General features: G+C 39.8%; 3 protein-coding genes across 4 annotated transcripts; 2 read left to right on the top strand and 1 right to left on the bottom strand.

Moving 5' to 3' along the window:
* The first annotated feature begins 45,705 nt into the window (after nucleotides 1–45,705).
* EGLN1 (egl-9 family hypoxia inducible factor 1) lies at nucleotides 45,706–106,398 on the top strand. Of its 2 annotated transcripts, XM_007989796.3 has the most exons (5): nucleotides 45,706–47,004; nucleotides 96,011–96,130; nucleotides 99,384–99,520; nucleotides 102,504–102,571; nucleotides 103,673–106,398. In XM_007989796.3, exons 1-5 carry the CDS (start codon nucleotides 46,114–46,116, stop codon nucleotides 103,735–103,737), a joined length of 1,281 nt encoding a protein of 426 aa, XP_007987987.2. In that variant the 5' UTR covers nucleotides 45,706–46,113; the 3' UTR covers nucleotides 103,738–106,398. The 2 variants fall into 2 exon arrangements, with proteins under 2 accessions (XP_007987987.2, XP_007987988.2); XM_007989797.3 differs by lacking the exon at nucleotides 102,504–102,571.
* Nucleotides 106,399–115,172: 8,774 nt separating this feature from the next.
* SPRTN (SprT-like N-terminal domain) lies at nucleotides 115,173–131,989 on the bottom strand. Its single transcript, XM_007989791.3, has 5 exons — nucleotides 131,430–131,989; nucleotides 130,165–130,264; nucleotides 122,307–122,435; nucleotides 118,651–118,918; nucleotides 115,173–117,593 (listed from the first exon to the last, which is right to left on the bottom strand). Exons 1-5 carry the CDS (start codon nucleotides 131,648–131,650, stop codon nucleotides 116,845–116,847), a joined length of 1,467 nt encoding a protein of 488 aa, XP_007987982.1. The 5' UTR covers nucleotides 131,651–131,989; the 3' UTR covers nucleotides 115,173–116,844.
* Nucleotides 131,990–132,188: 199 nt separating this feature from the next.
* EXOC8 (exocyst complex component 8) lies at nucleotides 132,189–136,981 on the top strand. Its single transcript, XM_007989794.3, has one exon. It carries the CDS (start codon nucleotides 132,296–132,298, stop codon nucleotides 134,471–134,473), a length of 2,178 nt encoding a protein of 725 aa, XP_007987985.1. The 5' UTR covers nucleotides 132,189–132,295; the 3' UTR covers nucleotides 134,474–136,981.
* The last annotated feature ends 7,198 nt before the right edge of the window (nucleotides 136,982–144,179 follow it).

Below are 144,179 nucleotides of genomic sequence, written 5' to 3'. Positions count from 1 at the left end.
AATTATTATCAAACTAAAGATGCAACAAAGCCCTGATTCAGCTCAACTACTGAACAGATTGATCCAGTCCCCAGCTCTAGTGGCCTGACATGAGGAAGTACATTCACTTTTCTAGAGAAAAATATTATTTACTTTATTCTATACTATTTTTATACATATCCTGTATGCAATCAGAGAGAAAAATGAAAAACCAACTAAATGTCTAACAACGAAAAAATGATCAAATGAAATATTTTGCAACCATTAAAAATGATTAGCAAGAGTATATAATAATATGGAAAAGCGTTTGTTTTGATAATAAATGGAAAAAGGAGGCTACAGACTTCTTCCCGTTAGGATGTAGAAAGTCAAGGGATTAATAAAAAAAATCACAAGACACACAGAGGCAAGAAAATGTTTGGGAGGCCAAGGCAGGAAGATTACTTGAGGCCAGGAGTTCAAGACCAGCCTGGGCAACATGGTGAGACTCCACCTCTACAAAAAATTTAAAAATTAGCTGGGCACAATGGTGAATGCCTGTAATCCCAGCTACTCAGGAGTCTGAGGCAGGAGGATCACTTGAGGCTGGGAGGTTGAGGCTGCAGTGAGCCATGATCATGCCATTGCACTACAGCGTGGGTGACAGAGCAAGACCCTGTCTAAAAAAAAAAAAAAAAAACAAAAAACAGGAAAAGAAAAGAAAATGTAACTGATGGAAAAATAAGAAAGAAAACACCCAATAGAAACAGACCCAGGAATGGCTCTGACATTAGAATGGTTGGAAAAAAACTTTAAAATAACTATTTAAAAATGCTTAAGCAATCTAGTAGAAAAAGGTGGACAACCTGCATGCAAAGAAGAGAAATTTGGCATAGACATTGAATCTATATTTTTTTTTTTGCAAAGGAACCAAATGGAAAAATTAGAAATAAAAATTATGATATCAGAAGAGAAGAATTTATTACATGAGCTTAAAAGCAAACAGGACATAGCAAGGGAAAAAAGAATCGATGAACTGAAATACAGGAAATAGAAAGTATTCAAGTGAGGAAAATGAAGAGATAATGACTGAGTAGGCTCTAAAAATTAATAAAAGATATCAACTCATAAATCCAAGAAGTTGAGCAAACCCCAAAGAAAAATATCTGGGCACATTATAATCAAAGAACTGAAAAACAAAGAGTAAATTTAAAAAGCAGTTAGAAATAGAGAGAGAGAGAAAAAAAAAAGACATACTAAATACAGGAAGCAATGGATAACTTTTCACAGAAACAATGGAAGAAAATGGAAGATAAAATGCAGAAAGAAAGAAACTAAATCCATAATTGTATATACAGTGAAAATTTCCTTCAAAAATTAAGGCAAAATAAAGACATTTTCCAACAAAAAAAATAGCTGAGAGAATTTGTCTTCAGTAGAGTTAGCTTACAAGTTTTTCAGACTGAAGAGAAATGATGCTGGATGCAACACGATATAAACAGGAAAGAATGGAGAGTGCTAGAAGGTGTAATATGTGGCTGGGTGTGGCGGCTCATGCCTGTAATCCCAGCACTTTGGGAGGCTGAGGAGGGCAGATCATCTGAGGTCAGGAGTTTGAGACCAGCCTGCCCAACATGGCAAAACCTCACTTCTACTAAAAAATACAAAAATTAGCCAGGTGTGGTGGCACATGTCTGTAATCCCAGCTACTTGGGAGGCTGAGGCATGAGAATTGCTTAAACCTGGGAGTTCGAGGTTGCAGTGAGCCAAGATTGTGCCACTGCAGTCCAGCCTGAGTGACAGAGTAAGACTCTGTCTCAAAACAAAACAAAACAAAACAAAACAAAAAGTGTAATATGTGGTTCAAAGAAAAAGTTCAAAAATGTATTCATCTTTTAAATATATTTAAAATTTTATTTTCAAAATTATTTATGTTTTAAAACAAAAATTACCCATGCATTGTAGGGTTTATAGTGTATATGAAGGGAAATATAAGATAATGAGAACACAAAGGGTGGAGGTGGATAATGAAAGTGTGTAGTTGTAATGTTCTTACATTGTTCATAAAGTTGATCATTATTTGAAATTTGAACTTGGTAACTGAAAAACGTATTAAAATTTCTAGGGCAAATTCTAAAACTAACACAAACAAGAATGACTAAAAAGCGAATAGAGGAGGTAAAATATACTAAAAATAATACACACAAAATAATGAGTTATACAAAAGAGGAAGAGACAGAAAGAACAGAGAAAATATTATAAAAACCAAATAAGATAGGATATTTAAACCAACCATATCAGTAATTACATTACTTATAAATGGAATAAACACTTGTTTAAAAGACCGTGATATTAGATGGACAAAAGGCAAGATTTTCCTATATGTTGCTTACAAGAAATACACTTAACATGTAAAGTTATAGGGAGATTTAAAAAGATATGCCATGAAAAATATAAGAACTGGTGAAATCCAACTAAGTCTGTGGTTTAGTCAATAGTACCATACCAATGTCAATTCTAGGTTTTGATCGTTGTGGTTTGGTTATATAATACATCATCATTGGGGGCTAGGTAAAGGGTACCTGGGACCTCTGTACCATGTTTGCAACTTCTATGTGAATCATTCTTTCTTTTCTATAAGAAATGGCTGGTATTTGCAGCTAAGTACATTTTTTTTTTCTTTTTTTCAGCTTGCATCTACTTATAGTGGTTCAAAGATCCAAAGGCCACCTTTCATTTTATAATGTCTCCGTACCTCTTAATCCAAGCTGAGTATTTTTCACCAATGCAATTCTCTAAAAATGTGGTAGGTTTCCTAAGAATCTTACTGGGGTTTGATTCATTCAACAAAAGCCACACTCACAAATAAGAATAAAAATAAGCCCTTTCTATGTTGGGCTCCCTGTAAGGTTGCTGTGGGACACCGTAAAGATTTTTTAAAGCCCCATTGTTTAATTCAGATGATCTTCAAGAAATGCTTTTAAGATTTTAATAGAGACTTTTGTCTACTTAAAAAGGTCTGTGATGTACCCTTCAAGTCTTTTTGAGATCTTAAAGAGTTGCACATTCACCCTCTTGGCTTTCTCTCTAGACTATATTTTCTTGAAAGTGAACTTGATTTGATCTCTGTCTAAAAGCCATTTCTTAATTTTTAACATTGTTTTTCATGTGAAGAGTCTCAAAATAAAAAACGGCATTGTGTTGACACCTAGGAAGTTCTAGATTTTTAATATATTTTCCATTGTAGTAAAGAAACATGTACTATAAAATTTACCCTCCCAATAATTTCCAAGTATAATATTGTCAACTGGATTGGATGCTCACTGTCATACAAACCTCCCCATCTTGCATGACTGAAACTTTATATATGCCAAATAACAACTCCCCACCTCCATCTTCCACCAGCCTCTGGCAACTACCATTCTACTTTCTGTTTCTATAATTCTGACTACTTTAGATATCTCATATAAGTGGAGTCATGTAGTATATTCTGTGACTGATTTCACATATGTCTACTTTGTAACATGACAGAATTTCCTTCCTTTTGAAGACTGAATAATATTCCATTGTATGCATATACTGCATTTTGTTTTATGCATTAATCCGTCAGCAGGCATTTAGGTTGCTTCTACCTCCTGGCTATTGTGAATAATGCCGCAATGAACATGGGTGGACAGATATCTCTTTGAGATCCTGTTTGTAGTTCTTTTGGATATATATCCAGAACTGAAGCTGGGTTATATAGTACTTCTATTTTTAATTTTGCTGATTGTTAATATATACCAATTATTTCTTTTGCTTATCTCTAACTGTACCTTATGATAAGTAGCTTAAAGAAACTAGGTGACACTTCTGATGTCTGTCTGGAAAATTTCCTTAGCTGGATTCATCAGTTCAGTAGATACATTATCTATTTTTCATGTTGCCACTGGTAATAACTCTACCAAACTTGCCATCACTATATAACAACAACATCCTTTCATCCAGCTTCGTGTAAACCAAAAATAAAATTCTAAGGCCTTCCAACCATCCAAATGGATCCCTCCTCTCAGCCAAGGACATTCCAATGTTAACCTGAAAAAACCAGTTCAGGCCATGATGGGAAGGGGGAACTGGACATGCCTCATTATACCCTCCTTTCTTTTGTAATTACTGATGGAACAGACTCTAAGTCTGATAAGAAACATTTACAATCTATTCTCTCTGAAGCCTGCTACCTGAAGGCTTCATCTGCATGATAAAACCTAGGTCTCCACAGCCTCTTTTTGCAACCCAGACATTTCTTCCTATTGATAATAACTCTTCCAACAAATTGCCACTCAGAAAAATTTTAAATCTATCTATGACCTGGAAATCCCTGCTTTGAGCTGTCCCACCTTTCCAGACTGAACCAATGTATATTTTACATGTATTGATTGATGTCTCATGTCTCCCTAAAATGTATAAAACTAATCTGTACTCAGACTACCTTGGGCACATGTCATCAGGACATCCTGAGGCTGTGTCACAAGTGTGTCTTTAACCTTGGCAAAATAGACATCTTTTTTGACAGAGATCTGTCTCAGATACTTTTGGGTTCATGTTCCAGTAACATTTTTCTCACTTTTCTTTAAGCCCTTACCAACAGCCCCCTTAAGGGCCGTTAGACTTCAGCTAACAGTATTCTCAAGGCACTTCTAACTTCCTCCCACTGCTTGCTCCCGTGTTTTATTTGGCAGCACCGCATTTGCAGTTACCAAAATCTGCTCCAGTCTATATCCTGCATAATTAATCACCCCAAATCTTAATGGCTTAAAAAAAAACAGCAATTACCATTTTATTGCTATTTCTCATGGATGGGGAGCTTTGGTTGAACTCAGGTGGTTCTTGCTCAGGATTTCTCATGCGGTCAGACTAGGGCTAGAGTTGCCTTGAAACCTTCCTTACTCACATATATGGTTGATGCTGCCTTCCAGCTGGGACCTCACCAGGCCTATTAGCTGTAACACTTACACATGGCCTGAGGTCGTCCTTTACTCATGTAACTGAAATTCAACAGCATTCATCTCAAAAGAAAAAGAGCGCTAGATGAAAACAGTATTATCTTGTATGACTTAAGCTCAGAAGTCTTAAACATGTGTTGGGCTGTGTTTGGCTCCCAAGTAATTGTTTAAACTTTACCTTCTCTTTATTACCTCTACCTTCATTGGGAATATTTTTATATTTTTCAGTTTTATAGGATACCTTATACTTACTTCTAACATCTGTATAAATTTTTGTCTTTTCAAAATCTTATCCCATTTCTTTACATAATATTTGTACTTGGTTTCAACATGACAAGGAGATATTTCACCATGTTTTGGCTGACTTCTTCAAGGCCATGGATATTTAACACAGTCCCTTCTTCAGAGATATTTGTATTTTTGTTCATTGGTGTCTTTAAGTATTTATTCTTAATATTCCATTTTTAAAAAATTTGTCCTCCAAAATGTTAACTGAACTCCCAGACTTTCAAATATTCTGGAGTCCAGAATTTTCTTAATTGCATTTCTGGGATGTATATCTTTAAAGAACAGAAATTCTTGTCCAGGGTTATTTCCGACATTATTGGCTAGACTTTCTGGATCAAATTTAACTTTGGCCCTATGGCATATAGCATGACTTTAATCAGGAATAATATTGAGGATGAATATACTTCTTGAACTGTCCTGTAGTCAATTTATCAACACAAGATCTCTTTATTACAAGGAATGATTTCATGGAATTACTTTTAACCCCTGTAGAGGAAGAGTGTTCAGGTTATATTTAAGTTTCTTCAAGTTTGTTAATTTTCTCTATCTCTGAATTTCTTCCAGTCCTCATAACATGCTTAGTAGAATTCTATGGTAGGCTTTTCTATGATAGGCTGAAGATTTTTGTTTTGTTTTCAATGGAGTACTCATTTTGTTCTCTATTAAAACCCTTTGATTTAATTAATCTCTGCCTCTCTCACTTTCTCTCTTTCTTTCTTCCAGGTAGAAAAAACTAAAAGGAATCCAGACAGGACAAAGAATGAAACTGTGGACACAGGCATGAGAGAAATGCACTTATTTGTGGCAGTACTGATGCAGAGATAATGGGAGAGGTGATAAGAACTGAGACTGGAAAAGCAGAGTGGAGCCAGTGTGCAGAGGATCCAATATGGCACCCTAAGGAGTCTGACTACATCCTGCAGTAGTGAATGGGAAATCATCTAAGTTTATTATTTATTGTAAGCACAGGGTAGTATATAATTTCTGTGTTGAGAAATGAGAATTCTGAAATGGTAGTTTTGAATGGTGGATTTAAAGTAGGAGATAGATTTGAGCCTTTAACATTGCAGTTTAAAAACAAACAAAGAATTTTAAAAAGCAAGTGCGAGATACATATTGAAAGCAGGAAGACCATACAGGAGGTAGCCACAATAGTCTAGAGAGAGATGGGGAAGGTCAGTTGTATGCCAGACCAAGCAGCATGTTTGAAACACTGAAGAAAAAAGCTCCAGTGATCCACATATGAGTGACCTGACCTACAGAGTATCCCTGAGAAGGAGAGGAAGGCATTAGAAAGAATCAGACATAGGTTGAACTCTTGGTAGCCTGACTAGTGCCTGTTCTTCAAGACTGTCTCCTGAATAGATTTGACCTTTTGGACCTTCTAGGATCCCCCTTTGATCACTTGTTACCAGCCATTGCTACCACTCTGCACCATTGCAAAGTGGATTGTATGTGACTCTTCTCAAAGCCCCTAGAACTATGTATACACGTCATTGTAGCACTCCTTATATGATATGTACTATGATCACTTGTTAGCCTCACATGATCTGGCCCTTGCCTACCTCTTTGACACCATTTTTTTTATCCCTTTCCTGAATATTGTGTATTTTCCAATACTTTGATAAGAAACCTATATGCTTTATGTGATGTGATGAACTCAAGGATTATTAGAGCTGAAAGGAATTGTGGATTTTCAACTATCTACATAGATACTGAAGTCTCAGGTGATTATTAGCATTTTTAACAATAAGGCATTTTAAAATTAAGGCATGTACATTAAGGACATAATGCTATTGTACCTTTAAAATACTACAATATAGTGTAAATATAACTATTTGTGTGTGTGTGTGTGTGTGTGTGTGTGATGAAGTCTCACGCTGTCACCCAGGCTGGAGTGCAGTGGCCTGATCTCGGCTTACTGCAAGCTCCGCCTCCTGGGTTCACGCCATTCTCCTGCCTCAGCCCCCGGAATAGCTGGGACTGCAGGCGTCCGCCACCACGCCCAGCTAATTTTTTTTTATTTTCAGTAGAGGCGGGGTTTCACTGTAGCCAGGATGGTCTCAATCTCCTGACCTTGTGATCCTCCTGCCTTAGCCTCCCACAGCGCTGGGATTACAGGCGTGAACCACTGCGCCCAGCCAAATGTAACTTTTGTATGCACTGGAAACAAAAAAAATTGTGTGACTTGCTATATTTTGATAGTCACTTTATTGCAGTGGTATGGAACTGAACCTGCAATATCTCTGAGGTATGCCTATATAAATATACTCACACTATATAAAAATATTTATGTAAAATATACACACACACACACACACACACACACATCACCCACCTTGGTAATGTACACAGCTCCATGGTAGGCACAATGCAAGCATCTCTGCTTTGTGTTAGATATAGCTACAAAAGAAATGACTGCAGATTAAACATTACATGGTGTACTGAGGCTTTTCAACAAATGACTTGTGATTAATTGTTAGGGAAATCTCAATCACCAACCACAACCACAACCGCAGTTCCTTTGTAGCACAAATTGCGGCTACCCTCAAGAGATGACTTGCACTTTAACTCCCTTCCCCTGCCTCTTCTGTTATCCTAACACTTCCAGGAAATTCACAAGTCACTATTGGATATTCTTTTTATGAGGACTCCCTATCAGCAGACAAACATGTTTTTTCTCCCATCTTCCAAGCAATCCCTGGCTCCACTCCACTACCCGTTCAGTTACTGTCCTACTTCTGTCCTCTTTAGAGTAAAAATCCTATACTCATTGTCTCCAGTTCTCTCCTCTGTCTCTCTCTTTTTTAAAAGTTTATTTTATTCTTAATTGACAGAATCTAATTGTCTCTATTTATGGGATACAGTATGACATTCTGATAAGGGTATTTATTGTGTAATGATCAAATCAGGCAAATTTGCATATCTATCACCTCAAATATTAATCCTTTTTTTATGGTGAGAACATTTAAAATCCTCTCTTGTAGCTGTTTTAAAAAGTACGTACATTGTTAGTAACTATAGTCACGCTGTGCAGAACACCACAATGTATTCCTCCTATCTAACTGGATTACTTTATACTGATTGACCAATGTCTCCCCTTTCCCCATCCATCCCCCTGCCCCATTCTCTGCAGCTTCCGGGAGCCACCATTCTACTCTGTACTTCCATGAGTTTAGCTTTTTTAGATTCCACATGTAAGTGAGACCATAAGGTATTTGTCTCTCTGTGTCTGGATTATTTTATGTAACATAATACGCTTCTGGTTTATCCATGTATCCATGCTGTCTCAAATGACAGAATTTCCTGTTTGTGTGTGTGTGTGTGTTTTTTTAAATGGCTGAATAGGATTCCATTGTGTATATATATACCACATTTAAAAAATGTATTCATCCATTGATGGACACTGAGGTTGTTTCCGTATCTTAGCAACTGTGAATATAGCTATATAATGCTCATATGTAGCTCATATATAGATCATGAGAGTGCAGGCATCTCTTTAACACACTGATTTAAGTTCTTCTCAGTATATATGCAGTAGTGAGACTGCTGGATCATATAGTAGTTCTGTTCTGAGATTTTTTGAGGAAACTTCATACTGTTTTCCAAAATGGCTGTCCTGATTTACATTCCCACCAACAGTGTACAAAGATTCCCTTTTCTCCACATCCTTGCCAACATTTGTGATCTTTCATCATTTTTATTTTATTTTATGTAGAGACAGGTTCTCGTTATGTTGCCCAGGCTGGTCTTGAACTCCTGGGCTCAAGAGATCCTCCCACCTCAGCCTCCCAAAGTGCTGAGATTACAGGAATGAGCCACTGCATCTGGACTCACTCTGGCTTTAATTTGCATTTTTCCAATGATAAGAGATGTTGAGCTTTTTTTTTTTTTGCAACAGAGTCTCACTCTGTCTCACGGGCTGGAGTGCAGTGGCCTGATCTCGGCTCACTACAACCTCTACCTCCCGGATTCAAGCGATTCTCCTGCTTCAGCCTCCCGAGTAGCTGGGATGACAGGCGTCCACCACCTTTCCCAGCTAATTTTTGTATTTTTAGTAGAGATGGGGTTTCACCATATTGGCCAGGCTGGTCTTGAACTCCTGACCTTGTGATCCACCCACCTCGGCTTCCCAAAGTGCTGGGATTACAGGAGTGAGCCACCGCGCCCGGCCTGTTGAGCATTTTTTATATGTCTATCGGCCATAGGTGTGTCTTCTGTTGAGGAATGTATATTCAACTCTTTGCCCATGTGTTAATTGCATTATTTGTTTTTTTGTTACTGAGTGGCTTATGTTTCTTGTATATTTTGCATATTAAACCTTTATCTGATATATTGTTTGAAAATATTTTCTCCCGATCTGTGAATTCTATCTTTACTCTACATTGTTTTCTTTGATGTGCAGAGACTTTTTAGTTGGAAGCAACCCCACTTGTCTATTTTATTGTCTGTGTTTGTAGGGTCATACACAAGATCCCACTGTCCAGACCAATGTCATGAAGCATTTCCTCTGTTTTCTTCTAGTAGTTTTATAGTTTCAGGTCTTATGTTTTCTAAGTCTTTTGTTTTGTTTTGTTTTGAGACAGAGTCTCACTCTGTCACCCAGGCTGGAGTGCAGTGGCACCATTTCAGCTTACTGAAACCTCTGCCTCCCAAGTTTAAGCATTTCTCCTGCCTCAGCCTCTCGAGTAGCTGAGACTACAGGCATATACCACCACACCCCGCTAATTTTTGTATTTTTAATAGAGATGGGATTTCACCATGTTGGCCTGACTGGTCTCAAACTCCTGACCTCAAGTAATCCACCTGCGTCAGCCTCCCAAAGTGCTAGAATTACAGCCATGAGCCACTGCGCCCTACCTCTTATGTTTAAGTCTTTAATCCATTTTTTTTTTTTTTTTTTTTTTTTTGAGATGGAGTCTTGCTCTGTCACCCAGGCTGGAGTGCAGTGGCCGGAACTCAGCTCACTGCAAGCTCCGCCTCCCAGGTTTACGCCATTCTCCTGCCTCAGCCTCCCAAGTAGCTGGGACTACAGACGCCCGCCACCTCACCCGGCTAGTTTTTTGTATTTTTAGTAGAGACGGGGTTTCACCGTGTTAGCCAGGATGGTCTCGATCTCCTGACCTCGTGATCCGCCCGTCTCGGCCTCCCAAAGTGCTGGGATTACAGGCTTGAGCCACCGCGCCCGGCCAGTCTTTAATCCATTTTGAGTTGGTTCTTGTGTTAAGGATAAAGGTACATATTCATTCTTCTGTATGTGGATGTCCAGTTTTCCCAATATCATTTATTGAAAAGACTGTCTTTCCCCCATTTTGTGTTCTTAGCACCTTTGTCAAAAAAATCAGTTGAACATAGATGTGTGGGTTTATTTCTAAGCTCTGTATTCTCTTCTATCAATCAATGTGCCAGTTTTTTTTGTTTGTTGGTTTGTTTTTGTTTTTTTGATATGGAGTTTCATTCTGTCGCCCAAGCTGGAGTGCAGTGGCGCGATCTTGGCTCATTGCAATCTCCACCTGCTGCGTTCAAGCAATTCTCCTACCTTAGCCTTAGCCAGGATTACAGGCAAGCACCACCACACCCAGCTAATGTATATGAACACATTTTTAGTAGAGATGGGGTTTCACCATGTTGGCCAGGCTGGTCTCAAACTCCTGACCTCAAGTGATCTGCCTGCCTTGGTCTCACAAAGAGCTGGGGTTGTAGGCATGAGCCCCCACACCTGGTAGATGTGTCTGTTTCCATACCAGTACCATGCTGTTTTGATTACTATAGCTTTGTAATATATTTTGAAATCCAGTAGTGTGATGCCTTCAGCTTTGTTCTTTTTGGTCAAGATTGCTTTGGCTATTCAGAATCTTTTGTGAGTCCATATGCATTTTAGGAATTTTTTTCTATTTCTGTGAAGAATGACATTGGAATTTTGATAGAGATTGCATTGAATCTATAGATCATTTTAGGTAGTATGGACATTTTCACAAAATTAATTCTTCCAATTCATGAACGTAGAATATCTTTTCATTTATTTGTGTCTACTTCAATTTCTTTCATCAATGTTTTGTAGTTTTCAGTACACAGATCTTTCACTTCCTTGGTTCTGTTTACTCTTTTTTTTTGAAACAGAGTCTTGCTGTGTCACCAGGCTGGAGTGCAGTGGCATGATGTTGTCTCACTGCAACCACCTCTCAGGTTCAAGCAATTCTCCTGCCTCAGCCTCCCCAGTAGCTAGGACACCACGCCCAGCTAATTTTTGTATTTTTAATAGAGATGGGGTTTCACCATGTTGTCCAGGATGGTCTCAATCTCCTGACTTCATGATTTGCCCACCTCGGCCTCCCAAAGTGCTGGAATTACAGGCATGAGCCACTGTACCCAGCCCAGTTTACTCGAGTATTTAATTTTATTTATTTATTTATTTATTTATTTTATTTTATTTTTGTTTTGAGACAGAGTCTCACTCCGTCACCCCAGCTGGAGTGTAGTGACTCGATCTTGGCTCACTGCAGCCTCTGCCTCCTGGGTTCAAGCAATTCTCATGTCTCAGCCTCCTGAGTAGCTGGGACTATAGGCACACGCCACCAGGCCCAGCTAATTTTTGTATTTTTAGTAGAGATTAGAGATTTGCCATGTTCACCAAGCTGATCTCAAACTCCTGACCTCAAGTGATATGCCTACCTCAGTCTCCTGAAGTGCTGGGATTACAGGCATGAGCCACCGTGCCTGGCCTTATGTTAATTTTTGATTCTCTTGTAAATGGGAATTTTTTTAGTTTCTTTTTCAGTTCGTTGTTAGTACATAGAAACACTGTTGATTTTGTAAGTTTATTTTGAATCTTGCAAACTTACCACATTTGTTTATCAGTCTCAGTTTTTTTGTGGAGTCTAGGATTTTCTATATATAGGATTGTTGTTGCAGCAAACAGACATAATCTTGCTTCCTTCTTTCCTATTTTGATCTCTTTTATTTTTCTTACCTAGTTGCTCTGGCTAGGACTTCCAACAATATGTTGAACTGAAGTGGTGAGAGTGAGCATGCTTTTCTGGTTCCTGATATTAGAGGAAAGACTTATAATTTTTAACCACTGAGTATTATGTTAGCTGCGGGTTTGTCATATGTGGCTTGTTATATATGGCCTCTATTTTGTTGAGGATCATTTCTTCTGCACCTAATTTGTTGAGAGTTTTTATCAGGAAAGGATGTCGAAGTTTGTCAGATGCTTTTTTTTTTTTTTTTTTTGAGACAGGGTCTCACTCTGTCAACCAGGTTGGAGTGCATTGGTGTGATCACAGCTCACTGCAGCCTTGACTTCCCAGGCTCAAGCAGTCCTCCCACCACTGCCTCTCAAATGGGACTACAAGCATGTGCCAATATGCCCTGCTATTTTTTTTATTTTTTGTACAGACAGGGTCTCACCATGTTGCTTAGACTGGTCAAGAACACCTGGGCTCAAGTGATCCTCCCACCTTGGCCTTCCAGTGTTTTGGGATTACAGGTGTGAGCCACCATGCCTGGCCAGATGCTTTTTCTGCATCTTATTGAGATTGTCATATGGTTTTTGTCCTTCATTGTGTTAATATGGTGAATCACTTTTATTGATTTGCATTTGTTGAACCAAACCTGAATGCCAGGGATAAATCCCCTTGATCATTGTGAATGATCCTTTCAATGTACTGGGGAATATGGTTTGCTATTATGTTGTTGATAATTTTTCTATCTATGTTTATCATTGATATTGGCCTGTAGTTTTATTTTCTTGTAGTCTCTGTCTGGCTTTGGCATTAAAGCTGGCCTCATAAAATGAATTTGGAAGTATTCCTTACTCTTCAGCTCTCTGGAAGAATTTGAGAAGAATTGCTATTCTTCTTTAAATGCCTGGTAGAATTCAGCCTTGAAGCTATCCTGTCATGGGCTTTTCTTTAATGGGAGACTTTTAATTACTAATTCAATCTCCTTACTTATTGGTTTGTTCAGATTTCCAATTTTTTTTTTTTTTTTTTTTTTGAGATGGAGTCTCACTTTGTCGTTCAGGCTGGAGTACAGTGGTATGATCTCGGCTCACTGCAACCTCCGCCTCCCGGGTTCAAGCAATTCTCCTGCTGCAGCCTTTTGAGTAGCTAGGACTAGAGGTGCGTGCCACCATACCTAGCTAATTTTTGTATTTTTAGTAGAGACAGGGTTTCACCATGTTGGCCAAGCTGGTCTCGAACTCCTGACCTCAAGTGATCTGCCCACCTTGGCCTCCCAAAGTGCTGGGATTACAGGTGTGAGCCATAGTGTCTGGCCTAGATTTCCAATTTCTTTGTGATTCAGTCTGGGTAGGTTTTATGTTTCCAGGAGTTTATACATTTCTTTTAGACTGTCCATTTTGTTGGCATATAGTTGTTCATAGAAGTCTCTTATGAACCTTTATATTTCTATGTTACCAGTTGTAATGCCTCCTCTTTTATTTCCAATTTTGTTTATTTGAATCATTCTTCTTTTTTTTAGTTAATCTAGCTAAAGATGTGTCAATTTTATTAGGATTTCAAAAAGCGAGACCTTAGTTTTGTTGATTTTTTTTCTATTGTTTTCTCAGTCTATATTTCATTTATTTCTGCTCTGATCTTTGTTATATCCCTCCTCCTGCTAACTTTTGGCTTAGTTAGTTATTTTTCTAATTCCTGGAAGTATAATTAGTTATTTTTCTAATTTCTGGAAGTATAATATTAGGTTGTTTACTTGACATCTTTATTCTTTTTCCATATATGCATTTATTGCTATAAACATCCCTCTTAGAACTGCTTTTACCACACCCCATAAGTTTTGGTATGTTGTATTTCCATTTTCATTTGTCTTGTGATTTTTTTTGTACTTCCTAATAGTCACTCAAGAGCATATTGTTTAATTTTCATATAGTTGTTCATTTTTTTCTGATTCCTCCTATTACTGATTTCTAGTTTCATATCATTACAGTCAGGAAAGATACTTGATATAATTTAGATGTTCTTATATGTGTTAAGATTTGTTTTGTGACTTAACATATGATCTACCCCAGAGAATGTTCTGTGTGCACTTGAAAAAAACTGTTTTCTCTGTTGCTGTTGTGTGGAATAGTCTGTATTTCTGTATATGCCTGTTAGGTCCATTTGGTCTAACGTGTAGTTGAAGGCCAATGTTTCCTTATTGATTGTCTGTCTGGGTGATCTGTCCACTATTGAAAGTGAGATATTAAAATCCCCTACTGTGATTGTTTTGCAGTCTATATCTCCCTTTGATTTTCTTAATGTTTGCTTTATATTAGGTGTTCTGATGTTGGGTGCATATATATATTTATAATTTTTATATCCTCTTGATGAATTGACCCCTTTTTCACTTTATAATATCCTTCTTTGTCTCTTTTCTTTCTTTTTTTTTTTTTTTTTTGAGATGGAGTCTTGCTCCGTCACCAGGCTGGAGTGCAGTGGCATGATCTCGGCTCACTGCAACCTCCACCTCCCGGGTTCAAGCGGTTCTCCCGCCTCAGCCACCTGAGTAGCTGGAACTACAGGTGCATGCCACCACGCCCAGCTAATTTTTGTATTTTTAGTAGAGACAGGGTTTTACCATGTTGGCCAGGATGGTCTCAATCTCTTGACCTTGTGATCCGCCCACTGTGGCCTCCTAAAGTGCTGGGATTACAGGTGTGAGCCACCATGCCCAGCCCTTCTTGGTCTCTTTTAACCATTTTTGGCCTAAAATATATTTAGACTGAAATATAGCTACCTTTGCTCTCTTTTCGTTTTCATTTTCATGGAATATCTTTTTTTAAAAATCCTTCACGTGCAGTTTGTGGGTGTCCTTTAAGGTAAAATGAGTCTCTTGTAGGCAGCGTATAGTTGAGCCTTTTTTTCCATTGAGCCATTCTATGACTTTTGATTAGAGAACTAATCCATTTATGTTCAAAGTAATTATTGATAGATAAGGACTTACTATTGTCGTTTTAAAAATTGTTTTCTGGTTGTTTTGGTAGAGTTTTCGTTCCTTTCTTTCTCTATTACTTTCTTCCTTTGTGGTTTAATGGCTTTCTGTAATGATATGCTTTCGATCTTTTGTTTTTATCTTTTGTGTATCTGTTACAGACTTTTGCTTTGGGGTTATTTTGAGGCTTGCATAAAACATCTATACTTATAACTGTCTATTTTAAGCTGATGACAACACTTTTTAAAATTTCAATAGTTTTGGGGGAACAGATGGTGTTTGATCACATAGATAAGCTCTTTAATGGTGATTTCTGAGATTTTGGTGCACCCATCAACCAAGCAGTGTACACTGCACCCATTGTGTAGTCCTTTATGCCTCACCCTGTTCCTACCCTTCCCCCCAGATCCCTAGAGCTTATTATATTGTTCTTATGGCTTTGTGTCCTCAGAGCTTAGCTCCCACTTGTAAGTGAGAACATACAATGTTTGGTTTTCCATTACTGAGTTACTTCACTTAGAATCATGGTCTCCAACTCCATCCAGGTTGCTGCAAATGCCATTATTTTATTCTTTTTATGGTTGACTAGTATTCTATGGTGTGTGTGTGTGTGTGTGTATATATATATGTATATATATGTGTGTGTGTGTGTATATACATATATATGGGGGAATGCTCTGTCTAGGACTTCCAGTACTATGTTGAATAGAAGTGGCAAAAGTGGGCACCCTTGTCTTGTTACAGTTCTCAAGGGTAATGCTTTATGCTTTCAACTTTACACACACACACACACACACACACACACACAAAATATTTTCTTTATCCACTTGTTGATTGATGGGTGCTTAGGCTGGTTCCGTATTTTTGCAATTGTGAATTGTGCTGCTATAAACATGCATATGCAAGTGTCTTTTTCATATAATGACTTCTTTTCCTCTGGGTAGATAACCAGTAGTGGGATTGCTGGATCAAATGGTATTTCTACTTTTAGTTCTTTAAGGAATCTTCATACTGTTTTCCATAGTGGTTGTGCTAGTTTAAATTCCCACCAGCAGTGTAAAAGTGTTCTCTTTTTACCACATCTACACCAACATCTATTATTTTTTGATATTTTAATTACGACCATTCTTGCAGAGTAAGGTGGTATTGCACTGTGGTTTTGATTTGCATTTCCATTATAATTAGTGATATTGAGCATTTTTTCATATGTTCGTTGACCATTTATAGATCTTCTTTTGAGAATTATCTATTCACGTCCATAGCCCACTTTTTTATTGGATTTTTTGTTCTTGCTGATTTGTTTGAGTTCCTTGCAGATTCTGAATATTAGTTCTTTGTCGGATGTATAGATTGTGAAGATTTCCCCCCACTCTGTGGGTTGTCTGTTTAATCTGCTGATTATTTCTTTTGCTGTACAGAAGCTTTTTAGTTTAATTAAGTCCCATCTATTTATCTTTGTTGCATTTGCTTTTGGGTTCTTGGTCATGAGCTCTTTGCCTAAGCCAATGTCTAGAAGAGTTTTTCCAATGTTATCCTCTAGATTTTTTTATGGTTTCAGGCCATAAAAGATTTAAGTCTTTGATCCATCTTTAGTTGATGTTTGTATAAGGTGAGAGAAGAGGATCCAGTTTCATTCTTCTGCATGGGGCTTGCCAATTATCCCAGCACCATTTGTTGAATAGAGTGTCCTTTCCCCCATTCTATGTTTTTGTTTGTTTTGTCAAAGAACAGTTGGCTGTAAGTATTTGGCTTTATTTCTGGTGTCTCTATTCTGTTCCATTTGTCTGTGTGCCTGTTTTTATACCAGTACCATGCTGTTTTGGTAACTATAGGCTTGTAGTATAGTTTGAAGTTGGGTAGTGTGATGCCTCCAGATTTTTTCTTTTTGCTTAGTCTTGCTTTGGCTATGCAGGTTCTTTTTCTGTTCCATATAAATTTTATGATCTTTTTTTCTAGTTTTGTGAAGAATGGTAATTGTATTTTGATGGGAATTGCAATGAATCTGTAGATTGCTTTTGGCAGTATGGTCATTTTCACAATATTAATTCCACCCATCTATGAGATGTGTTTTCATTTGTTTGCATTGTCTATGATTTCTTTCAGCAGTGTTTTGTGGTTTTCTTTGCAGAGATCGTTCATCTCCTTGGTCAGGTATATTCCTAAGTATTTTAATTTTTTTGCAGCTGTTGTAAAAAGAGTTGAGTTTTTTATTTGATTCTCTACTTGGTCACTGTTGGTGTATAGCAGTGCTACTGATTTGTGTACATTGATTTTGTATCCTGAAACTACTGAATTTATTTATCAGATCTAGGAGACTTTTTTGGATGAGTCTTTACGGTTTGCTAGGTATATATACTACAATATCATCAGCACACAGCAACCGTTTGACTTACTCTTTACCAATTTGGATGCTCTTTCTCTCTTTTTTTTGTCTGATTGCTCTGGCTAGGACTTCCAGTACTATGTTGAATAGAAGTGGCAAAAGTGGGTATCCTTGGCTTGTTCCAGTTCTCAGGGGGAATGCTTTCAACCTTTCCCTATTCAGTATAATGTTGGCTGTGGGTTTGTCATAGATGGTTTTTATTACCTTAAGGTATGTCCCTTCTATGCTGATTTTCCTGAGGGTTTTAATCATAAAGGATGCTGGATTTTGTCAAACGCTTTCTATGCATCTATTGACATGATTGTGTGATTTTTGTTTTTAATTCTCTTTATGTAGTGTATCATATTTATTGACTCGTGTATGTTAGGTTGATACCCCGGTATGAAACCTACTTGATCATGGTGGATTATGTTTTTGATATGCTGTTGTATTTAGTTAGCCAGTATTTTGTTGAGGATTTTTGTATCCATGTTCATCAGGGATATTGGTCTATAGTTTTCTTTTTTGGTTATGTCCTTTCCTGATTTTGGTATTAGGGTGATACTGGCTTCATAGAATGATTTAGGGAGAATTCCCTCTTTCTCTATTTTTTGGAATAGTTTCAGTGAGATTGGTCCCAATTCTTCTTTGAATGCCTGATAGAATTCAGTTGTAAATATACCTGGTCCTAGACTTTGTTTTGTTGGGAATTATTTTTTTATTACTGTTTCAATCTCACTATTTGTTATTGGTCCGTTCAGAGTTTCTGTTTCTTCCTGGTTAAATCTAGGAGGGTTGTATACTTCCAGGAATTTATCTATCTCCTCTGTGTTTTCTAGTGTGCGTTCGTAAAGGTGTACATTGTAGCCTTGAATGATCTTTTTTATTTCTGTGGTATCAGTTATAATATCTCCCATTTTATTTCTAATTAAACTTATCTGGATCGTCTCTCTTTTCTTGGTTAATCTAGCTAATTGTCTATTGACTTTATCATTTCAAAGAACCACCTTTTTGTTTCATTTATATTTTGTATTTTTTTTTTCTGTTTTCATTTCATTTAGTTTTGCTCTGATCTTTGTTATTTCTTGTCTTCTGCTGGATTTGGGTTTGATTTGTTCTTGTTTCTCTAGTTCCTTGAGGTTTGACCTGAGATTGTCTATTTGTGCTCTTTAAGACTTTTTGATCTAGGCATTTAATACTATGAACCTTCCTCTTGGCACCACTTTTGCTATATCCCAGAAGTTTTGATAGGTTGTGTCACTATTATCATTTAGTTCACAGAATTTTTAAACTTTCATCTTGATTTCATTGTTGACCCAAAGATCATTCAGGAGCAAATTATTTAATGTCCATGTAGTTACATAGTTCTGTGGTTTCCTTTTGGAGTTAATTTCCAATTTTATTTCACTGTGGTCTGAGAGAGTACTTGACGTAATTTTGATATTCTTAAATTTACTGAGACTTGTTTTAAGGTCTAGTATATCATCTGTCTTGCAGAGGGTTACATATGCTGATGAAAAGAATGTATGTTCTGCAATTGTTAGGTAGAATGTTCTGTAAATATCTGTTAGGACCATTCGTTCTAAGGTATGGTTTAAGTCCATTGTTTCTTTGTTGACTTTCTGTCTTAATGACCTATCTAGTGCTGTCAGTGGAGTATTAACATCCCCCACTATTATTGTGTTGCTTGCTGTCTATCTTCTTAGGTCTAGTAATAATTGTTTTACAAATTTGGGAGCTCCAGTGTTAGGTGCCTATATATTTAGGATTGTGGTATTTTCCTATTGGACAAGGCCTTTCATCATTATATAATGTCTCTCTTTATATATTTTAACTGTTATTGCTTTAAAGGTCTGTTTTGTCTGGTACAAGAATAGCTACTCCTGCTAACTTTTGGATTCTATTTATATGGAATATTGTTTTCCCCCAGTTTACCTTAAGTTTATATGAGTCCTTATGTGGCAGGTGAGTCTCTTGAAGACAGCAGGTACTTGGTTGGTGGATTTTTATCCATTCTGCCATTCTGTGGAGCATTTAGGCCATTTACATTCAATATTAGTATTGAGATGTGAGGTACTATTCTATTCATTGTGCTGGTTGTTGCCTGAATACCTTGTTGTTGTTGTTTTTCATTGTGTTATTTATTTATTTAAAGACAGAGTCTTGCTCTGTCACCCAGGCTGGAGGGCAGTAGCATAATCTTAGCTCAATGCAGCCTCTGCCTTTTGGGTTCAAATAATTCTTGTGCCTCAGCCTCCAGAGTAGCTGGGATTAGAGGCATGCACCATCATATCTGGCTAACTTTTGTATTTTTAGTAGAGACAGGGTTTTATCATGTTGGCCAGGCCGATCTTGAACTCCTCGCTTCAAGCAATCTACCCACCTTTGCCTCCCAAAGTGTTGGGATTATAGGCATGAGCCACCACACCCAGACTGTGTTATTTTTATTTTTATTTTTATTTTTGAGACAGAGTTTTGCTCTTGTTGCCCAGGTAGGAGTGCAATGGTGTGATCTCAGCTCACCACAAACTCTGCCTCCCGGGTTCAAATGATTCTCCTGCCTCAGCCTCCTGAGTAGCTGGGATTACAGGCATGTGCCACCACACCTAGCTAATTTTGTATTTTTGGTAGAGACGGGTTTCAACATGTTGGCCAGGTTAGTCTCGAACTCCTGACCTCAGGTGATCCACCTGCCTTGGCCTCCCAAAGTGCTAGGGATTATAGGCATGAGCCACCGTGCCCAGCCCTAGCCTGTGTTATTGTTTTACAGGTCCTATTAGATTTGTGCTTTAAGGAGGTTCTATTTTAGTGTATTTTGAGGTTTTGTTTTAAGATTTAGAACTCCAGCCAGGTGCAGTGGCTCACACCTCTAATCCTAGCACTTTGGGAGGCTGAGGCAGGTGGATCATGAGGTCAGGAGATCGAGACCATTCTGGCTAACAGATGAAACCCCGTCTCTACTAAAAATACAAAAAAATTAGCCAGGCGTGGTGACATGCACCTGTAGTCCCAGCTACTTGTGAGGCTGAGGCAGGAGAATCGCTTGAACCCAGGAGGCGGAGCTTGCGTGAGCCGAGATTGCCTCACTGCATTTCACAGCCTGGGCGACAGAGCAAGACTTTGTCTCCAAAAAAAAAAAGTAGGATTTAGAACTCCTTTTAACATTTTAGTGCTGCCTTGCTAGTAGTGAATTATCTTAGCATTTATTTGTGTGAAAAATACTTTATCTCTCCTTCATTTATGAAACTCTGTTTCCATGATACAAAATTTTTGGTTTATAATTATTTTGCCTAAGGAGGCTAAAGATAGGACCCTAATTCCTTCTGGTTGGTAGGGTTTCCACTGAGAAATCTGTTAATCTGATAGGTTTTCCTCTGTAGGTTATCTGATGCTTTTGCCTCATAGCTTTTAAGATTCTTTCCTTCATCTTAACTTTAGATAACCTGATGACTATGTGCCTAGTTGATGATCTTTTTGCAATGAATTCCCAGGTGTTCTTTGAGCTTCTTGTATTTGGATTTTTTCATCTCTAGCAAGACCGGGGAAGTTTTCCTCTATTATTCCCTCAAATAAGTTTTTTCAAACTTTTAGATTTCTCTTCTTTCTCAGAAACACCAATTATTCTTAGGTTTGGTCATTTAACATAATCCCAAATTTCTTGGCATCTTTGTTCGTTTTTTTTAAATTCTTTTTTGTCTTTGTTGAATTGGGTTAATTCGAAAGTCTTGTCTTCGAGCTCTGAAGTTCTTCCTTCTACTTGTTTGATGCTATTATTGAATCATTCCAGTGTAGTTTGCATTTCTCTGAGTGTGTATTTCATTTCCAAAAGTTGTGATTTTTAAAAATTTATGCTATGTGTTTCTCTGGGACTTTTTCCTCTATAGCCTATATATATATATTTTTATTTTTTTAAAGTTGTTATTCACCCTTCTCTGGTACTTCCCTGAGTAGCTTAATAATATTCCAAACTCTTTATCTGGCAATTCAGAGATTTCTTCTTGGTTTGGATCTACTGCTAGAAAACTAGTATGATCTTCTGGGAGTGCTATAGAACCTTGTTTTGTCATATTACCAGAATTTTTTTGTTCCTTCTCATTTGGGTAATCTGTTTCAGTGGAAAGATCTGGAACTCAGGGACTGCTGTTCAGATTCTTTTGTGCCATGGGATGATCCCTTGATGTGATGCTCTCTCCCTTCCTAGGGATGGGGCTTCCTGAGAGGAGACTGCAATGATTGTTATTGCCCTTCTGGGTCTAGCCACCCAGTGCGGCTACAGGGCTCTGGGCTGGTGCCGGGGATATCTGCAAAGAGTCCTGTGATGTGATCCGTCTTCAGGTCTCCCAGCCATGGATACTAGCACCTGCTCCAGTGGAGGTGGCAGAGGAGTGAAGTGGATTTTGTGGGAGTTCTTGGTTATAGTTTTGTTTAGTGTGCTACTTTTCTCAAATTCTGGTTATGCTAGCAGTAAAGTTGTCATGTGGACAGACTCAGGACCTCTTGTTAGCCAGGGTCTTGCAGGTGGTGGAATTAGCTGTTGTTTTCCTCTTCTTTGGAGCAGTTGTTCTGTTATGAGTTGCTATAATGGCTTGAGTTGGTTGGCCTCTAGCCAGGAGGTGGCACTTTTTTTTTTTTTTTTTCGAGGTGGAGTCTCATTTACTCTATCACCCAGGCTAGAGTACAGTGGTGCAATCTCCGCTCACTGCAACCTTCACCTCCCAGGTCCAAGCTCTCCTGCCTCAGCCTCCTGAGTAGCTGGGATTATGGGTGTGCACTACCATGCCTGGCTAATTTTTCTATTTTTAGTAGAGATGGAGTTTCACCATGTTGGCCAGGGTGGTCTCAAACTTCTGACCTCAAGCCATCTGCCCACCTTGGCCTTCCAGAGTGCTGGGATTACAGGAGTAAGCCACCATGCTTTGCCTGTGGTGGTGCTTTTAAGAGTGCACCAGTTGCAGTAGTAGAAGGGGAATATAAACTTGCCCTACATTGACCAAGATGAATCCTTGGGTTTCTCAGGTGGCAGGTGGGGCCATAGAGCTTTCAAGAGTTTATATTTTTGTCTTCAGCTACCACGGCAGGTAGAAAAAAATCATCAGGTGGCAGCAGGGTTAAGTGGGTCTGAGTTCAGACTGTCCTTGGGTGGGGCTTGCTGCAGCCACCGTAGGGGATGAAACGGTGGTTCTAAAGCCAATGGAGTTATGTTCCCAGGGGGATTATGGCTGCCTCTGCTGCTATAATTTGGTCACCAGGGAAGTGGGGGAAAGCCAGCAGTGACAGGCCTCACCCAGCTCCCATGCAGCCAGCAAAGCCAGTCTCACGCCTTCCATTTCCTACCAACAGCACTGAATATATATTCGGGCAGCTGGGAGCAGGACTGAGATCTTGCCCCAGCCTACAAGCCTCTCTGCTGAGAAAACCAGCAGGGCTCTCAGGCCTTGCCCCTCCCCACCTGCTGCACCTTCAGCTGCAGCTTCTGCACTCGTATCTGCACTTCCCGTTCACCACCCTGGATGCTGCTCAGGAAAATTCGTGCTCGGTCAAAATTATTACAAAGTTTGGCTAGAAACTTCCTTTACTCTGTGTCACCTTCCCAATTCCACTGGCTGCCTTCCCCAAAGACCCTTGTGAGACAGGGCCAGGAATAGCTTCCCTGGGCTCACGTTGGGGACCGAGAGTGCCTACAGGGCTCTTCCCACTGCCTCTTCTACTTTTATATTTCACTCAGCTCCCTGTATCTGTTTCAGCTCTAGGTAAGTTTAAATCCTTCTCCTGTGATCTGGTTTTTCAGGTTCCCCAGTGGGGATGTGTGTTCAGAGGCAGACTTTTCCCCTTCTCTCACTTTGAAAACTCACAGTTCTTTGGGAGGCTCATGGAGTTTGCAGTGGCAAGCTGCCTCTTTCAAAGGCTCTGTGAATTCTTTCGGTTTTCCTGATATGTTCCTGCAATGGTTCTTCGAGCAAAAGTTCACAATGTGAGTCTCTACACACTGTTCTGTCTGTCCAAATGGGAGTTGCACATTAGTCCCGTCTCCTATCAGCCATTTTTTCCAATAACACTTTAATCATGCAACAAACTCTATGCTTCTATTCCCCCTCCTCCCACATAAAATGTGAGCTGATGTCAAAATTTACATTTAAAAAGTAATTAATATTTATTCTTAAGAAGTTATTGCAGCTCTAGTTATAGTGATTTTACCTTTTAACCTTTACACTATATATATAATTGGTTTATTGTTAGAGTATTAGAGTGTTTTGAATTTGACAGTATATTTACTTTTACCAGTGAATTTTATATTCTCATGTGTTTTGATGTTACTAATCAGCATTTTTTTCTTCAGCTTGAAGAACTCCTTTTAGCATTTCTTATAAGGCAAGTCTAGTGGTGACAAACTACTTTTGTTTGTCTTAGAATATCCTTATCACCTCTTCATTTATGAAAGACAGTATTGTGGGGGTATAATATCCTTGGCTGACAATTGTTTTATTTCAGGATTTTAAAAATTGGCTTTCTCACATTGACTGGAATTTTGAGTATATCATTCCACTCCCTTCTGGTCTGCAAAGTTTCTGCTGAAAAATCTACTTACAACGTTATGGTGGTTCCCACGTATGTAACAATTTGCTTTTGCTTTTTTGGCTTTCAAAACTCTCTCTTTGTCTTTAACATTGGACAATTTCATTATGATGTGTTTCATGGGTCTCTTTAGTTCATCTTATTATTCAGTGTCAGGCCTCTGAGCCCAAGCTAAGCCATCATATCCCCTGTGACTTGCACGTATACATTCAGATGGCCTGAAGCAACTGAAGATTCACAAAAGCAGCAAAAATAGCCTTAAACTGATGACATTCCACCATTGTGATCTGTTTCTGCCCCACTCTAACTGATCAATGTATTTTGTAATCTCCCCCACCCTTAAGAAGGTTCTTTGTAATCTCCCCAACCTTAAGAAGGTTCTTTGTAATTCTCTCCACCCTTGAGAATGTACTTTGTGAGATCCACCCCCTGCCCACAAAACACTGCTCCTAACGTCACTGCCTATCCCAAAACCTATAAGAACTAATAATCCTACCACCCTTTGCTGACTCTCTTTTCTGACTCAGCCTGCCTGCACCCAAGTGAAATAAACAGCCTTGTATCTCACACAAAGCCTGTTTGGTGGTCTCGTCACATGGACGCACGTGACATTCAGTATCCTTTGGGCTTTGTAAATCTAGATTTCTATTTCATTCCCTAGGCTTGGGAAGTTTTCTGCCATTATTTTTTTGAATTTTTTTTGTATCTTTCTCTTTTTTCCTTCTTATATACTGATAATGCATAAGTTGTTACATTTGATGGTGTTCTGTAAGTGTATTAAATTATCCCTACTCTTTTTCATTCTCTTTTATTTTTTCTTCTCAGATTGTATGATTTCCACCTTTGAGTGCACTGACCCTTTCTTCTGCTTTATCTAGTCTGCTGTTTAATCCTTCTATTGAATGTTTTAGTTTAGTTATGTTAATTCTTTTGCTTTATAATTTATATTTGGTAGTTTTTAAACTTTCTTTTTATTGACATTCTCAGTTTGTTCTTACATTGTTCTCCTGACCTGGGTTAGCAACTTTTAGCAAACTATCATTTTGAATTCTCTGTTGGGTAAATCACATATCTCCACTTCACTCATGTCAGTTTCTGGAAATTGACCTTGTTCTTTTATTTGAAATATATTTTCCTATGTCTTCATTTTCCTTCACTGTCTGTGGTGATTTATGTGCATCAGATAAGACAACCACCTCTCCCAGTCTTGTCAGACTGGTCTCATATAGGAGAAAGATCTCAACAATGTATCCTGCCAGAGATTTTAAGGTCCTTCTCAAATCTCAAAAACAGATTGTTCTCTCTGTTTTTTGTGGCCCACTGGAGCTTGGAATGTGTTATGTCCTGTCAGTATCCTCATAAATAGTATGGTAGGAGCAAGACTCTTAGACATAGCTGAAAACATTAGTGTATTGGATGTGTGTTGCAGTTTCTTCTATCCTCATGGTGAAGTTGAGCAAAGATGTTTATCTCCCACTAGTCCTGTACTAAGCCAGAAAGAGAGTCTTTGTACTCACATTCAGGCTGCACCCTCTGATCCTGGGGAGAAAGCTGCTGGAAGTGGACCCATCATGTGTCCACCTCTTTGTTTTCTGTGGTCTATACTCTCACTTGGTTTCTTATCAAGTCTCATAACCTAAAATACCATCTATATCCAGACAACTCCTGCTGTGGTTTGGATGAACCCTCCAGAAAGCATGTGTTGGAAATTTAATCCCCATTGCAACAGTGTTGGGTGGTGGGGCCTAATGAGAGGTGGTTAAGTCATGAGAGCTCCACTCTCATGAATGGATTAATGCCAAATATAAAAGGACTTGAGGCTGTGAGTTCAATGTCTTGCTCTCTCTTGCATGCTTCCTTGTCATGTGATGGCTTCTGCGATGTTGTGACTCAGCAAGAAGGTCCTCACCAGATGTAGTTCCTTGATCTTGGATGTCCCAGCCTCCAAAACCTTGAGCAAAATAAATTTATTTTCTCTATAAATTACCCAGTCTGTGGTATTCTGTTATGACTGCACAAAATGGAGGAAGACAATGCTCAAGTTTAGATCTGTAGCCTGGACCTCTCCCCTAAATTCCAGACTTGTATATGCAATTGTTTGCTTGACTTCACCATTTAGATCAACAATACACATTTCAAATTTTTCAAGTCTGAAACTGATCTCTTGATAGCCACCCTCCTCAAACATATCTCCAGTAGTCTTCTCAATCTCAGTTAACAGTAACTCCATTCATCTAGTTACTTAGGTAAAACAAATAAACAAACTAAAGCCCTTGGTGTATTCTGACTTGTAGTTCTCTTTCTCTCTCTCTCTCTCCCACTTCCTTCCGTCTCTTTCTGTCTCACCCCATAGCTGTTTTGTTAGCAAATGCTATCATTTCCGTCTTCGAAATAATTGGGCTACTTCTCACCAGTCTCATTTGTACTGCCATGGTCCAGTCCACCACTGTCTTTCACTCAGATTATTAGAGTAGGCTTGTAGATATGTTTCCCAGGTCTGCCCATGTTACCTACAGTGTATTCTCAACTGAGCAACCAGTGTTCCTGTTAAAATGTAAGTCAGATCATGTCACTCCTCTGTTGAAAACCCTCCAAAGACTTTTCATCTTATTCAAAGTAAAAGCCAAACTTCCTTCAAACAGCCACAAAGCCCTATGTGGCCTGACTGCTTGTTACTTACCTCTATGACCTGAGTTCTTGAAAGTCTGTCCCTTGTTTTGTTGACTGTAGCTACACTGGCCTTCTCATTGTCCCTTGAATCACTAGGTATGACTGTACCAAAGAGCAGTCTTTGGTATCTGCTCTTCCCTCTGCCTGGGATGCTTCACCCACACACACCTGTATGGCAAGCTCCTCTTTGATCTCTGTTCAGAAGTCACGTTCCCCGTGGAGCCTTCCCTGGTCACTTCTATTTAACAGAATGTTATTAACTCTGTTTAAGAGTGTTCAACCTTCCTAACCATTATGCATCTTCATTGCTTTATTTTTCTTGCTAGCCATTGTCATTTTCTAATATGCTCTAATTTACTTATGTTATTAGCTGTTTTTCTCACTGAATGCTTCATGTAAGTAAGGATTTTTTTTCTATTTTGTTCACCATTGTGTCTTCAGTGACTAGAACAGTGTCTCACACATGGTAGGCACTAAAAAAATATGTGTGGAATAAATGAAAGAATGAGTGAATAAAATTTTTAAAAACATTTGATATATATTCAAAGCTAATGTTCATTAGCAAGTAGACCCACAAGAATGGAATTATAAAAATAATCATATTTCTCAAAACAATGACTATCCCACCTTTGATTCCAGATCTATTTAATAATTACACTTAAGGGTGAAAGTTAAATTATAATTAATTGCTTTATGTCCTACCTAGCAAACCCTCAAAATTATAGCATTAGGATATTAATATTACTCTGAAACTATAAAATGCTATTTTATTTGCTTCTATATATAAGTTAAACATAAGGATGCTTAGCATGCCAGAAAACAATTTTGTTTGATGAAGTTGGTCTTTCTCTTTCTGTTTAAAATTTACTTAATGCAAAAAAGTACTTAATGTAAAATGACATTATATTTATATATAATTTAATTTTTATTCAGATTACTTTTATAAAATATTTCTAAAAAGGAATCATTTCACTGTTACACTGTTACTCATGGGTTGGTTAAGGATCCATTTGAGAAAACTTTATATTTCTACTTTCCTATGAAATGCTTGAAGTATCCATGAAACACAACTTATCGGAGAGTATGGGAAATGTCATACAGATCTCAATGACACAAATATTCCTAAAGGGTTTTGAAATATTTTTGTTAGAAAATAATTTTCAAAATCCAATTTAAAAAATTGATTTTCTGAAATGTATTCAACATAAGTGGCCAAGGAAACCCTTTTTAAAATTTTCATTTTAAACACTTGAAGAAGTAAGTCTTTTCTCTATAGCAATGAAGTTCTCATCATTTTTATATTGTTAAATACATTCAGATCATTGGTATTAATTTGCCTCTTCCTTTTTTTGCATCTCTATTTTGAACTCTAGTGGTTGGAATTCATTTAGTACAAAAAAGAATTTAATTTTCATTGAGGCTTTTTTAGGCACTGTATGACTGCAAGAATAGAAAAGAAGAGATCCAGAGCTCCAGCTACTGCAAAAGAACAGACTTTGTAGGAAACACAAAGAAGAAAGCATCCAATACTATTAACTCTATTAACTTTTTTTTAGAGACAAGTTCTTACTCTTTTACACAGGCTGGAGTGCAGTGTCACAGTGACAGCTCAAACTCCTGGACTCAAGTAATCCTCCCACCTCAGCCTCCCAAGTAGCTGGGACCACAAGTGCGTGCTACCACACCTGGCTATGGGGTCTTGCCGTGTCGGTCGGGCTGGTCTTGAACTCTTGGGCTCAAGCAATCTTCCTGCCTCAGCTTCCCAAAATGCTAGGATTACAGGCATGAGCTAAGCGCCCAGCTAATGTGATTAATCATTTTCTTAATCTTTCCTAGATCATTGCTGGTGATTCCTAAAATTTAGTACTAATAATATTTACTTTAATTTTGGCATTACTATTGTGAAAGTCCCCTTCACAAAATAACACTGACTCACTTAAGAGTCAAGAGCTCAAAAATATATGTAGAGGCCATTATCTGCAAAAGATACTTTCTTTTGGCTTCTGGGAATGTCATGTGTCTTAGTGAGTTTTTGCTGATCATTAAGTGGGACCCACCTCTAAAGTTAATTGTAATATCAGTTTTGGAGGAGAAATTTATTCAAACCATAGCACCATGCATTAGCAAAATTTGACCAAGAGAAAAGAAGTTGTTATAGATGCTGTGCAAGGATTGAAAGATCTGAGGAGTCCAAATGATTCTGCCAGCAAGAAAGAAGAGTGTCATTCAAAGGTGTGGTGGCAAAGGAAGTTGCAGATTCATGCATTCAAACACGCAAACTACACCCTTCTATTATGTTCACATAAAATGGTCATGGTGATATTCGAGACTCTTCTCCAGCAAACGTAAGGAATAGAGTCTCTAGAAGAGTGGTGGGTTTGACTTTATCTGTATGCTTTGATGCTATGCCCTCTACAATATATACAAGCATTTTATAAATTGATTTCAAAAATGTAGAGAAAAGATATTACACTTGGTTATAGAGAAAGGCAAATTAATATGGGGAATCTGAAAAGGAAAAACCTGTGGTGAGCAAAATATTGGAAACAACTTACAATAACATACAGGGGAATGGTCTGCAGCTATTTACAACCATATTGTGCCAAATGACATATGGTTTCTTAGCATTCAAATGGAGTTAGTTGCGTTCGATTTGAAATTCATCAGGAAATTTATTTTTTGCTTTACTCGTGTCTTAGTCAATTTAAACCATAAGATTTGAAATAGACTCTAGGAGAAAGAAATCAGTTGTTTCAAGATTCACCAACCTGAACACCAAAAATTTTGATTTCTTACTATATCAAGACAAAACTAAGGTTAAGTGATGATGGTCACCAGACCCAACATTCTATAGAAGTATTTAATGATCACCAAAAGAGGCAAATATTTAGTCATGAATAGACTATTTTTTATCCTTTTATTTTGAAATAATTACTAAGTTCCAGAAAATGTGCAAGAATAATAAAGATAATTTATCTATATCCTTTATCTAAGTTAATTTAAATTTGTTTTATAATTCTCTTTACATATCATATCTATATTCATATTATTGTTTGTTTTCTGAACCATTTGGGAGTAGATCTCATGCATCGTGCCCCTTTACCTTTTAATACTTCAGTGTCTATTTGCAAGGATATTCTTTTATATAACCATAGTACACTTGTTAAAATCAGGAAATTACAATACTTTTATCGAATCAGAAGTCCTATTCCAGCTGGGCATGGTGGTTTATGCCTTTAATCCCAGCACTTTGGGAGGCCAAAGCAGGAGGCTTGCTTGAGCCTAGGAGATCAAGACCAGCTTGGGCAACATAGCAAGAACCCATATCTACAAAAAAAAAATACGAAAAGGTGGTGTATGCCTGTAGTTCCAGCTACTCAGGAGGCTGGGGAGAGAGGATCGCCTGAGCCCATGAGTTCAAGGTTGCAGTGAGATATTAATACACCACTGCACTCTAGCCTGGGTGACAGAGTGAGACCCTGTCTCAAAACAAAAACAAAAACAGAAGTCCGCATTCTATTTTCATCCAATGTCTCTATGTCTTTATAGTAGAGTCATCCCTTGGTATCCACAGGGGATTGGCTCCAGGACCTCTGCAGAAACCAAAATCCATGGATGCTCAAGTTCCTTATATAAAATGGCATAGTATTTGCCTATAATTTATGCACCTCCTCCTGTATACTTTAAATAATTTCTAGGTTATGTATAATACCTATTATAATGTAAATACTATGTAAATAGTTGTTATACTGGATTTTTAAATTTTTCTATTATTTTTATTATTGTATTGTTGTTGTTATTTTTCCAAAATATTTTCAATCCATAGTTGGTTTAATCCACAAATGGGAAACCTGCCAATAGAGAGGGCCAATTGTATTTTCCTCCCCTTCAGTATAGGATCCAGTTCAGCATGATATATTGCATTTAGTTGTCATGTCTTTTTTAAAAACAAATTATTTACTTATTTTTATTATTTTTAAATTAACACATAATTATACATATTTATGGGGTACAATGTGATTTTTTTTTTTCTGAGATGGAGACTCCCTTTGTTGCCCAGCCTGGAGTGTAGTGGGGCAACCTCAGCTCACTGCAATCTCTGCCTTCTGGGTTCAAGCGATTCTTGTGCCTCAACCTCCCAAGTACTTGGGATTACAGGCGCCGGCCACCACGCCCCGCTAATTTTTTTTGTATGTTTAGTGGAGACTGGATTTCACTGTGTTGGCCACGTTGTCTTGAACTCCTGACCTCAAGTGATCTGCCAGCCTTGGCCTCCTAAAATGCTACGATTATAGGCATGAGCCACCGCGCCCAGCCCAGTGTGATATTTTGATTTGTGTGTACAATGTGTAATGATCAAATCAGAGTAATTAGCAAATGTATCACCTTAAACATTTGTAATTCCTTTCTGTTAGGAACAGTTAAAATCCTCTCTTCCAGCTATTTTTAAATATACAATAAATTATTATATAATACTGTTAACTATAGTCACCCTACAGTGGTATAGAACACTCAAACTTATTCCTCTTATCTAGCTGTAATTTTGTATCTATTAACCAACTTCTCCCACCCACCTCCCCACTACACTTCTCAGCCTCTCGTAATCACTATCCTCCTCTCTACATTTACGGCATCAATTTTTTTAGCTTCCACATATGTGTGATAGCATGTAGCATTTATCTTTCTGTGCCTGACTTATTTCACTTAACATAATGTCCTCCAGCCTCATCCATGTTGCCTTGAATGACAGGATTCGCCCTTTTTATGGCTGAATAATATTCTACTGTGTACATGATGTATATACGTTTATATACACATATTTTCTTTATCCATTCATCTGCTGACTGACATGGTGATTCTATATCTTAGCTATTGTGAACAGTGCTGCAATAAACATGGGAGTGCAGCTATCTCTTCAACCTACTGATTTCCTTTGCTTTTAATATATACTAAGTAGTGGGATTGCTGGATCATATGGTAGTTCTATTTTTAGATTTTTGAGGAAACTCCATACTGTTTTCCATAGTGGTTGTGCTAATTTACACTCCAACCAATAGTGGAATGTATAAGAGTTTTCCCCTTCTTCACATTCTTGCCAAAATCTGTTTTTTTGTTTTTTGTTTTTTGTTTTTTTTGTCTTTTTTGATGATAGCCAGACAGCCATTCTAACTGGAATGAGATGATACATCATTGTGGTTTTGATTTGCATTTCCCTGATGATTAGTGATGTTGAGTATGTTCTCATATACTTGTTAGCCATTTCTATATTTTCAGAGATGTCTATTCAGATCATTTACCCATTTTAAAATAGTATTATTTGGGTTTCTTTGCTATTGAGTTGAATTCCTTGTGTATTCTGGATATTAATCCTTTATCAGATGGATAATTTCTTCTATTCTATGACAAATACTTTTTTCCCATTCTGCAGGTTGTCTATGCACTCTATTGAGTATATCCTTTGCCGTGCTGAAGCTTTTAAGTTTGTTATGATCCCATTTGTCCATTTTTGCTTTTGCTGCTATTTGTGATTTTGAGGTCTTATCCATAAAATTTTTGCCCAGCCCATTGTCCTGAAGCATTTCACGTTGTTTTCTTCTAGTAGTTTCATAGTTTCAGATATTACATTTAAGTTTTAATCCATTTTGAGTTGATTTTTATATATGGTGGGAGATAGGGGTCTAGTTTCTTCATTCTTCTACATATGGATATCCAGTTTTCCCAGTACCATTTACTAGACAGACTGTCCGTTCCCCAGCCAATGTTATTGGTACCTTTGTTGTGAATCAGTTGAATGTACATATGCGGATTTATTTGTGGGTTCTCTATTCTGTTTCATTAGTCTCTGGGTCTGTTTTAATGCTAGTATGCTGTTTTGGTTGCTATAACTTTGTAGTATATCGTGAAGTCAAATAGTGTGATTTATCTAGCGTTTTCTGTTTGTTCAGGATTGCTTTGCCTGTTTGGGCTCTTTTTTGGTTTCATATGAATTTTAGAATTGTTTTTCCTATTTCTATGAAAAATATCATTAGTATTTAATATGGATTGCTTCGAATGTGCACATTACTTTGGACAGTATATTATGTCTCTTTATTCTTCTGGTTTTTTTTTTTTTTTTTTTTTTTTTGTTTTTTTTGAGACGGAGTATCGTTCTGTCGCCCAGGCTGGAGTGCAGTGGCCGGATCTCAACTCACTGCAAGCTCCGCCTCCCGGGTTCACGCCATTCTCCTGCCTCAGCCTCCCAAGTAGCTGGGACTACAGGCGCCCACCACCTCTCCCGGCTAATTTTTTGTATTTTTTTTAGTAGAGACGGGGTTTCACCGTGTTAGCCAGGATGGTCTCGATCTCCTAACCTCGTGATCCGCCCGTCTCGGGCTCCCAAAGTGCTGGGATTACAGGCTTGAGCCACCGCGCCTGACCTCTTTATTCTTCTTTAACATGGAATAGTTCCTCAGCCTTTGTCTTTCATGACATTGACATTTTTGAAGAATATATTTCAGTTATTTTATAGGATGTTCTTCACTTCATGTTTGTCTAATGTTTCCTCATGATTAGATTCAAATGCAGGTAATGCATTCTCTGGCCCAAATACCACATAAGTGGTGTCCTTCTCAGGATATCGCACTTGGAGACACATGATATAAATTGGCCCTTGGTTATTAATATTAATTTGGATGACCTAGTCAAGATATTGTCTTGTTTCTGCCCTGTATAGTTACTATTTTCCACTGTGCAACTAAGTAGAAGCACTTTAAGACCTCATCAAAGTAGATGTATCATTCCTTGACAATTCTTGCCCAAACCAGAATGGCATCTACCCAGCCCCACCACTCACTCCAAACTTAACAATTAGAATTTTGAGTAAAGGCCTTCTTTTATTTATTTATTATTTTATTTATTTATTTATTTATTTCTGAGACAGAGTCTTGCTCTGTTGCCCAGGCTGGAGTGCAGTGGTGTAATATTGGCTCACTGCAACCTCCACCTCCCGGGTTCAAGTGATTCTTCTGCTTCACCCTCCCAAGTAGCTGGGATTACAGACACGTGCCACCACACCTGGCTAATTTTTGTATTTTTAGTAGAGACATGGTTTCACCATGTTGGCCAGGCTGGTCTTGAACTCCTGACCTCAATTGATCTGCTCGCCTCAGCCTCCCAAAGTGTTGGGATGACCAGTGTGAGCCACCACGCCTGGCTGTTTTATTTATTTAATCATCAGTATAGACTCATGGATTTAATTGAACTTAATACATTATATATTGTTACCATCCTTATTTATTGTGATGCTCAAATTGTCCCAGACTTGGATGATGAGAGCCCCTTTGAGCTGACTTCTGTGTCTATTCATGGATAGACTGGAATGGGAGCCACAATTTTTTTTGTTTGAACATTTCATTACTTTCTGACATAAGATGTTCCATGCTCATCTGTGCCTGGAATTAGTCATTTCTTCTGTGCCCCAAACCTGGGATTAGTCATTTCTTCAAGGATCCTGCATCCTTTTAGTGGGTAAAGGTATCTGGGAAACCAAAATTTATTAACTGATACTAAGTGTGCTGATTGCAACTGGGTGTCATTATTTCCAGTTCCTTTCAACTGACAGAGCTAGGAAATCATCAGTTTATACTGATAATTCCAATTACAAATATGTTAAACAACTTGGTACTGTCCCACCGGTCACTTTTTTTCTTTTCAGTCTTTTTCCCTCTTGAATGCTTCTGCTTGAAAGCTTTTTTAAAAAATATTTTTTGTTTTATTTGATTTATTTTTTGAGACAGAATCTGACTCTGTCTCCCAGGCTGGAGTGCAGTGGCATGATCACAGCTCACTACAGCCTTGACCACCTGGACTCAGACAATCCTCCCATCTCAGCTCCCCAAGTAGGTGGTACTACAGGTGTGCACCACCATGCTTGGCATTTTTCTTTTTTATTTATTATTATTATTATTTTTTTGAGACAGAGCTTCACTTTTGTTGCCCAGGCTGGAGTGCAATGGCACGATCTCAGCTTACTGCAACCTCCGCCTCCCGTGTTCAAGCATTTCTTCTGCCTCAGCCTCCCAAGTAGCTGAGATTACAGGCATGTACCACCACGTCAGGCTAATTTTGTGTTTTTAATAGAGACCAGGTTTCTCCATGTTGGTAAGGCTGGTCTCAAACTCCTGACCTCAGGGGATCCACCCACCTCGGCCTCCCAAAGTGCTGGGGTTACAGGCATGAGCCACGGTGCCCAGCCCATACTCAGCATTTTTTGTACTTTTTGTAGAGATGGGGATTAACCATGTTGCCCAGACTGTTCTGAAACTCCTGGGCTCAAGCAATCTGCTTGCCTCGGCCTCCCAAAGTGCTGGGATTACAGGTATGAGCCCCCGCGCCCGGCCCTAAAAGCATTTATATTACTATATATTCAGGTTCATGATCTTTACTTTTATAATGTTTAACGTGCTAATAATTCTATGCAGTGAAATATTTCATTTCAGATACTGTCTTTTTCAGCTCTGAAATTTCCATTTGGCTTTTTCTTTTTATATCTTACATTTCTCAACTCATTGTACCTACATTTTCCTTTATGTCCTTGAGCATATTCATAAAAGATATTTTAGGCCGGGCACAGTGGCTCACGCCTGTAATCCCAACACTTGTGGGAGGCCAAGGCAGGTGATCACTTGAGGTCAGGAGTTCAAGACCAGCCTGGCAAACATGGTGAAACCCCATCTCTACTAAACATACAAAAAATTAGCTGGGTGTGGTGGCAGACGCCTGTAATCCCAGCTACTGGAGAGGCTGAGGCATGAGAATCACTTGAACCCGGAGACAGAGATTGCGGTGAGCCGAGATCGTGCCACTGCACTCCATCTTGGGTGACAGAGCAAGACTCCATCTCAAAAAAAAAAAAAAAAAGATATTTTAAAGGATTTATCTACTAATTCCATACTTTCTGGGTCTGTTGCAAGTGGACCAATTTTTCTTTGCTTATGGATCACATTTTTCTGCTTCTGTGCATGTTTAGTAATATTTAATTGGATGTTGAAAATTGTGAATTTTTTTTGTTGAGTGCCAGATTTTGTTGTCTTTCCTTAAAGAGGGCTGGATTTATTCTGGTAGGGAGTTTTATATATATATATATTTTTTGAAGCTTTAAAAAGCTTTGTATGTTGCCGTGGATTTTTTCCATTGTTTCACTTATCTTCTTCAGAGACTTCAATTATATGTATATTGTATTCTGTGTGGATGCCTGTTTTCCATTCCCATCACATTGTCTGATCCATTTTCTTTTTTCTTTTTGTTTTGAGACGGAGTCTCGTTATGTCACCCAGGCTGGAGGGCAATGGTGCCATCTAGGCTCCCTGCAACCTCCGCCTCCCAGTTTCAAGTGATCCTCCTACCTCAGCCTCCCAAGTAGCTGGGATTACAGGCATGCACCACCACCCAGCTAATTTTTGTACTTTTAGTGGAGATAGGGTTTCACCATGTTGGCCAGGCTGGTCTCAAACTCCTGACTTCAAGTGATCTTCCTGCCTTGGCCTCCCAAATTGCTGGGATTACAGGTGTAAGCCATCGTGCCTGGCCTGGGAGGAGACTTTCATCAGGTAAGTATTGTTTTTGAATGTATGATTCTAAGTGGGTTTTTTTTTTTTGAGACAGAGTCTTGCTCTGTTGCCCAGGCTGGAATGCAGTGGTGCAATCTCGGCTCACTGCCAGCTCCGCCTCCCAGGGTTCATTCACCTCATTCTCCTGCCTGAGCCTCCTGAGTAGCTGGGACTACAGGCACCCGCCACCACGCCCAGCTAATTTTTTGTATTTTTAGTAGAGATGGGGTTTCACTGTGGTCTCCATCTCCTGACCTCGTGATCCACCCGCCTCGGCCTGGCAAAGTGCTGGGATTACAGGCGTGAGACACCACGCCTGGCCTCTAAGTGGTTTTTAAAAATTATTTTTACTTGCTTGTGTATCCTTGCAAATAGATACTTAAGTATTAGGGCATAAAGGGGCATGATGCATGCAACCTACTCTGAAATGGTTCAGAAAAAAAAAATAATATGGATATAGATAAGATATATATATGTAGAGGGAATGATAAAACAGGTTTAAATTAATAAACTTAAGGGATATAGAGAAGTTCTCTTTATTATTCTCGCAAATTTTCTGGAACTTTGTGATTCTTTCAAAATAAAAGTGAGGCAGGAGAATAGTACCTGGAGGCAAGGAACCTAAGGTTGTTTCACACCGACTTTCTAGAACTAAATTGAAAGGAAACCCATAACTTTCCCCGCCTAAATAACAAAAGGACCTTTTCTGCTTGGCAGATGGGAAATTGGCTGCCTGTAACAAATCAGACTGATTGCAGGTAGAGTCTTCACTTGCAACTTTGTAACTTCACCCTAACCTCTGATTGCAACCAATCAGATGTTTGCACAGGAGTGTGACCTTTGTTACTTCACTTCAGCCGCTGGTTGGCTGCTTTCTGCAAGCTTTCTGCAACCAATCAGACTGCAACCAATGCGAAACTTCTAGGGGGCATTTGAACCCAAGAAGATTCTGTATCGGGGCCCTCAAGCTGCTGCTTGGGTCCTCTCCCACTGTGTGGAGTGTACTTTTGTTTTCAATAAACCCCTGCTTTCATTCTTTTGTTGCTTCATTCTTTCTTTGCTTTGCTGGGCATTTTGTCCAATTCTTTGTTCAAAACGCCGAGAACCTGGACAACTTGCAGTCACGACCCACTGCCGGTGACAAAAGCTTAAAAATAGTCTATTCATGACTAAATACAGAAACCATAACTTGCCTCCTTTGATAACCATCAAATACTTATGTAGAAGTTATTGATGAGGAATTTATGGGGAGGTGGAGCAAAGGTCACTCTTGCTAGGCTTTAGCAAAGAGACTGGTGGCATTTGCCCCTGCCCAAGAGATCTGTGGAACTTCGAACTTGAGAGAGATGATTTAGGGTATCTGGTGGAAGAAATGTCTAAGCAGCAAGGTGTTCAAGATATGAACTGGCTTTTTCTGAAAGCATGCAGTCATCTGCATTCACAAAAAGATTATCTGAAATTGGAACTTATGTTTAAAAGGGAAGTAGACCATAAAAGTTTGGAAAACTTGCAGCATGACTATGCCTTAGAAAAGAAAAACTCATTTTCTGGGGAGAAATTCAAGCCTTCAGATGCAGAAATTTGCATAAGAGAAGCCAAATGTTAATAGCCAAGACAATGGGGAAAATGTCTCCAGAGCATTTTAGAGACCTTCAAGGCAGTCCCTCCCATTACAGGCCTGGAGACCTAGGAGGGAAAAATGGTTTCCTGGGTGGGGTCCAGGGCCCTGCTTCTCTGTGCAGCCTTAGGACATGGTGCCCGGCATCCCAGCTGCTCCAGCTCCAGCTCCAGCTGTGGCTAAAAGGGGACAAGGTACAGCTTGGGCCATTGTTTCAGAAGGTGAAAGCCCCAAGCCTTGGTGGCTTCCACATGGTGTTGGGCTTGTGCATATGCAGAAGACAAGAGCTGAGCTTTGGAAGCCTCTACCTAGGTTTCAGAGAATGTATGGAAAAGCATGGATGTCTAGCAGAAGTCTGCTGCAGGGGCAGAGCCCTCATGGAGAACTTCTACTAGGACAACACAGAGTGGAAATGTGAGGTTGTAGTTCCCACAGAGTTCCCGCTGGGGCACTGCCTATTGGAGCTGTAAGAGGACTGGCCTGCTGCAGTGGCTCATGCCTGTATTCCCAGCACTTCAGGAGGCTGAGGTGGGCAGATCACCTGAGGTCAGGAGTTTCAGACCAGCCTGGCCAACATGGCAAAACCACAGCTCTACTAAAAATAGAAAAATTAGCTGGGCATGGTTGTGGGCACCTGTAATCCCAGCTACTCTAGACGCTGAGGCAGGGAGAATTGCTTGAACCTGGGAGGTAAAGGTTGCAGTGAGCTGAGATCACGTCATTGCACTCCAGCCTGAGCGATAGAGCGAGACTCCATGTCAAAAAAAAAGAGTCACTGTCCTCCAGATCCATGGAGAAGCTGCAGGCACTCAATGCCAGCCTGAGAAAGCAGTTCTGGGGGCTGTACCCTGTGGAACCACAGGGGCAGAATTGCCCAAGGACTTGGGAGCCAACCCCTTGCATCACTGTGCCCTGGATGTGAGACATGGAGTCAAAGGAGATTATTTTGGAGCTTTAAGATTTAACGAGTGCCCTGCTGGGTTTTGGACTTGCATGGTGCCTGTGGAGCCCCTTTGTTTTGGCCAATTTCTACCATTTGGAACAGGAACATTTACTCAATGCCTGTACCCCCATTATATCTTGGAAGTAACTACTTGCTTTTGATTTTACAGGCTCATAGGCAGAAGGGACTTGCTGTCTCAGACTTTGTACTCGCACTTTTGAGTTAATGTTGGGATGAGTTAAGACTTTGGGGGACTGTTGGGAAGGCATGATTGGTTTTGAAACGTGAAAAAGACATGAGGTTTGAGAGGCCAGGGGTGGAATGATGTGGTTTGCCTCTGTGTCCCTATCCAAATCTCATCTTGAATTGTAATCCCCATGTGTCAAGGGCCTGGTGGGAGGTGACTGGACCATGGGGGCAGTTTCCCCCATGCAGTTCTAGTGATAGCGAGTTCTCATGAGATCTGATGGTTTAAAAGTGTTTGGCAGTTCCTCCCACCTCCATCCGCCATGTAAGATATGCCTTGCTTCCCCTTTGCCTTCCACCATGATTGTAAGTTCCCTGAGGCCTCCCTAACCATATGGAACTGTGAGTCAGTTAAACCTCTTTTGTTTATAAGTTGCCCAGTCTCACGTAGTTTCTGTCTTTTTTATTTTTATTTATTTATTTATTTTTGAGATGGAATCTTGCTCTGTCACCCAGGCTGGAGTGCAGTGGCATGATCTTGGCTTACTGCAACCTCCACCTCCTGGGTTCAAGCAATTCTCCTGCCTCAGCCTCCCGAGTAGTTGGGATTACAGGCACCCACCACCACGCCCAGCTAAATTTTGTATTTTTAGTAGAGATGGGGTTTCACCATGTTGGTCAAGCTGGTCTTGAACTCCTGACCTCAGGTGATCTGCCTGCCTCAGCCTCCTGAAGTGGGTAGTTTCTTTATTGCACGGTGAAAATGGACTAATACATAGGGAAAAGAATTAGATGACTTTACAACACAATATTTTGACCACCCATTCTTAATGGGATATATTATGTAGACAAAAAGAATGCAATAAAATATTAAACTGCATTCAGTAATTAGTCTTGTTGGTAGTAGTAACATTGGTATTGTATCGTGAAACTATTGTAATTATTTTTTAGAATATAGCAGATAAGTAATTATGTAAATGTCATTAGGAAACAAAATGTTCAGTACAGGTTGAGCATCCCTAATCTGGAAATTCAAAATCCAAAATGCTCCAAAATCTGGATCTTTTTGAGGTCAACATGACACCTCAAGTGGAAGATTCTACCTCTAACCTCATGTGATGGATTATAACAAAAACACAGGCAAAACGGCTTCATGTGCAAAATCATTGAAAATATTGAATAAAATTACCTTCAGGTTTTGTGTGTAAGGTGTATATGAAACATGAATGAATTCTGTGTTTAGATTTGGGTCGCATCCCCAAGATACTGCTTTATGTATATGCAAATATTCCAAAATCTGAAAATCTCTGAAACACGTCTGGTTCCAAGCATTTTGGATAAATGCTTCTCAACCTAAGAAAAAAAAATTACAAATATAAAATCAAAGAAACTAAGTTGAAACTCTGTAATCTTAAATTTGAATTGGAAATATCAGTATGAATTCAAGATTTTTTTCTCTTGAAAAAATTATCGATTTCCCAGCTTTATTAGAAAGACTTAGAAGTAATGCCCAGTGGCAATGAGTACTCCTGATTATGGTTTCTGACTGCCATTTCCTACTTAAAGGAACTGAGGCTCTTTGGAGGAATGACTGATTCCATGTCAGGGGCAGGAAATGTACAAAATAAGTTTGGGCCATTTTGTGCCAGAAAGCAAGAAAACTATCAAAGATTAATGTGACCACATCTACAATACATAGGAACCAACTCAAAAATTTCTCACTGGCCAAAAGTGGGACAATTTGAGCATCAAAAATAATAATTAATGCACTTCAATTATGTGAAAAACACATATATTTACAATAATTTTTTTAAAAAGATCATTAGAAGTTGCTAGGGCACTAACTCATTATTTTGAAAATGGATAAATGAAAAGAAACAAATGTGGACCCTATCTTTCATCTTCAAACTATATTTCAGGATAACCAAAGAGTTAATGAAAAATGTTATGGTAGAATTCCAGCTAATAAATCTAGGAGGAATGTTAGAATTAGAAATTCATTATTTTGCAACCTCTAATGAAATACTGGATTGAGTCACAATTAATGGATGCTAAAATAATCAGGTGATGGTTGATGAAAAATGTAATGTAGGAATCAGGTTGACACCATCTCAACCCATGAGGAATATTTCACCATAAAATGGAACTATCAGCCATATGTGCCTCATGATGTGATGTAAGAGGAAGTACACAGCAACTACCACGAAGTATGCTTACCTAAAATATAGAACCTCAATCTAATAAAAATCCTAGATCTGATTACCTATTTGCAGAAATAGGAGTAATATCACAAGGAAGTAATCAGCTAAATCTAGAATATGGGACATTTGGTAGTACAAATGGCCTGGTTTCTACAGTAAACCTATGGTATGAAGGGTGAGGTGCTGGTAACATTGAGTAAAAGGGACTTAAGAAATATGACAATTTGTGATGGTATTAGGTGGGGTGGGGTGGGGTGGGGGAAGAAACAACTAAGTACAATGTATGGACTTGTTTGGATCTTGAATAAAGCAACTGTAAACAGAATCTTTGATATAATTGAAAAAAATGTAATACTTGGGGGGTGATGGATAGTATTGAGATTTTTCTTAATTTTGTGTGATAATGGCATGGTGGATACGATTTTTGAAAGTTCTTATCAGTTGTGCATATTGAAGTTGGGATATGCTTTATAATACTTTAGCAAAAAAAAGTGGGGGACATAGTAGGGAGGAGGGTAGGGAAGAACTGTCTGTCAACAAATGTTGATAATTGTTGAAGCTGAAAACTGTTGAACTTACTAGGGCTGAGGTTGATTATACGATTACCTCTCTTTTTGCATATGTTTAACTTTTCCCATAAGAAAATGTTTTAGGAAAAATTATCTAGCTTTCTCCAACCTGGGTTGGTTGGTATAAGTTACTGATTGTGACTATCCCAAAAGTTGGTTCAACATTAAGGTAATGTTTGTTAGGAAAAAAAAATAGATCAATACATTATTTAGTATCCCAGGTTTTTGAGCATTCATTTAAAATATTCACTATAATGAGAGATGATTATACATGTTTGTTATATTTCTGAGATGATCAGTTTTAACAGGATTGGTGGTAATTTTTAAATCATAAACTGATAAAGTTTGATAACTGATAAATCTCCCCAATATATAGAAAATCTATTTAATTATTTTGTTTTCATAAGGGAACAACCTTGGTGGAAGGTACAGCTGTTTCTATGTACAAGGAGAAGCACATAGCTCACGTGTGCATCTGGCAGAACCCCCAGTACAGAGGCAAGCAGGTGCTGTTTTCCAATGACACCTACTTGTGTGTGTCCTAATACTATAGTTAGAAAATGGCTCAGATTTTTGAGTTGCTTTTCCCAGAACTCAAAGATCGTCTTCCTGTTTATCTTGGTGGAATGCCTATGCTATACTTGTGATTTTTCTGTTCTCTGTAACCTATTAAAACAAGATTGTCACAGATGGGGAAACAAGAGGTCATTAGTTAACAATCAGATATTTGATTTCTTGAGCAGAAAAGATACTCTGTTGTGTTTTTAAAAACATTTTTAAAGGAGAAATAGGGCTACTCCTTGGAAGGCAGATACTTGTTCACTGGGCTTTCCTCAAGAGTCAACACAGTCGTTTCCAAATTCATTTCCTCCTTCAACTCTGTTCTTGTAGTTAACATAAGCTTTCTCTTTTAATTCTTGTCAGTTCACAGTGGTTACTTCTTTAGAGCTTAATACTGCCAGAAGAGCAAAGGGAAGCCAAATAGGTGGACAATTAGCTTTTGTCTAACTTGGTATGATATGGAGAGGAAAGCACTCTTTAATTCATTCTTCAGTTTCTAGAACAGTTGCTCTTGATTAGGTTAGGGGCAGAAAAAACATTAGTAATAATTTCTGGCTTTGAGAGACATAAGCCTTTGTCTGCCCCAGAGTATTAGTTAACCCACCTAGTGCTCCTAATCATATATTAAGGATTGGGAAGGACATTCATTGCCTCACTCTCTGTTTCACCTTCTGTAAAACTGGTAGAATAATAGTACCCATTTCATAGCATTGTATGATGATTAAATTAGTTAATATTTTTAAAATGCTTAGAACACAGATTGGGTACATAATAGCAAGGACCACATGTGTTTATAAGATAAATTCCTTTGTGCTGCCTTCCGTTAAAGTTTAAATAAGTAAATAAATAAATTAAATAAATACTTGCATGACATTTTGAAGTCTCTCTACAACATCTGAGTAAGTGGTGGCTGCGACAATGCTACTGGAGTTCCAGAATCTTGTTGGTGACAAGATTGTTCACCAGCATATGGTATGGTGACAACTCACTAACTTGCAATTAGTTCAGATTATTAAGCCTGAATAGGTGAAAATCCTGAAATCAAGGATTTTTGGAACTATTTGAAATCAGTATTTTATATTTGCCTGTTCTATTCATTAAAATGTTGCAAGTGTTCTATTTGATGGATTAAGTATATTTAGGATATACATGTTCAATTTGTGATTTTGTATATTTAATTGGAACAAGAAAGCTAATAAAGGTTTTGCTATAGGGAATCTATTCTTTTAAGTAAACTTCAATGAAAATGTATGACTAGAGCATATAGAGAGGTAAATAATTTCTGGACACACCATAGACTGAAATAGTAAATTTAAAAGAAATTGTTGGAAGAATCAAGTGTTTGTGGCATGAGTCCTCCTAGTAAAGTTCCTGCTCTTGTGAATAATTAAGCATCATTTATAATTACTACAGTAAAAGGAACCCTAAGAAGTATTAGACTCTACTTGTATTTAAATTACACTTTACTAATTTATGTGTATGAAAAATCTTTTAAAAGCTTATTTTCGTAAGCCATGAGATAACTCCTTTACATTTTAAGAATTTCTGAATTTGCTTGTATTTTATTAGTGCAAACGGCAGAGCTAGCAATTCCTTTTTCTGTGTTCCCATTCCATCCTATTCATCCCTCTTTTAGGAAACTCTGAACTCTGGATTGTCCTTGTTTACATATCTGTCTCCTGCACTGGACTATGTGTCTCTGAGTGTAGTATGACGAATTCATTTGTTTGTCAAGGATAGTCTAGCACATGGTATACTCTCAATATATTTGTGGAACAGCCTAATTAGTAATGTCTGCAACAATGACATTTTACTATATTTAATAAAGCTCTGGGAAAGTAGGATATACATAAGACAGGTCCAGGTCTAAATTATTTACAGAAACTTGAATTTTTAGTTCGGTTTGAAATTTGAAGATGTGAGTAGATTTAATCTCAGTTTCCCAAAGGACAAGCTAATTGGAATTACCATCCTCTTTCACTTGATTGGATCCCCAGAATGCCATTTACGGATGCAGCAGAATTTTTTAACAGTTTTAAATTCTGTATATTTGATGAAGAGGTTTTATATTTTTGGATTCAAGCCTCTTTTTAAACTTCTACAATGTGGTTTGCAATAATTCCTCATATCCTGCTTTTGAAATATATATTGCAGCTTTCGTAAGTTGGGAAGGTTATATTTCAAGGACCGAAGTTACAGTATACTCAAGGGGTACACAAGCCTAGCACCGCATTTTCCACAGAGTGTTCGATAAAGATTGTTAAACTCTAAATCACAGGCCTTTTAATTCTTAAGATAAATAGCAGCAGAAAGAAACATCTTTGGTTTATTTCTGGTAAGGTTTTTATGCTCTATAAAACAAAGAATTGTATTCATCCGCGCAGCACAGATTCTATTAAAAATAAATGTGAGAGTTGTTAATGTAGTACTGCTCATTTACCACCAAAATTCACTCTTCAGGAATAATTCCATCCGTTTAAATTGGATATTGGAATGAGCATTGATTACCTCATGTAATTTGGTAGCCCAAAATTTCTTCATGGAGTTTTGAAGTCAGCGGGATTTCAAAGGTTTTAATGAGTTTTTGAATTTTTTAAAACCCTCAAATTTCATTACCTTTAAATTAGGTTGAAACGGGGCGCAAGAGATTGGATTAACACCACGGTAATACTTACTTTGTTCTTAACCATTTCAGGGCTTCTTGAAATAGAGACTGTATGGTGTAATGGAAAAAGCCTTGGAATCTGAGAGCCTGATTCCTGGATTCAGTCCCAGTTCTGCGTGACCTTGGACAAGTTACTTTACTTCTCTGAATTTCCGTTTCCTCCTCTGCAAAATGAGGATAGCAAGAGCCACCTTGCAACCCTTACTGGAGCGCGCCCCGCACACCCCGCGCCTGCCTGGAGGAAGAGCAGCCATGATTACGCCGCCGCCGCTCCGCTACCCGCTTGCGGCTGGCGCCCTCCTCCAGCAGGTGTAGGCGCTGCCGCGCTGCCCCACGCCTTTCCGCCGCTCGCGGGCCTGCGCTTCGGCGTCCCCGAGGAGGCCGCTGCAGGCTGAGGTAGCGCACCGGCCTCTCGCGTCCCAGTCCCGCCCTGGGCGGAGGCAGTGCGGGCGACCCAGCTCCGAGGCCGAGGCCCGGCCCCACCGAGTGCGGAGGAGCGCAGGCGGCCCCCGCCCCTCGGCCCTCCCCCCCGGCCCTCCCTCCGCCCCCTCCGCCCTTGCGCGCCGCCCGCCCGGGTCGCCGCGGGGCCGTGGTGTACGTGCAGAGCGCGCAGAGCGAGTGGCGCCCGCATGCCCTGCGCTCCTCCACAGCCTGGGCCGGGCCGCCGGGGAGGCTGAGGCGGCGGCGGCGGCCGAGGGGGCCGGTCTTGCGCTCCCCAGGCCCGCGCGCTTGAGTCCAGGTTGCCATTCGCCGCACGGGCCGCGTTCTCTCAGCCCTTGGCAGCTATGAGGCGCTGAGGCGGCCGCCGGCGCTGCGCCGGAGACTAGGACTCGGAAGCGGCCGGGCCGAGGGCGCGGGGTACCGGCCTCCCTGAGGCGAGGGTAGCGGGTACATGGCGCAGTAACGGCCCCTATCTCTCTCCCCGCTCCCCAGCCTCGGGCGAGGCCGTCCGGCCGCCACCCCTCTTGCTCGGCCGCCGCCGCCGCCGCCGCCGCTGCCGCCGCCGCCGCCGCCGCCATGGCCAATGACAGCGGCGGGCCCGGCGGGCCGAGCCCGAGCGAGCGAGACCGGCAGTACTGCGAGCTGTGCGGGAAGATGGAGAACCTGCTGCGCTGCAGCCGCTGCCGCAGCTCCTTCTACTGCTGCAAGGAGCACCAGCGTCAGGACTGGAAGAAGCACAAGCTCGTGTGCCAGGGCAGCGAGGGCGCCCTCGGCCCCGGAGTGGGCCCGCACCAGCACTCCGGCCCCGCGCCGCCGGCTGCAGCGCCGCCGCCCAGGGCCGGGGCCCGGGAGCCCAGGAAGGCAGCGGCGCGCCGGGACAACGCCTCCGGGGACGCGGCCAAGGCAAAAGCAAAGGCCAAGCCCCCGGCCGACCCCGCGGCGGCCGCGTCGCCGTCTCGCGCGGCCCCGGGCGCCCAGGGCTCGGCGGTGGCTGCCGAGGCCGAGCCCGGGAAGGAGGAGCCGCCGGCCCGCTCATCGCTGTTCCAGGAGAAGGCGAACCTGTACCCCCCGAGCAACACGCCCGGGGATGCGCTGAGCCCCAGCGGCGGCCTGCGGCCCAACGGGCAGACGAAGCCCCTGCCGGCGCTGAAGCTGGCGCTCGAGTACATCGTGCCGTGCATGAACAAGCACGGCATCTGTGTGGTGGACGACTTCCTCGGCAAGGAGACCGGACAGCAGATCGGCGACGAGGTGCGCGCCCTGCACGACACCGGGAAGTTCACGGACGGGCAGCTGGTCAGCCAGAAGAGCGACTCGTCCAAGGACATCCGAGGCGATAAGATCACCTGGATCGAGGGCAAGGAGCCCGGCTGCGAAACCATTGGGCTGCTCATGAGCAGCATGGACGACCTGATCCGCCACTGTAACGGGAAGCTGGGCAGCTACAAAATCAATGGCCGGACGAAAGTAAGTGTGTGCTGCGGGTTTGTGCTGGACAGACCCTTCTCGGCGGGCAGCCCCTGCCTGCGACTGTAACCGCCTAGGCTGAGAAGCAGCATTCCTCTGTATAGAAGGGACTCGTTGTGTAGCACCCCGTAAGGAAGACGGACAGAATTTGTAGTAGCTGTTTATCTAGTTAGCCCCTTTGTGTCCACTGTTTTCCACTTACTGCCCGTTCACAAACTTCTCCGGCTGATTGCATGGTTTTCTGGCTCAATGTAGGCTCTTTAACTTTGCTATTTTCTTTCTTCCATTTCACTGTTGGTCACAATTCAAACCTTAGTGGCGTTTTAGCCACCCAGTGAGGGGGTGTTAGAGTACCACCCATACCGAGTCCTGGTTCTGCATCTGCCTTGTGTTTGCATACGCTCTTAAATTTCCTATGGTGTCTGAACCACTCATCACATTTTGATTGAGAGTCAAACGCTATGTGCAGTGAAGAGTTTGCCGGCTGACCACAAAAAGGTAAATTTAAAATAAGCATTTAGTCGAAAGACTGTCTATATTCAGGAAGAGCTTGGCTACTCCCCTCCCCCTCTTCTAGCTCTTATCCCTCACCCTGTTCCTACTGTTTTGAAACCCTTTACAAAAAGGGGAAAGAAGTATTTCCGTTTTCAGACTTCTCCGTGTAGGTAGGCTACATTTTTAGCATAAGTTTCCTTTATTTGCTTTGTTAATGTAATCCTTCTGTTGAAAACTGTTTTGTAACTTCCTGGGAAAACAAAAACAAAAACAAAAACAACCACAACATGGAATTGGAGCAGGAGGCTCCTTTTATCCTCCCAATTTGGTGAGTTTTTGTTTTCTCTTTACCGTTGCGGTTTTTCCTCCACAGATTCTTCACTTCCTACCTAGTCTATTCCTAGCTCTTTCCTCCCTCATGATAAACAGTAGACTCTTTCCTCCTTAATACTCTCTTGCAGCTCTTTTTCATTTTACTTCTCAGATCTTGATCTTTTCTGTGTATATAGCTGCTCCCAGGCCACCCTCCTTCACCATCAGTCTCTGTCTGATTTTGTGAGTTTTGAGAGATTGACCTGGGAGAGCATCACAGTTGCATGTTTGTACACACACGCTGACTCTAACCAGTGGTTCTTTTTTATGTGTGCGTCAGATCATTTACTTTGACAGTCATTACATGTGATTCTCAGGCTGCCCGAAAGGCTGAACATAGGCTGGGAGAAAGTTACAAACATGAAAATGTGGGGGAAAATACAATGTGGAGTCTAATTTACGTATTGCCACTTCATTGCTGGGTGAAGGCACAAGTCTTGATTTCTTGTAGTCTTAAAAAGGAACAGTTGAATAATATTAAACTGGAAGGGAAAGGGGGATCTGATGAAATCTTAGCCTTGGTGTTTCACTAGATTTTCGTTGATATTTTTAAGAAAGAACGTTGTCATGGATCACATCTGAACATAAAGTCCCGAGCTCCAGAGCAGGAAAGAAATTAGTTTGAGAGAATAGGGCTATGGAGACTGACCAAAGTATATCGTTGGGACATAAGCTTAAATTGGATTCTTGAAGAAGATGTTGTCCCAAATCTTTCTTGATCTGCTTTCCTTAGTTAATTTAGTTTTCCAAGTTAAGCTGAGACCTCTTTTCTCTTTTGTCTTCCTGCTTTCACCTGTCCTTAGGGAAAGGACAGCAGACAGCCTGGCTCTTACAGCAAATGCTTCCCATAGGATGCTGTTAGAAATAGCTACCTCCTTCCTCAAGAGTTCCAGTTGTTGGGGTTTTAAGTCACCTAACTGTACATATTAGCAGGTAATAAGGGACGGGATGAAGGAGGGATGACCTTTAAACTCTTTGGATTAGATCTTCTGCTTATATTAATTTTAGGAACACAACTTCAGGATCTATAAATGATATTCTGGAATTCCTTTCATTATACTTCTTGGCCTAAAGAGGTTTTGGTAATCGTGTTTGAACGTGTAATTTAAGTATTCCTAAAAAAACAAGGGTGTTTGCTTTGTGGAAATGAGAAGGCAGTCAGAATAACCACCCACCATATATTGAGCAACCGCAGTGTGTTAGGCATCAGATTAGGGTCAATAGAGATACATTCAGAGTAATTTTTTTTTTTTTTTGAGACAGGGTCTCCTTTTGTCGCCCAAGCTGGAGTACAAGGTGTATAAGCATGGCCCGCTGCAGCTTCCACCTCCTAGGCTCAAGCTATCCTGCCACCTCAGCTTCGGAGTAGCTGGTACTGTAGGCACACACCACCATGCTTGGCCACATGAGAAAAAAAAAAAAGGTTTTTTGTAGAGTCAGAGTCTTGCTAATCATTTGATCTGGAACTCCTGGGCTCAGGTGATCCTCCTGCCTTGTCCTCCCAAAGTACTGTGGTTACAGACTTGAGCCACCTCACCTGGCCACAGTAATCTTAATTCTATGAAGCGAGTCGTGTTACTCCTAATTTACATTTGAGGGATTTTCAGCTCAGACTTGGCTAAGGTCTACCACTTACCATAACCCTAGCTGGTGTTCAAACTTAAGTCATTCAGATATCAAACCCATGCTCTTTTTTAGCTACACTGGTTACAGGTAGAACATTAAATGAGATGTAGATTACTTGGCACCCTGCTGGAACTGCAGTTTGATACATATATTTTGTTGAAAGTGGGTGAATAGCACTAGCTTTATATGTGAGTAATCATACTCTATGGTTGGGCTGTGTAAAACTTAGGTGAGTGTACAATGTTTATTTCAGATAGCGGCTTAAAAGCCACTTTTGTATTTATCCACCTGAATTATGCGCCTGTCAGTATAACTGTTAAGAGATGTCAGAATATGGTTTTTTTATGTGATTGCAGAAGGAGATTTCTGAATTTTATCCTTCATAACATTATAGTGCTTTTAAAAGTTATATGCAGCAAATGTGTAGTGTTTTTCTCATTTCAGCTTTCACAGCAGTAGGCAGGTGGTTGTATCTTTTTTTATAGATTAGAAAAGTGGGATTCAGGAAAGTTCACTTGTTGGAAATTCTGCAGCATATTAGGACTTAAATTCAGGTTTTCTGACTAAGAATCCGATGTTCTTTTTATTTACATCATCTATATTGCATGCTCTTTATGTCAGGGCGTGGTAATCAGATGATACATGATTGTCTGTGGCCCATTCAGCGTAGGCTTTGTTTTCCCCTGAATTTCTACTTCAAACATTCTTATCTGGCCACTGTTTATGCAGCTACTTTAAAAAAGGAACCATAAGGGAAAAATGAAGTAATACAGGAGAAAAACAGAAATGTAATTGTAGCCACTGATGTAACCAAGCTCCTGTTTCCACTTTCTCTGGTCTTTCGGATTTTCCCCTTTTTGCTGTCACCCTGCCCTTTGATCCTGTATCCTTGCTTATGCTTGTTTTCATCAAGAAGACTCTCGATATCCAGTGGAAAGAAACCATAGTCTGCTGTTTTGTGAAGAGTAGTGTGCCTTGACTTGGGGGTACAGGAGTAAGAGGAGTGCAGAGGAGTGAGGATCATGGGAAAATGTTGAACTTTTCTGTTGGAGTTTCTTAGCCACTCTGAAGGAAAACATTTTCCTGTTAAAATAGAAATACTAGTATCATATACATAACATTTTTGGAATTTAATCCAAAACTTCATCTGTTCCATTGAAACATACATAAAGAAAAGGAGTAATAAAATAGGTTGGGACCAATAAGCAGCAGATTATGTTACTAAGATTTTTCACTGTTACTGTAGTTAGTCAGCTCTGGCTTGTTATGGCTTTTAAGAGCAAAGAACAGGATGAGAAAAATGCTGCTGTTTTATTATCACTAACAGAGATGTGGTGACAATCCTCTTAGATGTTAAAACAAAACTGACCCAGGAAGAGAGCCCTCATCAGTACCAGACCATGCTGGCATCCAGATCTCAAGACTTTCAGCTTCTAGAACTGTGAGAAAATAAACATGTTATTTAAACCCAAATACATAACTAAACCTTTATCTACTTCTGCCATTCTCTTTATACGCTTGGGATCCAGGATACACAAATTGAAGTTACTTGTTTAATGATTTTATAACTGTGTCAGAATTTAAGTTAAAAGTGAGTTATTCGGTATGTAGAAAGGCTGAAAATAGTATAACTGCAGTAATTCTGCCAGCTATAAGGGACATGTGGACTGAGAGGGTAGTCTTAATAGATTGTGATCAACTATGTGCGAAAACATTTTGTACAGTGAGTTGATGTGTAGTTTACATGTAAACTACTTTAGTTCTAAAGGAATTTTATTTTACGTTAAAAGATTTTTTTAGGCTGGGCTTAGTGACTCACCCCTAAAATCGCAGCATTTTGAGGGGCTGAGGCAGGAGGATCGCTTGAGCCCAGGAGTTCAAGACCAGCTTGGGCAAATGGTGAGACCTTGTCTCTAAAAAAATTAAAAAATTAACCAGGCATGGTGGTGTGAGCTCGTGGTCTCAGGTGGGAGGATTGCTTGAGCTCAGGTGACAGAACAAAACCCTGTCTCAAAAAAAAAAAAAATTTTTTTTTTTTTGTATGTATGTAGCTCTTACCTACTACCTAATAATCTGCAAAAATGCCCACAGAGCCTTAATTACGTGGAGGAGGAGGGGGATAATAGAGATCATTTTAGCTTTGAAAGATAATGGATTCTGGGCCAGATGTGATAACTCACGCCTGTAATTCCCAATACTCTGGGAGGCTGAGGCAGGAAGATAGCTTGAGTTCAGGAATTCAAGACCAGCCTGGGCAACATGGCAAGACCTCATCTCTACTTAAAAAAAAAAAAAAATTATTAAGAAAGAAAGGGGTCGGGTGCGGTGGCTCACACCTGTTACCCCAGCACTTTGGGAGGCCGAGGCAGGCGGATCATGAGGTGGAGAGATCAACACCATCCTGGCCAACCAACATGGTGAAATCCTGTTTCTACTAAAAATACAAAAATAAGCTGGGTGTAGTGTTGCAAGCTTGTAGTCCCAGCTACTTGGGAGGCTGAGGTAGGAGAACCGCTTGAACCCGTGAGGCAGAGGTTGCAGTGAGCCGAGATTGTGTCACTGCACTCTAGCCCGGGCGACAGAGTGAGACTCCGTCTCAAAAAAAAAAAAAAAAAGGAAAGACAGATAATGCATTTGGTTCTGCCATTAGATCTGGGTTGGATCCCGGGTCTGCTATGGTTTCTGTGTCCTTAGTCCAGTTTCTTAATCTCTTGAGTCCTCAGTTGCTCTGTTTATAAAATGGTGTTCAGTGATACCTGTCTTTTTAGCTTCTCAGGCTTGTTGTGAGGTGAACATATAATGCTTCATGTAAAGCAGCTTTTAGATTGTAAAGCGCTGTGCAGAACTGTTCTTAACTATTCTTCCATTTTAAAAATTTGCTGTCTTTCTGATTCTTTCTTTTAAAAGTTCTGTGCTTTCCCTGTCTCATTCCCCTCCCATAAACTGGAGAAAAAAGGTCTTAGAATGATCACCCATTTTTTTACCTAACCACTTTTCCTGCATTCACACATTTTTTTTAAAAAAGAGAAGAAATAACATATTTTTTTAAAAAGAAAAAAGTCCCAGAGAGATTAACTTGTTCAGAGTCATAGAGCTGGTGACAAAATCAACAGACCTTTGATTCAGTTCATTCATATCTGTAACTTTATGCTGTATCTCATATAACAATGACATATTTCTACTTAGCTAATTTTGGCATATTTTATGCCTTTTTTTTTTAAAGGACAGGGTCTAACTTGCACAGGCTGGAGTGCAGTGGCACAATTATGGCTCACTGCAGCCTCAAGCTCCTGGGCTCAAGCAGTCCTCCCACTTGAGTCTCCATAGTAGCTGGGACTACAGGCATGTGCCAACACACCCGGATAATTTCTTAACTTTTTTTGTAGAGATGGGGTCTCGTTATGTTGTCCAGGCTGTTCTAGAACTGTTGGCGTCAAATGATCCTCCTGCCTTGGTCTCCCAAAGTGCTGGCTCTTGCCTGTAATCTTAGCACTTTGGGAGGCCAGGGTGGGCAGATTTGCTTGAGCCCAGGAGTTCCAGACCAGGGGGCAACATGGTGAAACCCATCTCGAAAAACAGTACAAAAATTAATCAGGCATGGTGGCACATGAGTGTAGTCCCAGCTTCTTGAGGGGCTGAGGTGGGAAGACCACTTGAGCCTGGGAGGTAGAGGTTGCATTGAACTGTGATTGCACCACTGCACTTCATCCAGCCTGGGTAACAGCAAGACCCTGTCTCAAAAAAAAAAAAAAACAAAAAAAACACAAAAAACACAGTGCTGGGATTACAGTATGAGCCATCGCACGGGGCCTCTGCCATTTTTGAGAATATACTTGAACATTTGAGACTTTCTTCTCCCTTTTACTTCTCTCATTCTACATGTTGGCTTATCTGACATTCTAGTTTAAATTTTTCTCTTACCTGATTTCCTTAAATGCTCTTTATCCATCTCTTTCCTCTGATACTATTTAAAGCCGTTTGCCCTGAAGTAGGCCTACCCTCTCTTGTTTCTTTAGTAGGAGCTGTCTTCCTACTCTGTGTTTCTGATTTGCAGTTAACTCCTGTTTTCCTTTCCCTTTTTTTCCCCATCAGGCTTGAAATCTATCTTTGTTGTTCTTCCATGTTTTCTGAAGCCTGTGCCTTTCTGGTATGCCATTGGATTGATGTTATCAGCTTAGTTGTTTTTGTTTAATTTTTCACTTTAGGCCTTTAAAGCTACCCCAACTATTTCAGTCTCCCTTTCATTCTAGCACATTCTTGGGCAGTTTCTGTTTGTTAGATTTTACTTCTGTGCTTACATTCCACCTTCTTTTCCACTATGCCCTCGTTTCCACACTTGGAACATTGTCTGTGACTACATGATGGCATTCAGATAATTTACTAAGCCCATTTTCAGAGCTTGTCTTTGCCTTTTATTTCAGCTAAAACTCTTCCAAAAAAAATTGATATAGATGGTTAACCAAAATCTTCTCTTACAACAGTTTATTTCATGCCTTATATCCTAGTCAAAACTCAACTTTTTGGCCACCTTTGTACTTCATAATCACATTTTTCCATAACCAATTCACAGTTAGTTTTATTTCTGAAGAGCTTGGACAGTATCTGTAGACTTGAGATCACCATAAAGTTTTCATGAGTTTGGAATTCTCATTTTTCTTATGCAGTGTCCCAGGTCCCAGTTCTTTACCAAAGCAAAATATGTGTACTCTTTATCCTTTGTTGTATTCTCTGAGTCCTGTTTTGATAATATTTTCACTCATTTGTTCAACAGATGTTGAGTACCCTCCACATACAGGCCCTGTTCTAGGAGCTAGGGTGTCCTGAAAAACAACAAAAAGCACCCTTTCTCATGGACCTTATCTTCTAGTTGGAGGAAGTGAGGGGTGGGGAGGGACAGTCAGTAAACAGATGTCCAAGTAATACATGGTATGTTAGGTGGTAAATATTAAGATGGCGAATAAGTGAGATAAGGACAGAGTGACTAGGGAGTACTCTTTTAGATTGATAAAATAAGGTAACATTTAAATAGTGACTTGAATGAAGTAGGAAATTAGTTATGTCGATATGTGGAAGAGGAACATTCCGAGGAATGGTATTAAATAGCAAATACAGAGGCACTAACTTGAAATGTGTTTGGTATATTCAGAAAACAGCAAGCAGAGCACTTTGGGAGGTCGAGGTGGACGGATCACTTGAGGTCAGGAGTTCGAGACCAGCCTGGCCAACATGGCGAAACCCCATCTCTACTAAAAATACAAAAATTAGCCAGGCGTGATGGCGTGTGCCTGTAGTCCCAGCTACTCTGGAGGCTGAGGCAGGAGAATTACTTGAACCGAGGAGGTGGAGGTGCAGTGAGCCAAGATCATGCCACCACACTCTAACCTGGGCAGCAGAGTGAGACTCTGTCTCAAAAAAGCAAAACAAAACAGAAAACAGCAAGGAAACCACTGTGGTTATAGTGGAAGGAGTAAAGGATATGGGATTGATATGGTGGGATAGGAAATGAGATCAGTTTGTGTAGGGTTTTACCTTGCAAGCCATGGCAAGGATGCTGGATTTTATTGTGGGTGATATGGGAGAATTGTTTTAAAAAGATATCTGTGGCTGTTGTGTAGCAGTAGATGTGGGGTGGAAGGATGGAATCAGGAATACTAGTTAGGAAATGCTTGTAGTAGTCTGGGCACTGGATGATAGGGGCTTAAATTAGAGTAATAGCTATGGAGGTGGTGAGCATTTGTTGAATTCTGGATATATTTTGAAAGTAGAATCAGATGAGATTTGCTGATATATTAGTATGAAAGAAAGGAAGACTCATGAATGACTTAAAGAGTTTTGACTTGAGCGACTGGAAGGAAATTATTGTTTTATTCTGGCCTAACTTTTCTGCTGTTCTTCTCTTGCCCCCACTTTTTCAGTGTTGCCATTTATGATAGCTTGCTGACACTTGTTTCCCAGCCAAGCAACAGGAAAAAAGTTATATGCTCTAGATTTTCACATTCCTTCAAATTGACTGTGCTAGCTAGTACTACTGTTGACCTTCTAGAGAAGAAAGCCCCATCCTTTCTTCTCTAGAGGTTTTATGGTTTCTTTGTGCAGTATGCTCTTATCAGCTCTACCACTGGAACTGCCTACAGGAATTATTGCAGGAAACTTTGCAACACTTTTAGTGTTGTCTGTAAGTATGTCTGTGCTTCCTTGCATGAACCACTCATTCGAGATGGCTTGTAGATCCACCTAAAAATAAATATACAAAGTTTGAACTTTAGGAAACGTTAGAGAAAATTGGATGGTTCAGCATAAGGCAAACATAGATTTAGATTCAATGTCAAAATGAAGTCAGAAATAAAACATCTTCATTTAAACCTACTGTTGAAAATAAAACTGTTACAGAAAATTGGGAAGAATGGAATGACCATAAAATATCAAAAATAGTTCCATTGACTTATCAGTACATGACTGTGTGATACACATGACTGTATGATAGCTTCCTAAGGTAGTAAAGAGGAAGAAAGTTACTGATAGCTTAGGGACTGTATTGGATGATCTGTGAAGATATCAGTGATGTTTGAGCCTTTCATCCCCTTGATGTGGAGCCTGGCACTGGAATTGCAAATAAAAGTACCAAATATAAAATAATACTGATACTATTAAAATTAGAATATACTATCCAGGACTTTTTTTTTTTTTTTTTTTTTTTTTGGAGATGGAGTCTCACTCTGTCACCCAGGCTGGAGTGCAATGGCATGGTCTTGGTTCACTGCAGCCTCTGCCTCCCGGGTTGAAGTGATTCTCCTCCCTCTGCCTTCTGAGTAGCTGGGACTACAGGCGCCCACCACCACACCTGGCTAATTTTTTTGTATTTTTAATAGAGACAGGGTTTCACTCTGGTGGCCAAGCTGGTCTCGAACTCCTGACCTCGTGATCCTCCCGTCTTGGCCTCCCAAAGTGCTGGGATTACAGGCATGAGCCACCATGCCCAGCCTACTATCCAGGACTTGTAAGCATAGGAAGCCCTGCTTTTGATTCTAAAGTGAGAGAGGATTACAAAAGTATGGGTAAACATTAGATTGTCGGATATGAAATAATTTTTAAAAATTAAAACCAGAAATGTGAAACATGAACTCCAGAACCCAGGAACCTGTAGCCTCATCTCAATTCAATTTAAGGCTAATTTTTATGTAATAACACCTTGATAGGAAATGTGAAATCTAAGAAGTAAATTGAAAAGGACTAATCATGAGTTTGGGGAATTAAAAGATTGACCATTGTATTTGTCTGTTTTCATACTGCTATAAAGACCTGAGACTGGGTAATTTATAAAGAAAGGAGGTTTAATTGACTTACAGTTCCACATGGCTGAGGAGGCCTCAGGAAACTTACAATCATGATGTAAGGGGGAAGTAAGGTACATCTAACATGGTAGCAGGAGAGAGAGCGAAGGAGGAAGTGCCACACTTTAAACCATCAAATCTCATGAGAACTCACCATCACAAGGACGGCATGGGGGAAACTGCCTCCATGATCCAGTTACCTCCCACCACACCCCTCCCTCGACATGGGATTACAATTGAACATGAGATTTGGATGGGGACATAGAGCCAAACCACATCATTCTGCCCCTGCCCCTCCCAAATCTCATGTTCTCCCATTTCAAAACAGTCATGCTTTCCCAGCAGTCACCCAAAGTCTTGACTCATTCCAGCATTAACTCAAAAGTCCAAGTCCAAAGTATCATCTGAGACAAGGCAAATAAGTCTCTTCTGCCTATAAGCCTGTAAAATCACAAGCAAATTATTTACTTCCAAGATATGATGGGACTACAGGCATTGGGTAAATGCTTCCATTCCAAAAGGGAGAAACTGGCCAAAACCAAGGGGCTATAGGCCCCCATGCAAGTCTGAAATCCAGCAGGGCAGCCATTAAAGTTCCAAAATCATCTGTGAATCCATGTCTCACATCCAGGGCACACTGATGCAAGAGATGGGCTTCCAAGGCCTTGGGCAGCTCTGCCCTGTGGCTTTGCAGGATACAGCTCCTACAGCTTTTTTCACAAACTGGTGTTGAGTGCCTATGACTTTTCCAAGTGCATGGTGAAAGCTATCAGTTGAGCAACCATTCTGGGATCTGGAGGACAGTGGCCTTCTCTCAGCTCCGGTAGGCAGTGCCCCAGTGGGGACTCTGTGGGGGCTCCAACCCCACATTTTCCCCCACACTTTCCTAATAGAGGTTCTCCATGAGGGCTCCACCCCTGCAACAGATTCTGCCTGGGTATCCAGGCATTTTCATATATCCTCTGAAATCTAGGTGGAGATTCCCAAACTTCAGTTCTTGCCTTCTACCTACAGGCCCAGTAACACATGGAAACCACCAAGGCTTGGGGCTTGCATCCTCTAAAGCAACAGCCCGAGCTGTATCATGGCCCCTTTTAGCCACACCTGGAGCTAGAGCAGCTGGGACTCAGGGCACCAAGTCTTAAGGCTGCACACAGCAGTGTGACCCTGGTTCTGGCCAGGAAACTGTTTTTCTCCTTTTAGGCCTCAGGCCTCTGATGGAAGGGGCTGCTGGGAAGATCTCAGACATGCCCTAGAGACATTTTTTCCCCATTGGCTTGGCTGTTAACATTTGGCTCCTCGTTGCTTATGCAAATTTCTGCAGCAGAAGGCTTGAATTTCTCCCCAGAAAATGGGTTTTTATTTTCTACTATATGGTCAGTGTATCAGTCTGTTCTCATGCTGCTAATAAAGACATACGCAAGACTAGGTAATTTATAAAGGAAAGCGGTTTAATTGACTCACAGCTCAGCATAGCTGGAGAGGCTTCAGGAAAGTTACAATAATGGTGGAAGGGGAAGCAAACATGTCTTCCTTCACATGGTGGCAGGGAGAAGAATGAGTGCCCAGTGAAGGGGGAAGCCCCTTATAAAATCATCAGCTCTTGTGAGAACCCAACTATCACGAGAACAGGATGGGGGGAACCACCCCCATAATTCAGTTATCTCCACCTGCTCCCTCCCATGACACATGGGGTTTATGGGAACTACAATTCAAAATGAGATTTGTGTGGGGACACAGTCAAACCATATTCTGCCCCTGCCCCCTCCCAAATCTTATGTCCTCTCACTTCAAAACACAATCATGCCCTTCCAAGTGTTAATGCATTCCAGCACTAACCCAAAAGTCCAAGTCCAGAGTCTCATCTGAGACAAGGCATGTCCCTTCCACCTCTGAACCTGTAAAATCAAAAACAAGTTAGTTCCCAGATACAATGGGGTTACAGGTGTTGGGTAGATAGACCCATTCCAAAGGGTAGAAATTGGCCAAAAGGGGCTACAGGCCCTGTGCAAGTCTAAAATCCAATAGGGTAGTCATTAAACCTTAAAGTTCCAAAATGATCTCCTTTGACTCCATGTCTCACATCCAGGACATGCTGATGCAAGAGGTGGGCTCCCATGGCCTTGGGCAGCTTTGCCCCTGTGGCTTTGAAGGGTACAGCCTCCGTCCTGGCTGCTTTCATGGGTTGGTGTTGAATGTCTGTGGCTTCTCCAGGTGCACGGTGCAAGCTGTCAGTGGATCTACTATTCTGGGGTCTGGAGGATGGTGGCCCTCATCTCACAGCTCCACTAGGCATTGACCCAGTGGGGACTCTATGTGGGGGCTCTGACCCCACATTTCACCTCAACACTGCCCTAGGAGAGGTGGTTCTCCATGAGGGCTCTGCCCCTGCAGCAAAATTCTGTCTGGACATCAGGCTTTTCCATATATCCTCTGAAATCTAGGAGGTTCCCAAGCCTTAATTCTTGCCTTCTGCACACCTGCAGGCCCAACACCACGTGGAAGCCACCAGGGCTTGGGATTTGCACCTTCTAAAGCAAGGGCCTGAGATGTATGTTGGCCTCTTTAGCCATGGCTGGAGCAACTGGGACACAGGGCATCAAGTTCCAAGGCTGCACACAGCAGGAGGACCCTGGACCTTGCCTAGGAAACCACTTTCCCTCCTAGGCCTGTGATGGGAGGGGCTGCTGTGAAGGTCTGTAATATGCCCTGGAAACATTTTCCCCATTGTCTTGGTGATGCAAATTTCTGCAGCAGGCTTGAATTTCTCTCCAGAGTATCATGTTTTCTTTTTTTGTGTGTTATCAGTTTGCAAGTTTTCTAAACTCTTAGGCTTTTCTTCCTCTTGAATGCTTTGCCACTTAGAAATGTCTTCTGCCTGATATCCTAAATCATCTCTGTCAAGTTTAAAGTTCCACAGATCTCTGGGGCAGGGGCAAAATCCTGCCAGTCTCTTAGCATAGCAAGGGTGACTTTTACACCAGTTCTCAACAAGTTCCCCATCTCCATCTGAGACCACCTCAGCCTGGACTTCATTGTTCATATCACTGTTAGCATTTTGGTCAAAGCCATTCAACAAGACTAGAAAGTTGCACATTTTCCCACATCTTCCTGTCTTGTGAACTTTCCAAGTCTCTAGGAAGTTCCAAACTTTTCCACACCTTCCTGTCTTCTTCTGAGCCCTCCAAACTGTTCCAACCTCTGCCTGTTACCCAGTTCCAAAGTCACTTCCACATTTTTGGGTCTCTTTATAGCAGCACCCCACTCTCTGTGGTGCCAGTTTACTGTATTAAGTTTGTTCTCACGCTGCTAATAAAGACATTCTCGAGAGTGAGAAATTTATGAAGGAAAGAGTTTTAATTGACTCATGGTTCAGCATGGCTGGAGAGGCCTCAGGAAGCTTAACAATTATGGCAGAAGGGGAAGCAAACACGTTCTTCTTCACATGGCAATAGGGAGAAGAAAAATGAGTGCCCAGTGAAGGGGGAAGCCCCTTATAAAACCATCAGTTCTCATGAGAACTAACTTACTATCATGAGAACGGGATGGGGGAAACTATTCCCATGATTCAGTTATCTCCACCTGTTGCCTCCCACAACACGTAGGGTTTATGAGAACTCCAATTCAAGATAAGATTTGGGTGGGGACACAGCCAAACGGTATCAGGTTGCAAGTTTTTCAAAGTTTTATGCTCTGTTTTTCTTGTAAACATAAGTTCCAGTTTCAGACTGTCTCTTTCTGCATATGAGTGTACACTTTTAGAAAAAGCCAGGTCACCTCTTGAACACTTCGCAGCCTAGACATTTCTTCCCCCAGTAAATCATCTCTCTCAAGTTCGAAGTTCCACAGATCTAGGGCAGGGGTAAAGTGCCCCTAGTCCCTTTGCTAAAGCCTAGCAAGAGTGACCTTTGCTCCACTTCCCCATAAGTTCCTCATCTCCATCTGAGACCACCTCAGCCTGGACTTCATTGTCCATATCACTGTCAGCATTTTGGTCACAACCATTACACAAGTCTCTAGGAAATTCCAAGCTTTCTTTCATCTTCCTTTCTTCTTCTGAGCTCTCCAAACTGTTCCACCCTCTTCTTGTTGCCCAATTCCAAAAGTTGCTTCCACATTTTCAGGTATCTTTATAGCAATACTCCACTCCTGGTACCAGTTTTCTATATTAGTCTGTTTTCACCTGTGACTGGGTAATTTATAAAGAAAAGAGATTTAATTGACTCAGTTCTACATGGCTGGGGAGGCCTCAGGAAACTTAAAATTATGGTAGAAGGAGGTGGGAGAATTGTCAAACACTTTTAACTTCAGATCTCGTGAGAACTCACTATCATGAGAACAGCATGGGGGAAACTGTCACCATGATCCAGTCACCTCCCCCCAGGTCCCTCGCCTGACAGTGGAGATTATAATTCAAGATGAGCTTTGGGTGAGGACACAGAGCCAAACCATATTAACCATCTCCCTGAATTTTTTCTTATTAATATTGATATCTCCAGTTTTCATCTGTAAATGGTGACTAGGAGCTTGTCTTCTATAGTTTTGTTATATAATTATCCTTTATTCTATCTCAAGGCATATTTTACCTGTGTGATGTCTTCTACCAATTTCTGTTAGGACTACCCTGAAATGGATGCCTTGAAAATTGCTTTTTGGCTAAAAAGTTTAGTGATTCCCCATCCCCCACCCCTTAGACGAGGTATTTTTACTGCTTTAATAGCTCTATTAACCACCCCACCTTTAAAATCTTTGACTGCCCATTTACTAGCCTGGGTCTTATCTTTTCCGTTGTTTTTCCTCTCATTTTTCAGTTTTCTTTTTTCCTCAATTTACAGTGGCGGTTTATTTTCCTAAAGCTCAATTCACTGTCTGCTCATGACTGTCAGAAGATGTGTGTGTAGAAGGAACTTGAACATCTATATTTCTAGATTTTTCTTCTTAGTTTGTATTAGTCATCTATTGCTACATAACAGATTACCCCAAAGTTTAGCAGCTTAAACTAAACTTAAACACACATTTATTATGTCATACTTTCTGTAGACAAGGAATTGGGCACAGTCTAACTGCATCTTCTACTTCACTATTTCTCACAGGCTGCAGTCAGGACATTGGTCAGGGTCTGTGGTCTCCTTCTAAGGCTTGAATGGGGAGGGATCTGCTTCTAGCCTCACTCAATGGTTATTGGCAGCATTAAGTTCTTGGCAGGTTGTTGGACTGAAAGCTTCAGTTTCTTGCCACGTGGGCTTCCCTAACATGGCGGCTTTCTTCAATAAAGTATGCCAGCCAAAAAGGCAATAGTGTCTGCTGGCAAGACTAAAGTCCCAGTCTTGTAATCTAATGATGAAAGTGACATCCCATCACCTGTGCTGTATTCTTTTGCAAGAAGCAAGTCACTAGGTGACTTTCCATTCCATATGTATAAGGAATCATACAAGAGTATAAATACCAGTTCTTAAGTCAGTTCTTCCTTGGCAGTGTCTGCCCCTTAAATGTTACTATTCTTTATGATCTGTGGTTTGTCTTCTCTTTTTGCTTTAGTCTACACTAGAGCAATAAGATAATCCACTGGGTTATCTTATGCGCTCATGGAAGCACAAGTTCTTAAACTAGTTTGCCTGTGTTGAAACTCTTCTTCTGCTACTTAATTGCTCTCTGATTTTAGACACATTTTCTAACAACTAAAGCATTAATTTCCTCATCAGTATGATAGGAGTTAGTAATAGTACCTAATTCGGTAGGTCTCTTTGAGGACAGATGAGAAAATACATACTCAACAGATAATCAGTGCTCAATTAATATTAGCTGTAAACTATAACAAATAACACAATAGTAATAACAAGAATCATGACTTCAGCTATTAGGATTTGTTAAAGACTCCTTGGTCTGTCTCTTACTTTGGCGTCTGTAGAGGACTGATAGACATTTCCACCTGAATTTTCTGGAAGTATTGCAAACTCAGTGTGATTAAGACTGAAGTTTCCCCTTGTTGGAAGGAATGAGGATTGGTAAGCCTGTCTGATGGGGGAGATGGAGGAACAGATTTAAAATTGATCCTGTGAACTTCATTTAGTTATTCGACAGCTATTTACTGAGTGTCTGATCTGTGTTAGGCACTGAGGGTACCACAGTGCCCAGGTCAAGGTAATTCTCTCTGCCTTTCTGGAGTCTTACCGTGTGAGGGAAATACAATGTTGAACCTGTACTTCCCAGTGCTATGTTTATGAGATGGAAGTACAGGATCCTGTTGGGAGCACACAAGAGGAGACCTAACTTGGTCTGCAGGCCAGGAGAGGTTTTTTTGTTTTGTTTTGTTTTGTTTTGGAAGAAATAGTTATTTAGACTAAGACTTCTAAAGGTTAAGTTGGAGTTAAGTCCATTGAAAGTCTCCAGGTGTGGAAACAGCATGATGTTTTAGAAGAACATACTTTCCTTTATCAGTTTGAAAATTTTACTTATTTAAAACTTATTTTCTATTAGTCTCTTGTTCCTCATTCCCATTTACACTCTTCATCTCTGTCCTGGATTATTACAAAAGCCTGTTTTTCTTTTTCTGTCTTTTTAGTTCGTTCTGTACATTGTTAATTTTTTTATAAAGAACATTTCACTACCATGTACTTTCTGTTCCAGCTACAGGAACCTGTTTGCAGGTCCCTGAACCTACCTTCATTTTCTAGTGCTGTGCATCTCCTCATCTCTTTAATTTGGAAAGTGGTGAGAAGGTTCTCTAACTTGCTTCTTGCCCTCATTTCTCTAAGCAGCGATACAGCTTTGTCCTGTCTGTTCCTTTGGCACTTCCCATCACTGTGATAGCATACTTCACCGTGGTTGGTTTGCATTCCCATTTCCTCTACTATTGTGAGCCACTTGAGGCGAGAACCCTTGTATTGTCAACATTGGTGTACTTAGCATCTTGCATCGAGGACTTAGTAAGTATTATATTTCAATTCCCACTGCACTGCTGTAATTGAAATTTTAAAAATCGCTTTCTCTCTGGATTGTTAACACAATGTTTTTGCCCCTTAGTTCATTTTCCTCCATGTACTGCCCATATGTATCCTATATAAATTTACCAACACTCATAAAACTCTTACTCAGAAATCTTCAGAGGTTTGTTAAGGATACAATTTGATTCTTACACATTGAATGCTCACCAGCTGCTTAGGCCCACACCATTTATCCACCCTGATTTGCTGCTGCTGTTTGAAATACAGCCGCTGTTTCAGCCAGACTGTTTTCTTTCTTCTGCTCCCCTTCTCCTCCTCCCAGCACATCTGTGAATTATTTGACTGGTTTACCACTCCCACACTCCTCCCCAGCAATTCAGATCTTCTACATCCTTTAGGAGTTAAGCTAAGTCCACTTCCCAGATATCCTCCTGAACTCTGAATGTCCTTTGATCTCTCTTTTCTCAAAAACCTTATATACCTTTTATTCCCAAATTATCTTCTCTAGAAATCTGTAAGGGCAGGGGAAGGAATGGTTTTATACTATTCTGTCTTAGGCAGAGGACTTTTATTAGTGCTCGTTGTGTGCGGTATTAGTCATATCTTGCTAACAGTGAATTGCCCTCAGCTGATCCTCTGCCCTGTACCTCACCTCTGCTGTACCACCTTTCCATCTGATTTCTAAAACTGTAGTGAGACTTTCTAAAAGTCTGTGAGAGTTTTCATCCTGTTGTGGTCAACTCGCCTTTCTTTGCTTGCTATGCTGTTTCTAGTCCCTATTTTCCAGATAAAAATAGCCCAGGTCAGCATGGCTTAAACTATTTTTAACGCCAAGTTCTAGGAGAAAGGTTTGCTCTAAAGGTGAAATGAAGTTTTATGACATTGCCTAGGCCAAAGTCAGTTGATCAGGTTATGAACTGCAATAGAACTTTACACATCCATGAATCTAATGGAGACAGGGATGCATATCCTACATCCCTCACCCCTACCAATGGTGTGAGTCCTTCAAAGCAAAACAGCATAATAGACATAATGTTGAAAGTGACTTCTTTATATACCCTTTTTACAAGACCTAGAAGAGGAAAGCTTGTAGCTAGAAAGCAGATGCAGAGTTCAACATCGATACCATGTTGATGTGCAGAGTAAAATTTTCAAGAGCAAAATTTTAAGCTTCTAAAATTATGGATTTGATTTGGTTTTCAAATTGTAATTTACTCAAAATTTCAAATATGTGGAAGGAGGTTTAAGAGTTGTATTTAGCAAAAGAGGACATGAGTTAAACAAGGTGAGAAATATTTCTTTTATGATTAGAAAACCTTTTGGCCTTAACCGCATTTCTAGATTCAAGGATTTAATCAACGTGGGAGAAGCAGTTGCTTTAACTGGATTAAAAGAGGGCCATGGTGGACTGTAGATAATAGAAATCTGGCAGCGTAAAGGTCATTTGAATCTGGTTTTCTAACACATTCAAACATTTTTATCCTTAAAACAAAAATGATAGTTTGACCTGCCAATTTTACTTAGTTTTGATGCTTAAAATGTGTTTTTATTCTCTGATTACAGAGTTGGTAAGGAAAGTAGCCTAAAAAATATTTACCACAGATGATTTATGTGCAAAGAGTGGTTGTAGTTTTGGGTGATTACAACCCAAAGTATTTTGGAATAAAATGTCTTGAATAAAGAAATTTTGGGCTAAAAGTTATGTGTGATAGTAAAATAACACCCTTTTCCAATAGCTTACAAGTTTTTTCCAAGTTTGTCGTATAAGCTAGTGTCTCACAACTTTGTTTTGCTGGTGGACCCCTTTCAGAATCTAATGGGAGCTGTGCACTTTCTCACACTCACAATGAACGTAGTACACACAAGGTTCTGCTTGGAATAAAGCCCATCCATAGAATCTATGTTAAAAACCCTGTTAGAGTTCCAAAAAACCAAAACAAAACAAATCATTTTTAAGCATTTTCATATCACATCATAGTAGAATAAGGTTTCTGTGTGTGTTCAATTCTTGCTCCCTCCCTGTCCTTAGAACTATGGTTTGAGTTTCTTTTCCCCCATAAATAATGGTATGAATATCCTATGGACTTCTGGAAGATATATGCTTTATACAGCCTGGCTATAGAACAAAACAAAGTTAACGAGGACGGAAACTACAATTTAGTGGTAATGTCTTCTCTGGAGGGCATACCTCTCCAGACACATTTGCTAGGTTAATTCTTGCTTTAGAATTCTAGATGTGCAGTTGTACCATAAAGGACTGAGAGTCTTTATCACTAATAATTAACGCTGGCTTATGATTCTCTTTTTCCTCTTGTCCTTTTACGCTGTCCTGTCCCCTGCTCCCACTGCCTGTGTGCATGTTTGTTTTGTATTTTTGTTTTTCCTTGTAACTGGCATTTCAGTAATACTAACCTGAAGTTTTTTGTTTCTTTTTGAGACGGAGTCTTGCTCTCTCGCCCAGGCTGGAGTGCAGTGGCGCAGTCTTGGCTCACTGCAAGCTCCGCCTCCCGGGTTCATGTCATTTTCCTGCCTCAGCCTACCTGAATTTTTAAAAAACTAAAAGCCTTAGTAATAGTAGTGCTCCGCGGCTGGGGAATTGAGTTGGGGCGGGGGGTAGGGGGTGCTTACTAACAAAAATGAAACTAGAATTCATACTAGTTTTGTTTATATTAAAATAGTTTCTGTAACGGTTAGATCTGAAACATCTCTGGATAGTTTTGGTAGAAAGTATCTGCAGAATATGGAAGAATAATTTGTTCATATTGCCAGTTTTCAGGAACTATGCCTTGATGTTACATAGTAACTGTAAGCTTTTTCTTTAATGTGTGCCTACTCTAGAGATTCTTAGTGTTTCTTCCTCTTAGAATTGTCTGGGGAAAGGGAGAACAGTAGTAGGGGGTGGGGAAGATGTTTGTGGACAGAAGCCAGGAATGGGAATACAGGACCTGCTAGTATTGCCTTGGATTCTTGTCATCTGGCTCTCTGCTACTGAGCAAAGCACTCAACAACTCTGCCAGTCTCTCCATCTATGAAATGGGAATAATGCTGACCTAATTAATAGAAGAGTTGTTGAATAGATGGTTATTTGTAAAATACTTTTTTTAAAAGTGGTTATATTGACTGGGTGCCATGGCTCACACCTGTAATCCCAGCACTTTGGGAGGCCAAGGTGGGTGGATCACGAGGTTAGGAGATCGAGACCATCCTGGCTAACATGGTGAAACCCTGTCTCTACTAAAAATACAAAAAGAGTTGGCATGGTGACGGGCACCTGTAGTCCCAGCTACTCGGGAAGCTGAGGCAGGAGAATGGTGTGAACCTGGGAGGCGGAGCTTGCAGTGAGCCGAGATAACACCACTGTACTCCAGCCTGGGCGACAGAGCAAGACTCCGTCTCAAAAAATAATAATAATAAATAAAAAGTAGTTATATTTCTAGCTCTTAGCAGTGCCTTTTCAGATTTGGACTTGGTCTTGCTTGCCCTTAACTTTGTTCTTGGTGTTGGTTAATATTGGCATCAGAAGTTCAGATTCAATTTTAGATTCAGAATTCTTGACTTGCTTTTACTGGGTTGTCAGAACCTTATTTTTAATTAAAACGAATCTATTGTTGCTTAGGCATTTGGCACATAGATTTGGCACTGTGAGAAGGGAAACAGCATTCAGTTGATAAGGGCATCTTGAACTGGATTTCAGATAGTTATGTTACTTCATGGGTAATTAAATAACTCCAGCTGAGGAACACCTTGATTAAAAAATATTTCTGTCCTCATGCCTTCTCCGTTAGCAGAATGAAGTCAAGTGGCAATAAATTTTTTATTTATAATCATGAATTTAATTATTTAAACTATAGTTAAAAAATTGAAACCCTTAGATGTTAATTAATTTTAAAAGCTAGTGATGGACGCAGCTAGGCTAGAATGATTGGATCAAATCTCACACACAAATGAGTTTATTCTTTAAAAAAAAATTTTTTTTTTAGAGACAGGGTCTTGCTATGTTGCCCAGGATGGTCTCGAACTCATGGCCTCAAGCAGTCCTCCTGCCTCAGCCTCCTGAATAGCTGGGATTACAGCCATGAGCCACTATGCCCGGCCTTATTTTACAGGTCTTACTGACGTAAGCCCATATTTGATTTGTTTTACAGTTTGTTGATACTGCTTAGTATTTCTTTTATTTACTGTATAGTCTATAACTTAATAGGTAGCAATAAAAACAAAATAGTAAAAGTTATTTATTTTCCTCCTAAAATAATGGGGAGTATTTGGTGTCTTACCTATTTTTCAGTCATGCTTTATGGCTTATTTAACCTTAATAATGTCTTTTAAGTGGCCATTATAAAATTTGTAGAATTACTTTGGTGTCTGTGCTGTTGAATTTGGCTCATGTAATAATTGTGCTCATAGTAAAAAGTGTATTTTAAGCAGCCTGTGTTGCCCTTAAGAAATTTCATGTAGGTTCCACAGTTTTTTCTAAAATTAATTATTCTTAACATTTTTAACAGTCAAAACATGAAACCATTAAGATGTGAACTACTGTAAGTATTATAATAGGGAGTAGCTTTTTTAGTGTTGACATTGTATAAAATTAGTTATTTACAAAGATAGTAAAGCTTATTGTTTGAAAATAAGGAATTGAGGAAATGAAGTTAAACAACATTTGTTCATACTTATGTTTTTCTTACAGAAATATGTAGTATCTGGGTATATAGAAGTGTAAACACTTTGAATTATACAATACTTTGAATAATAACAGTGTAGCTTAAATACTTGTAATTGTAGTGTTATCTTTTCAGTTTGGGAATTGCACATATATTTTAACTGTAATTTTTTTTTTTTGAGATGGTATCTGGCTGTGTTGCCCAGGCTGGAGTGCAGTGGCTCACTGCAACCTCCACCTCCTCCCAGGTTCAAGCGAGTCTCCTGCCTCAGCCTCTCAAGTAGCTGAGACTACAGGCACGCACCACCGGGCCTGGCTAATTTTTGTATTTTTAGTAGAGATGGGGTTTCTCCATGTTAGCCAGGCTGGTCTCGAACTCCCAACCTCAGGTGATCCACCTCCCTTGGCCTCTGAAAGTTCTGGGATAACAAGTGTGAGCCACCACACCTGGCCTGTAAAAATCTTACATGTCATGGGAAAGAGGTTGCTGCTTTGTTTATGACTTTATATATTTTCTGATTATAAAAATAATACAGTGCTCCAAAGTAGATGAAGCAAAATCTGATAGAAATGAAAGGCACAATCAACGAATTACAATTATAGCTGGAAATTTCAATAGTTCTTTCTCAGTAATTCTTACATAGGAAATCAACAAGGATATAAAATATTCTAACACTATCAACCAAGTTGGCCTGATTGACATCCGTAGAATATTTCTTGCATTAACAGCATAAAATATGTTATTTGCAAGTACACACGGGACATTTACCAGACTACAACAGGTGCTAGGCCGTAAAGCAGGTCTTAATAACTTAAGGATTGAAATCATACAGTGTATATTCTCTAACTACTATGGAATTAAATTAGAAATCAGTAATAGAATGAAATTTTGAAAATCTCATGTGGAAATTAATGAATTTCTAAATAACCTATGAGTCAAAGAAGAAATAGATATAGATCAATGGTACGGGATAAAGAGTTCAGAAATAGACCTATACTAACAATATCAATTGATTTTTTTTTTTTTAATAAAGATGCTAAGGAAATTCAGGACTGCAGAGGTTTTTGTTTGTTTGTTTTCTATAAATGGTTTTGGAATACATGGATATCTATGTGAAAAAAATAAACCTTGACCCCTATATCCCACCATTTATAAAAATTAATTCAAAATGGATCTTTGACCTAAATGTAAGACCTAGGCTGTACGCAGTGGCTCACGCTTGTAATCCCAGAACTTTGGGAGGCCGAGGCAGGAAGATCACTTGAGGTCAGGAGTTCGAGACCAGCCTGGCCAACATGGTGAAACCGTCTCTACTAAAAATATAAAAATTAGCTGGATGTGGTGTTGCACACCTGTAATCCCAGCTACTCGGGAGGGTGAAGCAGGAGAATGGCTTGAACTCGGGAGGCAGAGGTTGCAGTGAGCTGAGATCGCACCACTGCACTGCAGTCTCAGTGACAGAGTGAGACTCCATCTCAAAAAAAAAAAAGTAAGACCTAAATCCGTAAAACTTTAAAAAAAAAAAAAAAAAATTAAGACCTAAATCCGTAAAACTTTAAAAAAAAAAAAAAAATTAAGAGAAAAATCTTTGTGACCTCAAGATAAGCAAATATTTTTTAGGACATAAAAAAGATGAACCATAAAAGAAAAACACTGATAAATTAGACCTTGTCAACATGAAAATGTTTTGCTTATCCAATGACACCATTAAGAAAGTGAAAAAGACAAACCCTTTTGACAGAAAATATTTACAAGTATAGTCAACAAAAGACTTGAATCAGAATGTCTAAAGAATGTATTAAGAAGAGAAACAATCCAAAAGAAAAACAGGCAGAAAAATTGAACAGCTATTTCACAAAAGAAGATACAGGAATGGCCAAGTGCATGAAAAGATTCTCAACATCATTGGTTACCAGAAAAATAAAAATTAAAACCACAATGAGATGCCACTATACATACACTAGAATGGCTGAAGTTAAATATATTGATAATACCAAATTTTGGCAAGGACTTGGAGCACGTGGAATCCTCATACATTCATTGCTTGTTGAAATACAAAATGGTACAGCCACTTTGTAAAACAGGTTAGCCATTTCTCATTAAGTATAAATTTATCATATGACCCAGGAATTCCGCTCCTAAGTATCAAGAGAAATGAAAATATGTTCATACAAAGACTTGAACATTTTTATTCATTGTCACCAAAAATAGGAAACAACCCGAATGTCCATCATCTGGTGAATAAACAGAATGTGCTTCATCATACAATGAGATACTGTTTAGCAGTAAAATGAAGTGAACTAGTCTTTTATGCAGCAACCTTGGATGAATCTCAGAAACATGCTGAGTTAAAAATTGTACCATAAATTATTTAATTAGCTCTTCATGGTTAGAATTTGGACTCTTTATAATTTTTTTCTGTCATAAATAATCTAATGCCAACAATGCATTAGATATTCTGAAAGATACATCTTTGTACATTTTAACAACGTTTTTGTAAGAAAAATTTCTAGAACTATAATTGCTGGACTAGTGAACATTTTTATATGCTTATATTGCCAACATTTATTGAATGCTTATTATGTACCAAGCACTATTAGATGCTCTTGTTCCAAATCACACAACTAGAAAGTTATGTAACCAGGGTAGTTCGATTCTAGAGCTTAACTTCCTAGCTAAGACATCTGAAGTAGTTTCTATGCATCTTTTGAGGGATGTTGTATTTATTTTCAGGTCTCCTACTTGATCTTGCCGTATGCATTACAGAAATTTCTTGTTTATTTATTTGTTTATTTTGAGATAGAGTCTCCCTCTGTTGCCCACGCTGGAGTGCAGAGGCTCGATCTCTCAGCTCATTGCAACTTTCGCCTTCTGGACTGAAATGATCCTCCCATCTCAGTCCCTGAGTAGCTGTGAATACAGATGTGCACCAGCATGCCTGGCTAGTTTTTTTATTATTTGTAGAGACGGGGTTTCACCATGTTGCTGCCCAGGCTGGTCTCGAACTCCTGACCTCAAGCAGTCCACCCGCCTCAGCCTCCCAAAGTGCTGGGATTGCAGGCGTGAGCCACCACACATAGCCTCTCAATTTTGAAAGGTTAGGATGAGCCAAATATTTATTAAATGAGTCTTTCCCTTATTGAAGTAATTTCAGAGATGCACCATTGGAATGTTGTTTAATTTCAACAGGGACAAACTCACACTCAAGGAAAAAGCCAGCCATTCACTCAGAGAAACATTATTTTGGTAGTATTCAAATATCGTATACAAATATTTGAGCAGATTAGTTTTTTCATGTAAATCAGAACATAAGGTATTGGTCAAGTAGTAAAGTTCATATTAACCTTAAACATTTACTAAGATACTGTTTTCAAGTAACTCAGGCAATGTACGCAGAGGGTGTCATAGTTTCTGTAAGTATGTAAGTTTTGCGTCAGGATCACATTAATGCCAGGGCCCCGCTACAGATTTTCTGAATCAGAGATTCTGAATCTGAGGTGAAGAATCACAGCTCCTTAAAATTCCATGGAGAAAATATATATACTTACTATTTTCCCACAAAAATAAAAAATTTAAAGACAATTTCATGGAGATTCTAATTCACATTTGGGTCTGAGAATTCTTGTGTAGGGCATATTCTCCATTGTTAAAGGATATTAAAAAGTTACATCCTCTATCTCAGATACCCAAAGGACATTTATTAAATCTTCTAAACACTTCTCACAACCAATAAGCTTGCAAAGCAAAAAGGCCTTTTAATACCACCCATAATTGGTTTATGTTTTCTTGATTGTTTTAGCCCTATAAATTAATATTCTCTTACCTTTTTCCCCAAGGCTTCTAAAAGTAGATTATACTATCTGCCTTTATGTGATAGTTACTTGTTTGTTAACTTCCTTATGACATGTGCCTTCAAGTGATGTTCTAAAGCTAAACCTTAGAAAGTTATTATTCCCCTTGTAAAAGGGTCTGCCCCTTAACCATTTTGTAGTGCCTACAGGTAGCATGGTATATATTGGTAAAGAATGTAGGATTCAGAGGCGGGCTGCCTAGATTCAAAACCCAGCTCTGCCATTGGCTGGTTGTATGATGCTAGCAAGTTATCTGCATTGTTTTCATGTTTATTTCATGGGATAGTAATAGTACCTATGTCATGATTGTTGAGAGGGCTAAATGAGCTAATATATGTAAAGCAGTGTACCTGGCATATAGTGAGCTGTTACAATTACCACCTGTTTCTACTCACCTCTCCCCTGTTGGCTTTATTCTTCTCTGTTGGCGTACATGATACTCTACTGCCATGGCTTTCTGTGATCTCTTGAACCATTCCTTCTTTGCTGGTTTCCTTTCTTCTCACTAACTATAAATAATATTTCCCTCTGATTTTGGTGTCAACATTCTTCTCTTTATATGTAATAAGGATTACGGGCCTGTCACATAGACTGGAGTTTGAATTCTACCCCTGCCACATATTAGCTGTATGACCTTGGAATTTTAAATTTCCTCAATCCTTTCCAAACTTAGATTTCTAATCTGTGAAATAGGGGTAATTCCTTTATAGCAGGATTGTTGGGAGGATTAGAGATAATATAAAGTGCCCAGTATAGGGTCTGACACACTGTAGTTGCTGAGTAATGGGATCTACTGCTGCTGCTGTCTTTTCTAGCTTATTGATCTCATCCACTTCTGTATCTTCAGATACCGTCACTGAACTGTCGATGCCTAGCTCTGTTTCTCTAGTTGGATTTCCTTCTTGCACTGTTAAGGTGTATTTCAAACTGTCATTAAATGTTTTCTGTATGTCTTATTGGCATTTTATAGTTTTCACACCTAGTATCAGACTAATCCTATCCTATTATCTTCCTTCTGAAACCTGCTGTTTATCACGTGTTCCATATTTTTACTCATGTTCTTGATCTCCTTTTAGGCATGGTACCTTGGCATTGAATTGATTCATTCATGGTCTTTGAGTCTGTCTCTGGTTTTTCTCTGCGTTCTCACACCGAGGCTCAAATGTCCATCTTTGGCTTCAGTTCTCATCACTGTAGTTAAACCCGCCTTACTTTATCGTGTGTGTATTTTTTCCCCAGTAGCCATGAATGTCATCTCCCTGCTTCCATTATTGTTTGTTTTCCCTAATCTGTTCTTTACATTCATCTTTCTCTCTTATCAGATCCATCTTCCCAGAGTGGGGATCAGCAGATTCTTTACCCCAAAGGGTCAAATAGTAAATAGTTTGGGCTTTGTGAGCCTTGCCGTCCTTGTTGCAACTGCTTAACTCTGCTGTTGTAACAGGAAAGCAGCCATAGAATTACATGACCACGTAAGTGTGACTGTGTTCCAATAAAACTTTATTTACAAAAATGGGTGGTGGTCTGGGCATGGTGGCATGCACCTATAGTCCCAGCTACTTGGGAGGCTGAGGCAGAAGGATTGCTTTAGACCAGGAGTTCAAGGCCAGCCTGGACAACATAATGTGACCCCCATCTCTTTAAAAAAAAGAAAAAGGTATTGGACTAGATTTGGCCCCCAGGCCATAGTTTGCTGACCCTTCCCTTCCTACCTTTCTTTCTTTCCTTTTAAATTACCGTTCCTTATAGTATTTCTTGAAATAATTATCTTTTTGAAATATTGACTGCAAGGTAGGATGAACTTTTAGCTCCCTATTTTCCTACTGTCATCTAAAATATTTTGGTTTTAAGTGTTTTGCTTTTCATCATTTGGAGAAATACAAATTAAGCAATTACAAAGATTCCAGAAATATTATCATAGCAGTTGCCCTGAATAGTAGTTCCTGACTCTTTCTTAGATGCTACTAGGTGTGTGTGTTATCGATACAGTCCTATATACTGTGGTTCTTTGGGGAGGTAGCTTTAGGTCTGATGGGCTTATCAGTTTCTTCAGAACCTGCTTTGACCTCTGTGTAGTAGTATTCCATTTCATCTATCTCATCTCAGCCTTTCAGATTTCACTGAGTGATGAAGGAACATTTCTATTTGGCCCCTGTATATTCGTCCTTAGGGTTTAGGTGCATTCTGTGTCAGCTTTGTGGACACATTCCTTATGTGCCCTTGGAGATCTTCCTTGCAACATTCATATTTATTAAGTTAAATATTTTTGAATACCTTCTCTAGAGATGCGCTGAAGACATAAAGACAAATAAAACACAGTTCTGGCCTTAACAATCCTCATGTTTTGATGTAGGAGTCGGGTGACTTTCCCAGAGGGCCAGATCATAAATATTTTAGGCTGTGGGCCACATGGTCTCTGTTGCAACTACTCAGCTCTGCCATTGTAATTTGGAAGCAGCCATAGACAGTAGATTGAGCTTGACTGTGTTCCAGTAAAATTTTATTTACAAAAATCAGTGGTAGGCCAGATTTGGCCTGCAGGCTGTAGTTTGTCAATCGCCGGTCTAGTGGCATTGTGCCAAGGGATATTTGAAGCCACAAGGTAACCAGTGTGTCTTCCTTGAACGTAATTTTACTCAGTTATTGTGGAGAAAAAGTTAAGTAGTTTGATTGATACTGATTTAGAACATTCTTTCAATAACATAAGTGGCCGCTCAAGGAATAGAGTATAAAATCAAGATGACTATTTAAAATGAAACAGCCTTGCAAGAAATGTCTTGTTTGTAGCGAACCTCTTAGATCTGTAATTACAAACTCTTCTGCCATTTGTTGGGTAAGTTTGAGTAGCACTGCTAGGCATTGGGAGCTGTGGAAGGATTTAGAGCAGGGCAGTGATACCAGATTTTAATTTTAGAAAACTAACTTGAATGGAGTGTAGAGAAGGGCATGGCAATTCTGGAAGGAGGGAGAGAGGTAAGAAGACTGTTACAGGAATCCAAGCGAAAGATAAGAGCTTTTAAGATGTAGGTAATGGAGGTAGAGAGATTTATACAGATTAGAGACATAGCAAGAAGGTTTGATTGGATTGATTGTGTAGGGCAAGGGAAATGGAGAAGGATGAGTCAAGGATGATAGTTCCGAGTTTCCCTAGGGAGACTGGTTGAACAAGGATGCCACTCAGTAAAGAAGAGCAATGTGAAGGCCAGGGAAGACAAATTGCTTTGGAACTGTTAATTTTGCTTTGCTTATGTACATCCAGATGGAAATTGGTTTTGTATGACTTAAGGCTCTGGAGAGCAACCTGGACTTATTGGGGTGGGCATGAGATTGAATGTAATCCTCTGGAGGAAAAGTTGTATATAGCAAGGGTATTGCTCATGATAGAAGCCAATGAGGGCCAGGCATGGTGGCTCACACCTGTTATCCCAGCACTTTGGGAGGCCAAGGCAGGCGGATCTCAAGGCCAAGAGATCGAGACCATCCTGGCCAACATGGTGAAACCCCATCTCTACTAAAAGTACAAAAATTAGCTGGGCGTGGTGGCATATGCCTGTGGTCCCAGCTACTTGGGAGGCTGAGGCAGGAGAATCGCTTGAATCCAGGAGGCAGAGGTTGCAGTGAGCCAAGATCCTGCCACTGCACTCCAGCCTGGCAACAGAGCGAGACTTCATCTCAAAGAAAAAAAGGAAGCCAGTGAGGAAAAAAACAAAAACCGCCTGGGTCAGTAGAGGAACGGGGCAGGGATGTGTATTGAAAGAAAAGGAAGAAAACCAGAAGACAGGGGTGTTTTAGAGACCAAGAAAAAAATAGAGGTTCAAGAAGATGAATAGTACCAAACACTATAGAGAGGGTTAATTAGACTTGGAACTAAAAGACATTTATTGCTTTTTTTTTTTTTCTTAAAAAAAGGAGTGGGGTAATTTGGAACTTTTCCCAGGGTAGTTTCACTGGAGTTGTGGGAACAAAGTCAGAAAGTGGTGCGTTGAGTGTGAATGGTATGTGAGAAAACGTAAGTAGGGACCTTAGACCAGCACTTCTGGTCTACGTTAATGTGTCTATGAGTCACTGGGAGATCACTTGGAGATCTTGTTAAAGTGGAGATTCTGAATCAGTAGGTCTGGCATGGATGCCCAGATTCTACATTTCCAACAACCTCCCAAGCAGTGTGGATGCTGCTGTTCTGACAACCACCTGAACTCAGTATCCCCAATTGTTCATCAACACATCCCAGAGCCCCGGAGCTAACTTACAAGGGCGCCATGGAATATTTTAAAATTTCAAGGGAAATACACCAGCATCATTAGATTGCTATATTAGATCACTGCATTCCTTTCAGTGATGTCATACCTTTGGGAAGCTGGATTTTCAGTGCTTGCTCTGATAAAACTCAAGTACTGCCTGAAAATCAGTGTGGAACAGGAAGTGAGGCTGTCAGTGTTCAGTCTGAGTCCAAGGTTTAAAAAATATGCAGTGCCCAACCGGCATCCAGTTTTTAGGACTTAAAATACTTACTAAGTGGTTTGGCTCTTACTGCTTAACAAAGGCAACTACCGTTGTTAGATACTTCTTTTGGCTGAGGATTACCCTGCAAGATCACTGAGACACTAAAGATTCTTTGAGCCAAGAAAGTCTGGAACCGTTGACATAGGACTTCTTCATAGAAACTTGTCTGTGGAACCAAAGAGAGCCGAGATGATTGGGCGGTTGGGCGGTAGCTAAAAGAGGAACAAAGGAGCATTTATTTTAAAATAAAAGAGACAGATACGTTATATGTTGGGGGAGGGAGCAGCTGATAAAGAAGCAACAAGTGTTGACTTAGAGTAAAAAATCTTTGAGGAGGTGAGAAAGGATGGAATTTGTTTTTTCTAAATATTGCTCCCAAACCAACACTGGTTTGTTGGAAGACATGCAGAACCTCATTCCCCACTCCAGACCTCCTGAATCAAAATATGCATTTTAACACCATCACCAGGTGATGTGTATGCATATTAAAATTTCAGAGGCACTATAGGAGGCAGGATTGGCCTTACATGGGAGAAAGAATGTTTCTTCCTTTTATTTATTCCATCACTATATTGTGTACACTTTCCTGCATTCTAGCCATTCTGACTGAGGGAAATGAGATGACAACGGTTATTTATTTAGATAAATTTAGAAATCTGGGGGTAAGAAGTTGAGGAAGTTTTTGCTTGTTTGCCATAATTATCTCAGGTAAGTAAATAGAAAATATCTCCATCCAGTGAATAAGAAAATTGGGACTGATCGGGCGTGGTGGCTCACGCCTGTAATCGCAGCACTTTGGGAGGTTGAGGCAGGCGGATCATGAGGTCAAGAGATCGAGACCATCCTGGCTAACACGGTGAAACCCTGTCTCTACTAAAAATACAAAAAAAAAAAAGCCAGGCGTGGTGGCAGGTGCCTGTAGTCCCAGCTACTCAGGAGACTGAGGCAGGAAAATAGCGTGAACCTGGGAGGCAGAGCTTGCAGTGAGCGGAGATCGCACCACTGCACTCCAGCCTGGTCAACAGAGCGAGACTGTCTCAAAAAAAAAGAAAAGAAAAGAAAATTGGGACTAAAATAATGGCTGAGAGATGTGAGCGATGGAGATTTGAAATAACCGTTTTGAGGAACATCAACAAACCTGACCAGCAATACAGACATTGCCAAGGAGTTCTGAAGGTCCACGTGAGGTCAGAGACAACTTTTAGTGGTGTCAATCTGCATAGTTATAACTTTTTCCAGTGGTGCTAGTGGCTTGGGTGTAGGAACTGCAAAAATTGGATTCATCTACATTTGTTGATTTGCAGCTTGAGGTTAATGAAAAAATAAGCTAGCAAAAATCTGTCCTGAATATGGAAAGAAATGAAGCCACAAGGAGGATGAGATGAGAAAAAGGAGTAGAAGGATTGGAGTTCTCCTTGCAGGCCAATGAAAAGGCCACATATCCTGAAGTTGGAAGAATCCTGCCCTTGTTTTTTTCCACAGGGAGAGGAAAATTCTTTCCTGTCAGGCTGCAGATATTTAATAGGGCTTTGTGACTGATTAGATAATAGGAAAGAAGTCTCAGTCTAGGATGACTCCTACTGTTCTGATATTAAAGATTACTGGGAACATAGTTAATAATTGATGAGAAATTGACCTCCAGTGAGCATTTTTTTTTCTGGAAGGGAAGGGCAGAGGGTGTGATGGGGAAGAATGGAGGCAGGATGAGATTTGGAAATGTCGAATTTGAGGTTGGATAGGAGAGTATATAGGTAAAGATGGCTGTTTAGACCACTGGAAACAGGGACATGGACCATAAGAGGTCAGATATAAAGATCAGCTTGGGATTCAGTGATATAATAATAGCTTCTATTGATTGTTCATTGTTATGAAGAAGACTGAGCAGTTTATATTGTCATTTTATCCTCTCATCAACGCTTTGAGGCAGGTATTAAACCATTTTACAGATGAAGAAGTAGGATTAGACACATGCCCAGGGCCACGCAGCTAGTAATTGTTAGAACCAACTAGATCTCTCCAATTCCAAATCCATGCCCTTCTAAGCTCTACTATATTTTAGGTCACCAGCTTCTGGGTCTTGATTGATCCCTGACGTGTTATAGAGCTTCTCAGATGCAAATAACCGAAACAAAACAAAAATATTTCAAATGAGCTTAAGCAAACCAGAACAAAATGTATTGGTCCTCATATCTCTGGATTTACTGATTGACTGGGAGAGTTGTAACCAAGGGCTCAGACAATATTATCAAAACTTGATCTCTTCAGCTTTTCTTTTCTTTATTAGTTACTCTCTGTAAGCTCACTGGATATGACAACAAGATGGCCCTAATAGTTTCAGCATTACATCATGGAGATACATACCGAAAGAGAGCTGCTCTTTACCAAGGGCTTTGATAAAAGTCCTGGAATTGAGCTTCATTGCCTGTGACTGGTTTAAGCCCTTTGCCCATTTCTGAACCAGCTTCTGGCCAGGCTTGAGCCACATGTCCACCCTGGAGGGTAGAGAGTGAACCTCGCCCAGGGGTAAGAACTGAGGACTACAGGTCAGGCTTTCCCAAGTAAATGAGGCACCTGGAAAGAGAAGAAGGGGAATGGATGCTAGGCAAACAAAAGCTGCTTGTCCACACATGGACAGGGATGAAAGTCTCCCCTGTGACTGCTTGAGGATGAAGATAAAGATTATGAGACTGTCAGTAATGATGAAAATAAGTGACATTTGTTAGATGCTTACTAGGTACCAGGTGCTATGCTAGTCTTTTACGTGTGTTCTATTTTTTATCCTCACCATAGGTTTTTGAAGTGTATACTGTCATTATTTCCAAGTACAGCTAGTAAGTGGTAGAGCTGAGATTTGAATTCAGCCTGGCCAGCTCCATACCTCACCCTCTCTGTTACCACCATAACATTTTAAACTTGTAATTTTCTCATTGTAGTTTTCATTTTGTCTAGTTACACTGGTTGACAGCATATAGTGAATCAGACAGACCTGGGCCAACAATTTTTCTACATAGTATGCTTAATAAATAATTGTTAATATGAATTAAATAGCATTTACTTTAAGTATTATAGTGGAAAATTTTTAAAATTAAGTTCTTAGTTTTTCTCTTAAAATGTTTTGTGCTTTGTATTTTAATCTTATAAGTGGCTTTTTATGTTTAGGCACTCCGGTCCTAGAACTCTGTTTTTTTAAACTTCTTATACCATACTTGAATATGTAAAATTCTAGTTGGATTATTTCATTTTTAGTGTATCTGTAGAGATTATGGAAATGTTTTTGTTAATCTTTGTTTAGTCTTTGTAATAATAGTTTCAAAATCTTATCTAGTATTTCTATAAATGCTTTTTTATAAAAAGCTAATAGTGTGTTTTTAAGGCTTTTATTATCAAAATAATTTATTCTGAGGTTGTCCTATTATTCAAATTGATTATTCACAAAAATAGAAAGATAGTAGTCTCATTGTGCTCTTATTTTTAAGATGCTTATTTTAAGCATTAAAACCATGTGTTTTGCAACAGAGTTTGAGTTTTTAGACTGATAAAAGTTACCAAGTACCATTTTATTTTGGTTTTCATGATTTTGGGTTATGTGGTGCCAATTATATTTCTTTTAATCCTGTCTGAAATGTCTGATCTGTCATTATAAAGGAAGCAGTGCAGGATTGGAAATCAGGAGACCTCTTTTTGTCCTTTGGGATTCCCCTCTCTAAAGAGTTTGGGCCAAACCTTTATGATCTTCTCCAGTTTTAAAATTCTAGTGTTTTTATTTTAAATCTCTGCTAGATCAGAAGCACTGCCTGATGGATGTATAGTCTTAGAGCTAGATTGGAAGATTGCATAGTCCAGGTTCCTTATTTTAAAGATACACCAGCTGGGCATGGTGGCTCATGCCTGTAATCCCAGGACCTGGGGAGACCAAGATGGGAGGATTGCTTGAGCCCATGAGTTTGAGACCAGCCTGGGCAACAGAATGAGTTCCTGTCTACAAACACACACACACACACACACACACACACACACACACACACACACACACACACACTAGTCGGGCACGGTGAATCAGTTCCTGTCTACACACACACTAGCCGGGCGAGGTGGCTTGTGTCTGTAGTCCCAGATACTCGGGGGGCTGGGGCAGGAGTATTGCTTGAGCTCAGGAGTTTGATGTTGCAGTGAGCTATGATCATGCCACTGGTCTCCAGCCTGGGGGACAGAGACCTTGTCTCAAAAAATAATAATAAAATAAAATTTAAAAAATAATAATAATAAAGATAACCCATGCTCAAATGATAGAGTCTGAGATGTCACCATCACTTAGAGGTAGTAGAGCAAGGACAGGCATTTCTGCCTGTGCTGCCTTATGCTCTTCTTTCGTCGAAATGGTATTAGCAAGTTGAAGACAGACAACATTCATTTATTTGATTAAAGGAACATTTATTGAATCGCTTCAATCTATCAGGCATTTTACTAGGCATGTGGTTAGCTGCAAAGATGTATAAATGGGGGAATGTGCATCAAAAGCCATGTGATATGGAGGCCCAAAACTGGAATATAGAGTCCCAACAACCATGGGTTCACAATCTGACCACTTAGCAGCATGACCTCAGTTAAGTTAGCCATTCCAAGCCGCATTTCTTTGTCTACAAAATGAGAATAATAGTAGCAGACATTTACACAGTTGTGAGGATTGAGATTATAAAGATTAAACTTAGCATAGTACGTGGCACATAGTAGACTGTCTTAGATGTTTATGAAAGAAGGAAAGAATTAAGACTTATGGAACATTTTCCTGTATTGTCTTGTTTGATTCATACCCCTGTGAGGTAGATAGTGATATCCTAATTTTTCAAATGAGGAAACAGCTCTGAAGGCTTGGGACTTCTCCAAGGTCCATAGCTATTAGTCAGACCTACCATACACATTATTTTAAACCAGTAAAATGACTGGTTTAAAATATTATAAAATAAAACACTATTTTAAGCATTTTTTTATGTACTAGTTTATTAGCTTTGCACATGGTATACTATTGTTATTTTCACTTAACAGACAAGGGAAGTTAGGTAGAGAGGTTGAATAATTTGCCCGAAGTGACACAGTCAGTAAGTGGCAGAGTCACGTGCTTTGTGTGCAGGAAATTTGGATTCAGAGCCCCACTGTTCTTTTGCTATTGTTGTTTGTTTGTTTTTTGAGACAGAGTCTTGCTGTATTGCCTGGCTGGAGTGCAGTGGTGCTATCTCGGTTCACTGCAACCTCTGCCTCCTGGATTCAAGTGATCCTCCTGCCAAGTAACTGGGGCCACAGGTGTGCGCCACCACATCCAGCTAATTTTTAGTATTTTTAGTAGAGATGGCATTTCACCATATTGGCCAGGATGGTCTCGATCTCTTGACCTCGTGACCCACCTGCCTCGGCCTCCCAAAGTGCTGGGATTACAGGTGTGAGCCACCGCGCCCGGTCAGAGCCCCACTGTTCTTAATCTTTGTGTTCTTCCTTTTACTTCATGTTCTCTTTTGTGAAGGTAAAAAGCAGTTTTACAAACTGGAAGGTGCCACGTAAGATGTGGTATTATATTTATCTGACTTGTTCCCTGTACTCCAGAGATTACAGTCCATCAGGAATTTATCTTCTCCAGGCTAAACCTACTCATTTATTGCCACTGATACTCACTGGTTATTACTGTCACTATTTTGGTCACTTTTCTTTTTAAAAAAAATTGATTTTGTCAACATTTGTCATCTAATGTGTCCCCAGAAATGGATACAAGCTTCAAAGATCTCTATTCTGCCAAGCTGTCTTACCCTCATTTTATAGTTTACTCTGCGAGATGAGAATAAAACCTGCCTCCCAGGGGTTATCAAGATTAAATGAAAGAATAGGCCGGGCGCGGTGGCTCAAGCCTGTAATCCCAGCACTTTGGGAGGCCGAGATGGGTGGATCACGAGGTCAGGAGATCGAGACCATCCTGGCTAACACGGTGAAACCCCATCTCTACTAAAAATACAAAAAAATTAGCCGGGCGTGGTGGCAGGCGCCTGTAGTCCCTGCTACTCGGGAGGCTGAGGCAGGAGAATGGCGTGAACCCAGGAGGCGGAGCTTGCAGTGAGCCGAGATAGTGCCACTGCACTCCAGCCTGGGCGACAGAGCAAGACTCTGCCTCAAAAAAAAAAAAAGAATAAATGTTAAGTTATTAACACAGTACAGGCACATAGTAATTTCTCAGTAAATGGTGGTGGTTATTACTTCTGTATAGTATGGTTGATTTTTGCCATTTTGAAAATAGGATTTATTTTTAACTTTATTAGAATTCATCATGTTGATTCAATTGAGATCACATTGAATCTTTCTTTTATTCATGATATTGGCTACCTTTCCCAGCTTTGTGTGAGCTGCATATTTTCCTATTCAGAAAGGTTACATTAATAAAATTCCTTTATTTGTGTGACTCAAAATCATTGATAAAAAGATAGACTAGGTAGGCCGGGCGCGGTGGCTCATGCCTGTAATCCCAGCATTTTGGGAGGCTGAGGCAGGCAGGTCGCCTGAGGTTAGGAGTTCGTGACCAGTCTGGCCAACATGGTAAAACCCCATCTCTGTTAAAAATATAAAAATTAGCTGGGCGTGGTAGCGAGTGCCTGTAGTCCCAGCTGCTTGGGAGACTGAGACAGGAGAATCGGTGGAACCCAGGAGGCGGAGGTTGCAGTGAGCCGAGATCACGCCATTGCACTTCAGCCTGGGCGACAGAATGACACTCTTCTGCAGTGGTATGGATGCAAAGATTAAACACTTCAGCTCTTAAAACAAGACCAGACAGAATTATTAGAATTATTTGTAAAATGGAGATAATCATTTATCTGAATACCTCATGGAGTTGTTGCAGAATTGAAATGAGATAACTGTAAAGGCTGTGAACTAGAGTTCTATACAAATAGAACTTGTACTCTTATGACAGTTGTGACTTGAATCTTTGTCCATCATGCCACAAAATAATTCTCAGAAGTGTTTGGTTATCTGCCTACAAAGGGAGTTACACTGTTATTGAAAAAAACCAGCTGGGCATGGTGGTTCGTGCCTGTAATTCCAGCACTTTGGGAGGCCAAGGCAGGCAGATCACTTGAGTCCAGAAGTCCGAGACCAGCTGGGCAACATAGTAAGACCCTGTCTCTATAAAAAATTAAAAAATTAGCTAGTCTACTCAGGAGGCTGAGGCGGGAGCCCAGGAGGCTGAGGCTGCATTGAGCCATGATCACGCCACTGCACTCCAGCAATAGAGCAAGACTATGTCTCAGGAAAACAAAAATAGAAAAAAACAGCTCCTGTTTATTGTAGCTATTGAATTCTTAAGAGCCTGATTTACATGTTTTCTGGCCAGTCTTACCAACTTACTGCTTTATAGCTGTACTACAAAAATAGAGCCACTCAATCACCTACCGAAGTGAATGAACACCTCTAGATCTGAATGTGTCACTGTTTAAAACTCTTCAGTGGCTCCCTGGTACCCACTAAAATCCAAGTTCATTACTGGGGCTTACTAAGCTTTTGGGAAGGGGCCAGAGCTATGTCCAGCCTTACCTGCCACATTCCTTGCCTCACACATCAGGTTCACCCTTGTTTGCAGTTTACGCAGCATGTGTCTACACACACCCCATGACCTTTTCTCTTCCTGGAATATTCCCCCCTCTCCTTCCTTACCTGGCTAATTCATAGTCTTTCAAAACTCATTTTTCGGATAGCCTTTCCTGATCCCAACCTTCTCCCCAGTGAAATAGTCAGTGCATGGACTGGTCATTTTAATTGTCATCTGTGTTGGAATGATCAGTTTTCCTCTGTGTTCTACTCACACTTCCTAGCACTATGCCTTACACATACCCTAACTGAACATGTTCAGAATTGAACTCCTGATCTCTCCCATTCTCCAGACTCAGGCTGCACCATATGCAGTCTTCATCTGTTTATGGTAATTACATTTTCCCTATTGCTGAAACCAAAACCTTAGAGTCATCTTCTTTTATACCTCATACCAATCTTTCTGGACATCTCGCTTTATTCTGCCTTTAAAATAGTATGAGCATCCCACCACTTCTTACCACCTCCATTGCTATCACTGTGATCCAAGTGATCATTGTACCACACCGGATTTATGCGGTAGCCTTGTAACTACTCTTCTGCCTTCCACTCTTGCCAGCCCTCAGTCTATTTTGCACATCAGGACTCGGCAGACTTTCTATGTCAAGGGCCAGATGGTAAAAAATTTAGGTTTTGTGGACTGCGTGGTCTCTGTCATAGCTGCTAGACCGGAGCACAAAAGCAGCCATAGAGAATATGTAACTGAATGAGTGTGACTGCATTCCAGTACAACTTTACTTATAAAAACAGGCAGCGGGCCGTAGTTTGCCAGCTCCTGCTCTACATGGCAACCAGACTACACAGTGCCTTCCGAAGGGTGACTTAATCTTTATAGTGTCCTCTGAAGCCCTCCATGGTTTGTGTCCGCAACCCCTTACCTGTCTGACTTCATCTTCCGCTGTTGTCTGCTTTGCTCCCTCCTCTCCAGTCACACTGACCCTCTTTCTCTTCAGATATGCCAGGCCCATTGCCACCTGATTCTTTGCACCAGTTATTCCTTTGGCCTGGAACATTCATTTCTTCTTAAGTGTCAACTTCTCAGTCTAGGCATACCTGACCAACCACCCTATAAATAATTACATTCTAGCATTGTATTCCCTATTCCGTTTTTTTTTTCTTTGTAATGCTTCTACCATATGTTACGCCATATATTGACTTAATTTTTTTCTCTTTCTTTTCCTGCTAGAATAAATGTTCCCTTAAGGCAGTAATTTTGTGTCTTTTCTATTAAGTATTGTATCCCCAAGATCTAGAACAGTGCCTGACATATAGTAGGTGCTCAGAAAATATTTGTTGAATGAATACATAGTGTATATTTTTAGAGTTTAATTTTTTAAAATATTTTTTGAACAAGCTCTTTCTCTCTCGCCAGCACCACATCCTTTCTGTTTCACACTCGTAGTGTTGCTCTAAGCTGCTCTGTCCTCTCCATTCTCACTCCCCTTTATTCTGGCTCTCATCTGTCAGCAGTGTGTCCATAACCTTTTATTCCATGTCATCCGGGCCATCCTCTCTACAAGTGGATTGAGTGATGTTTGTAAAACGGAAAAATGATGATTTTATTATTCAAAACTCTTTATTTTTGGCCTTTTGCCAATTAGAATGCAGTGCTTGTTTAAAGTACAAGATCTCTTATGAAGGAATAATTGTCAACAAAAAAAAGTACAGGATCTCAGGCCTCGTGCTATACCTGGTAAGTCATAATTTCAAGCGGAGGGGATAAGAATCATTATAATTTAGGAAGTAACCCAAGTGATTCTTACTGAACACAGTTGACCAACACTGGCCTATAAGGTAAAGTTCCTCAGTGAGTCACTGAGAGCCTTTTTGAGCTGCCCCTGCCTGTCTCTCCTGCCCCATCCCTAATGCTCCACACTGCTCTTCATCTTCTAACAGTTTCTCTATTTGCATTTCTCTCAGAGTGCCATATTGATTCTGTTTTCGCAAATATTCTTTTCCCTGTACAGAACAGAATCTTCTACTCTGGAAAGCTTCGATTTTTCTTTCAAAATTCTGCACATTTGTCACTTTCTCTATGAAGTCTTTTCTGATACCCCATTCCCATGACAAAGTTAATTATGTCTTTGCTGTTTGGGTACTTGTGTAAGTCAGACTCTGTTCTGGTGTTTATTACACTGTGCTGTGTGCCTTTTCATAACTGTTTGCCTGTTGTGACCTGACCTGAGCCAGTAGTGGTTTACGGGTATTAGGTTTTTATTGAGAGGTGCTGTCATTTGGAGGCTACAGTTAAATGAGTGTTACAGATCTCTTCCCCCAGAACCGAGCTTCTAAATGGCATGTTACTGTGAAAGGCAAACTCACACTGAGTTTTTCCACCATAAAAAAAATTTATTAGCAAGCAAGCACAAAAATACTGTTTTATTAGGTGGATGAAATTCCTACTCTCTATCCTTTTAGAACATCTGACAAGCACCTTTTTTTTTTTTTTTTTTTTTTGAGACGGAGTCTCGCTCTGTTACCCAGGCTGGAATGCAGTGGTGCAGTGTCGGCTCACTGCACCCTCTGCCTCCCAGGTTCAAGCGATTCTCCTGCCTTAGCCTCCCGAGTAGCTGGGATTACAGGTATGTGCCACCACACCCGGGTGATTTTTGCATTTTTAGTAAAGATGGGGTTTCATCATGTTGGCCAGGCTGGTTTCAAACTTCTGACCTCAGATGATCCATCTGTCTCAGCCTCCCAAAGTGCTGGGATTACAGGCATATGAGCCACTGTGCCCGGCCTGCCAAGCACCTTTTATGAAAGGTTTATTTAAGGCAAAAATGCTAGTGTGCTTTTAGGATTCAGCTGAACCTAATTGGAATAAAATAACAGAATTCCTTTATGGGGAACTAACAGAACCAGCAGGAGTCATAAGGGTCAGGGTACAGTCCCTAAGAGTAAGCTATTATATTCACTAGATTCATGTACATGTTCATGTAAGAGCAGTGATCCCTATACAGTGTGTGTAGCCATAACACCTTTCTTGAGCACCATTCTTTTCTAATACTGTCGTAATTTCTAACATCCACTGTGTTAACTACTAAATTCTCTGGCTTTGAGGTGAGATAAGGCTTCTTGAGTTGTCTCACTGGAGTAAGTTTTTGATTACAAGCTTTCCTCATTTACTGATGATTATTTATATCTAGTCTTGGGCTTGCATGTTAACTAAGTGCTCCAGGATGAATGTCAGGAACCTCTCACTCATGTCCTCTGGTCCATTAAAACAAATAATAATTACACTGTGCCAAAATAACTTAAGGAATTTATATCGTAACTCTTCTAGACCCTGGAATTGAAACAGATGCTTAGCTTTTAATCTCTGTATCCTCATGCCTATCCTCATGCTCAGTGAGCCTCAAGAAGTACCAGAATGTATGTATGTAATGTCAAGCAGCTAAGTGTTTTGTATTTTTGTTTTTAATGCTAAATTGCAGACTCTCCCAAGGAATTATATTAATAATATAACGAGTTTGCCATAGCTGTCAGAACATCTGTCCCAACAGTGATACTTCCTTGCATGGGCTGGAATGAGGTCGTGTAATTCCCTGGGTGGCCATCAAGCTGACACCTGCTGTGGCTCCCCAGTCTCCTTGTGAAGAGAGGTTGCTCTGTCTTCCTCATGAAGTTTGCAGTGGGAGTGGTGTGTGCAGTATAAATACAGAGCCCTGCTTGGGAACCTAGGGAAGAGTTGTGCGGTGCTGGTAAGATTATAAGCTGAGGTTGACAAATTGTAGACCTCTGTTCTGACAGCAGAGCTAGACAGCTCAAAATATAATGTGTTTCACCAGATGGATTCCTTATTTGTAAAGTATAACTTTATCAATTCTTCACTAAAAGGGAAATGAAAGCTCAGAGAGTACTAAGGCATCATGATATATCTCTAGATTATACTGTTGGGAGCATCACTTTTCAGTTGATTTTTAAGTATGTATTTACATTTTTTTTTTTATCATAGGCTGGAATTAGAGCCCAATAAGGAAAGTAGTTTGGTGTTAGATTATTAAACAATTCATAATTCTTGGGCCATTTGGAGAGTGATTTGGATCAATGCTATTTCTTCTTCAATAATCTTTCATTTTTTTCTGCATTTTTCATCCTTCTATGAACATGGGAAGAATCGTGGACTTTTAAAAACTTTACATTGATAGTTAATGTAATTATATTCTGCCTTCCTGTACAGATAATAAAAACTTTGTATTAACATACTCTTCTACACAAGCAGAGTAAAAAGGTTGAAATTGTTGTTGTGTCATATGACAGTGGTTAACAACCAAAGAGCTCTTGAAAATCAGTAGGGGGCCAGGTGTGGTGGCTCACACCTGTAATCCCAGTACTTTGTGAGGCCATAGTGGGAGGATTACTTGAGACCAGAAGTTCAAGACCAGCGTGAACAGCATAGTGAGAGCCCATCTCTAGAAAACTTTAAAAAATTAGCCAGGTGTGGTAGCATGTACCTGTAGTCCCAGCTACTTGGGAGGATTGCTTGAGCCCAGGTGTCCAAAGTTACATTGAACTGTGATCACGCCACTGCACTGTAGCCTGGGTGACAGAGTGAGACCCTGTCTCTAAAATAATAATAATAAATCAGTAGGGAAAAGATTAACCCAGTAGAAAAGTGGATAAAGGATATGAGCAGGCAGTTGAAGAATTTAAATGACCAATAAAAATATGCAAAATGCTGACTTAAAAATATAAGATGTAATTAAAACATTAGTAAGATAAATGGTACCTATCAAATTGAGTTATTTTCAAAGATTAAAACTTACTACGCCAGGTTGGCAAATGGTTAAAAAGATGTGTGTACTCATACAAAGCCAGTAGGAATATAAGCTCATGCACTCATTCTGGAGAACATTTCAGCAATCAAAAAGCTTTAAGGCCTAATAATTTCACTTATAGTAATTTAATTTTAGGAAGATAACAAGGATTTACAAAGATTAAGCTCCGAAACTATTGTTGATCACAATATTATTCATTATAATAGCATTTTTTAATTTTTAAGAAACAACCTATATGCCCTTGTCTTTTAAAATATATATAGATACTTACCATTTACACTTAGAAATGAATTAGTCAAAAAATTAGTCAGAAATCATTTACAATAAGTCAACTTTTGACCACTGAGTTGTTTACTGTGATCAAGAAAGCAGGAAGGCTTAAGGAGTTCTCATTCTAAATGACTTGATTTCATAATAAGCTGTTCTCTGTTCTCTTCTCTCTATACTCCCTTCCTCGGCAGTCTCTGGCAGGCACACGGCTTCAACTGTCCCATGTGAGGATGGCTCCTAAATTTACATTTCCAGTCTTGACTTTTTCTTTGGAGTTCCACACTCACGCTTCCAACTGCCCTTTGAACATCCCCACCTGGGTGGCCTTCCAGCATGACCTGTTTTCTTCCGTATTTGAACTAGATTTTTGTAGACCCCCAAGGTAGTGATAGTGATGTGTATGTGTGCTTTGGGAGTGGGTAAGGAAGAGATTTAAAAAGGTCTAACTGTAAAACTGAAAAATACCATGTGCAGTACAGCAGGTTCTTGAATAACATTTTATTATTCAGTGTCATTTTGTTATAATGTTGATGAGGGAAAAAGAATCAATTCCTGGCTGAGGCCACTGTCTGTGTGGAGCTTACAGGTTCTCCCCATGTCTGCGAGAGTTTTCTTCAGGTGCTCCAGTTTCCTCCCACATCCCAGTGTGTGCATCTTTGGGATGTGGACTGGCGTATCTGTTATCTTAGTGTGAGTGAATATGGGTGTGTGTGTGAGTGCACCCTGCAGTAGAATGGTGTCCTGCCCAAGGCTGGTTCCCATCTCATGCTTTGAGCTCCCAGGATAGGCCCCAGCCACCTGCAACCCTAAAACTGGACTAAATAATTACTTTGTTTTTATTAATCTTTTTTTTTTTTTTTTTTTTTTTTTTGAGACGGAGTCTTGCTCTGTCACCCCGGCTGGAGTGCAGTGGCTGGATCTCAGCTCACTGCAAGCTCCACCTCCCAGGTTTACACCATTCTCCTGCCTCAGCCTCCCGAGTAGCTGGGACTACAGGCGCCCGCCACCTCGCCTGGTTAGTTTTTTGTATTTTTTAGTAGAGACGGGGTTTCACCGTATTAGCCAGGATGGTCTCGATCTCCTGACCTCGTGATCCGCCCGTCTCGGCCTCCCAAAGTGCTGGGATTACAGGCTTGAGCCACCGCGCCCGGCCCATTAATCTTTCTTAAATGTATTTGTAGCTCACATTTATTTCAGGGTTTACCATTAGAAGTGTTTTGGTCTTTATGTAGAAGTTTGCCAATGTTTTGTGACCACAAATATGCTATAGCAACTTAACTTGGTTTCATTATACATTGTTTCACCTAAAGTTTCCAAGAACCTATCGAGGCTGTTAAGTGAGGACTTACTGTACATCCTGACATGGGAGAATTGGGCATTAGGCATGAGCATATACCACTGCAGCAGGTGCTGGGCCGCTTAGGAGTCTGGATTACCAATTCATCTGAACTCTTGGGCAGACTATACACATGCCTTTCTGGAGCAAGGAATTGAAGAACAGTACAGAAGGAAGTTGTTTTTCTCTCTAGACTGCCTCAGTTCATATCCTGTCTCTGCCATTTAGAGTCTCTGACCTTTGGCAATTTTTTTTTTTTTTTTTTTCACTGTAGTGTAGTTTTCTGGTCTCTAAAATGGGGGAGAAATTGTGCCTACCTAAGGTTTGCTGTAAAGAATGGCTGAGGTAATCCATGCCTGGGCTATAAGTGATGAGTAGATGTTAGCTATCAACCTCTACATAAGGCATAGTGCTATGTCAAAGCATAGTGCTTTAATAATATAGTTTAATAGGATAACTTTTCTGATAGTAAACCTTTTCCCTTCATTCAGGGTAAAAATAGTAGTTCTATAACCCATCAAAGTTTAGTTCTCTAAGCTTTGTATCTCTGTTTTACAATAATTCAGCTCAAAAAAGAAAAGTTTCCTGGTTCAGCTTTGTATTGAAGCCTTCTAATGCTAGAAATAAATGTCTCTAGATTCCTCAGAGGCATTGCAGACCTCTTCCTTTTATTCTCAGAGTGAAAAATTTATGCTGTTTCCTATCTTAAGAACATTCTCAATCAGCCAGGCACAGTGGCTCACACCTGTAGTCCTAGCACTTTGGGAGGCCGAGGCAGACAGATTGTTTGAGCCCAGGAGTTGAAGACCAGCCTGGGCAACATAGTGAGACCTTGTCTCTGGAAACCTAAAAAGAACATCTTTAATCATATATATTTTCCTATCAGAAAAGAAAAAAAAAGTGTTGTTTTATTTTATGTATAAATAGGTTTTTCTCAATGGGAAATTGAAACATTTAAAGTTGGTGTCTCTATAAGGTGGCAAATTAGGAATTTACCTCAGAATTATATAGTGGTAGATTGCATTGTTTCTTTTTCAGGCTTTTTCGTTCATAGGGTTACGTTGGTGTTTTTCGTGTTATCCTTTTTACAATTATAATTGTTAATTGCCTTTTCCTGGGGCTGGTATTGGCAAGTTAATTGAGTTGGCAGATCCATGCAGGCCCTGTGGAGCATTCATCTCCTCTCCCTTCTTCCTTTCTCCTCATTTTTCAGTATTCGTGTCACCAGAGCAGAGCACGAGGGACCTAGGGAATGCCAGATAAGACTAAAGTGGTAATGGCCACTTTTAAATAATACATTTAGATGATGATAATTGAGCAATACTAGGGATTGTAGAACTTAACACAATTAAATTAAATTTATTAAAACTTTTCAAAACATGACATTTAAAACTTTTCTTTATTGTGCCTTTTATTTTTCAAAGAATTCACTTGGAATTCAAATACTATATAGGAAACAGCTAAGCACTGCCTCTAGTTGAAGGTTGGGGTAAAACCTGCTTGTCTGGCCTCTTCTTATATCACTTCATTCCCCATTAGTCCCCACCCCTAGATACCTCCCTAGGGCTCCAGGGCTTTAAGGAAAGCAGTTTAGAAGTGACTAATACAAACAGATCCCATGTTGGGGGATAATCCTGGTGCCCTCAGTTTTGTTCTATTCTGGGATGTCTGACTCATTTTGACAGTTACCGATCAACTAACTCCCCTCCTACCCAATGCTTGTTAATAAAATGCTGTTTCACCTAGTGTTTCCATTTTCATGTACAGTGACTCCATTCATTTACTTACCTAGGCTGAAAACCCCAAAGTCATTCTTGACTCTTCTTACTCTCCACCCATTAGCAAATCATGTTGGTTTTCTGCCTTCAGAATACACCCCACTTTGCTACTCTGGGCTCAGCCTCTTTGGTTTCTTGCCTGAAAACTGTAATAGCTAACTTAATCTTCTCTTTTCACTCTTTTCCTTCCTGCAATCTAGTACAGTAGTTAATTCTGTGGGTTCTGGAACCAGATTCCCTGTCATGTGACTTTGCGAATAGTAGTTAGCCTTTCTAAACCTCAGTTTAGAGGAGTGAGGATGAGAACAATGATACTGTTTACCTCACATGGTTGTGTCAGACAACTTACTATGCACAAATTACTTAGGACGTGACAAACAGCAGATGTCCAATACATGTTAGGTGGTAATCGATATTGAGGTTGTTGTGGTGGTTTTTATTTATACAGACTTGAAACTGGTATTCTTAAAACATTAGTCAGATACATTCTCTATTGGCTTCCTGTCCCTTCTTAGCACAATATCCAGAGACCTTCCTGTGGCTTACCAGGCCCTGCAGCTCTGGGTTACCTGGTTCCTCTCTGATCACATTGGCCCGTGCTCGCTGTGTTCCTGCCACACTGGCCTGCTGTTCTTTCCTGCCTTGTTCAGCCTTTGAGCACTCATTTTCCCTTTGCCACATTGCTCTCCCTTGAGAGATTTGCCCAACTTGCTGCTCTCTTAATTTAAGTAAGCCCAGATGTCAACCACTGTTCAAGAATATCATGTCATCGTTCTCTATATACTTAATTTTTTTCATATCTTAAGAAAATATAACTTTTCACTACCTAACATTATATTATATATCTGTTTATTGACTAATTATGCCATTAGACCAGATTTCTTAGTACAATAGTCCCCTCTTATCTGAGGGCAATACCTTCTGAGATCATAGTGGATGCCTGAAACTGTGGATAGTACCAAATCCTATATATACTATGTTTTTTCCTGTACATACATACCTATAATAAAACTTAATTTATAAAGTAAGAGATTAACAGCAACAATAAAATAGAACAATTATAACAGTATGCCAACATTGCTACTCTTGCACTTTGAGCTCTTATTAAATAAAATAAGGTTTTCTTGAACACAAGTACCACGATGATTGCTCTGATAACCTAGAAGGCTACTAAATGACTAATGGGCGGATAGCATCTACAGTGTGGATATGCTGGACAAAGGGATGATTCATCCCAGGTAAAACAGGGCAGGATTACAAGGTATTTCAGTGCACTCCTCAGAACGGTGTGCAATTTATGAACTATTTATTTCTGGAATTTTCCATTTAATATTTTTGGACTAAGTTGACCAAAGGTAACTGAAATCACAGAAAGCAAAACTTCTTTTAAGGAGGGACTACTGTCAATGAGTGCAAGAGACCTTGTCTCTTTTGTTCATCATTTTAGCCCCTGTGCCTATCATATACATAGTAGATGCTCAAGAGGTATTTGTTAAATGGATATATGGGATGCGATGGGGTGAGTGAATGACAAATATTTTCCCCTTCCTTCTTTGCACAAGAGATGCTGAAGTTATCAGATAGTTGGAAAGGCCCAAATTAACTTTTTTGAGATGTAGAGTTCAGGTCTCCCCCTTCTTTCCCATTAATAACAATATATTGTGTAATTCATCATGATTACCTCAGTTAACCACAAATGGAGTAATTGCGTTGTTAAATTAGTACTCTCTTACAGTTACTATTCAAGGTAAACTTCTTTCCTTGGTAGCTAGTGACAGGAAAATCATTTGGGCTCATCATTTATTGATCACTTAAACCCACTAAGCCCATGCCACACTCCTGGTTGTTACCAACCTCCAGTGCTGAAAGAAGGAATTTAAGTCTGTCTGGAGTCAGGAAAAACAGAGACATATATAATGTTCTCCAAAAATTCTGCTTCTCATAAAGAGCAGTGAATTCAGAGTGTCTAGGAAAACAGGATTTTAAAATAAGGATTTAGGTTTAAGATGCCTCTCAGTTTCTTAGGGATGGGAAGTAAATTTTAAAAGTTAGCATTTTTCTTTAATATAGTAGAACAATTTGGTTACTGTTTGATAACTTTATGCTAATTCATTGACTTTAATATATGAAGAAATAAAGGATTTCAAGAATAGCTCATAACAAACGGGGGGGCGTGGTGGCTCATGCCTATAATTCCAGTACTTTGGGAGGCTGAGGTGGGAGGATCACTTGAGGTCAGGAGTTCAAGACCAGCCTGGCCAACATGGTGAATCCCTGTATCTACTAAAAATACAAAAAGTAGCCGGGCATGGCAGCATGCACCTGTAATCCCAGCTACTCAGGAGGCTGAGGCAGGAGAATTGCTTGAACCTGGGAGGCGGAGGCATTGAGCTGAGATCATGCCACTGCACTCCAGCCTGGGCGACAGAACAAGACTCCGTAAAAAAAACAAACAAAAACAAGAATAGTTCATAACCTTGAACGTCTTTGTCTGTTTTCTTCATAATTCCTGAGAACTTTTTAAAAATTCCTTTACCAATTTCAGTTGATTATCATGTACACCTAGAATATGGAAGTTATTTTGTGCTTTTTATTTTGGGCCTCTTTTCTACCTTTATGCTTAACATCCAGCAATCTTCTGAACCGCATCTTGTTATAATCCGAGCAAATAATTTTCTTTCTGATTCAAAGAGGGTAAACTTACATAAGCTAATTTGTTTAGTCTTTAAAAAAAAAAAAAATCACTGACATTAAATGAGTTAATGTTTGGAGTTGAGTTGACCTAAATGATCCCTATTACAACATAGTAAGACCCCATCTCTACAAAAAAATACAAAAATTAACCAGCCTGGTGACACGTGCTTGTAGTCCTAGCTACTTAGGAGGCTGAGGTGGGAGAATCACCTGAGCCCAGGAGGTTGAGGCCACAGTGAGCCATGATTGCACCACTGCACTCCAACCTCAACAACAGAGCCAGACCCTGTCTCAAAAAAAAAAAAAAAAACAACATTGGTACCATTCAGAGACAGTATCAGATGGGGTGTTTGACTGGGTTGGTTCACCTGTCAGATGGTAAAGTAGGTGTTCTTAGGTGAGCTCAAGGAAGAGAGAAATCTCCCATGGAGCAGGACAAAAACTCACTTGATCTTGATTATCTATATTTATAAAGACTGTGAAAGTAGGACCATGAAAATTTTCTGATCTTTGGAGTTACCACTGTGAAGCAGAATTCACCAGTCCTTGAATTGTTCATCAACCTATCTTGTATTCCCTATAAATATTAATGTAGACTAGCCTTATCTTTCTTATCTACAAAATATTATTTTTATTAGAAGAATCTAAGTGTAAATCAGTAGCCAAAAATCAGAGATCTGATTTATTAGCTGTTCTCTCTTTTTATTTATACGTGGACTTTAATAATCATCATCATTATTATTATTACAGGCCATGGTTGCTTGTTATCCGGGCAATGGAACGGGTTATGTACGTCATGTTGATAATCCAAATGGAGATGGAAGATGTGTGACATGTATATATTATCTTAATAAAGACTGGGATGCCAAGGTATGCAACTTAATTGAGCATTTATTTTTTTCTTACAAAAGCATTACGTTCATCCTTCTGATAGGTGAGACTGTCACAGACACAGGTAAAAATTTTCCGCTTAAGTTTGTTTCAGTCTCAGGTATTAGGAGTGGATTTTTGTAAAATGAAACAAATACTAGTCTAAGTTATACAACATAATACCTGTAGTTAACAATGTAGTGTTGTGCACTTAAACATTTAAGAGAGTAGATTCCATGTTCAGTGTTCTAAACACACACACGCGCGCGCACACACACACACACGAGGTTAAGGGAAGGGAAACGGAACTTTGAGAGGTGATGGATATGTTTATTATCTTGGTTGTGGTGTGTCACGGGGGTGTGCATATACATCCAAACTCATCAAATCGTAAATGTTAAAGATACGCATTTTTGTGTATCAGTTATAACTCAATAAAACCATATAAAGTACTGATATAGCTTTAAAAGTGGATTCATTTATTTTCAGATATTAGAGCATTTATCTAAAATCTAACTTTTTTAGAAAGGTGACCTTTATTAAAATATTTTCCTTTTAATAGTTTTTAGACAAACACTTCTGAGAACAGTTGTTTTATAATGGCTTTGGGGGAGATTATCTATAGATAATTGTTAAGGAAATAAGGATTATTTGCTATGTTATTCTTTGCATTTTTGTAAAAATATTATATGGCATTGAGTTGTTTAATTGAATATTGGAGGCAGGATTCAGTCTTTCCCTGATTATTAAAAAACTGGAATTTTATCAGTACTGACAAGCCCTGTAAAACCAATTAGAATGTACAGTATATTTAATCTCTCTTGTTTTAAATATATATTTTCTTAATATTAGCGTGAGTCTCATTAAATTTAAATGATTTTTTAAAATATGTCATGTATTACTACAGTAGAGACTGTACAGACTAATTTTTTGGTTGATTTTTTAAAATCTTAAGTAAAATATTCAAATAGAAAAGTGGCTTGTGTATAGTTCAGTGGATTTTCACAAAGTGAACATACTTGTGTAGCCAGGTGTAAAGGTCAAATAACCTTTAAAACACCTCTTTCTCTGCATCCCCCAAAACACACACATGGAAACTGCCTGAGTCTTAAATGTACAGAAACCTAATCCTACCCTAAAAAGTGTTTTAAGTTTAGAATATGCTCACAGTGCTCCAGTAATCTTTTTAAAACACACACTGATTTGAAGAGTTTTCTCTGCCCTAGTCCAGGTTCAGAATGGAGCTAAACTTTCTGCTAAGTATATATTAAGGCATTATGTCAACAAGCATGGTTTTTCTGTTACAGCTTTCAAAGTTTGAAGTAGAGAAATAAATTTTGTAATTGAATTTGAGCCCAAGGCGCAAAACAGATTGGTGTAACTTTAGTTAAAATTTAAAAATTGACTTTTTTTCAGATTTTGTGAATAGCTAGAAAGCTAGAAATATGTTTCATCAACTTCTAACTTCTAGATTTTGTTAGGCTTTTTCTAGGCTGATCTTAAAATTTCTATAAGACTTAGGGTCATTAATATGTAGGTTTTAAATTAGGACATAGGCAGAAAAACATCCCTAGTGTTTTTATATGTAGAATAGAAGTTTTCCGTTGCAAGATTGCACTGAATATGTAGTGTGCCAGATGTTCTGGATGCTAGGGATATAGCAGAAATGGAATTAGCCCTGGCAGAGCTTAGGATCTATTGGAGGATACAGATCGGAAAGATTGACAGTTACAGATAGTTATGCAAAGTGTCAAGACAGATTGCTATGAGAGCACACAAGAGGGCCACCTAATTCAGAGGAGGAAGAGTGGATGTGTCAAGTAGCCATTTCTCTTAAAACATTTTCAGCAGGTCACCTGTGGTACTCCCAGTGACTTGAGTCAAAGGGAAGGGAGCAGGAAAAAAGAAAGAAAACATGTTCTCAGTTTGGAGGTTCTTCAGATATTTGCATAGTAGCCTGGGGAATCACTCAGAACAACACTGGAACCTGAGGAGGTTGGCAGGGGTATCAAAGTAGCTAGAATTTAATTTACCTGATGGTGAGCCTGATAAACCTTTTCTTTAACTATAGATTCTAGGTTTAGGCTCAAAGTCCATGCTGTCCTGACCAGGTGTTAAGAGTTTCTTTCAATTTTAAGAGTCTACCTGCTTAGGAGTGTAGTTATTCAAGAGTAAGGAGCTACTTGGTTGGTTGAGTTTTGCCTAGCCCCAGATCTTAAACACCACAAGGACAAAGTCTGTCTGCATTATTCCCTACTCTGCACCCAGAGTCCACCACAGTTCCCACTGTGATTTGATGCCTAGTTGGTGTTTAGGTAAATAATAATCCTTTATGGATAGGATCAAGTTTCACAAGCAGGTGGTGCATCAAGCCCAATCTGGAAAGGGAGAGCCACAGGTTCTAATGGACTACATGCTGATGGTGATGGTGATGGTGATGATGACAATAATGATGGTCATAATAAATGATGACACTTTCTACTGATATACTGAATTATTTAAATGAGAGGTATTTGTGACTATCCTATTGTTTATTGAAATTTAAAGTATGGTAAACTATTTATTTGACATAATCTATTTCTAATAATTTTTTCAAAATTTCTTGAAGTCTATTTCAAGAGTGGGTTAAGCATATCATTAGCATACATAAATAAATCTTTAGTAGTTTTAAAACCTTTCAAGCATCATTTTAAGACTTTTAAATTCAGATAACATTCTTGTGTTTCATCAGATATTTATAAAAATCCCTAAAATGGCTGGGCACAGTGGCTCACAGCTGTAATCCCAGCACTTTGGGAGGCTGAGGTGGGCAGATGACCTGAGGTCAGGAGTTCGAGTTCAGCCTGACCAACATGGTAAAAACACATCTCTACTAAAAATACGAAAATTAGCCGGGCATGGTGGCGCATCCCTGTAATCCCAGCTACTCAGGAGGCTGAGGCCGGAGAATTGCTTGTACCTAGGAGGCGGAGATTGTAGTGAGCTGAGATTGTGTCACTACACTCCAGCCTGGGTAACAGCGAGACTCCATCTCAATAAATAAATAAATAAATATCCCTGAAATAAGAACTAAATTTTTCCTTGCATCAATGCATATACTTTTAAAATTGCAGCTCATCTTCATACTTTATTAATTGAGATGTATTTGTGAATAATCCAATTAAGACATTGAAATTGTCTCTTTTTTTTCCCCTAAATTTAATCTTGTAGCATTTTTGGTTACTCCTACTTACAGATTTGTCTCTTTTCCTAGGTAAGTGGAGGTATACTTCGAATTTTTCCAGAAGGCAAAGCCCAGTTTGCTGACATTGAACCCAAATTTGATAGACTGCTGTTTTTCTGGTCTGACCGTCGCAACCCTCATGAAGTACAACCAGCATATGCTACAAGGTAGTATTCCTTTTCAGAAAAAATTGGTTTAGAGTATGGTAGGACAGGAGGGAATCTGTAGAGTAAACTTGAAAGCTTCCTAATGAGTATTTTCCTGCCAGGTACTTTTCACAGTCATTTTAATTTGAATAATTGTATAAGATTTATGTTGCACAGTCATCTGAATTCAAATAATTGTATAAGACTCATTAACAGTTAGTACTAAATGTGTCTTTCTCTGCACAGCCACTCTGAAGAAAGGGAAGCACAGGCCCTCCCATCTTTCTAGCACTCTCTCCTTGCTTTGTGCATCTCTTAACTACTATCCATTCTTTGATTTTTGTAAGAGTATTTTACTTGGGAGAGAGAAAGATCAAGAAAAGCAAAAGGATTTTTTTAAAAGGTGGTGAGGGACAAAAGAGAGGGACAACATAGGAAAATGGATACATAGTAGAAAAATCAGAGGTAACCAGAGAGTAGAAGTGAAGAGAAAAACGGAAGAAAGAAAAGTAGAGAACAGGTTACCATGTGTAGCAGTTAATGTTAGAAAAATGATCCTATTAGTTTTACAAATAGTGAGCATCTGTTTCATTATACTTTTTCTACAGGGTATTTGCAACCTATTATGTTTAGTGCTTTATTTTAAATGCTTTTTTAAAAAACATTTATCCTGACTCAAAATGCTCTGGCCGTCAAAACAAGATACTGTAGACATTATCATGAAAGTAAATATTTGTAGAAAAATAGTACCGATTTTAAAATACTTACTTTTTATTATGGAAAGGTCTTGGAACATTCTGATAGTGAGCTCCTGGCATTCATTTGCTGTATCTGGCTTAGGAGATGCCAGGGCGGCGAGAAAGAGGCACAGGCTTAGATGTGCTGGGTGGAAAGTTGGCGTTAGTAGTGATGGTCGACTCTAACGACTTGATTATCAGCTGTACCTTTTTTCTTCCTGCATTCTGAGATGTGTTGCCTGCATCCTAATTCACATAATAAGTAGCAAGCTAAGCAGGTTGTAGCCAGAGATGGTAAGAAATCCTGAATGGAAACCAAATAAAGACTGTCACATCACATAATGTGCCCTTTTCAATTCAGTGTCTCTTCCCAGTGGCATCCCAGTGCCGTCTCTGCCCCCTGCTGCTTCTGTAAAGATTTTCTGACCCAGAAACTGCCTCATAGACCTTCCTTTTTATGAAATCTTGAGTGTTTGGTTGTGTCCTTTTTAGATAAATAAATAACAGACATTTGGGAGTTTATAGTAAATAAATGCCAGATGACATGGAGGCTAGGTGCTACAGGAGTTAAGAGGAACAAAGGTGGTGCTACATTGGAGAGATGGGCAAGTGCGCCTTGAAGGGAGAGGCTTAGCTGGCGTAGGTGAGGAGAGGCAAGGAGTGCAGTCGTGTTAGTAAAGTTCTGGGGGAAAAGGCGTAGTTGTTCCAGTTAAGGCACAGAAAATCATGTGAGGAAAAGGATTCTTGAAGTAGAATCCTATTCTGATCTTATCTATAGTGGGTGTTAAGGCTGGAAAGTTAGAATGACATAAGGTAAGTTGTTGATCCAGATAGTAGAATTCTGATTGCTAAGTAACTAAAAGTTTAGGGCATGGGCAAAAGATACATACAATTATGTATCTGAGCCCTTTCCGATTTCCAGGGCCACCCGAAAGTAGAAGAAGCCACATGGTAAGAAAGGTAGTGGCAGTCTGAAAACAGCAGAGTCTGGTCTGGAAGTCAGGAGGCCTCCTTAGATCTCAGCTCTGTGATTCACCAGTGGTGGGGTCTGTACACCTCAGGCTCCCAGTTGTCCAAACTCACAGACTCTTTACTTCAAAATACGTTACGTGATTTTTCATTCTGTCATATTTACTGGCTCTATATCTGATCAATGTTGCTTTTTCCCCTGTGACCACTGACCACAATCCACAATATATTTGAACTAATTGCTATATTCTGCCTAGGAACTGGTGATTTGTAGTATACTTTCACTTTCTATAGCATTTGTACATTTTACCCATTATTTATATCAGAAGGTATAACTATGTCTTTTGTAGTATTTAATAAACCAGAGATGCCTCACTTATTGGTGGAATGAAATATTCTAAGTAAGTCAGATTTTCAGAAAAATGAAGTTTAGACAAAGTTTAAACACAAAACACAGTATAATTGCTTTGATAAAAATCCTTAAAACTTCTTAGTGTAATTTAACTTTGTCAAGGTTGTAATTGTAAACATCCATCATTACTCTTTGCTATAATGTAGTGATGTCCTCAGAGACTGTTGAAACTGTTAGCCTGCAATGCCTTGAGTCCTTTTATCTGTTTCTTTTCTTTTCTTTTAGTACTTATGCTATTGATAATGTGCTTTTTCTGTAACAGCCATTCTTTTACCCTTTCATTGTCTCTCTTTTTTTTTAAAGATGGAGGCTCACACTGTCACCTAGGCTGGAGTGCAGTGGTGTGATCTCGGCTCACTGCAACCTCCACCTCCCAAGTTCAAGTGATTCTCCTGCCTCAGCCTCCTGAGTAGCTGAGGCTACTACAGGCATGTGCCACCACGCACGGCTGATTTTTTTTTTTTTTTTTTTTTTTAGTAGAGATGGGGTTTCACTATATTGGCCAGGTTGGTCTTAAAGTCCTGACCTCGCGATGCACCCATCTCGGCCTCCCAAAGTGCTGGGATTACAGGCGTGAGCCATCGTGCCTGGCCTGTTGTCTCTTTCTGATCTGCAGTTCCCTAGCAAAAAATAAGTAATTGAAATAAGTGTTAAGAAAGTCACAAAAACTCATCAACTTCAGGCATCAATTTTAGCCTCCCCTGGTTCTCAGCTATACTCTTTAGCACCGAGGTTACTGTATAAATAAGCTGTTAAATTTATCCTTTGATATCATTCCAATTTAGGCATAATTTTGGCATTACAAGTTTTAATATACCATTGCAGCAAAATACCACTTTTTCCCCGCAGTGTGATCATTCTTATCCTATTCTAAATTTTCTTTTAGGTACGCAATAACTGTTTGGTATTTTGATGCAGATGAGAGAGCACGAGCTAAAGTAAAATATCTAACAGGTAAACGTCATTTGGGGCCAGGATATATTGGTACAGAAATACCCTGCAATCAGGTGATGCTTTCAGGAAACTCAAGCATAGCCTTTGTTAACACGACGAATACTTACTTTTTGTTTCTTATCAGATTTCTTATTTGCCTTGTTTTTTAAGACTTAAGTCATCTTTATTGTTATCTTTAACCAAAAAAATTGTCAAAGGATGCGGAAAATTTGAGGCAAAGAAGTCTGAGTAAATTATTCAAATACAGACTGAGTTTTCTGTGATTATCCTTCTCAGTTAAAGGCCACTTAACTCTAGGTAACGGCCATCTGGTTTCCTCTCATTCACTCCTTAAATTAATACCCTTTCCTTTTCAAATGTGTGTGCTCTAAACAGTACTCTAGATCTTCCATGTTAAATGTAGACATGAAGAAAATTAATACAAAGAAGATGAATTGAAATGCCAAAATCAGTAAGTGACACAGACGTGTAGATTCCCTATCTGCTAATGGTGTACATAGGTCAGTCAGCACTCCTGTACTGAACCTGAAGATCCTTCAATTATGCTAGTTCCCCTTCTCTTCCACTTATGAACTGCCTCTCTGAGAGCAGGGGGTCTGTTTCCCATCTGATGGACCACTTACCTTCTTTTCTTTAACTCTACTTTCTATCTCCAAAAATCCACTGAGTATTCACATTACTGATTAGCTGTGTCTTCCAGAGCCATTGGTAATTGCACGTCAACCTTACATAAAAATGGAATATTCATGCATTTTCTATGTATTTTTAAAGCCATTATTTGTGGCAGAAGCTCATTAGTGTGCTTTCAGAGACACTGAACACTCTGTTGAAGAAATTCAAATGGCTTTTAAAATAAAAAGACAAAATCATTATCTCTGTGTAGAGGATAGTTTTATCCTTGAAGGTTTACTATTTGAAACCTCATGACAATAAAATGCTGAGGGAAGTTTTTGAAAGTACAAGTGTGATAGTTTTCAGATGATGTTTGCAAAGTTGAAATATTGTCCATACTATTAGGAATTCAGTGGAATGCAGTAGCAGAAGCTCTCTGGTGCTTAGCAAATGAATGAATTTTTTTTTTTTTTTTTTTTTGCCTTGCAGGTGAAAAAGGTGTGAGGGTTGAACTCAATAAACCTTCAGATTCAGTCGGTAAAGATGTCTTCTAGAGCCTTTGATCCAGCAATACCCCACTTCATCTACAATAATTGTTGACGCTATTTGTTAACTTGTGAATAAGAATAAATGGGATAAAGAAAAATAGACAACCAGTTCGCATTTTAATAAGGAAACAGAAACAACTTTTTGTGTTGCATCAAACAGAAGATTTTGACTGCTGTGACTTTGTACTGCATGATCAACTTCGAATCTGTGATTGCTTACAGGAAGAAGATAAGCTACTAATTGAAAATGGTTTTTACGTCTGGATATGAAATAAGTGCCCTGTGTAGAATTTTTTTCATTCTTATATTTTGCCAGATCTGTTATCTAGCTGAGTTCATTTCATCTCTCCCTTTTTTATATCAAGTTTGAATTTGGGATAATTTTTCTATATTAGGTACAGTTTATCTAAACTGAATTGAGAAAAAATTACAGTATTATTCCTCAAAATAACATCAATCTATTTTTGTAAACCTCTTCATACTATTAAATTTTGCCCTAAAAGACCTCTTAATAATGATTGTTGCCAGTGACTGATGATTAATTTTATTTTACTTAAAATAAGAAAAGGAGCACTTTAATTACAACTGAAAAATCAGATTGTTTTGTAGTCCTTCCTATCTTACACTAATTTGAACTCTTCAAGATTGCTGCTTTTTTTGACATTGTCGGTAATGAAACCTAATTGTAAAACAGTTGCCATTTACTACCAATAACTTTTAGTTAATGTTTTATAAGGAAAAAGTCACAATAAGAAGAGTTTAATTTTTTTTTCCTTTGTTTGTTTTTTGAGACAGTCTTGCTCTGTTACCCAGGCTGGAGCACAGTGGTGCATTCTCGGCTCACTGCAGACTCCGCCTCCCAAGTTCAAGCAATCCTCCCACCTCAGCCTCCCAACTAGCTGGGCCTACAGGCACACACCACCATGCCTGACTAATTTTTGTATTTTTAGTAGAGACGGGGTTTTGCCATGTTGCCTAGGCTGGGGTTTAAGTTAAATTTTTTTAAAAACTAAAGTGACTGGCACTAAGTGAACTTGAGATTATCCTCAGCTTCAAGTTCCTAAGATAAGGGCTTTCTTAAGCTTTCAGGTATATGTATCCTGTAGATGTAGACAATAATGTCCCATTTCTAAGTCTTTTCCTTTTGATTCTCCTTAAATTGATCGTACTTCCAAATTTGCTGTATGTTTTTTTCCTAATGCTGTGATCTATCTGATCTGCAGACAAGAACCTTGTCTCTGTTGAAGAGCATCAGGGGGAGATTATGTACACATTGAAACCGAAGTGTGTTGTTACTGACTTAATGTGCAGTAACTCCTCACATATCTGTTAAGGCATTTCCCAGATGTGATGCCAGCCTTCTTACGTGTACTGAAAGATGTTTAGCTTAGAAAAAACAAAACACGTGCAAAATCAGATAATTTTGTTTTGTTTCATGGGTTTTATTTACTTTTTAAACAACGAAGGAATATTAGAAAATCACACAAGGCCTCCCAGACTTGTTATGTAAAGAATGAATTGGGACGGATGGCTTAGACTTCACTTTCCTAGGCTTTTTAGCAAAACCTAAAGGGTGGTATCCATATTTTGCATGAATTATGGGTGTAAGACCTTGCCCGCTTAGGTTTTCTATCTCTGTCCTTGATCTTCTTTGCCAAAATGTGAGTATACAGAATTTTTCTGTATATTTCAACTGTTTTTAGCATCTGTATAGTTTGTATTCAATTAGAGACCTTTTCTATGGGAAGCTCAGTAATTTTTATTAAAAGATTGCCATTGCTATTCATGTAAAACATGAAAAAAAAATTGGGTAGTGAAGCCAACAGTGTGGACTTAGGGTGAGATTGAATGTTCAGTATAGTGACCTCACTTAGGAGAATTTGCAGGAGAAAGTGAGAGTTTCTTGTTGTTTTTTCCTCGCCCATATTCAGTTTTGTTCTACTTCTTCCCCTTGCTTCCAGGTGATAACATCACTTCTCTACAGTAAGTGCCTCTGCCAGCCCAACCCGGGAGCACAAGTTGTCTTTGCCATCTGGTCTATAGTACAGTGCGCGGCGTTAGGCCACAACTCAAAAGCATTATCTTTTTTAGGGTTAGTAGAAATTGTTTTATGTTGATGGGAGGTTTGTTTGATTATCAAGATGTACAGCCACAGCCTTTTAATTTGGGAGCCCCTGTTGTCATTCAAATGTGTACCTCTACAGTTGTAAAAAGTATCAGATTCTACTATCTGTGGGTTGTGCTTGCCAGACAGGTCTTATATTGTATATTTTTTGGAAAAGTTTATATACTCTCTTGGAAATCATTGTGAAAAGATCAAGAAATCAGGTTGGCCATTTCTTTAATATCCATTCATTTCATGTTAGTGGGACTATTAACTTGTCACCAAGCAGGACTCTATTTCAAACAAAATTTAAAACTGTTTGTGGCCTATATGTGTTTAATCCTGGTTAAAGATAAAGCTTCATAATGCTGTTTTTATTCAACACATTAACCAGCTGTAAAACACAGACCTTTATCAATAGTAGGCAAAGATTTTCGGGATTCATATACAGATAGACTATAAAGTCATGTAATTTGAAAAGCAGTGTTTCATTATGAAAGAGCTCTCAAGTTGCTTGTAAAGCTAATCTAATTAAAAAGATGTATAAATGTTCTTGAAAACATTATGGTGGTTATTTCCAGCTGTCTTTGTTTTTTAATCGTTTATCATACATTGGCTTTCCAAATGATCCCTTTCATCAGATAAAGCTTTTCTGGCTTAGTGTAGAACATTTGGTGTAACTTTCTATAAATGACAATGAAGGAAAGAGAACAGTAAACATAGGAGTTCAACAATTTTAGAAACATCCCTGGGGTCATTGGACTGTGTGTGGGATCCATGAATTCTGTTTGGATTCTCAGCAGTTGAATTCTTGCCCTTTTAATAGGATTTTAAAAATTATTTTAACATTCATAGCTGTTGACAGATCTGTATCTGGATTTTAAAAATTATTTTAATAGGATTTTAAAAATTATTTTAACATTCATAGCTGTTGACAGATCTGTATCACCCCTCTGCTGCAAAAGGAAGTGGGGTTAGGCGTTTATCTCTAATTGTCATAGATGTACCATTGTGTATATGCAAAAAAGTTTAATTTGTGTGGTCATACACTAAAATATGAGAGCTCTTATTAAGGTGAGATCAAAATACATGTTTATACATCTGTTATTTTAAAAAAAAAATTTCCATGGTGTTATTTTCCAGCCTTAGAACATTTGGGAATTGCACTGAAATATAGCTGGGTGGATTGAAGGAAAGGGCAAATGAGTTTGAGATGACGTTTGAGATGTACTTTTTGTATATAAAAAAGCCTTAGGTCTCATACACCTTAAACAGTTGTATGAGACCTAAATGAAATACAGTGTGCAAAGTGCCTTACAATGCATGGAACAAAGTAGGCCTTCAACAAGGATTATTCCCCTTTCCTTTAATAATATGGTAGCATAATTGCAGAGAGAGAGAGAATTGGGTTAATGAACTTTAAATAGCTAATGGTTTTATCAGTTGTAAATGTGAATCATTTGGAAGCAGGAGTGTTGTTTTTATTAATGACAGGTCTTACTTTATAGCTTAGATTTAAATTAAATCACTGGTGCAAGGCACTGCGTCAGATTATTTTCCCAAAGTGCATGTGATCCAAGAAGAGAGCTGTATTTGGGTGTGAACTGCAATGATACATATTTATGTCATATCTAATAACATAATTGTATGTTGGATTTTTTCAGTTAGTTTGTAAATATTCAGAAGTAACTATCTAGTCTCCATTGCTTCGAAGATAATTGTTTAGACTTCTCAGGTCATGAATTTATCCCCCAGATTCTGTTTTTGGTTTGAATTTTATCTGAACCATGGCGATGCGCAAGTATGTACCATGGCACCAGTGAGATGTGTGCAGGGCATGGCCTCGTGAGCTGGAAATACTTTCATAAGTAGAACACACTACATGTAAGTGACTTCACAAGATAGGGAGAGCCTAAACAGCTGTGAGTAGCTGAAGCTCTTTTTATTAAATAATTACTAAACAATCGTCTAAAATTATTGATAATTTTTGCTCTGAACAAGATATCCTTGGGGTCAAAAAGTTACTGGATAAGGTCTTTCCTTCATTGAGATTAGGATGTTTTCTGCCAAAATTATTCCAAATGTCTTCTTCAAAATACCTTTATACTTTTTTTCCCTAGCACGTGCAAAATGTAGGCAAAGCAAATTTTGTCTCCATTTATAATTGAAACAGGATCAGAGAAGTGACTTGCTCACAGTCACAAAGCTTGTAAATGGTAGAGAGCCAGGAATTGAGCGTGGGCTTTTCTTGTTTAATTTTGTTCAAGTGGCTAAGTCAACTTGTCTGTGGTTGTTAAGAAAAACAGTAGTCCCAGTTGGTCATGGTGGCTCAGCCTGTAATCCCAGCACTTTGGGAGGCCAAGGCAGGCAGATCACTGAGGCAGGAGTTGGAGACCGGCCTGGCCAACATGGTGAAACATTGTCTCTACCAAAAATACAAAAATTAGCCTGGTGTGGTGACACACACCTGTAGTTCCAGCTACTCAGGAGGCTGAGGCAGGAGAATCACTTGAACCTGGGAGGCAGAGGTTGCAGTGAGTCTGTGCCACTGCACTCCAGCCTGGGCAACAGAATGAGACTCTGTCTCCAAAAAAAAAAAAAAAAAATTACTGCCTTTAAAAATTCTTAATTTAAAAAAATTAAAAAACTGTAGTCCCTCACCTTCTTCCCCTGAGAAAACAAGTTTGAACTGTTTTAAATGATTCTTTGGATATCTCTCCGCCTAGTAGTTTAGATAATATAATTGCATTGCTGTATCTTGATTTTTTTCAGTGTTACGCGTTTTCTCCTAACTTCTCCACATGGCAGATCTCTCTCCAAGGTTCCCTCCATCTCTACCACACATAGGCAAGCAGACATCCATCTCCCCTGGTCTTCCTTCTGTTATTATGCTGTAACCAAGATCAGGTTTGTGTTCCCGTTATGGCTGTGCTAGTCAAAGCTGAGACATACAGTAAAATCACGTTGACGTTACTTTCTTTCACAACTTACTTTTTCCCTTAATGTCTTCATTTTTTGTTTGTTCCCTGTGATTTCTAACTTGCATCCATCTGGAGTGGTTGCCCTTACCACGTGGGGCACAGCTGTCTGTCTTGGGTCTCCCTTCACCTATGTTCTAGAGATTCCCTTCACCACTCTGTTTCCTGGATCCCATGTTTTCATCTTCCTTGGTTTACTGAATGGAGCATGCCCTCTAATACTTCCTGTAGAAATGCATGGTGATAAATTTTCTGAGACCAGTATCTTTGTTTTACCACCACATTTCATTGGTAACTTTGGAAATCATGTTCCAGAATTTTGAAAGAATTGCCTCACTGCTTCTAAGTTCCTGTGTGGATACTGAGAAATCTGAAGCCATTCTTATTTCCGATTCTTTCTGTGTAATCTTTCTTTGTGGAAGCTCATAGACTATTCTTATCCCAGGACTCCATAGTTTTATAGTGTGCTTTAATGTGTGCCAGTTGTCAACCTCTGTGCTAGGAATGCAGACTGTAAAATCACACCCCACCAGTTTGGGACATTTGAAAAATTTTCTTCGTCCATTCTCTGTTCTCTCTTTCTGGCACTCCTTTGTCCAGGCAGGACCTTTACTGTTTTGAACCCATTGTTTTCTTCTCTAGTTACTGTGCATCTTTGTCTTGACTTTGGGTACATCTGTTTTCCCATTCTTCTGGTGAGGATATGATGTCTGCTATCAGGTTTCTAAATTTCAGGAACTCTTTTTTGTTCTCTAATTTTAAAGTATGTAATCTCTTAATTGATACAGTATTTAACATTTTTTTCTGTTTCAATTTTTGTCTTTCATGCTTAAAGTTTTCCTTAAATGTCTTGGTACTTCTTGCTTGTGTGTTTACATTTAAGAGGAAGGTACTTGAGCTTCTGGTTTTCCAAGGAATATTGGGTGCTTCCTAAATCTAAAGCTCTGTCGTAGTCTTCCAAAAACCATAAAGACAAAAGACAGCCATCACCCATAATCTGTGCCTACAGCATATCTATGAGACAGAAAAAAAATTCAACTTTGTCCTTTCTTTTTTTTTGAGACAGGGTCTTGCTCTGTCACCCAGGCTGGAGTGCAGTGAAATGATCAGGGTTCCCTGCAGCCTTGACTTCCCAGGCTCAAGTGGTTTTCCCACCTCAGCCTCCTGGGTAGCTGGGACCACAGGCACATGTCATGCCTGGGTAATTTTTTTTATTTTTTTGTAGAGACGAAGTCCCTCTCTCTCGTCTCAAGACCAGTTGCCCAGGCTGGTCTTGAACTCCTGGGCTTAAACGATCCTGCCCCCCTCGGTCTCCCAGAGTTGCTAGGATTACAGGATTGAGCCACCACGCTTGGCCAAAAAACTTCAACTTATGTGGAGGCAGAGAAAAGCACATCTGACACTAGAGCCAGCATCAGAACCCTCGTGAGGGCTGAGAGTCGGGTGGAAACTAGAGGGTAAAGACGGGGCAGCAGGGCCTAGAGTGGCAGTGGAAAGGAAAAAAAACAGGCCAGGTGTGATGGCTGGCACCTGTAATGCCAGCACTTAACTGGTAGCATTTAACTCTATCAACAACATTCTTGAATCAAGGAACTCAGCCACACAAACCCCTTGCCCCTGCCTACAGAGAACCAACTGGTTTTGCAAGACAAGGAAAGTAAAACCTTTTAAAATGAGCAGAAAATGGAAGATAACATCCATAAAAACTACCTGAAGAAAAAAATGAGAATTAATTTACAGCTGATGAAAATTCTCAACCACAGGCAGAAGAAAACTACCAATATCTAGTCTGAATTAAACAGGCCTTTGCAGAAATAAAAATTAACATGTGAAATTAGAAATTTAAATCTCAAAAGGAAAATGGACCAAAGGGGGAAAAAACACTGATGAAGCTGCGAAAAGTTGAAGTAACTCAGCAAAGGAATTGAAAAAGATGAACTAATTCAATTTAAGCTACAAGGTGACCAACTGGAAATACAATGAAGGGCACTGAAAAAAAGGTAGGGAAGCAGCCGAGAACAGAACAGTTACAAAGGGTTAGAAAGTAGGACACACACACGTGCTCCCTTGTGGTGTAGTTGCACAATAAAATGCCATACATCAGTGAAACCAAACGATCTACAAACCCAACAATTCGAATGACTCACGTGGAGAAGCTGGACCCCCACCTCTGCGCATGGATCCCACGAAGGTGGCTGTTTGAATATTTGGTGTTAAGAAAACAAACATATGTGGGTCCGTATAAAAATAAAGCCACTTAGACATGTGTAGACACATATGTGTATAGATACACACACATATATATGTTTCTTTTTAATTTTTATTTTATTTTTTTATTTTTGAGACAGACTCACTCTGTTGCCCAGGCTGGAGTGCAGTGATGCGATCTCGGCTCACTGCAACCTCTACCTCCTAGGTTAAAACAATCCTCGTGCCTCAACCACCCGAGTACCTGGGATTACAGATGCACACCACCACGCCGGGCTAATTTTTGTATTTTTCGTAGAGACAGGGTTTCACCATGTTGCCCAGACTGGTCTCAAACTCCTGGCCTCAAGGGACTCATCCACCTCGGCCTTCCAAAGACCTGGGATTACAGGCGTGTGCCACCGTGCCTAGCCAATATTTGCCTGTTGAATTATTTTAAAGGCGTACAAATACATATATGAGTCCTATGAGGAATCTTTTGTTTTTTTTAAAAAAAAGGTACCCTCCCAGCTTTCATGCAAGTCCAGGTTATATATTTAGTTTACCACGAATGCTTACAACCTGGAAATGATCTGGGTCTCAAGAGTGTTCTAGCTTGAAAATATGCCTTTAACTTTGATTCTTCAGAAGTATAGAGAAGAGTCAGTGTTCATTAAGGTGTTTATTTGCAAAGGTGTATAACCATGGAACATGAGAATACCTAGCCCTAACATTCACTTAACACCAAAAACTGCCTGTTTGCTCTTTCAGACCTGTCAGGTAGAGGCAAAGACATAGTTTAGAGTACTATAAGAAACAGTGCAGAAGTACAGGTCTTGCCTTCTAGAAGATACCCTGTTAAGCATGATCTTGTTTTGCCGTATCTGGATACCGGTTTCTTTCTTACAGGAGACTACTATGTTACATGTTTAGAGTGAAAGGTGAAATGCTTGAAAACAGGTTTTAGGGAGACTAAAGTGTTCTGTAGATCAGTCTTTGTTTGAATAAGCACACATTCTTGGCCTGCTGTGTCCCCTCACAGAACTTGAGATCAAAACCTGTTCTTTCCTATCTATGAATCAACTGGTAATTAGTATTCCAGTTGTCGGCAAGTTTCTTATCCACTTGACTTGGCTCAGTCTCCAGTTTTTTCCTAGAAGTTTAGCTTACCAAGAGCACCACCTAGTGTTCAGGAAACAAGATGGTAAATCTTGGTAAATTTAGCACCAGTACTGAAGAAAGCAAATGGCACCTGCTTCTGTACTACAGTTCAGAGTCATTTAAGATTCTACTCTTCATTTCGAAAGATACGTAATGATGAAATATGTAATCATGTAACTTCTAACATTATAATGGGATACCAGGAAAAATCCAGAGCTAATCTGCACATTGCATTTTTTTCTAATTTGAACTCTTTAGTCACTTTAATTTATAATTGTCGTATGAAGAGTTTCACTTAATTTGGTGAATATGCTGATAGTCAACAACTACAACAAATTGCTAAACAGTCCGCAGTAGCCTCAAGGACAAAAAAAGAAAAATTGAGACGAAGAATAAAAGGAAACCATTGGCTCACGATTAATGCAATACCAGGACAAAAAAATTAAAATACAACATAAAAAAAGCTAAGACACTGCACGCACTCAGAAAGGGTCCCGGCTAGGTGCTAGTTTTGCAGGAAGGCATATCAGTTCTTTCACTTTGACATTCTTGGTTTAAAGTCCTGTAAGCTTTTAAAAAAGTATAATCTCAGAGCTATCAGACAGTGGGACAGTGTGAAGTTTTTGTCATAGTATTTTCCTTTCCACTGTAGAATTTCTAGTTAGGATATGCATATGCATATCCATAGTCTACAAAAGCAAAATAAAAATTTTTTTTTTTTTTGAGACGGAGTCTCACTCTGTCGCCAGGCTGGAGTGTAGTGGTGCAATCTCAGCTCACTGCAACCTCCGCCTCCTGGGTTCAAGCAATTCTCCTGCCTTAGCCTCCCGAGTAGCTAATTTTTGTATTTTTAGCATAGATGGGGTTTCACCATGTGGGCCAGGATGGTCTCCATGTCTTGACCTCGTGATCCGCCCGCCTCAGCCTCCTAAAGTGCTAGGATTACAGTGAACCACTGCGCCCGGCTTTTTCTTTTTTTTTTTTTTTTTTGAGACAGAGTCTCACTCTGTCACCTAGGTTGGAGTGCAGTGGTGCAATCTCAGCTCACTGCAACGTCCACCTCCCAGGTTCAAGTGATTCTCCTGCGTCAGCCTCCTGAGTAGCTGGGATTAGAGGTGCACACCACCACACCTGGCTAATTTTTGTACTTTTAGTAAAGACGGGGTTTCATCATGTTGGCCATGCTGGTCTCGAACTCCTGATCTCAGGTGATCCATCCACCTCAGCCTCCCAAAGTACTGGGATTACAGGCGTGAGCCACCATGCCCAGCACAATTTTCTTTTTCTTTTCTTTTTTTTTTTTTTTTGGAGACAGTTTCATTCACCCTTTTTGCCCGGGCTGGAGAGAAATGGCGTGATCTCAGCTCACCGCAACCTCCGCCTCCTAGGTTCAAGCGATTCTCCTCAGTCTCCCAAGTAGCTGGGATTACAGGTACCTGCCACCACGCCCAGCTAATTTTTTGTATTTTTAATAGAGACGGGATTTCACCATGTTGGCCAGGATGGCCTCAATCTCTTGACCTGGTGATCTGCCTGCCTCAGCCTTCCAGAGTGCTGGGATTACAGGCGTGAGCCACTGCGCCCGGCCACCCAGCGAAATTTTCTAAAGTAAAAATTATTTTGGCTAGGTAACATATGACACTGACTTTAAGAAACACTTTAAGAAACACTGCAGGGCATGGTGGCTCTCGCCTGTAATCCCAGCACTTTGGGAGGCCAAGGCGGGCAGATCACTTGAGGTGAGGAGTTCGAGACCAGTCTGACCAACAAAGTGAAACCCCATCTCTACTGAAAATACAAAAATTAGCCACGTTTGGTGGCGCTTGCCTTTAATCCTAGCTACTTGGGAGGCTGAGGCAGGCGAGTTGCTTGAACCCGGGAGGCTGAGGTTGCAGTGAGCCGAGATTGCGCCACTGCACTCCAGCCTGGGCAACAGAGCGAGGGTCCATCTCAATAAACAAAACAAAAACCCAAAACCCACCATTTTATAAAAACAGCATCTAGACCCCATGTCCCCACAGTAGGGGGATGGCATTTAAGGATTGAGCCAGAATTACCAGCTTTGCTTTTAAGGTGGAAAGTTGACTTTAACAGGAAAAATTGAAACAGAAAGAAAACTATGGCTCTATTATGAATGACAGATTTGGGGGAATATCAGAATTCTTAGGGTGCAAATTTTCTCAAGTGTTTAACAGATGTAGTAAGGCTTAATTTCTAATTGAGTTCCATTTTCTCAACTGATGTATTTCCATCATTCCCTAGAACCTGACACCAACTCCTGACTTTACTACCTGTTTCTCAAACAATTGTCTCTTCCTCTCCATCCCTGCCACTACCCTTCCCCCCTTATCTATGCTGTCCCCAGAAAATTCCATCGGAAACACTTCTCACCATGTCCTCGACCGGCTTATAAGCCTTTCCGAGTCCCACCTGAATTAAGAGATGCTTATCAGCAGGTATCACACAAACCAGACATAAAGTGAGGAACATAAGGTCCCTGGCCTCAAACTTGTACTACTTGGCTAGATCTGTCCTTTCTGCCATCTCTCCTTCGGCCATTTTGCCCCTCACATTTTACTCTATTCACTCAGAATAGCATACAGTTCCCTCGGAACATGCCTTTGTGTTCCTTCTTCCCTTTGAAAGGTTCTTCCCCACCCTTTAAGTGGGCTAACTCGACTCACTGTACACGATTCAACTTTGGATGTTGTCTCCTCCAAGAAATATCCCCGGAGTCCTGGGCTGAGCTAATTGTCTTTCCTACAGTTTACCCACAGCACCCAGCAAAAACCCTTGTCATAGCATTTAGCAAACTGTACAGAGATTAATGTGCATTTGTCTTACTCCCCAACTAGGCTGAAAAGCTCGAGGGCATGGACCGTCTTAGCTACTTCACAGCCCCAGAACCTTGTGTGGTTTTGACTCAGGAAGCATTTAATTACACATAATTTGTTATACTCATTTAGAGAAAATGATCCTCTATGAAAATATAACTATATAAACAATACACATTTTAACAGCTATTTATAAATATTTATTAAAAACTTTTAACTTAATGCTTTAAGAAGTATCAAAACTTGTGAACATCCAACCAGTCTAAAATGAAAAGGGCTGATAAGTGTTATGAATGGTGAACAACTAAAACTCTCATATATTGCTGGTAGGAGTGTAAACTGGCAGAATTTACTAAAGCGAAACAGAAATATACCCGTGACTCAGCAATTCCACTCCTGTATATATTCCCAACAGAAAAGAATGTTCTCAGCAGCATTATGCTTACCAGCCCCAAACTGGAAAAAATTCAAATGTCCATTAACATTAGAATGGATAAAGAAATTCTAGTATATTCATACAAATGCAAGAGCAATGAAAATGAACTCCTGCTACACATAGGAACAAAGATACTACTTTATAAAGTTCAAAAATAATCTGCAATAATGGGGTGAAAACAGTGGGGACCTCTGGAGGTGGTGAGGGTCATGGGTATCAACTGGGAACAGACACCTATAGGAAGCCTGTGGCAATGGAAGTGTTCTCTAACTTCAGCTGGGTAGTAGTTACACAGGTGAACACTGTAGAAGTTTACCCAGCTGTGCACTTAAGATTTGTGCACCTGTATTACAATGAAGTGAAGGAAAATTGCAATAAAAGAAAACTTGTGAACAACTGTTAGGGCTATGCCAACAGCATGTACAGCCACAAGACAAAAAGTAAACTGATAAAAGTATCTTTGTCCTTTCCCTATAACATGGAAAAGATTTTTTTTTTTAAAAAAAGATTACTTTAAATGCACAAATGGTATTCCTTTTATTATAATGGTTTAAACTTGGCTGAAAGTTCAAAATACTATTTCCAGATAACTTTCCACTGTTACATAAACTAGGCAACCTTGTTTTGTTTATGTTATACGTATCAGTTACTTATCAGCACAGAATTTTAACCACTCTGCTAAATTTTGAGAAAACAGCTAAACTCAATATAAAATCCGGCCTACAGAATTATAGTGGCTATTTGTTACTAAAAATATTCCAAAATAAATTTACTTATTTCTCTATGTTCCATATTCTTTAACTTAAAATCTGCTGCCACCGTTTAGTAAAAGTGGGACAAATAAAATTCTTTAAAATCTAGAAAACACAGTTCCTGTTAAGATTCTGCAAACAAAAAAATTAATAATACAATTTGAGTACTCTAAAACAATATACTTTGTAGTCTAGATTGTGGTTTTGGTCAGTATGTCTGACACTATGAAGATTTACATCAGTTCAGGGAATGAGTTCTAATACTATTAACAAAGAAATAGTCAATATAACCAAATACCTGCCAGGATTCCCCATATGAGTGTTTCTAGGAAAGTATACAAATGAAAAGATAAACAGATTTTTAAAACCCTTAAGAGCAAGAAAGAACAAAAGTATCTAAAAATTATACATGACAGGCAGAACCTGGGTTACAGTATACCTAAGGCAAGAGTGAATGTAGCACCCTGAGACATAAAACATTTTCAAATTACAATCTTATATGTGGATATATAAAATAGGACATTTTGTATTGGTTATATGAACTGGATTATAACCTACAAATCTCAGTATTAACCAGAACTTCCTGACTGGCTGACATAGCACATTAGTGAGGTAATACAGGTGGTATTTGAGATTTTGAAACCTTTTTCAAAGACTTTCTTCAGCTTTTGACTTTGATGCTGTCACCTTCTAGGCACCAGTCCAAATGCTCATTAATCTGAGACTCCAAAACTTCATTCTGACAAACTGGGCAATTAACCATTTTGCTCTGGCTGGATGAACTGCTGGAATTCTGAGTTGTAGTTGTAGGATATGAACTATACTTTGGATCATTACCACTACTTTCTATTTGTTCTTTCTTGATAAAAAAATTGTCAAAAACAGTCTTATCTTCTAGCCGAGGTCGTTTATTTGGGAATGTATCTTCAGACCCACTCACATCCTGGGATGGCGTCACAGATGTTGATTCCATTACTTTTGAAGAATTTCTTAAGGATATCTTAGAAGATGAAACCCTTCTTTGAGAACTAGAAGATACTGAGTTTTTAGGGATGTTGCCAACTGTTTCACTTTTCCTTGGAGATCCATTCACACCTCTGAAAGCCTTTTGGTTGGCAACTGATACTCTAGGAAAGTAGTTGCTTAGAACATTTTGGTGACTGTTATTAACAGCAGGGGAGACCAGATGAGAATTTTTACTTGAACCATTCTGTTCAAATTTCACCTTGATTTTAGAATTAGGTCTTACAGCATTTGCTGAATGGTTTTGATTTAAAAGATCTTGCGTTTTATTAATGGCATGTGAAGTGATCAATTTCCCAGGTGAAGGTAAATTGCTTGCTTCTCCTAGAACATATCCTTTCCCACTAAAAGGGATTACTAGCTGGGCCTCACCTCTGTTGGGTTTATCTGCAAAAAAAGCAAAGAAGATTTTTATGTAAGTGCCTCAACTCAAAAGAAATACAGTAACAAACATTAAACTAATGTACAGTTTTCTCAAAATGAAGAAATAATATTTTATTCTATCTTACATCCATATAATCCTATTAATGAGAGAAGGACAATCTTCAGAATTCAGAGTTCTGATATTGAGAGAATATAAACGATAAAAAAAATAATTCTCTCATATTTAAATAAAGAATCTTATGCCAAAGACCAGTAACAAGGCAACATTTACCTTGAAAATTACTTAGTCCTTTATGTGTAATTCCAGGAGGGAAAATCTGCTGCCTCTTTCTTATCTTTCCTTCTACTCATGAAAATGAAGATACGGTCTTTCCACATCAATTCATCTATAGCTCCTTCACTCAATAATTAAAGATTTGGGAAATATAGCCTATGTTCTTGGGTTCTACCACATCAAATCAACAACTTCCGAAGGGAAGAAGCATCTTCAGTAACTCTGAACTTCACAGGAAAAGGGTAAATCTTGAAGATGAAGTACTCACAAATATATGTCATATCCTTTTCCCATTCTTTGAATGAACATACATACATCAATAGAAGTCACTTGGATAGAATCCAACTGATAGGAAGGGGTGTAGTTAGGACGTATATTCCGGGCATTGTTACTTGAATTATTGTTTTTATTTTGACAATCTTTTTTCCTTCTGTTTCCTAATAACTCGGTGAGTCAAGATAGGGAAAGGAACTTTACCTCAAATATTATCAGAGATTGAGTTTTGTTTCTTTGAATAAAAAGAAACTGAAAAAAGTTAAAATAAAAATAAAAATTGAAATATCAGTGGAAACTATTCCTACTTTTACTTACTTCTGTACAAAGTCTATTTTCCTACCATCATTTCATGGACGATGGGATTTTTTCCTTAAGTCTACACTTGAAGACTTAGTCTACACCAGAAACAATCCTTTAGTTTATCTTAATACCAGTTCTCTGAAGGACAGTATTGTCTTTACATCGTAGCTATGGTCACATAAAAATCAGAAGGAATGCACACGAAGGTACCTTTATTCCCTGCAGCTGATACTGGTTGCTTTCCTAGTTTTGTCTTTCCTTTGCCTTTTTTTGAGTAATTCTCTGGTTCCTTGATTTTCATGTAAGTGCCTCCACAGGTTTTCTGGTGCTCAGCCCACCAATAGTCATGAGCAGAGGGTTCCCTGTTAGTAGCTCGTTTGACATAGCCGTAATAGGGCGGCCTGTGCTGGCACGGCCCATCGCAGCGCCACCAGTGTCGCCGATATTCATCCACCTCATCGTGAAAAGTATGGTAGACCTGAGGGGAGAGAGAATTTTTTGTATTCAATAAGCAAGTTAACAACTGCAAGAAAACGATGTACATAAGCAGTCCTTTTTTTTTTTTTTTTTTTTTTTTTTAATTTTTGAAACTTTGTTTCCCAGAGCTTTCTGAAGAGTTCTATTTTGGGAAAGAAAGCAACTATATTTAGTTTCTGTTCAAAAGTTGATTTTAATGGGAAATGGCAGCAGTTAATACTTCATAAACTGTGTAAAGATAGATGCATGCGGGATCAGACGACAAAAAATCTTTTAAAAACAAAACCACAGAAAATCTTCATGAACACTAACGGTTTCAGAAATCAAATTTGTAAATGATCAAAAATTAGGATAAAGGTTTTATATAATACCATACTAAAATAAGAATCATTCCCACTGCTAAATTGAAATTTTCCCTATAAGTAATAATAGGAAAAGGGTTCTAAAGGACTAAACTACTCCCTATAAATGCCTGACCCTAACAACACAAGTATCTTACCCAGAGAAGCTTCTGCTAAGCTCACTCTCCACATTCTCGAAGTTCTTTGCTTATGTCTCTGTAATAAGCCTTATGGGGTACCATTCTATCTGTTTATAAATATTTCTCTTACCAGACTGAAAAGTTCTCCAGGATCTGAATGTTTTAATTTTTTGTGTCCCTAATGGCTAATATAGTGCTTTTTGCACCAGGAAGGTGCTTAGTCAGAAAAGCAGCATTCATTGAATCAAATAAAATTCTCTGAAGTGTGCTTTTCAGGCCTTAAGTAGGATGCCTTCTTTTTTCACCCTCTAGACAAAAATCCTATTTAGAATCCAAGCAGAAAACAGGTAAGGGAAAAGATCTGACTGAAAAGGGGGTCAGCCCTCCCAGCACGGTAGCACGGAGGACTACAGAGCGCCATTTGAAATGACTCCTAAATGACTATGGGTACTTTATTCTTCTGCCTTCTCAGTGGAACTCTGTGTAAGAGTAAGAAGCATCTGTATATAAGATTTTGGTTTTTTACCAAAGACATTTAGCTTTCTAATAAACTCCCCTTGTGGGAAAGAATGCTAAGCTTTCTATAACTCTATAGTTTTAAACTCACTATTGCTCCATCCTAAGCAAAAAATTTCTACTACTTAAGCATGCAAAGAATGCACATTATATTAAATGCAGAAGGGACTGAAGGACATAAGTTTTAAGGCAAAGAAGCATGGGAAATCCCGCACTCTTATTATGTTCAGAACTCTTGACTTAATTCATTACCAAAAAAGACAGGGAAATGGATCTGTTTTGTTTGTTTGTCTTGTGACATGGACTCGCTCTGTTTGCCCAGGCTGGAGTGAGGTGGCATGATCTTGGCTCACTGCAACCTCCGCCTCCCAGGCTCAAGTGATCCTCCTATCTCTGTCTCCCGAGTAGCCGCGACTACAGGCATGAGCTACCACGCCTGGCTAATTTTTTAATTTTTTTGTGGAAACAAGTCTCACTATATTGCCCAGGCTGATCTCAAACTCCTGGGCTCAAGTGATCCTCCCACTTCGGCCTCCCAAAGTGCTGGGATTACAGGCGTGAGCCACCACACCCGGCCTGGATCTGTTTTGCTTCCAATTCCTGTAACTCCTAAAGCATGGGAATGTGACTTTTAACAATGTAGTCACTAAAATAAAATTACTCTGCAATGTAGATATCCTGTGGAGCTCCTTATAACAGGATGTAACCTGTAAAAGCAAGGCATGTTCACTCCTTAAAACGTCTCCTAAATAAAAACACACAGATATCTAAGATAAAAGAACAGATACTCTTCCAACTGAACAATGGGATGTATACAAGGGCTTTGCTTATAGTATAAGTTCCGGTTAAGAAACTAAATGTATTTTATACAAGCAACTCTATAATTCTCTTGCTAACCTGGATTTTATGTCTGATTTTTTAAAAACTGCAAGACACTTTCCTAATGTTGAAGTAACTAAGAATTAAATGAGGTCTTTAGAAAATTAAAACTGATAGCTAGAAAACAGTACTACATGGAGAGGCCAGGTATGGTACCTCATGTCTATAATCCCACCACTTTGGGAGGCTGAGATGGGAGAATCACTTGAACCCATGAGTTCAAGATCAGCCTGGGCAACATGGTGAGACCCTGTCTCTAAAAAAAAAAAAAAAATTTTTTTTAATTAGCTTGACATTGTGGCACATATCTGTAGCCCCAGCTACTCAGGAGGCTGAGGTGGGAGGCTCACTTAAGCCCAGGAGGTTGAGTCTGCAGTGGGCTATGAATGCCCCACTGCATCCAGCCTAGGCAACAGAGCAAGACCCTATCTTAAAAATAAATAAATAAACAAACAAACAAAACATGGCGGCTGAGCACTGTTCATTTTCTATCACACTGGATTTTGTTGACTTTTAAAGAAAGGAAATACCCAAACATAAGAAAGAATTTAATCTATCCTATTAATATTCAATTCAGTATTTGTCAAGTCCATGTAAGGACAGTACCTTATACACCTTATACAGATGTATTATAAAGATGGGCAAGACCTACCCTGTGTTCAAAAGTATGAAAGTAGCATAAAAAATTGTAATAGCTTAAATATCTGTTGAGGATTCAAAAGAGGGAGAAATGAGATGCCACTGGAACGATGAAAAGCATTCGGACACAAAACAGAGCAGGGGCACGCCTTAGGGAAGCTGCGCAGGGAGGTCAAAAGTGCAGTTAAAGAAAGAGGACACAGGCAGCAGAGTTGGAGGCAGTAAAAAAGGAACAAGGTTATTTAATAAAACGAATACAATTAAACTAATATTTAATTAGCGTCAGATTGGCTAAAATGTTTTGACGTGCTTTCTCCTTTAATCCTTTCTCCTCACAAGGGTGCAACAGGCAGGTATTGTTATTACTCTTATTTGCCATGGGTATAAAATGAGGCATAGAAAAGTTAGTAATTGGCGGAGCCAGGATTTGAATCCAAGCAGCCTGACGCCTCCAGCTGTTTGAACCTTAGGCTTTGCCATCTCCTACAATGCCATACAGAGATATGAATCGAAGAATTCTGATGAGGGAATGACATCTGCAATGGTAGCAGGATATAGGATGGACTAAAGAAGGCAATAATAAGGAAACAAAGTTAAGAGATCATTATGATTCCAGAAGAGAGGTACTGCAGGCCTGGGTTACCAATGTGTAAAATGTTGACCCCGAAGAGGTCAGAGGCCTCGGGGATATCACTGGCTCTGCTGCCATTCTACCATGTGGTCCCAGACAAACCAATTCACTTCTCTAGGCCTCTCGTTTGCTGTGGAAAATCCTCAAAGATATTCGTTTCTACCTAGTTCTCTACTTTTAATTAAATCTCAGGAGTTACTGAATAAACTACTAAATATCATAAATATACATGGCTTTCTGTACCGTTATATTGGCTCCAGTCAGGCTGTTGATGCGATGCATATGCTTACAAAATTCTGGACCATGCCCTTCTCGGTCTTTGTCATTATTAGTGACAAATAAATAGGCATGTATCATTTCATGCAGGAGGGTCTGGAACATAAAATAATCAAATTATTTTCAGAGTTTGTATGACACTTCGGAAAATATACATTTTCTTATTCTATCTGGAGTCTTTTCTGTATCACAGGCTTCCTTCAAAACTGATAAAACTCATTCTAGGCCGGGTGCAGTGGCTCACACCTGTAATCCCAACGCTTTGGGAGGCAAAGGTGGGAGGATCGCTGGAGCCCAGGGGTTCGAGACCAGCCTGGGCAACATGGCGAAACCCTGTCTCTACAAAAAAAATACAAAAATTAGTCAGGTGTGGTGGTGCGTGCCTGTAGTCCCCACTACACTCAGGAGGCTGAGGTGGGAAGATCCTCTGAGCCTGGGGACGTTGAGGCTGCAGTGAGCTGTGACTGTGCCACTACACTCCAGTCAGGGTGACAGAATGAGACACTGTCTCACAAAAACAAAACAACGACAACAAAAAACCCACCTCATTCTAAGCACACATTCACAAAACATCGCATACGAGTTGGGCATCCCAACTCTGAAAATCCAAAATGCTCCAAAATCAGAAACTTTTGAGCACCAACATGACACTCAGAAGGAAATGCTCATTGAAGCATTGCAGATTTTCAGATTTGGGATGTTCCACCTGTAAGAATAACACAAATATTCCAAAATCCAAAATAAATATGAAATCCAAGACACTTCTAGTCCCAAGCATTTTGGAGAAGGGGTACTCAAATTTGTGTAATATCTGAAGCTCTGAAAATCACAGGTTAAGAACTCCCTGTTCTAGGGAGACCTTTTTAACTATAAATCAAAATCCAGAAAAATCAATGAATTCAACTACCTAAAAACTTTAAAATTATTTTTTTTTTTTTTTTTTGAACAGGGTCTTACTCTGTCACCCAGGCTGGAGTGCAGTGGCTCAATCTCTGCTAATTGCAACTTCTGCCTCCCAGGTCTAAGTGATTCTCATGCCTCAGCCTCCTGAGTAGCTGGCACTACAGGCGCCCGCCACCATGCCTGGCTAATTTTTGTATTTTAGTAGAGACGGGGTTTGGCCATGTTGGCCAAGCTGGTCTTAAACTCCTGACCTCAAGCAATCTGCCCGCCTCAGCCTCCCAAAGTGCTGGGATTATAGGGGGCAGCCACTGCACCCAGACAAAACTTTAAAATTCTATAGGAAAAAAACACCAAGTAAAAAGATAAACTCAGAAAAATATATGTATAACTCTTACCACAGGCTATTCCTAATATACAAGGAACTCCTAATGTCAACAGGAAAATGACAACCCAATTTCAAAATGGGCAAAGACCATGGAGCTCACAGAAGTAGCATAAATGACCCAGACACAAACGAAAAAATGCCCAGCTTCCGGCTCGTGAGGCCAGGAGATTGAAACCGTCCTGCTCAACATGGTGAAACCCTGTCTCTACTAAAATACAAAAAAAAAAAAAATACAAAAAAAAATTAGCCGGGCATAGTTGTGCCAGCCTGTAGTCTGAGCTACTCGGGAGGCTGAGGCAGGGGAATCGCTTGAACCTGGGAGGCGGAGGTTGCAGTGAGCCGAGATCGCACCACTGCACTCCAGCCTGGGTGACAGTGAGACTCCGTCCCCCCCAAAAAAAAAGAAAAGAAAAAATGCCCAACTTTATTTATAAAAAGAGAAATGCGAATTAACACTACACTAGGATGGTCAGGCGTGGTGGCTCATGCCTATAATCCCAGCACTTTGGGAGGCTGAGGTGGGAGGATTGCTTGAGGCCAAGAGTTCAAAACCAGCCTGGTCAACATAGTGAGACCTTGTCTCTACAAAAAAATTAAAATAAAACAATTAGTTGTGCACCTGTAGTTCTAGCTACTCAGGAGGCTGAGATGGGGGGATCGCTTGAGGCCAGGAATTCAAGGTTGCAGTGACGTAGGATTACCTCCAGCCTAGACAACCCAGCAAGACCCTGTCTCAAAAAACAAAAAAACCCCAAAACCCAACACTACACTAGGATGTTATTTATTGCTTATCAAGATTGGTAAAACTCCTAAAGTTTGACATCATTAGTAAAGCCAAGGGAAAATAAACATTCCTATATATTGCTGGTGGGAGTGCAATTCTCCTATGGAAAATTTGGTAGCATCTAACAAAATTACAAATGCATTTGTTTTCTCAGAGAGCAATACCTAGACTAGCATGCACGGTCATACGTACAAGGTGTATTCACTGTGACACTGCTTATAATAGCGAAAGATTAGAAATAACTCCAGTGTTTTGCACATCTATATAATGGAATTCTATGCAGCCATAAAAAAGAATGAGAGGGATCTATGTGAAATGGTTTGGAGAAAGCTATAGAGTGTATTAATTAAATTAATTAAAAAGACAGGGGGCCGGGCACGCTGGCTCACGCCTGCAATCCCAGCACTTTGGGAGGCCGAGGCAGGTGGATCACCTGAGGTCAGGAGTTCAAGACCAGCCTGGTCAACATAGTAAAACCCCATCTCTACTAAATACACAAAAATTATCCAGGTATGGTGACAGGCGCCTGTAATCCCAGCTACTCGGGAGGCTGAGGCAGAGGCAGGAGAATCGCCTGAACCTGGGAGGCAGAGGTTGTGGTGAGCCGAGATCACGACACTACATTCCAGTCTGGGCAGTAAGAGTAAAACTTCATCTCAAAAAAGGAAAAAAAAGAAAAAAAAGAAAAAGACAAAGTACAGAAGACTGTACATAGTATTTTGTGTAAGAAAAATTTCATGTGGTGGTGAGGAGGAATAAAAATGGATAGAAATATTTGCAAAACAGAAAAATGAAAGAGTAAAAAGAAACTAACAGTTCCTACAGCAAGTAAGGAGTTCAAGATAGAGGAGGACACTGAACAAGACATCTCTGTATATAGCTTTCTACAGTTTTTGGGTTTTGATTCAGAAATCATGAAAACTTTAAAACAAACACTAAAACCTACTGCTCATTCCACACCAAAGACGCACAAGTTTCTGCGCAAAATTAACAAAAGCATTTAAGGCTGCTGGGGTTTTTGCTCTAAAAAACACAAATAACTTTTTTAAGCAAAAATCATAGAGATCTTCAAAGACATACCTTTTTCATGATCCTCCATAATTTTTTTAAAAAAGAATTTCCACCAGAAGAACTAGATTGTCATTAATGAATTTTAGTCTTACAAAATTATGCTGAACAGAAAAATGAGAGAATCAAACATTTTAACTTGGTCCTTCACATATCTCTCTAAAAATTATCAACTGTTAATCTCTTAAAAGGAACTTTACTTATTTATCTTATTATTTCTCAGAGACGGGGTCTCACTTTTTCACACAGACTGGAGTGCAGTGGCATGGTTATATTTCACTGCAGCCTCAAATTCCTGGCATCAAGTGATCCTTCTGTCTCAGCCTCCTGAGTAGCTGGGATTACACGCACATGCCACCACACCTGGCTAATTTTTTTCAAGATGGTGACAAGGTCTCACCATCTTGCCCAGACAGGTTTCCAACTCCTGAGCTCAAGCAATCCATATGTCTTGGCCTGGGATTACACGCATGAGCCACTGTACCCAGCCACAACTTTATTTTTCAAGTAAATGCCACTCAACGAAGAAGACTTAAATTCAAGAAAGGTACTGCAAAAGTTTCTCAACATTCTAAATTAGGGTAATGATAAAGAACTATTCTCATAAAGGAGAAACAAATTTAGGTTCCTGATTTTGGGTTCAATTTAATTAAACATTAAAAACATCTTGAAAATGGTGCTGAACTTTTTTTTGTATCTATCATTTTCCACATTTAGTTTTAATTCAAGGATCTATACAACACAGTCCCAAAATACTTCTGTTTTCCACAACTGTTCTATCCGATCAAAATGAACCACCTCTAGTCCTAAATATGCCCCCAGTTGCCTGAACTCATTTTTGTTCACATTATTCCCACTCTTTCTGCCAAGAGTAGCCTCCTGTCCTATCTCTGCTTGTCAAAAGTACAATTCATCCTCTAATGCTCACCTCTCCACGTTTTAATCAGCAGGAGTGACGAGCTGAATGGTAAAGGGGACAGAACAAGAGCCTTGGAGTCAGGGATACTGGAACTTAAACCCACGATCACATGCATGAGACCTGGGACAGGTTCCAAGTGGCTCCTCATCCCTAAAATGGGGTGTCCTCATTTTGCATGGCTGTGGTAAACGCTATGTTTAGTCCAAAGTCTGACACACTATAGGTGCTCAATAGTGAGCAGTAGGAGTGGTGATGGCAGTAATAAAATGTACAGTTATAAAGCTTTTCTTGACCTCCTCAACCAGATAAAGTCTGTTCCTTTTCTGAACTCCCTTCACTATGACTTAGTTAACTACAGTTGTGCCTCACTTGACAGGGATATGTTCTGAAAAATCCATTGTTAGGAGATTTTGTCATTGTGCAAACATCTTAAGGGTGCACTTAAACAAACCTAGATGGTATAGCCTATAAACACCCAGGCTAGAGAGTACAGCCTGCTGCTCCTAGGAAACAAACCTGTACAGGTTGTTACTGTGCTGAATGCTGTAGGCAAGTGCAACACAATGGGAAGTATTTGTGCAACTAAATATAAAGAAGATAAACAGTACAATAAAAATATGGTCTTGGCCGGGCGCAGTGGCTCATGCCTGTAATCCCAGCACTTTGGGAGGCCGAGGCGGACGGATCATAAGGTCAGGAGATCGAGACCATCCTGGCTAACATGGTGAAACCCCGTCTCTACTAAAAAAAATACAAAAAATTAGCCGAGTGTGGTGGCAGGCGCCTGTAGTCCCAGCTACTCAGGAGGCTGAGGCAGGAGAATGGCATGAACCCGGGAGGCAGAGCTTGCAGTGAGCCGAGATGCGCCACTGCACTCCAGCCCGGGCAACAGAGGGAGATGCCGTCTCTAAAAAAAATATATATATATGGTCTTGGCTGGGCACAGTGACTCACACCTGTAATCCCAGCACTTTGGGAGGCTGAGGCAGGAGGATCACCTGGGGTCAGGAGTTCAAGACCAGCCTGGCCAACATGGTGAAACCCCACCTCTACTAAAAATACAAAAAGTAGCCGGGTGTGGTGGCACACACCTGTAATCCCAGCTACTTGGGAGGCTGAGGTAGAAGGATCTCTTGAACCAGGGAGGCAGAGGCTGCAGGGAGCCGAGATCATGTCATTGCACTCCAGCCTGGGCAACAAGACCAAAACTCCATCTCAAAAAACAAAAATAAAAATAAATAAATAAATAAAAATATGGTCTTATAATCTTATGGGACCACTGTTATACATGGGGTCCATCATTGACTACAATGTCATTTTGTAACTTTCTGCCAATAGGAAACGCTCACTTGATACCATTATACATTCCCCATTCTCTTCCCACCCACTACTTAAAACCATTTTTTTTTCATGTGTTTATGTAATCATTTACCCAATACATATTCATTAAGCAACTCTTCCAGTTAGGGCTCCTTGTAAGCCTGATTTGGTTAATTATGCTGTTCAACTTTTAAAAATGTGTATTACTTTTTTCTGCTTATTCACTGGGTTACTAAGAAGGTTGTGTTAACATTCTGCAAGTATGAGGCTGGGCGTCGTGGCTCACACCTGAATCCCACCACTTTGGGGGCTGACGCAGGAGGATTGCTTGGGCCTGGGAGGTTGAGGCTGTAGTGAGACAGGGTCTTGCTCTGTCACCTAGACTGTACTGCCGTGGTGTGATCTCAGCTCACTATAACCTCCGCCTCCCAGGTTCAAGCGACTCTTGTGCGTCAGCCTCCTGAGTAGCTGGGACTACAGGTGTGTGTCACCACACCCAGCTAATTTTTCGTATTTTTAGTAGAGACAGGATTTCACCATGTTGGTCAGGCTGGTCTCAAACTCCTGGCCTCAAGTGATCCACCTGTCTCAGCTTCCCAAAGTGCTGGGATTACAGGCATGAGCCACTGCACCCAGCCTGATTGTAGATTCTTTTTGCTTCTGCTAACTTATGCCTCATAAAATTTAAAGCTACGTTATTACTTTTAGGGACATTATGTATTGCTATTTAATAGATTGTTTTATTATTATAAAATATCCCACTTTTCCTCTAGTAAAACTTCTTCCCTTGAAGTCTTCAGTCTGATACTGAAGAACATCCCTAATTTGACAATCCAAAATCTGAAATGCTCCAAAATCCAAAACTTTTTGAGCACTTACAAGATGCTTAAAGGCTATGTTCTAAGGAAATGCACACTAAAGCCATTTCAGATTTGGGACTTTTGGATTAGGAAAGCTCAACCAGTAAGTATAGTGCAAATATTCCAAATTAAAAAAAAAAAAAATCTGAAATCTGAAACACTTCTGGTCCCAAACACTTTGGATAATGAGTACTCAACCTTATAGCCACGATAGTTTTCTGCTGTTAAGTGTTTGGATGATTACTTTTCCTCATCCTTTTAAACTTAAAATAAGTGTGTCTTTACTGTAAGCATGCCATTCCATGTATTTAATGGAGTGTTTAGTCCACTGACATTTAATTATTGATACTTTGTTTACACCTACCTTTCTCTTTGTATCATCTGAGCTTTGTTCTTTTTCATTCATCAAGTATTTCTACTGTACCATTTTACATTTAGTAGCTATTTTTTAAACAAATTGTGGTAAAAAAAAAATTAACAAAATTCCCCATCGTACCCATTTTTATGTGTACAGTTCAGTGTTGAGTATATTCACATTGTCATGTAATCCACTGCCTTTTATTATCCTTAAAAACAGCATCTCTCATCTCCAAGCATGTTTTAACATGTTTCCCACCCCATGCTGAGAAACTATCATCCTGCTCTTTTGTACAGAATTTTTGTTTTTTTGGTTTTTTTTGAGACGGAATTTCGCTCTTATTGCCCAGGCTGGAGTGCAATCGTGCAGTCTCAGCTCACTGCAACCTCCACCTCCTGGGTTCAAGAGATCCTCCTGCCTCAGCTCCCACTGCTCCCTTCTGCTAGCAGAAGTACCAGCTCTAAATGTGAAGCGTGCACTCACACTGGTTTCTGCTGCCAGCTCGGCTAGGTGTCCTGAGCATACAGCAGTGTGGCAGCCCAACTGAGGAGAATGAAAATTTGTGTTTCTCAACAGGAAGATGTGGATCCTGTTTTCTCTGCTTCTAAATACATAACTTAAGCCAGTTACTTCACCTCTCTGAACCTTAATTTCTTTACTTATAAAAATGAAAATAGCAACACATGAATATAAACAGGGCTGTTGTACAATCAAAGCAGATAATATACCTAGAAGCTTTTTTTTTTTTAAGATGGGGTCTGGCTCTGTAGCCCAGGCTGGAGTGCAGTAGTGCAATCTCGGCTCACTGCAAGCTCCGCCTCCCAGGTTCACACCATTCTCCTGCCTCAGCCTCCCGAGTAGCTGGGACTACAGGCGCCCGCCACCACGCTCGGCCTTTTTTTTTTTTTTTAAGTAGAGACGGGGTTTCACCGTGTTGGTCAGGATTTTCTCGATCTTCTGACCTCGTGATCCGCCCGCATCGGCCTCCCAAAGTGCTGGGATTACAAGCGTGAGCCACCGCACCCGGCCTCTAGAAGCCTTTTTTTTCCCACTATGAAGCACTATAAAAAACATAAGGTGTTCATTATTATTTGCCCCATAATTCAAGTTTGCACTGAGGGCAAAGTGACTTTTTAAAATATACATACAGGTGAATTCATAGCAGTCTAAATCAATGGCAAGCATTTGTAAATTACTGAGCTAGGAAGCAAGTTTACATGAAAAATACCTCTACAAGATCCTTTCTTGGTCTCAACTTTAAAAGGGGTTCGCTGAGACGGATGGAACACATTCCACCCTTCCCTTCATAGCTGCATATCCCAGCACACCTAGAAAACAATCACCATAAAAATGTGTTACATTGACCAAATATGCCCAAGTCCTTACACATTCTTGGGCAGTGCACACTAAGAGAACTCAGTTGGCAGATGGCTTTCTTGAGAGTATACCCCCTTGGTTAGCAGATACTTGCATTTCACCCAACTAATTAGTTACAGCCCCCGGGGGCGCCTCCCGCGACGGCTCCCCGGCCAGGCGAGGAAGGAAAGCAGTGCACTCTCACCACCCTGCTTGAGAAGGTGGAAGGCTGCAGGCACCTGATAGAGACGCCAGGACAGTACCTGGTGTACAACGGTGACCTAGTGGAATACGATGCGGACCACATGGCCCAACTGCAGCTTCCCTTGCCCTAGCTAGGCTGCAACAGCTCAAAGGCAATCCCATTCTGCTACTCCCAGTCTCTTTACGACAAATCACAGTTTGGTGTTATTAACAAGCAGGTATCTCCAATAGTGTATCTCCAAAACGATAACAGACGTCTGTATAAAGGAGATTGGTACTTTAAACACAATATGATATCTTAATTTGTTTGACTGTAGGTTGTTTTCTGTCAACTCAAAAGCAAGCATGCTGGTGGTATACAACTGTATCTTAAACTTCACCCTATTCACGTGCAGGAGTAGATTATTATTTCAAATAAGGATTTCTCAAATTTAGCATGTAGAAAAAGAATCGTTTTAAAAGCATCACTGAAGATCCCCACTGCAACACACGAGCTCACTAAAGTGGGTTCCTAACGGGAAAGAGAGGAGGGGAATGCACATCCTTTGGAGGTTACTCTGCGTCCTCAGCACTTTCTTAGGGGCAGATTTGGTTGCTTTTCCCTTCTGGGTCCTACAGCACTATCATAAGGCAAATCAGGAACTTGTTATTTTCAAGTTTAGTGAGATTCCAACACAAATCTCTTTTCTCGTTATGGCTCTGAGTCTAACCGTGGCGGTGGGGTCTACACAGCTTGCTTATTGTTCGAGTGGGAGAAAAGGTAAGAAAGAGAGAAATACGCCAAGGCAGGAACTGCCAGGTCCAAAACCAGACTCCCCCCTCATTTAACGCCCCCTGGGACCGTCGGACCAGAGAAAGGAGAGAAGACCAGGGCCGGGGGCTGCAGGACAACTGCCAGTCCCGCCTCTTTCCCCAGCGGGGCTCGGAACTCACAAGGTCATTCGCACGCTCCACTTCACCTCGACGGCCTCCAGCTGGCCCCAGAAGAACTGGTCGTTAAACTGAACAAACAGGGCCTGCAAGTCCGGTGTGGGGTCCACCAACTCCCACGACGCGTCCACTAGCGACAGGGACTCCTGGGCCTGATCGCGCTCCGCCTCCTGCAAGTTCCACTCCTCCTGAAGCCGCAGGGCCAACATCAGGTCATCGTCCATCGTTGCCAGGATCACAGGCGGGATCCGCCGGTGTCAGGCTGGCTCCGAGTTAGGCTGCCACCCCAAGCCGCCAAGCGGTGGACCAGGACTAGCTCCTAGGAGATACCGGCTCTCGAGACGGCCAGTCAATCCCGCGAGAGTTCGCGGAAACTCGCTTGAGAAAGAGAACGTGAACGAGAATGGCGCTTACCCCAAACGCCGAAGCCAAGATTCTAGGGCTTTAAAACAAGCAGTCAGCATGACACCTCCTAGTGGGCGCAGAACCTGGGCTCACAGGGCACCAGCCCTACGAAGCTTTCAGGAAGCTAGTTCCAGCCTTTACTCTTTGCCGGTTGTTTCAAACCTCAACGTCACGCTCGGTTCATGCGCAGTACCCAAATTTCTCTCGGCCTCTCCCCTCACTTCCGCACTAGCTCCTCCGGCGCATGCGCTTTAACTGATGGCATTCCTGCGCAGGCGCAATGTCTGCGCTCGGCCCCCTTGCGCAGGCGCAGTGTCTGACGCTCAGACCCGGCGCAGGCGCACTCGTCTCGTTCCAATTCCTGCTTCCTCAGCCCAGGAGCTCGGCGGGTCTTGGGTGGGTGTAGACAGCCGCGGCGGCTGCGGCGCCGATAGTGACAGTGAGTGCGTGAGACCCGGACGGAAATGGCGATGGCGATGTCGGACAGTGGGGCGAGCCGCCTGCGTCGGCAGCTGGAGTCAGGGGGTTTTGAGGCGCGGCTGTACGTGAAGCAGCTCTCGCAGCAGTCGGATGGGGACCGGGACCTCCAGGAGCACCGGCAGCGCATCCAGGCGCTGGCGGAGGAGACGGCGCAGAACCTGAAGCGCAACGTCTACCAGAACTACCGGCAGTTCATAGAGACGGCCCGTGAGATCTCCTACCTGGAGAGCGAGATGTACCAGCTCAGCCACCTGCTGACGGAGCAGAAGAGCAGCCTGGAGAGCATCCCGCTTACGTTGCTGCCTGCCGCAGCTGCCGCCGGAGCTGCTGCCGCCTCTGGCGGGGAGGAGGGAGTCGGTGGGGCGGGGGGCCGAGACCACCTCCGAGGCCAGGCCGGTTTTTTCTCCACCCCCGGGGGCGCCTCCCGCGACGGCTCCGGTCCAGGCGAGGAAGGAAAGCAGCGCACTCTCACTACCCTGCTTGAGAAGGTGGAAGGCTGCAGGCATTTGCTGGAGACGCCGGGACAGTACCTGGTGTACAACGGGGACCTAGTGGAATACGATGCCGACCACATGGCCCAACTGCAGCGGGTGCACGGCTTTCTCATGAACGATTGTTTGTTGGTGGCTACCTGGCTGCCGCAGCGGCGGGGGATGTATCGCTACAACGCTCTGTATTCCCTAGATGGTTTGGCCGTAGTCAATGTCAAGGACAACCCGCCCATGAAGGACATGTTCAAGCTGCTTATGTTCCCCGAGAGCCGTATTTTCCAGGCCGAAAATGCTAAAATCAAACGAGAGTGGCTGGAAGTGCTGGAGGAGACCAAGAGAGCCCTCAGTGAGAAAAGGCGAAGGGAGCAGGAGGAGGCAGCGGCCCCTCGAGGGCCACCCCAAGTGACTTCCAAGGCCACTAACCCATTTGAGGATGACGAAGAAGAAGAGCCAGCTGTTCCTGAGGTAGAGGAAGAGAACGTGGACCTCTCCATGGAATGGATCCAGGAGTTACCTGAAGACCTGGATGTCTGCATTGCGCAGAGGGACTTTGAAGGGGCTGTTGACCTGCTGGATAAATTGAACCATTACCTGGAAGATAAGCCTAGCCCACCTCCTGTAAAAGAACTAAGGGCCAAAGTGGAGGAGCGAGTTCGACAGCTCACTGAGGTGCTGGTTTTCGAACTCTCCCCAGATCGTTCCCTGAGAGGTGGTCCCAAGGCTACTCGCAGAGCAGTTTCGCAACTGATCCGGCTGGGCCAGTGCACGAAGGCCTGTGAGCTATTTTTGAGAAACAGGGCAGCCGCTGTTCATACAGCAATTCGTCAGCTTCGCATTGAAGGCGCCACTTTACTCTATATTCATAAGCTGTGCCATGTCTTCTTTACCAGCCTTCTTGAGACTGCAAGAGAATTTGAGATTGATTTTGCAGGCACTGACAGCGGCTGCTACTCTGCCTTTGTGGTCTGGGCAAGATCAGCCATGGGCATGTTCGTGGATGCTTTCAGCAAGCAGGTGTTTGATAGTAAGGAGAGCCTCTCAACAGCAGCTGAGTGTGTAAAAGTGGCTAAGGAGCATTGCCAGCAACTGGGTGATATCGGACTGGACCTCACCTTCATCATCCATGCCCTTCTGGTGAAAGACATCCAAGGGGCCTTGCACAGTTACAAAGAAATCATCATTGAAGCCACTAAACATCGCAACTCTGAAGAGATGTGGAGAAGGATGAACTTGATGACGCCAGAAGCCCTGGGTAAGCTCAAAGAAGAGATGAAAAGTTGTGGGGTAAGTAACTTTGAGCAGTACACAGGGGATGACTGCTGGGTGAACCTAAGTTACACAGTGGTTGCTTTCACCAAACAGACCATGGGCTTCTTGGAAGAGGCTCTGAAGCTGTATTTCCCAGAGTTGCACATGGTACTTTTGGAGAGCCTGGTGGAAATCATTTTGGTTGCTGTCCAGCATGTGGATTATAGTCTTCGATGTGAGCAGGATCCAGAGAAGAAAGCTTTTATCAGACAGAATGCATCCTTTTTATATGAAACAGTCCTCCCTGTGGTGGAGAAAAGGTTTGAAGAAGGTGTGGGGAAACCTGCCAAGCAACTCCAAGATCTGAGGAATGCATCTAGACTTATTCGTGTGAATCCTGAAAGTACAACATCAGTGGTCTAATGCTTGGGTTTGTTTATATGTATGTATATATATATAGAGAGAGCTTATATATTATTTATATTTATATTAAGTTGTATTAGCATACTCTTTATAGTTTCAAACACAACTTGAAAATTAAAAGTGCCCTCTTAGAATACAAAAATCAAAAAGAGGAAAAGAAGTTAAATTAAGCCCAAATAACAAAAATACTGGAATTATTAAAACGTATAGTATGCTAGCTATCCTTTTAAATTATGCTAATTCTCTTCTGAAATTATGGTCACACTATACACTATAGCATTTCAGTTTTATCCTTTGATAAAACACTTTTTGTTTTCTGTTTTTTTGGTTTTTTTTTTTTTGAGACAGGGTCTCACCCTGTTGCCCAGGCTGGAGTACGGTGGCAGGGTCACAACTAACTGCAGCCTTGACCTCCCAGGCCCAGGCAATCCTCTCACCTCAGCCTCCCTTGTAGCTGGAACCACAAGCTGGCACCACCATACCCAGCTAATTTTTGTATTTTTTTATAGAGATGGGGTTTTACCATGTTGCCTAGGCTAGTCTTTTCTTTCTTCTTTTCTTTCCCCACAGTATATATTATACAGCAGAGTAATAATATCTATAAATACATAGAGTTTATGTTGTGCAAATTTTTCCAGTTCACTAAAAGCTTTCCTAAAGGGTACAGTGCAGTATAAAACACCCTGCCTCATATATTTCTCCTCAAAACGTTGGACTATTTGGGAAAAAGAAAAGCGTTGGGAAAATTGGTTTTAGGGTAAGTTTTAGTCAAAAGAATTCTTTCTTGAAACTAGCTGGTGTGTGGATTCAGATACTCTGATCCTTACAGAATCCAAGAGGAAGCTTTCATAAAAACAATTCAGCAACTATTTCTAATATTATTTGAATGGCTAATTTTCAGTTGCTAATTAGCAGCTTTGTAAGACTTGATTCAGGAGCGTTTACTTGGAAATCCTAAGGACTATAATAAAATTTTTCAACATATTTCTAAATTGCGTGAGTTTCCAACTGTAGCTTTTGCCTTTGTCACATTTTAAAAAATAATAATAGGCAGAACACATTGGGGACTCTGGCAGCGGTTGCCAGGTTTTAGCTGCCATCGCTTCAGTTTAAGATATAGCTGTCCCATCCTCCCCCATTCAGGCTAGGATATATAGTGGCCTAGATGTCATGCAAATGGAAAAAAAGTTTTAACTGAAATATTTATTTAGATTTCAGGGTCTAGATGGATGGGAAATTAGAAAAACATATGCAAATCTCAGTGTTCTCACTATGACTACTCTGAGCAGAGATTCGGTTTTGTTTCTTTTTGTACCAAAGTGAAAACAGGTGAGACAATGTGCCCAAAACAAAGGGAAGACAAGAACCTTCTGTGACTCCTAAAATGTTCCATGCTGCATTTTTCTTGTTTCATTTTTTTAAACATGAATATAATGCTTCAAATTGTTTAGTAAAACAAAATCAGAAATGTGAGCTTCCCAAGGTTTCTAAACTATTGCTTCTATTGTATATTCTATAACATTCTTTATACTTTGAGAGAAACTATGCTTGCTGTGATCCATTTTGTCTCTAGCTTCTAGTTGTGATTCTTGTCCATAAGCACCAAATTTGATGCCCATGATTTCAAAAGGTCATTTCTTTTATCTAAATGAAAATGGTGGTACTAAGACTGTGAAAATTATGTGAAACCTAAAATAGTTGCCAAAGTGGCTCAGGGTTGTAAAATTCATTGACTTAATTATTCATGTGCCAGATCAACCCCTTTATTTTCTCTTTACCTATGCATATTTAAAATATTGGAAAGTATCAGATTTACAGATTTTCTTTTGACTAATTTTTTTCACATAACTTTAGGATTTTCGAAAGGTATAACCATAACTGGATATCTTAGCTGAGCAAAGGCGGTTATAATTTGTCTTTTTCAGATCACTGGAAATTGTTAAAATTTTGTGGTAATTATGATTATTCTGTGCCATTTACAGTTTCTAATACTATACTGTATGAAATATGTATAAATATATGATGCTGGGTCTGTGAAATGATACTTCTGAAATCAAAATTCCTCATAAGGCATGAAGTTGTAAAAACTTAAATGTGTATAGTTAGATATTTAAATGGTTGCTTCTTCATAGAATTGTCTGCTTTTTGAAACTGGAAGAACAGGATTTTCTTCAGGTAAAATCTGTGTGTTCCAATTACAGTTGTAGCTGAAGGAAGTATGCTTTAGGTAAGTCAATTAGTATGGTAAGTTGACAAAAGACCCCCAGTGTTGTACCCAGACAGAACAATTATGTTACATTCCTCAAAGTGGAGTGGGCTTTCTTCTCTAATTATTTTGTTTTATTAAACTCAAAGACAAGTTCTAAAAATTGAATGCAATGAGAGATTGTCCAGAAATATAACATATACTAAAATATACCACTTAAGCATTGATTGACTTTTCTTGTTTGCTTCAAGAATGTAAAACTTGTCACATGAGCTTGGAATCATGGGCTTGATTGAATTAATTTCTCTTGGGAAAAAAGACACCTTGTGGCATTAAGTCTCGTTTTGATTAAAGCCTCATTTCACATAATTGCAAAAAACTCACTTTTGTTTAATATACTACCTATAGTTTAATTATCAGCACTTGTATTTTGTAACTTGATATCTTACCTAGGATTGGGAATTTGGGACATGACATGTACTATAAAAGTCAGTCTGTGTACATATTGCTTATTGATGTGCTGTGATATGAGGGAATCTGAAATGTTTCATAAAAATAAAGCTTAAACATTGTCTTACACTGGATAAAAGTGATATTACAATATATATCTATTGCTCTTCTTTAGTCAGTATTCAATATTTTTATATTCTTGTTACTGAAATATTCTTTGAAGACCTTAGTTTTTTGTTTTATTTATGTGGGGAGGATAGTTAGGAATCAGTTTTGCTAAATTAAGTAAGTGTTCTGCTTACCATCAGAATTGTGAATAAATCAGATCTCAATTTTTTAAGATTTCCTTGAATGGAAAATTTCAGAGGTACAAAGTGTGAATTTATTCTAAAAAAGTAGATTTTATACCATCTGCACATTGCTAAATAAAAAAAATAAAATGTAGGCCACAAGACCTAGGAACTAAATGACAAGGCCCAGCATTTTTTTTTTTTTTTTGAGACAGAGTCTTCCCATGTCGCCCAAGCTGGAATGCAGTGGCGCGATCTCTGCTCACTATGTCTGCCTCCAGGGTTCAAGCCATTCTCCTGTCTCAGCCTCCTGAGCAGCTGAGATTACAGGTGCCCACCACCATTCCTGGCTAATTTTTGTATTTTTAGTAGAGATGGGGTTTCACCGTGTTGGCCAGGCTGGTCTCGAACTCCTGACCTCAGGTGACCCACCGGCCTCGGCCTCCCAAAGTGCTGAGATTACAGGTGTGAGCCACCATGCCTGGCCAGGCTCGCCCTTTTGAAAGTAATATGTATATACTGAGGAAATTATCTCATATTTAAAAGTATCGAATGCTATGCTTCATATTGATTGTAATGTGGGAGTGCAGAAGACAAAATAATTTTAAACATACTTTGTCCTCTTAAGATGCTTAGAAATTGGAAAAAGTCGACAAATGTGAGAGAATAATCAAATGCACAGCTGTGTACAGTGGGAATACCAAGGAAGAGACTAGTGTACTTTTAAGGAGTTCAGAAAGTTCTCATGGAATTGTTGGCATTTGAGCTGGTCCTTGAAGAATGGACAAGATTAAATGTGCAAAGAAAAAAGAAGAGGAGGACCTGAGCCCAAGGCACAGAAGTGGGAATGTGGGTGTCATATGAAGAGACCTTCCTGGATAGATTGCAGAGTTTGGAAAAGTGTAAATAAGCCACACTTGCCTACAAAGGAAACTTCAATCCATATGCAATGTGCAGAAGAGTTAAAGTAAAAAGTCAAAGTCCTCATACCCCAACAATCCCACTCACCAGAGGTAACCACTAGTAAGAATTTCATATACATATTTTTCCAGAAATTAGATCATACTCTGCATACAGTTCTGCATCTTGATTTTAGTCACTTAGCAATTCGGTGTTTTTAAGACATCTCACATCAGTACCTCTAGCTGTACCTCACTGGGTTTTTCTTCTGCGATTGGGTAGTAACCACAGTGAATGAATATATCATAATTTTGCATTTTCCAGTTACTTGGTTGGCTTCAAGTTTTGGTGATTACAAAAAAGAAAAATTCTGAAAACCTGTGCACATCCTCATATTTGCTTACGTGAACATACCTATGGGATGTATTTTTAAAAATTACTCTGCCAAACTGCATTTTAAATTTAAGCATTACCAGTTGCTCATCAGGAGCGTTAAATCATCTTAAGCTCTCTCCAACAGTATAGGAAAATACCTGTTTACATGAATGCTCATAAACCTGTATTCACTCATTGTTTAATAAGAATAGTCTTGCTGGGCGCAGTGGCTGAAGTCTAATCCCAGCATTTTGGCAGGCTGAGAGCGGATCGCTTAAGCCCAGGAGTTCGAGACCAGCCTGAGCAGCGTAGGTAGACCCCCGTCTTTACAAAAAATAGAAAAATTAGCTGGGCATGGTGGCATACACCTGTAAGTCCCAGCTACTTGGGAGGCTGAGGCAGGAGGATTGCCTGAGCCCAGGAGGTTGAGGCTGTAGCGAGCCATGATAGCACCACTGCACTCTAGCCTGGGGGACAGAGTGAGACCTTGTCTCAAAAAAAAGAGTCATCTTCTTAGTAATAATACTCATTGTTACTAATCTTCTCTGTGAAAAAATAGCTTCTAGGTTGTTCTCATTTTTGTTTGTTGGTTGGTTTTTTGAGCCAGGGTGTCTCTGTGTTGCCCAGGCTGGAGTGCAATGGTGCTATCGTGGCTCACTGCAGCCTCAGCCTCCCTGGCCTGGCCCAAGGGATCCTCCTGCCTGGCTAATTTTTAAATTTTTCTATAGAGACAGGACAGAGGTTGGGGGGGTGGGGTGTTCACTTTGTTGCCGAGGTTGGTCTTGAACTCCTGGACTCAAGCAATCTTCCCACTTCGGCCTCCCAAAGTGCTAGCATTATAGGCATCAGCCACCATGCCCAGCTTCTAGTTTTGTATGTAATTATGAGGTTGAGCAACTTTTTCTGTTAAGCTTCCTGTTTATATATTTTGCCACTTTTCTCTTAGATTACCTGTGTATTGTGATTTTGTGGGAGTTTATTGTATATTTAGGAAATTAACCCTTGATGTGTACTGCTGTAGTTTTTCTTAGTTTGTCATTTGTTTGTATAGCCATGTATTTATTTTCATAGTATGGTAAATTTTAACCTGTTACAAAGCCAGATATATGTGGGTTTTTTTCTTTATGACTTCTATGTTTTGGGTTAGACTTGGGAAGGCCTTATCCATGCTCAGATTCTAAAAATATGTTTTTCTTCTAGTAATTTGTTACATTTTAATATTCGAAGTTTGCTTCACCTATTATTCATTTTAAAGTAAGTGGTGATGGCCAGGCACGGTGGCTTACACCAGTAATCCCAGCACTTTGGGAGGTGGAGGCAGGCAGATCACCTGAGGCCAGGCTGGCCAACATGGTGAAACCCCATCTCTACAAAAGTACAGAAATTAGCCAGGCATGATGGCGGGTGCCCTATTCCCAGCTACTTGGGAGGTTGAGGCAAAGGTTGCATATGAGCCGAGATCGTGCCATTGCACGCCAGCCTGGGCGAGAGAGCGAGACTCCCTCTCAAAAAAAAAAAAAAAAAAAATGTAAGTGATGATGTCAGAATGCAATTTTCCCACAAACAATTAGCAAATTTTCACAACAATTTTGAATTGTCCTTTTTACCCACTGATTTGAAATGCCACTGATACTTCTATTTCTGTTCAGTAACAAGCTATTTTGGTTAACTGTAGTTTTGAAATTTAATAACTGGTAGGGCTGGTCTCATTCTTCTGTCTCAAGTTTTTCCCAAATGCACTCGTCCCTTTGGTCTGTGGGGAACTGGTTGTAGGACCTCCCTCATATACCAAAATCCACAGATGTTCAAGTCCCTGGTATAAAATGGTATATTATTCGCACATAACCTATGCACATCCTCCTATATGTTTTAAATCATCTCTAGATTACTTAGATGAGACTATCGAATACTATGTAAATGCTATGTAAATAGTTATACTGTATTGTTTAGGGAATAATGACATTTTTAAAAGTCTGTACATGTTCAGTACAGACACAGTTTTTTTTAAAAGTATTTTTTATTCCTGCTTTGTTGAATCCGTGGATGCAGAACCCATGGATATGAAGGGCTGACTATATTCTCACATATTTATTATTCAAGTTGTATTTTGAATGATTTTATGATAATCTTTTACCGAAGGGCCAACTGTATTCTCATGTTTATTCAAGTTGTATGACAATTTCATATCAGCCCCCAAAGAATTGACATTTGGATTGAAATTATATTGAGTCTCTAGATTAATTTAGGGAGAATTGACATCTTTATAATTTTGAATCTTCCTATCCATGTATATGCAAGTGTTTTGTATTTCAGTGGCATTTTCAAATTTTCTTCAGGTAGGTCTCTTTCTTGGTCTTTATTCCAAAGCATGTCATCTGTTAACGCTTTTGTGAATGGAATGTTTACCTCCATTATGTTTTCTGATTGTACATAGAAAATCCTGATTTTAATTACAAATATTGTAACCAGTGCCTTATCTAATTATTTTATCAATTTTAATAGTTTTCTGGTTGTTCCTTTGGTGTTTTCAAGTATACAATTACATCAATTGCAAATAAAGATCATTTTACCTCTTTTCACTTTTCATACATCTTATATAGTTCTCTTAGTAGTCTATGTTAAGATAAACATCCAAAGCTATGTTATATCATTTTTTTTGCTCAGTATTCATGGGAACATTTTTCCTATTTTGCCTTGAAACATGATGCTGGCTTTTGATCATCATGTAAAGGAAAAAGTCTACTGTTCCAGCTAACTGAGATTTGTGGGTTTGATCTTTTTAGTTCAGGAATGCATATTGAGTTGTCAAGTGACTCTCAGCGCTTATTGAGCAAATCATTATTTTTCTCTTCCATCATATTAATGTGGTGTTTAAAACAGTTTTAACACTGAATCACATTTACACTCTATGAGTCACTTTTATTTGGTTGTAATATATTATTAATATATTGCCCAATTCCAATGAATATTTCATTAGGATTTTTGCATTGATATTCATTATCAATATTGGTCTGTGGTTGTGTGTACGCTACCTTTGTCAGGCTTTTATTCACAAAAAGACTTGTTTTAAAGGTATGTGGAGCATAATGCTGAAATGGTAGGACACATTCCCATTTATTTTGATTCCTAAACAATGAGAATGAAAAAATACAGTGTGGTACAGGTGACTTCCATCACTTCAAATCATAATTAGCCACTCTAAGCTTAGGGACAGTGTAAGTTCTTCCCAAAAAGAGATAAACAGAAACTCTATTGAATCTCTTCCCCATTTCAGACTACATCAGAGCTTGTATGGGATGTGGAAGACGTTTTTGTATGTCACGTGTATTCTGTATTTATTGAGAAATGTGTTATACACACACAGACAATATTTGCAATTTTTGTATTCCCATCAGCTTCCCTAGAGCAGTGTTGGGCATAGCACAGACAATTGATAATTGCTAATTGAATTAATACTATTAGATATATTGCTTTAATAACTAATGACAGTTCTCATTTATTGGTGCTTAGCTTGCACCAGACACTTTACACACATTATCTCATTTAATCCTCACACTAACCATGGAAAATAGGTGTTGCTATGCCATTTAAAGATAAGGAAAGAGGCCAGGCATGGTGGCTTACGCCTGTAATCCTGGCACTCACAGAGGCCAAGGCGGGCAGATCACTTGAGGTTAGAGTTCAACCCCATCTCTACTAAAAATACAAAAATTAGCCGGGTAAGGTGGTCAGTGCCTGTAATCCCAGCTACTCAGGAGGCTGAGGCATGAGAATCACTCGAACCCAGGAGACAAGGGTGCAGTGAGACAAGATCTCACCACTGCACTCCAGCCTGGGCGACAGAGTAAGACTCTTATCTATAAATAAATAAATATAAAGATAAGGAAAGAGACTCAGAGGGATTGCTATTTGGCCAGGTGTCTTGCTGCTGAGTGGCAGAGCCAGTATTCAAGACCATGACCCTGTTCAACTCCAAAGCCCATGTTCTTTTCACTCCATCTTTAACTAAACAATTATGTATAAGCACCGTGTTTCATATCAGTGCTTCTAAGTAAATATTCTGAAGACAACATTTTCTTGATGTTCTCAATTAGTAAGAATCAGAATCTTTGTCATGAAAAACTATGACAAAGAATCTGTGAGCCTTCACTGCAGGGATCATTTATCAACGATAATGATGCTCCTAGCAATGTGGTGCATCTTTATCAGATTTTATTTAATCTTCATGTCAACCCTACCAAGGAGGTGATGTTTTGTGAATGTAAATAAATTGCAAGCAATCCGGCTTGCAGAGGGTCCCCTAAACGAGTACTAAGCAACATCTGAACTCAGACAGCCTTCCTCTAAGGCTAGTATTGTTAGGCACTGAATTATATTATTGGATTTTAGTATTATAATGTTGACACCTCACTAGTATAGACTGATCTTTATTTCAAAGGCATATCAATCCACAATTTTAGGTAGCCTGTTAAAAGTACAGGTACTGTATTACCATATTTTAGAGAGTATTATTTGTGGTTTTCCTTTTTAAAAAAAGTAGCAAATTGAAGTTTATGAGAGAATTAAAACCAAATTATTTCCATTAATACCAGTCAGTACATCATTGAATTCTGTGCAATTGGGAATACTACATAGATTCTCAAACATGCAGAAACTTCACTGGGCATTAAGATAGGTATAACTTAGCTCCTGCAATAGATGGGTGAAACTCCTAAAAACTGAGTGAGTGACATTGACACAGGAAAGCTGCAGGAAAAGAGCATGTTTTTTCCTCATGTTGTATTCGATCAGTTGACCTAATAAGTTGACTTAGTTTCAAATCTATTAGTTTACCTTGCTAAACACATTAAACAAAGTCATACAAGCCAAGCCAGTCTTGGCAAGTCTCTTAAAGTTATCTGTGTACATATTCTCATTGCTGGTGGGAATTTTGTCATTCAAAATTTTGTAATTTTGAATTCTATAAACTGGGACACCTCTTGTGGATGGCAATTGGTAATATTCATTCAAGTTACAAAATGTACAAAACTGTAGAAGTTATTTGACCCAGCAATCCACTTCTGGGAATTTATCCTGCAAATACATTTGTGAGCTTCATAAATGAAATGTGTTCATTAAACAAATGTATATGATTTATGAACAGATGTTTTATTGCAACATTTCTTCTTTTTAATTAAATAAATTGTTTTAATTGGGAAGCCTCCTGAGCCAAAGTAGGCTCACAGACTTTGTGCAGCACTTTTTGTCATAGCAAAAGATGGGAAATTACCCAAAGGTGTATCCATAGGAGATTTATTTAATAAACTTTGGTGCATGCATACAATGTAATACTATGCAGCTTAAAAATGAATGTGCCCTGTATGTACTGATGTGGCAAGATCTCTAAAATATATTGTTAAATGGCAAGCAAGGTGTGCAACAATAGTATAGTATGCTACTTTAGGAGTAGAAAAGGAGAAAATAAGATTGTAAGTAATATTTGCTT

Source organism: Chlorocebus sabaeus, chromosome 25 (assembly GCF_047675955.1).
Source record: "Chlorocebus sabaeus isolate Y175 chromosome 25, mChlSab1.0.hap1, whole genome shotgun sequence".
NCBI lineage: Eukaryota > Metazoa > Chordata > Mammalia > Primates > Cercopithecidae > Chlorocebus > Chlorocebus sabaeus.
The sequence above is the reverse complement of the archived record's forward strand: the minus strand, read 5'-3'. Positions and strand labels throughout refer to the sequence as shown.

Excerpts from the sequence above, each read along its gene's own strand:
- EGLN1 (XM_007989796.3), top strand. The coding sequence starts at position 46,114 with ATGGCCAATGACAGCGGCGGGCCCGGCGGGCCGAGCCCGAGCGAGCGA. Across the intron at positions 47,005-96,010 it reads AAATCAATGGCCGGACGAAA|GCCATGGTTGCTTGTTATCC; the intron begins GTAAGTGTGTGC and ends TTATTATTACAG. Across the intron at positions 96,131-99,383 it reads ATAAAGACTGGGATGCCAAG|GTAAGTGGAGGTATACTTCG; the intron begins GTATGCAACTTA and ends CTCTTTTCCTAG.
- EXOC8 (XM_007989794.3), top strand. The coding sequence starts at position 132,296 with ATGGCGATGGCGATGTCGGACAGTGGGGCGAGCCGCCTGCGTCGGCAG.
- SPRTN (XM_007989791.3), bottom strand. The coding sequence starts at position 131,650 with ATGGACGATGACCTGATGTTGGCCCTGCGGCTTCAGGAGGAGTGGAAC. Across the intron at positions 118,919-122,306 it reads TGACTGGAGCCAATATAACG|GTCTACCATACTTTTCACGA; the intron begins GTACAGAAAGCC and ends CTCTCCCCTCAG. Across the intron at positions 117,594-118,650 it reads ATCAGCTGCAGGGAATAAAG|ATAAACCCAACAGAGGTGAG; the intron begins GTACCTTCGTGT and ends CTTTTTTTGCAG.